The sequence below is a fragment of the Miniopterus natalensis genome, chromosome 4 (assembly GCF_054644295.1).
Source record: "Miniopterus natalensis isolate mMinNat1 chromosome 4, mMinNat1.hap1, whole genome shotgun sequence".
Taxonomy (NCBI): Eukaryota; Metazoa; Chordata; class Mammalia; order Chiroptera; family Miniopteridae; genus Miniopterus; species Miniopterus natalensis.
Window position 1 is genome coordinate 57,504,965 of NC_142084.1, and position 143,954 is coordinate 57,648,918.

Consider the following 143,954-nt stretch of genomic DNA (forward strand, 5'->3'; position numbering starts at 1 on the left):
TGTCATATGTGAAAATTAACACCCTGCTAATTCAAAAATTCTTTTAACCAAGATTTACTTATAATTAACAGCTTATGTTTTGTTCTTAATTCACTGTTATTTTTAACAAATTTTGGTGAATAAACCATATGTTGAGAAAGAGCACTATAGTAATTTCGCCAGCATAAGTAAATATTACATATCTACAAATATAGTCTACATATTTAAATCCAAGTGCCACCACTCATAAACAGTGTTCCTCAGATGATTAGCACTTGATCACACCACATCAAGTACAGTAATTGGTTCTGTTGTCACTTGGTGTGACTTTCTGCAGAAGTTTTAACCTGTGCCAGATCATGTTCCCACCTGAGCTAAGTCACACCCCAGCCCCAGGCATTTGTTAAGTGGAGATGCCTGGTGAATGCACGCAGTTACTAGACCTAGTCGGTATAAATTTATAATTACAATAATACATATACAAAACTTTTCTGTGAAATGGAACTTCCTTGCCTACTTAATTTTAAGTACATAAACCTGCCTAATAAGTGAAAACAAGTAAACTAACTAATGTGCCAAGCTTTTAACATATTCATTTGGAAAACCTACTTTATTACCTAATGGGCTTTCCCTTTAAGGGACACCCCCTCACCTGAATTAGTCTCTTATATCAACAAGGATTTACTTTGCTATCATTCTCCCAAAACCACATCATAAACACAACTAAACAAAGAACAACAATCACTCCAAACCACATGAAATCTAGTTTAACAGGCGTCCTACAACAAAGGATATAAAGAAGACGCCACTGATACTGGTAGGAGGGCCAGGGACACTGAACAGGCCGGTCCCACACCCACAAGTGTTGGATAAAACTGCCCTAACCTGGTGAAGGGAATAGAATAAAGATCCAGGAGGCACTGAGAGTCCCAAACAAGATGAACCCAAAGAGGCCCACACCAACACACATCATAATCCAAATGCAAAAGGTTGAACACTTAAAAAATCTTAAAAGCAGCAAGAGAAAAGAAATGAGCTCCCACAAGACTGTCAGCTGATTGCTCACCAGAAACTTTGCATGCCAAAGGGATTGGCAAGAAATATTTAGAGTGACTAAAAGCCAAGATTACTCTACCCAGCAAAGCTATCCTTTAGCATTGAAGGATATGTAAATAGCTTCCTGGAAAAGAAAAAGTTAAAAGAGATCATCACCACAGAACCAGTATTACATGAAATGTTCAAGTGTCTTCTTGAAGAAGAGGAAGAAGAAAGATTAAGAATATGAACAATCGAAAGGCACTTAATACATACTTATCAACATCTGACTCCAAAATAAGTAAATAAATGAATATAAAGGAACAGGTGAAACAGAAACAAACTCATTATGATGGTCGTCAGATGGGAGGAGGGTTGGAGGCTTTAGTAAAACAGGTGAAGGGATTAAAAAGTTCAAATTGGTAGTAACAGAATAGCCATGAGGATGTAAAGTACAGCATAGGGAATAGAGTCAATAATATTGTAATAAGTCTGTGTGGTGCTAGATGGGTATGAGGTTTCTCAGGAGAATCACTTGGTCAGTTATAAAGGTCTAATCACTGGGGTATAGTCCTGAATCGAACATAATACTGTATGTCAACTGTCATTGAAAAATAAAAATAATTTAAAATAATAATAAAAACAAAATAGAATTGAAAAGAAAAGCTATACATTAATACTTATTCCAAATCAATAGCAAAACAGGCATAAATAGAGACTCCCTCTCAAACATGAGATATTTTCACCTTTCCCTTTGTTTTATATATATATTGTGAAAAGGTTCACACATGTTCATGTATTTACACAACAATTTCATTAATCACTGTGGGTTATTCATCTAGGTTCAATGAGAGTCAGTGTATGACAAATCACCACCGTGTTTTGGTACACCCACAGTCTCACACTGCCTTACAATTTCTTTTGTTTAGATATGTTTATAATGACTTTTAGACAGAGATGGAGAGGGAGAAAGAGATAAGAGAGAAACATGTATTCACCTGCAAAACCCCTACTGGGGATGGGGTCCCCATGTGCCCTGACCAGGAATTGAACAAGTGACCTCTTGGTGCATGGGACGATGCTCGGCCAATTCAGCCACACTGGTCGGGTTGCTTTCCAATTCCTTATGGGAAAATGCATGCAATATTCTGAGTCATGCCTTGAGCCAAACACTAGTCTATTTTTACTCTTATCTTTCTCTTCCCCCTCTACCTTGGCCTGCTCATGACCCCTGCCCAGTCTCTACTCTTCTTTTTGTTTTCTCTTTTAGTGTGCTGCTCTGATGACCCTGCCAGAGAACAGATTCAAAGTCAATGCTGAATACCCAGTGCATAGGGACAAGACAGAACAGTGATGCTAGCCACCCGTCCCATTTTCCTCTCACCAATGGCTGTGTATGGTGGCTCCATAATGGCTGTGAGTGAGGCCTTGGTACATGTGAAGAACACTCTCCTGCCACTTTGGCTGTGGGTGCTTCTATTCCTATATGAATGGCCTTTGGTTGTGAACGCCCATGATCCCGCAGAAGTGGTGATTCCCCTGAGGCATGCCAGCAGCATGCAGCCCCCAGGCTGGCTCACTTACAGCCTGCATTTTGGGGGCCAGAGGCACATTGTCCACATGAAAGTTAACAAGCTTTTCTTGTCCAAGAAACTCCCACTGTTCACCTACACAGACCAGGGGGCTCTCCTTGAGGACCAGCCTTTTGTCCAGAATGACTGCTACTACCATGGTTATGTGGAAGGGGACCCAGAATCCCAAGTTGCCCTTAGTACCTGTTTGGGAGGGTTTCAAGGATTATTACAAACAAATGATATTGTTTATGAAATAGAGCCCAAAAGACATTCTAAGACATTTGAGCATCTATTATATAAGATGAACCGAAAAGAGACACAGTTTCCACCCATGAGATGTGGACTCACAGATGAAGAAATAGCACAACAATTGAAATTTCGAGAGAGTGTTAATTTCACTTTGATGCAGAGTGAATATGAAGGCTGGTGGACCCACAAACGGATTCTTGAACTGGCAGTGGTGGTGGACCACAATCGATATCTTCATGACCAAAGTAACACCTCAGTGGTGCAGTATGTAGTATTCCTTGTTGTCAATGAAATAGATAACTTTTTGGATTCACTGGATGTTGATGTGGTTTTAGTGGGAATTGAGGTCTGGACTGAAAAAAACCCCATTACAATAGATACTATAACTGATCTCCTGGATGCATTTGCCACATGGAAGATACTTGGCTTTAATAATCGCTTACCCCATGATGTTGCACATGCTTTTGTAAAGAAACACTATGGTATTACTGTTGGCTTAGCCTATGTTGGAACAGTATGTCACTTTCGTAGTAATTGTGGGGTTGATAGTTTCATGGATGATAATTTTCATAGTTTTGCATATATTGTGTCACATGAGATTGGTCACAATTTGGGTATGCAGCATGATGACAAGACTTGTACATGTGGACATAACCGCTGCATAATGTATCCTGCAAAAGGAAGTGCAACTAGGTTCAGCAACTGCAGTTATGCAGCCTTCATGAACACCATTGCAAGACGAAACTGTATGTACATTTCATCAAATACAGGAAACATCTTCAAATTTACAAAGTGTGGGAACAGTGTGGTTGAAGAAGGAGAAGAGTGTGACTGTGGCACTTTAAGTTCGTGTATGAAAGATCCATGCTGTGCGTCTAACTGCACTCTCAGACATGGGGCTGCCTGTGCATTTGGACGTTGTTGCAAAGACTGCCAGATTGTGCCAACAGGCGAAGTTTGTAGACCAGAGGAAAATGAATGTGATCTCCCAGAGTGGTGCAATGGGACATCCTACCACTGTCCAGAAGATGTGTATGTGCAGAATGGGAACCCATGCAAGGGCGGTGGCCACTGCTATGAAAAGAGATGCAATAACCGTGAAGAACAGTGTAGGAAAATTTTTGGCAAAGACGCCAAGAGTGCAAATCAGATTTGCTACAGGCAAATGAACACACAAGGTGACCGTTTTGGTAACTGTGGTATCAAGAACGCTGCATATGTAAAATGTGACATCTCAGATATCTTGTGTGGGAGGATTCAGTGTGAAAATGTGACAGAAATTCCCCATCTGAGAGATCATTCTACTGTGCATTGGACTCGCTTCAATGGCATCACCTGCTGGGGTACAGACTACCACTTGGGGATGACCATACCTGACATTGGTGATGTGAAAGATGGTACAGAGTGTGGTACAGAACATATCTGTGTAGAAAGGAAGTGTGTCAATCTGTCATTTCTGTTAACAAATTGTTTACCTAAGACCTGCAATATGAATGGGGTCTGCAACAACAGAGACCACTGCCATTGCCACTATGAGTGGGACCCTCCCTTCTGCCTGGAAGAAGGCAGTGGAGGTAGTATTGATAGTGGCCCACCCCCTGGGAGAAAACCACAAGGAACAGAAACAGGGGAGGATTACCTGCTACTACTTTGCTTGATTCCTTTTGTTCTTTCATTATGCCTGTTCCTTTTGTGTTGCATGGCATGGAATGAAGCAGATGAGAGTGAAGAGCAGAGTGTGCCTCCTTCACATGAGGGAGAGGAGGAAGATGTGGAGAGTCCATCTTTGGAACAACAAGATGTTCCAATTTCATCTTAAGGAAGAGCAGTGAAATGTTCTTCTGCATTTTAGAAAGAAAAGCAACAATTTACAATTTCAAAAAGAAAACCCAATCATATCCAATTTCCCATATACTAAGTTTTAGCCTCCTGGCTGTAGAAATGTTACACAATGTGTCACAGACCACTGACATAATCTGTGACTTTTTGTTCTTTGGGATCATAAAACATTGGCCATTAAACAATTAGCAAAATATCCTAATTCTTAGACTATTTCTACTTTACATTACTTCTTATTTTTGCTTTTCGTTTGTTCCCCCCTTTTTTTGGGTGCCCCTTACCAATTTTCACCATTCTATACTTCAGTTTTCAAACCTGGTAAAATGTTGTTAAATATCTAGTTGAGGAGCTTGTGTGAAGAGTAAAAGAAATAATACAGTAAAATACTTCTCCAGAGTAACTTCCCAATAAATACTAACCCCTATTATTATTAGAAAACTCACTCTGATTTTCCTGTTCCTGCTCCTTTTGTGCATTTTAGTCTTGTTGATGTTGGTGCTCCAAGATCCCAATGCAATCGCCCTACTCTGTCACTCACTTCTTTCATGTTGACTTGCCTCAGCCTTCCTGATGCCCTGGCCAGGCTCCATTAACTCCCTCACCCTATACCAACGGAAATGCAAGTAAAACTGTAGAAAACAACATCCTGGTGACAGTTATTTTGATTTCAACTTAGATGTATTGAAAATACTATGTCCTCAGATCAGATAGGCTTACCTTCAGTTGCTGAGCGCTCCAGAACCAGGGCCAAATGCACCATCCTCACATTCTCTGTACCTCAGGGCCCAGTGGAATTCAGGCCTAATCATATGATCCCACATTCACACATCCTCATTCTCCTCTGCACTACCCTTAACCTTTCATCCTTGCTTCCCCAGCTCTTCCACTGCACCCTCTGTGATTCAGGATGTTTCCTCAAGTTCCCCAACCCCACATACATTCCCAAAATGCATCCTCTAAAAGTCCCTTGCACCTTCTTGCTCTAGCTGAAACTGAATTGATCCAACACCATTTCACCTACAGCATCCCAGGTGTAGAGGTTTCTCCCCCAACAACCCAAACAGCTCGAGACCTAGGATTGGGTTAGGAGACCCCCTTGTATCTCATAGATGCTTCCAGACTGCCTTCCCTACTTTCTCCTTCAACGCCCATTCCTCTATGTGTCTTCAGATTTTACCATCTCTTAACCATTCTTTTCACTTTTCATTGACATACCTCTTAGTCACTCCCTCCTTGATTTATAATTTCAATATTTTTTCTGCTGTCTCCCTATCCACCACACTGCCAGTATTAATTCTCAGTGACATTAAAGTACATGTAGATAATCTCTTGGTTCTTGGCCTCATTAGTGTTACATTTTATCCTACCCTCATCTAAGATGCCTGCCCCTATGGCCATCATCAATGATTACACTCCACTAAAATCTTGGTTTAAAAGTCAATAATGTCCTATCCTTCCAACTCACTCTCGTATTTCCACTGCAATAATTTTAGATTCTCTGTGAAGTCTTCTGTCTATGGACCCTTCCATATTTTTACTTTCCATCACCCTCTTTATTTTTCTCTTCTCCTTCTTTACCCAGTCTACACTCAAAGTAAATACATTAACACTCTAATATTCCCCCAATCCTGTGGTCATAAGCAATGGGTGTCAAAATCAAATATTATTTAGGTGCCCGTGATTCAGCAGTGAAGAAGTGACAGAGCGGGAAAGATAGAGGGGTGAGGAGATCTCATGAACTTATGATTTAAGGAACTTACGTAGGTATCTGTGCTACATGTGTGTGTGGTGAGCAAGGGGAAGCAGTACAAATAAAAGAATGTTGAGAGGTATAAAGTCATCTGCAGATGACAGAATACAATAATAAGAATGAGAGACTTCTTTGAACAGGTGACATTAGCTATCAAATGTGAATAATGAGCAAAAGAAGGAAAAATGCAAAGTCCTTGCAATGGCATATTAGAGGGGCAGGAAGAAGGTTAGTGGGGTTAGCTGACTAGTGAAAGGGTTAGTGGAGGCCGGATTGGAGAACTGGCCAAGGCTAAGTCCCTGCACTGCAATACAAAGTTGTGGGGGTTTTGCTTTGTTTTGTAAGTTTTTGTTTCTTATTTATTTATTTATTTATTTATTTATTTATTTATTTATTTGTATAATTGGAGCCTATTGGAGAGTTAGTAGTGGTGGAGAGATATGATCTGAATTATTCTTATGATTACCCAAATTACTAAGCTATTCTAAAGAGTAGCCTGAGGCTATTATGGCAAATGGACTGCAGGAGGCAAGAGTGGAGACAGAAAGACCTCATGGGATCCTGTAGCCATAGTTCACACTAGAAATGGCAGATGTTTGAAATAGGACCATAACATTGGAGATGGTGAAATGAAGTCAGATTCAGAATGTATCTTGAAGTCAACTCTGTGGAACATGGGACTCGCTGATGAATTAGGTGTAAAGGATAATGGAAAGAAAGAAATCCAGACTTCTGCCCTGAGCAGCTAGATTGTTAATGCCCTGTGGGTAGATGCAGTCAAGGAAGATTTGGGCATTTGGCAGAATCCAATGAAGGAGAATAAATTGATTCAGGATAGAGGGGGGTGATTCCAGAAATAAAGTCCTTGATAAGACATCATGGGGATAGAAACCAGAGCTCAAATGAAGTCGATTGCCTCAAGTACACCTCTTTCATTCAAAAAGTTTCCAGTAGAAATGGTGAAAAGATGACACAACTCTCATCTACTTTAATCTAATTTCTCTTCCAGTTCCATGGGGAAGTTCTCAGCTGAGAGTATCGGATACATGGAGAGGGAGGGCGAGATCTGGGGGGAAGAACGTGTGAAATAATCATCTGAGAGTGGAAAATGAATTAATCAGGAAAATGGGGCAATGTCTAGTGATGTTGAGTGCCTGTTTCAGATCTGTCATCAGAAATTTGAAATTAGTTCAGTCACCACTGTTCTGTGTTTTGTTTTGTTTTCCCCTTTGGCCTAATTCAATGGATATGTACCTGTATGGAATAAAGACATATTTGGGTTTAAATGAGGTATACTTTCCATTATTTTAAATTATGTTAGTGTTTAATTGTTCATGGAATTTGTCTCTGTGTTTCCTGAGCGAAGGTCCAGCTAATGGATAATGTGTATTTGTGTGCTTTTAATTTGCTGTTTCAATTTTAACCATCCTTGCCATTTGTACTCTGCTTTGTCACACAGGAAATGCAAACATACAAATTAAATTTCTCCTTTGCCAGTCCTCTCATTACTAGTTTCTTCAATAACTGGCAACTTGAGGGGGACTGGAAACCTAGGAAGTGTTTAGATTACTATTCAAATCAGTCTTGCCTCATTAACAGCTCTAGCCTTTACAAAGATAGTAACTTTTTTATTATTATTGATTTCAGAGAGAGGAAGGGAGAGGGAGAGAGAGATAGAAACATTCATGATAAGAAAGATGCATTGATCGGCTGCCTCCAGCATGCCCCTGGGTGGGGATCGAGCCCACAAAATGGCCCTGTGCCCTGATCGAGAATCCAACCACAAATTTCTGGATCCTAGGTCTATGCTCAACCACTGAGCCATGCCCGCTGGGCAAAGATAGTAACTTTCAGACTGCACATTATCTCTATATATAATACAGAGGAGGGCAAAAGTGGGTTTAAAGTAGTGAGGATGCGAAACATAGTTTATTCTTTTATTATTTATTTTTGTTTTCTTTCCCATACACTTGATAGTAAGCCTACTTTTGCCCCGCCTCGGTATATAACGTTATAATTAAAATTTTACACATATTACATATTTTTTAGTAACTATCATAACGAAGAGTACTATCAGGCTCAGTGATACTGGCTCAGCTACCAAGCAAGTTTCCCTCAGGTTTAGAGTCTTCAAAGAGATCTTTCAGTCCTCCACCAACTCCCTGAGGTTTCAGTACCAGGTTGGCCAACCTTCTCCTCAGGAATTCTAGTCTTAGATCCATGGGACTTATTCCAATGTCGTACATTCCAATAATCCCATTTCTTCCCTTGATCCCCAGCCCTATGAGCAATAGTTACATCTACTTGTTAATAACTCATGACTATCTCTGAGGTGTTGTTACATTTTATGACAGATCTCAACTGACAGATCATTATCTTAGTATTATAGAGGACACAGAAGGGAGTCTGACATCAGAAGCTTTTAACTTTTTTCACACCACTGCTTGGAACACCTTGTGGACATGATAGACAGAATTTCCTCAAAATCTGGAAAGACAGAAAATAACACTTGCCACTAGATTCATTTGTACATTTAAAAAATTTTTCTTTATTGTTGAAAGTATTGCAGATGTCCCCTTTTTTCACTCACTGACTTCCTCCGCCCAGCTCCGACCCCTCCCCAAGCCTTCACCACACTATTGTCCATGTTCATGGGTTATGCATATATACATATGTTTTTCATTTAACCTTTTCCCCCACCCACCCTCCGCTTCCCCCTGAAATACTTCACAGTGTTGCATGCCTCAGTGTCCCTGGATCTATTTCACTCATGATTTTATTTTGTTCATTAGGTTCCACATATACGTGAGATCATATGATACTTGTCTTTCTCTGCCTGGCTTATTTCACTTAGCATACTACTCTCCACGTTCCTCCATGCTGTCTCAAAGGGTAAGAGATCCTTCTTTTCTACAGCTGCATAGTATTTTATGGTGTCAATGTCCACACCTTTTTTATCTATTCATCTACTGATGGGCAATTGGGCTGTTTCCAGATCTTAGCCATTGTAAACAGCACTTCTGTGCTCATAGGGGTGTGTATATTCTTTCTGATTGGTTTCTCTGGCTTCTTATGATATATTCTTAGAAGTGGGATCACTGGGTCAAATGGCAGTTTCGTTTTTAATTTTTTGAGGAAACTCCACAGTTTTCCATAGTGTTTGTACTAGAGTGCATTCCCACAAGCAGCACAATAGAGTTTTTCTCTCCACATCCTCGCCAGCACTTGTAGTTTGTTGATTTATTGATGATACCATTCTGCCAGGTGATACTTCACTGTCATTCTAATTTGCATCTCTCTAAGGATTAGTGGCCTTGATCTTTTCTTCATATGTCTCTTGGCCATTTGTATGTCCTGTTTATTTTTATTTTATTGTTTTAACCCACACCCAAGGATATTTTTTCCATTGCTTTTCAGACACAGTCAGAGAGAGAGAGAGAAAGAGAGAGACATCGATGTGAGAGACACATGGATTGTTTCTCTCCAGCACTTGCCCTGATCACCAGGGCTGGGTATTGAGCCTGCAACCAAGGTATGTGTCCTTGGCCAGAATCAAAATGGGGACCCTTCAGTCTATGGGCCAATGCTCTAACCACTGAGCCCAACCAGCTAAGGCTGTATGTCCTCTTTAGAGAAGTGTCTATTCAGGTCTCATTCCCAGTTTTTAATTACATTCTTTGTCTTCCTTGTGTTGAGTTCTATGAGTACTTTATGTATTTTGGAATTTAACTCCTTAACAGATGTATCATTGGCAAATATGTTCCCCCTTGCTTATATTTATTCTAAGGTGTCTTAATTTTTTTTGTTGCAATGGTAACTGGGATTGTGCCTTTAGTTTCTCTTCCTCTGAGATCATTATTGGTGCATAAAAATACCATTGATTTCTTGGTGTTAATTTTCATCCTACTACATTCCTGAATGAATTTGTTTATTAAATCCAGTTTTTTCTAGTGGAAATCTTAGGATTTTCTATGTACAATGTCATGTCATCTGCAAATTATGTCAGTTTTGCTTCCTCCTTTCCAGTTTGGATGCCTTTATTTTTCCACTTCTCTGATTGCTGTGGCTAAGGCTTACAGTATTATGTTGAATAAGAGTGCTGAAAGTGGACATCCCTGTCTTGTTTCTGTTCTTAGAAGGCTTCTAGTTATTGCTCATTGAGTATGAAGTTAGCTAGAGGTTTGGAATATGTGGCCTTTATTATGTGGATGTATGATCTCTCACTTGGAATTCCCACTTTGCTGAGAGGTTTTAAGAGATATCGGTGTTGGAATTTGTGGAAATTTTTCTGTGTCCATTGACATGCTTGTGTGATTTTTATCTTTCCAGTAGTTTGTGTGATGCATCACATTTAGTGATTTGCCAATATTGTACCAACCTTGCATCCTTGGAATAAATCCCACTTGGTCATAGTGTATGACCTTTTTGACATATTGCTGGATCGAATTTGCTAATATTTTATTGAGGATTTTAGCACCTTTGTTCATTAGAAATATTGCGCTCTATTTTTGTTTCTTTGTAGTGTCTTTAACTGGTTTTGGATTTAGGATAATGCTGGCGTTGTGAAAGGAGTTTGGAAGTGTTCCTTCCCTTTGGATGTTATGGAATAGTTTGAGGAGGATTGGTTTTAGTTCATCTTTGATGGTTTGATGAAACTACCCGGTGAAGCCATTCGGACCAGGGCTTTTGTTTGCTGGGAGTTTTTGCATTACTGTTTCAATTTCATCAGTACTTATTGGCGTATTCAGGTTTTCTGATTTTTCCTGATTCAGTTTTGGAAGATGATACTTTTCTGGGAATTTGTCCATTTAGTTCAAGTTGTCCAACTTGTTGGCTTATTTTCTTAAAATCCTGTGTATTTCTTTGGTGTCAGTTGTTACTTCACCTCATTCCTTTCTGATTTTACTTATTTTCCTCCTCTCTCTTTGTTTCTTGATGAGTCTGGCTAAAGGTTCATTAATCCTGTTTATCTTTTCACAGAACCAGCTATTGGATTCATTGATCCTTTGTATTGTTTTGTTAGTCTCTATGTCATTTCTTTCCTGTCTGATCTTTATTAATTCCGTCCTTCTACTTACTCTAGGTTTTCTTGTATTCTCTTTCTAAATCTTTAAGTTGTCATGTTAGATAGTTAATTAGCAACTTTTCTTCTTTCTTGAGGTAGGCCTGTAGTGCTATGAACTGCCCTCTAATGACTGCTTTGATGTGTCCCACAGATTTTGAGTTGTTGAGTGCTAATGTTTGTTTCCGGGAAGTTATTTATTTCTTTTTTTATTTCAGTGGTAACCCATTCATTGTTTAATAACATGCTATCTAGCCTCCATGTGTTTTAATATTTTTGAGTGTTTTTATGGTAATTGATTTATAGTTTCATGCCATTATGATCCAAGAATTTCCTTGATATGAATTCAGTCTTCTTGAACTCTAGAACTTATTCCATGCTCTAAAATGTGGTCTCTTGGAGAATGTTCCATGTGCACTTGAGAAGAGTGTACATTCTACAGCTTTGTTGTGGAATGTGCAGTAAATGTCAATTAAATCCATGGGATCTAGTGTGTTGTTATGGTCTCTGTTTCCTTGTTTATTTTTTAGTCTGGAAAAACTATCCAGTGATGTCAGTGGGGTGTTAAAGTCCCATACTATGGCTGTTTTGCTGTTGATTTCTCCCTTAATGTCCTTCAATTTTTTTTTATATATTTAGGTGCTCCTGTATTGGAGCATATAAATTTAGCAGTGCTATATCTTCTTGTTGTATTGATACCTTTAGTATTATGTAGTTGCCTTTTTTGTCTCTTTTTATGTCCTTTGCTTACATATCTACTTTGTGACATATAAATATTCCTATCACTACCTTTTTTTGTTTCTGTTAGCATGGAAAATTCTTTTCCATCCCTCCACTTTCTGACTGCGCGAATCTTTTCTTCTAAGATAGTTCACCTGAAGGCAGCATATATATATGGGTCATGTTTTCTTATCCATTCAGCTACTCTATGTATTTGGATTAGAGCATTGAATCCATTTACTTTAGGTAATTATTGATAGGTAGTTATTTACTGCCATTTTTTTTCTTTATATCTATGTTTTCTCTCTCTCAGTTTTATGTTCTTCTTAAAGCTGTCCCTTCAACATTTCCAGCAGTGCTGGTTTGGTGGTAATGTACTCCTTAATTCTTTTTTTTTTCTTTTTTTCTATCTGGGAAGCTCTTATTTCCTTTTCGAATTTAAATGATAGCCTTGCTGGATAAAGTCGTCTTGGGTTCAGGTCCTTGTTTTTCATTACTTTAAGTATTTCCTGTCAATCCCTTCTCGTCAGAAGTGTTTCTGTTAAGGAATTAGCTGACATTCTAATTGGTACTCCCTTGTAGGTCAATTTCGGTCTCTCCATTGCTGCCTTTAAGACTCTTTCTTCATCTTTAATGTTTGTCATTTTGATTATGATGTGTTTTTGACCGGTTCTCTTTGGATTCATCTTTATTGGAACTCTACGCTTCCTGAATTTGTGTGACGTTTTCTATAACCAGGTTAGGGAAGTTTTCTGTCATCATTTCTTTTATCATTTATCTGTCATCATTTCTTTGTATTCCTTGCTCAATCTCTGCTTCTTCTGTAACCCTGTGATGCAGATGTTGTTATGATTCATGTTGTCCCAAATATCCCTTAAACTATACTCCTGCTTTTTAATTGTTTCTTCTTGCTTCTCTAATCGGGTGCATTTTCCTAACTTGTCATCCATGTCACTTATTCAGTCTTCTTCCTCATTTAATCTACTTTTGATCCCTTCCAATGTATTCTTGACGTCAGAGATGTTATTTTTCATTTCCAACTGATTTTTATTTATGGTTTCTATTCCATGGTTCATGCTATTATAGCCCCTCTAAGTTTCTTGAAATTCTCACGAAGCTCCTAGGGCATAACCATTACTTTGAACTCTATATATGACAAACTGCTTGCCTCCATTTTGTTTGGCTCCCTTTCTGGAGTTTCCTGTTTTCCGTTCATTACGGGGTTCTTTCTCTGACTCCCCATTTTTGCTTCCCCTTTATATTTGTGTCTATGTATTATATCAAATCGCTATGCTTTGCAGTCCTCATGAGGTGGCCTTATGTATTAAGTGATTTGTGGTACCCAGTGGTCTAGTCTCTTAAATCTCCTGAGCTGTATGGTCTAGGAAGTTTCCTTGTGTGAATTATTTGGACTCTCCTGTTTTAATAGGGCCTTGAAGGTTGTTGTCCCACTCATGGGAGGAATCTCCTCTCAGGCTGGCTAACTGTGAGGCTCAGCTCTGACCACGTTGTGTGAGTTGTTGTGCAGGTGCTGTCAGAAAAAAACAAAATGAGAAACAAAACAAAAACATACACATGACCCCTACAATAACAACAAAAGCATATACAAATGAAGAGAGAATTAGGAAGGAGTGAGAACAATAATAGAAGAAAGGAAAAGAAAAGGAAATATGAGGAGAAAATAGGGGAAGAAAAAAGAATATGAATGTTCAGAGATGAAAGAAAATAGACATAAGGATAGTAGAAGGAAAATGGTATAAAGGAAAAGAGGAAGAAAATAATTATGAAAGGGGAAATAGTGGATAAAGCAGAGAGACAAAAAAATAAGAACAGGAAAATCAAAGAGAATCCAGGAAAGAAGGAATAAATAGGGTAAAAAAAAAAAAGGAAGGGGAGAATTAGATCTATAATAGAAAAAAGAGAGACTAAAATAACTACAAATAAATAAACAAGAAAGATAGGGAAGAAAAAAAGGGGGGAAAGGAAAGTAGCATTCAACTCAGGAACATTTAGTGCCTCCTGGGTCTTCCCTTTGGAGCCTGCTCTTCTGATGACTGAGGCTGACTATTCTGTCTGCCAATTCTGGACTCCCCAGGAGGTACTTAGGTGCTAACCACTCTCAGAAACTGTTCTCCTTTGGCTCGCAGCAACCTGTTTGACTTCAAGCAATGCACAGTTTGTGTCTTTCTTTTCAGGACTTGGCTGCACGTGGGAGGGGCCAGGTTGCACTCTAAGGCTGGTTTGTTAGCAGCAGGGGACCCAGGGATGGGTCAGCAAACTTCCCCATGTTCTCTGGGCTCTGCCTGTGCCTGCCTTCACCTGCCAGCCAGCTGGCAATCTTAATCACTCAAAAGTCTGTTTCTGAAAGGGATTCAGGCCTAATCAGGACTCTAAACCTCTGAGTCTCCTGTGACAGCAGGTACCTTTCAGATTTCAAGGAAAGTGATGGATGTGTTTCCTGTCCCAGAGGTGCTACTCTAAAGTGTCCCAGAATATGTCCCTGCCCTCGGCTGGGCATAGTACTTCATATAAAGTCCAGCGGGATCAGCTGTGAACTTGGTGTTTCAATCAGCTCTCCTGTGAAGGCCTAGCAACAGACAGGTTCCCAGTTTAGTGGGGCAGTCAGCCCCATCCCCACACCAGTGACTGAGTCTATTCAAACTCTTAGGCTTGGTCTCGGCATAGGTCAAGATGCAGGGTGTGGTGGGCAGGGCTTCTGAGGCAGTGGTAGGCTGTACCACCAAGGGTAGGATTTTTCCCTTTACCTGAGCTGTGGCTTCTGGAAGGGGTTATAGCCTCTCAGGAAAGAGGGCTATTTCAGTTTGCTGGGGTGTGACCACATGCACATCTTCTGGCCACCTCTGTCTTGCCCCAGCCTCTCCTCAGGCACCTTCAGTCTCCACTGCCCTCCTTCACTGAACTCTCAGGTGAGTAGCTTCAAATGAAAATGCTGTGCTCTTGATTTTCAAAGAAAACTGCCTCTTTATTGCCCACCAGCTCTGGTCTGCCAGCTCTCCCCTCCCACAGGTGTTGGATAAAGCTGCCCTAACCTGGTGAAGGGAATAGAATAAAGATCCAGGAGGCACTGAGAGTCCCAAACAAGATGAACCCAAAGAGGCCCACACCAACACACATCATAATCCAAATGCAAAATGTTGAAGACTTAAAAAATCTTAAAAGCAGCAAGAGACAAGAAATGAGCCCCCATAAGACTGTCAGCTGACAGCTCACCAGAAACTTTGCACGCCAAAAGGATTGGCAAGAAATATTTCTAGTGACTAAAAGTCAAGATTACTCTACCCAGCAAAGCTATCCTTTAGCATTGAAAGATATGTAAATAGCTTCCTGGAAAAGAAAATTTAAAAGAGATCATCACCACAGAACCAGTATTACATGAAATGTTCAAGTGTCTTCTTGAAGAAGAGGAGGAGGAAAGATTAAGAATATGAAGAATGGAAAGGCACTTAATACATACCTATCAACAACTGACTCCAAAATAAGTAAACAAATAAATATAAAGGAACAGGTGAAACAGAAACAAACTCATTATGATGGTAGTCAGATAGGAGGAGGGTTGGAGGCTTTAGTAAAACAGATGAAGGGATTAAGACATTCAACTTGGTAGTAACAGAATAGCCATGAGGATGTAAAGTACAGCATAGGGAATAGAGTCAATAATATTGTAATAGGTCTGTGTGGTGTTAGATGGGTATGATGTTTCTTGGGATAATTACTTAGTAAGTTATAAAGGTCTAATCACAGGGGCATAGTTTTGAATCTAAAATAATATTGTATGTCAACTGTCACTGAAAAATAAAAATAATTTAAAATAATAATAAAAACAAAATAGAATTGAAAAGAAAAGCTATACATTAATACTTATACCAAATCAATTGCAATACAGGCATAAATAGAGACTCCCTCTCAAACATGAGATATGTTCACCTTTTCATTAAGACCCTTTGTTTTATATATGTATTGTGAAAATGTTCACACATGTTCATGTATTTATACAACAGTATCATTAATCACTGTGGGTTATTCATCTAGGTTCAATGAGTGTCAGTCTATGACAAATCACCACTGTTTTTTGTTACATCCACAGTCTCACACTGCCTTACAATTTCTGTTTTTAAAATACGTTCATAATGACTTTTAGACATAGATGAAGGGAGAGGGAGAAAGAGATAGAAACATCAATAAGAGAGAAACCTGTATCAGCTGCCTCCTGCACAACCCCTACTGAGAATGGGGTCTGCATAAGCCCTGACCAGGAATTGAACCAGTGACCTCTTGGTGCATGGGACGATGCTCAGCCAATTCAGCCACACTGGTCGGGCTGCCTTACAATTCCTTATGTGAAATGTGTGCAATATTCTGAGTCATGTCTTGAGCCAAACACTAATCTATTTTTACTCTTACCTTTCTCTTCTCTACCTTGGCCTGCTCATAACCCAGGACCCAGTCTCTACTCTTCTTTTTGTTTTCTCTTTTAGTGTGCTGCTCTGATGGTCTGATCCTGCCAGAGAACAGATTCAAAGTCAGTGCTGCATCCCCAGCACATAGGGACAAGACAGAACGGTGATGCTTGCCACCCGTCCCATTTTCCTCTTACCAATGGCTGTGTATGGTGGCTCCATAATGGCTGTGACTGAGGCCCTGGTGCATGTGAAGAACACTCTCCTGCCACTTTGGCTGTGGGTGCTTCTGTTCTCATATGAATGGTCTCTGGTTGTGAACTCCCAACGCCATGGTCCCGCAGAAGTGGTGATTCCCAAGAGGCATGCCAGCCGCATGCAGCCCCCAGGCTGGCTCACTTACAGCCTGCATTTTGGGGGCCAGAGGCACATTGTCCACATGAAAGTTAACAAGCTTTTCTTGTCCAAGCAGCTCCCAGTGTTCACCTACACAGACCAGGGGGCTCTTGTTGAGGACGAGCTATTTGTCCAGAATGACTGCTACTACCATGGTTATGTGGAGGGGGACCCAGAATCCCTGGTTACCCTCAGTACCTGTTTGGGGGGGTTTCAAGGAATATTACAGACAAATGACATTGTTTATGAAATAGAGCCCAAAAGACATTCTACCACATTTGAACATTTCATATCCAAGATGGACAGTGAGGAGACACAGTTTCCACCCATGAGATGTGGACTGACAGATGAAGAAATAGCAGAACAATTGAAATTTCAAGAGAGTATTAATTTCACTTTGATGCAGAGTGAATATGAAGGCTGGTGGACCCACAAGCGGATTCTTGAACTGGCAGTGGTGGTGGACCACAATCGATATCTTCATTATGAAAGCAACACCTCAACGGTGCAGTATGTAGTATTCATTATTGTGAATGAAATAGATAAGTTTTTGAAACCACTGGATATTGATGTGGTTTTAATGGGAATGGAGATCTGGACAGAAAAAAACCCCATTACTTTAGAGACCATCGGTGCTCTCCTGGATGCATTTTCCAGATGGAAGATGCTTGGCTTTAATAATCGCTTACCCCATGATGTTGCACATGCTTTTGTAAAGAAACACTATGGTATTACTGTTGGCTTAGCCTATGTTGGAACAGTATGTATCTTACGTCATAATACCGGGGTTGAAAGTTTCATGACTGATAATTTGCATACTTTTGCATATATTGTGTCACATGAGATTGGTCATAATTTGGGTATGCATCATGATGATAAAACTTGTGTATGTGAACGTAAACACTGCATAATGTATCCATCACAAGCAGCGGCAAGTACATTCAGCAACTGCAGTTATGCAGCCTTCATGAACACCATTGCAAAACGAAACTGTATGTACATTTCATCAAATATAGAGAACATCTTCACACTTAAACGGTGTGGGAACAGTGTGGTTGAAGAAGGAGAACAGTGTGACTGTGGCACTTTAAGTTTGTGTATGAAAGATCGATGCTGTACGTCAAACTGCACTCTCAAACGTGGGGCTGCTTGTGCTTTTGGGCTTTGTTGCAAAAACTGCCGCATTGTGCCTACAGGCAAACTTTGTAGACGACAGAAAAATGAATGTGATCTCCCAGAGTGGTGCAATGGGAAATCCTACCATTGTCCGAAAGATGTGTATGTGCAGAATGGGAACCCATGCAAGGGCGGTGGCCACTGCTATGAAAAGAGATGCAATAACCGTGAAGAACAGTGTAGGAAAATTTTTGGCAAAGGCGCCAAGAGTGCAAATCAGATTTGCTACAGGCAAATGAACACACAAGGTGACCGTTTTGGTAACTGTGGTATCAAGAACGCTGCATATGTAAAATGTGACATCTCAGATATCTTGTGTGGGAGGATTCAGTGTGAAAATGTGACAGAAATTCCCCATCTGAGAGATCATTCTACTGTGCATTGGACTCGCTTCAATGGCATCACCTGCTGGGGTACAGACTACCACATGGGGATGACCATACCTGACATTGGTGATGTGAAAGATGGTACAGAGTGTGGTAAACAACATATCTGTGTTGAAAGGAAGTGTGTCCATATGTCCCATCTGCTAACTGGTTGTTCACGTAGGATCTGCAATATGAATGGGGTCTGCAACAACAGACATCACTGCCATTGTGACAAGAAGTGGCACCCTCCCTTCTGCCTGAAAAACGGCAGTGGAGGTAGTATTGATAGTGGCCCACCCCCTCAGGAAATATTGCAAGGAAAGAAAAAGAACTTTTCCCTAATGCTACTTTGGTTGATTCCTTTTTTTGTTCTTTTATGCTTGTTAATATTGTGTTTTATGCCTAAAAAGAAAGAAGAGCCTGAAGATAAGAATATTGCAGATTCACCTGATAACGAAGAGCAACATGATTGAATTTCATCTAAAGAGGTGCAAGATGTTCCAATTTCATCTAAGGAAGAACAGTGAAATGTTCTACTGCATTTTAGAAAGAAAAGCAACAATTTACAGTTTCAAAAAAGAAACCCAATCTTATCCAATTTCCCATATGCTAAGTTTTAGTGTCCTGCCTGCAGAAATGTTACAGAATGTGTCACAGACCACTGACATAATCTGAGAATTTTTATTCTTTGGCATCATAAAACATTGGCCATTAAACAATTAGCAAAATATCCGAATTCCTGGAATAGGTCTAGTTTCCATTATTTTAAATAATGTTAGCGTTTAATTGTTCCTGGGATTTGTCTTTCTGTGTTTCCTGAGTGAAAGTACAGCTAATAGATAATGTGTATTTATGTGCTTTTAATTTGCTGTCTCAGTTCCAGCCATCCTTCCCATTTGTACTCTGCTTTGTCGCACAGGGAATGCAAACATACTAATTAAATTTCTCCTTTGCCAGTCCTCTCATTATTACTTTCTTCAATAGCTGGCAACTAGAGGGAGACTGGACACCTGGGAAGTGTTGGATTACTGTTCATACCAGTCCTGCCTCATCAACAGCTCTGGCCTTTACGAAGATGGTAACTTTCAGTCTGCACATTATTACTATATATAACCCAAGGGTGGGCAGAAGTAGGTTTATAGCCGTGAGTATGTGAAGCACAATTTATTCTTTTATTATTGACTAATTACTGTATTATTTTCCATACAAATGACTGTAAACCTACTTTTGCACACCACTGTATATAATGTTCTAATTATAATTTCGTATATTTACATATATTTTAGTAACTATCAGTACCAAAATACTGTCGGGCTCAGAGAAACCAGCACAGCTAGCAAGCATGTTGCCCTCAGGGTTCAGAGTGCCAGATCTTTGAGTCCTGCACCTGAGGTTTCGGTACCAGATTGGCTAACCTTCTCCTCCGAGGTTCTAGTCTTAGGTCCATGGGACTTATTCCAAAGGCATAGGTTCTAATAATCCCATCTCTTCCCTTTGATCCCCAGTCCTAGGAGCAATCGTTACATCTGCTTGTTAGTAACTCATGGTTATCTCTGTGGTGTGGTTCCATTTTATGACACATCTCAACCGACAGAGTATTATCCTAGTATAATGGAGAACACAGAGGGGAGTCTGACATGAAAGCTTTTAACACTTTTTACACCAGATTTTTGTTATCTGTCTCTCAGTAGGGTGACTTAAGCTATCTACCCTCTGAATGGGGAGGAGAAATGCACACCATTTTCCCTTGAGTGTCTGGGGTTTAGGGAAGATAGGATTGACCAGGTGGCCACAAAATTGCTGTTTGACTATCTGTCTTAGTTCCCTCTTCCACTAGTCCTGGAATTTTCCTAGCTTCGTATTATACTGTAACAGCTGGATTTCACATGGGCACCTGGTCCTGGCTCTGGTGTTCCAAGCTATGGAGGCCAGGCTAGGTTCCAGCCCTGGATCTTCTCAGGGAAATAACCCTCCCGTAGCCAAGAGATCCCACTACACTCTTCTGCCACCCCTGGAAGCTGAGTCAGCCCTTCTCCTAACCTCGCCCTTCCTATCAGTCTCCTAGTGTTTTCTGCCCTTCCTTGATATACGTCTGTCTGCTCCTCAGCTGGGCCTCAGCTGGTAATCCCAGGTGAATGTTCCCCAGTTTAGATGTACATCCAGTCTGGCCCGGGGAGGACGTGAAAGCAAGCTCTGCCTATTTGGCTGCCATCTTCTCCCGCTCTGTACTTTTTCTTATAAAATGGATATTTAAAAAAACCCTACCATTCTCTGAAGGACATATGAATCTCCACAACCATGTTTTCTCTGGTAAAAAAATGAATAAATAAAATAAAAACCAGAAAATCCAAATTATATTCTACGAATTTATTTTATGGACATCCAAGAGCTGAGAAAGCAATGTGGAGATGAACTAAAATTTCAGGGAGGGAAAAAATTCTGAAAAGCTCTCAGTCTTGCCCCTCATTTTTCTTCTGAGACATTGGCAATAATGGATGTGAACTGAGCCTTAGCCCAGTTAGAGGACTTCCTCTGAGAGAAAGAGAACTCCCCTGTGTTCTTTGTTACTGCTGAGGTTTAGATTGACTCACAAATTAGACATCAAAGGGCCTCTAATTTGCAGCCATTTCCCCCAAGTCACAATTACTTGATTTAAGAGCTTTGTGGGAGGCTGGAGACCTACTCTGAAATTTCTTAAACACGTGGTTTCCTAAATTCATGGCATATTTTGAATACAAGACATAGTAAAGGAAGGCTTATCTCAAGCATCTATACTGTCTATGTTTTTTAAATTGATTTTTAGAGAGAGAGGAATGTGAGGGAGAGACATAGAAACATCAATGAGATGGAAACATCAGTCCGCTGCCTCCTGCATGGCCCCTACTGGGGATCGAGCCTGCAAGTTGGGCATGGGCCCTGATCAGGAATCCAACCAGCAACCTCATGGTACATGGGACTCAATGAAGTAACTGAGCCGCACCGGCCCAAACACTTATCGGATTTTGATGTGACAAAATCCGATAGCAAACCTTTGGAGAGCAGGATTGTCAACCTCTAGGTGATAGAGATAAATCCCCCATAATCTTTCAGAGCTGAGAAAATAAGAGCCACATAAACTCACAAAAGTCTAGCAGTCTCATGCCTGAGCAACACGAGAAAAGGAGAATTCACCCAAGATTTACCACAAACTCACTCACCTCGTACCTAGCACTACGCATGACTTAAGGTAGCCAGCCAGCTTCTCATACAATCTTTCCAACAGAAGAAAGAGAGAAAACTCTCTAAAGAAGCCACCTGGAGCTGCTTTGGTGGTTTATATGCAATTTCCTGCATACATGTAACTGGAACTATACATGCTAATACCCAAAATGCATGGCTTATTACTGAAAGAAAAAGAAAGGCAAAAGAAAGAGAAACTATGAGTAATATGAAGGTGATCCTGATAGTGGAGGAAGAGTACACTTAAAAAGTAACTATGATGCCCGGCCAGGCATGGCCCAGCAGTTGAGTGTCGACCTAGGATCCAAGCAATCAGGGTTCGATTCCCGGTCGGGGCACATGCCCGGGTTGCGTGCGGGCTGCAGCCGATCAATTACTCTCTCATCATTGATGTTTCTATCTCTCTCTCTCCCTCTCCTTTCCTCTCTCTGAAATCAATAAAGATATATTTTTTTAAAAAAAGTAACTCTGAGATTAAAGCTGGCTGCAGACTGAGCGGAAGCTACACTAACACTGTCCCAAGCCCTCTCATGCCTCCGCACTTCCTACCAGTCTCTATGCGGTCTCCACTTTTCCTCCTTGGTTATGAGGGTGCCTCCAGCTCATCTTCAGTTGCAGCTGATTATTCAGGATGGTTTTTCTAAATTTTTGTTGTAATTCCAGTTTGGCCCCGGGAGAGTGTCAGTATAGGTTCCACTCAGTCCACAGCCATCTTTAATCTCTATTCCTTTTTTCAATGTCCTGTAGTTTTCTGAGTAGAAATATTTTAGCTCCTTGATTAAGTTTATTCCAAGGTATCTTATTTTTTTGTTGCATTGGTAAATGGGATTGTGTTTTTAGTTTCTCTTCCTGAGGCTTCATTTTGGGTGTATAAAAATGCCACTGATTTCTGGGTGTTACTTTTGTATCCTGCTACTTTGCCAAATTCACTTATTAAATCTAGTACTTTTTGGTGGAGTCCTTAGGGTTTCCGATGTGCGATATCATGTCATCTGCTAATAATGACAATTTCACTTCCTCCTTTCCTATTTGGATGCCTTTTATATTTTCTTCTTGTCTGATCACTGTGGCTAAGACTTCCAGTGCTTTGTTGCATAAGAGTGGTGAAAGCAGACAGACATCCCTGTCTTGTTCCTGTTTTTCAGGGAAATGCTTTTCATTTTTGCCTATTGTGTATGATGTTGGCTGTAGGTTTGTCATATACGCCCTTATTGTGTTGAGGTATGATCCCTCTATTCTCACCTTGCTGAGAGTTGTTATCAATAATGGGTGCTGAATATTGTCGAATGCTTTTTCTGTGTCTATTGATATGATCATATGATTTTTATCTTTCATTTTATTTATGTGATATATCACATTTATTGATTTGTGGATACTCTACCAGCCTTGCATCCCTGGAATAAATCCCACTAGGTCATGGTGAATAATCTTTTTAAAACATTCCTGGAACCAATTTGCTAATATTTTGTTGAGGATTTTGGCATCTATGTTCATCAGGGATATTGGAAGTCTTCCTTCCTCCTGGGTTTTATGGAATAGTTTGAGGAGGATGGGTGTTGGTTCTTCCCTGAGTGTTTGGTAAAACACCCCTGTGAAGCCAACTGGTCCAGGACTTTTGTTTGCTGGGAATTTTTGGATTACTGCTTCAATTTCATTAATTGTTATTGGTCTATTCAGAGTTTCTGATTCTTCCTGAGTCACTTTTGGAAAATTGTATGTTTCTACGAATTTGACCATTTGGCCCATGTTGTACAATTTGTTGGCATAATTGTTTGTAATATTCTCTTGTGATCCTTTGAATTTCTGTGGTGTCAGTTGTTACTTCACCTCTTTCCTTTCTGACTTCATTTATTCGGGTGCTCTCTCTTTGTTTCTTGATGAGTCTGGCTAAAGGTTCATTAATCTTCTTTATCTTATCCAAGAACAAACTGTTGGATTCATTGGCCTTTTATATTGCTTTTTTAGTCCCTATGTCATTTATTTCTGCTCTGATCTTTATGATCTCCTTCTTCTATTTACTCTGGGCTTTTCTTGTTGTTCTCTTTCTCAATTAGTTGTCAGGTTAGATAGTATATTAGAGATTTTTCTTGTTTCTTGAGATAGGCCTGGAGTGCTATGAACTTCCTTCTCAGGACTGCTTTTGTCTGTCCCACAGATTTTAGACTGTTGTATATTCATTTTCATTTGTTTCCAGGAATTTTTAAATTTATTCCTTGGTCTCATTAGTAACCGATTCATTGTTTAAAAACATGCTCTTAAACCTCCATGTCTTTGAATGTTTTTGAGTGTTTTTATTCTAGTTGATTTCTAGTTTTATACTATTGTGATCCAAGAAGATGTTTGATATGATTTCAATCTTCTTGAACTTGTAGAAACTTATTTTATGTCCTAATATGTCATCTCTCTTTGAGAATGTCCCATGTGCACTGGAGAAGAATGCATATTCTGCAGTTTTGGGGTGAAATGCTCAGTAAATGTCAATTAAATCCGTGTGATCTAGTGTGTCACTTAGGGTCATTATTTCCTTGTTGATTTTTTGTCTGGAAGATCTACCCACTGATGTCAGTGGGGTGTTTCCCACTTGGGTGTAGCCCCTTACAATGACTGTATGGGTGTCTATCTCTCCCAGTGATCCCACTTCTAGAAATTATCCTAAGAATCCTGAAACACCAATCGGAGAGAATATATGCACCCCTATGTCCATAGCAGCACAATTTACAATTTACAATAGCTAAGATTTGGAAGCAGCCCAAGTGCCCATCAGTAGATGAGTGGATAAAAAAGCTGTGGGTCATTTATACCATGGAATAATATGCAGCTGTAAAGAAGAAAGATCCCATACCCTTTGGGACAGCATGGATGGGCCTGGAGAATATTATGCTAAGAGAAATAAGCGAGGCATGAAAGATAAATATCACATGATCTCATTTATATGTGGAATCTAAACAACATAATAAACTGATGAACAAAATAGATTCAGTGACACTGAAGCATGGAACAGACTGATGAATCTCAGAGGGAAGGCAGGAGTGAGTGGGTGGATGGGGAGAGATAAACCAAAGAATTTATATGCATATATGCGTACCCCATGGACAGAAACAATAGTGTGGTGAAGGCCTGGGGCAGGGTGAGGTGGAATAAAAAGGGTCAATGGGGGAAAGGGGACATCTCTAATACTTACAACAATAAAGATAAATTTTTTAAAACTCCATAATTTAAGAAAAACTGAGTTTTTGTTTTGTTTTGTTTTAAATATATCTTTCTTGAATTCAGATAGAGGAAGGGAGAGGGAGAGAGAAAGAAACATCAACGATGAGAGAGTCATTGATAGGCTGCCTCCTGCAGGCCCCTGACTGGGGATCGAGCTGCAACCCGGCCATGTTCCCCGACTGGGAATGGAAACTCCATCTCCTGGATCCTAGGTCCATGCCTAACTGCTGAGCCACGCCTGGCCAGGCAAAAGTTTTTTTATATATTTAAGTTCTTCTATATTGGTTGCATATATGTTTACCAGGGTTAAATCCTCTTTTGGACAGATCTCTTTAGTATTGCATCTTACAAATTCCTAATCTATATTGTTGCCCCAACCACTCTGTCCATATTTGATCGCCATACCATGTAATTATCTTGACCTGCATGTTGATTTACCTTTCTCAGGTCAATATCCCTGTGTCTGCTCATTACGTGTTTTTACTAATACTGTATTCCAAGAAGAAAACTGCAGCAGATGGGAATGCCAGCCAGGCATTGTGCTAGTATCAGATTTCATTGTAACAAATATGTGACAATACATTTGTATTATTGAGATTCCTTTTTGCTTCTATTTCTCATAGAAGATATGTAGATGTATTTTTATTTTTATTGAAATAAATACATTTTAAGGTTGAACTTGGCAGCTGGTTACCTTGCAATCTTGTAAGTGTGAGGACTTTGAGGCCTTCACCACTAAAAGTCAATATATTACTTTCTCACGGGCTTTCCTGAAAGTACTTTAGTTTGCCTTCCGTACACTCCCATCTCCAAGTGTTACTCTCCCAAGTACTTTGATGCTTTCACTTTATATGGTGAGAGTTTTTTTAGGTACTGTTCTTCTTAAGAGTATAATTAAATATAAACTTTTTAGTTAATCCATCACCAACCCAGTGTACTCCCACTCCAATACTACTGTTGTTTGTTGAATATAGAACTTGGTATAATTAAAGTAGATACAGAAACATTTATAGAAAATTGATGCTTTGTCCCTTCCAATACAACAGGCTATTAGTTATATTATCTCCTTTCTGCATCTCTCTAATCATTTAAACCATAGATAGATGCAGAAAGGAGATAATATAACTAACAACGAAACAATACTGTATGTGGATAGTTTTATACCTTTCCTAAGTAAAGTGACTAAGTAAGACTTCATTTGATAGTGACAGGAATACCCGCATATTGATATTTATGCCAATGTCATATGTATAAATTAATACCCCTTCATCAAAGTATATGTTCACTTGTGTTTTATATTTTTATTGTGGAAAGTTTCGTATATATTCATATATTGAGAGAATGGTATAATGAATCCATATGTGTCCTTCATCTAAGTTCAGTAAGTATCAACCGATAGCCCATCACCATTATTTTCTACACCTACGCTCTCACTCTGACTCACTAATATTGATGAGCAAACGAGCAAACACTTGCACTATACTGAGTCTTGTCTTGAGCACAACACAAGCTCATTTTAACCCTCTCTTCCTCCTCTATCTTGGCCAGCTTATAACCCCCATTTATGTCTGTGCTCCTTGTTTACTTTTTTTTTTTATAGTGCTGCCTCTCTGATGGTGTGACTGCCAGGGGTCAAAATAAAGGTCAGCACTGCATACAGCCAGTGCAGAGAAAGGAGACACGACAGTGATGCTCCTGGCCCTGCCCTCCTTTCCTCTCACCAGTGGCTGTCTATGGTGGCCCCATAACGGCTCTGGGTGAGGCCTTGGTGCATATGAAGGTCACTCTTTTGCTGCTCTCTCAGGGGGTGTTTTTGTTTCTTTTTGGATTGTCCCAGGTTGGGAACCCTCAATACCAGGTCCCCAAGAGGTGGTGGTTCCCATGAGTCATGCCAGCAGCATGCAGCCCCCAGGCTGGCTCACTCACAGCCTGCACTTTGGGGACGAGAGACACATTGTCCACATGAAAGTCAACAAGCTTTTCTTGTCCAAACACCTCCCAGTGTTCACCTACACAGCCGAGGGTGTTTCCTTGGGGACCAGCATTTTGTCCAGAATGACTGCTCCTATCATGGTTATGTGGAGGGGGACCCAGAATCCCTGTTTGCTCTCAGTACCTGTTTGGGGTGTTTTCAAGGAATATTACAGACAAAGGACATTGTTTACGAAATAGAGCCCAAAAGAGTTTCTACCACATTTGAACATCTCTTAAAGAAGATGAACAGCGAAGACACACAGTTCCTACCCATGAGAGGAGGACTGACAGATGAAGAAATAGCACAACAATTGAAATTTCGAGATAGCGTTAATTTCATTTTGATGCAGAGTATGTATGAAGGCTGGTGGACCCACAAGAGGGTTCTTGAACTAGCAGTGGTGGTGACCCAAATTGTTATCTTCATCGTGAAAGTAACATCTCAAGTGTGCAGTATGTTATATGCCTTGCTGTCAATGAAATGGATAACTTTTTAATTCACTGGCTGTTTATGTGGTTTTAATTGGAATTGAGGTCTGGACTGGAAAGAAAATCCATTCATTGGATACCATAGGTGCTCTCCTGAGTGCGTTTTGCAAATAAAAGACCTCTGACTTTAATGAATGCTTATGCCATGATCTTGCCCTTACTTTTGTAAAGCGTGACTATGGTGTTACAGTTGGCTTAGCCTATGTTGGAGGAGTATGTGACTTCTGTCATAATTGTGCAGTTGATAGGTTCATGAATGGTAATTTGACTGATTTTGCATATATTATGTCCCATGAGATTGGTCATAATTTGGGTATGGTGCATGATGAGAAAAATTATGTATGTGGATATAAATCCTGCATAATGTATCTATCCATCAAGTCATTGGGGAGAAAAAGGGACATCTGTAATATTTTAAACAAAAAATAATAATAATAATGCATGATATTAAATATAAAAAATTTTAAAAATCAAGTGAAACTGGACTCAGCAGGTGCAGTTATGAAACCTTCATGAACACCATTGCAAGACGAAACTGTATGTACGTTTTATCAAATACAGGAAACATCATCACATTTACACAGTATGGGAACAGTGTAGTTGAAGAAGGAGAAGAGTGTGACTGTGGCACTTTAAGTTTGTGTATGAATGATCCATGCCGTGCGTCCAACTGCACACTCAGACATGGGGCTGTTTGTGCTTTTGGGCTTTGTTGCAAAGACCGCCGATTGTGCCTACAGGCAAAGTATGTAGACCAGAGGAAAATGAATGTGCTCTGGGGGAGTGGTGCAATGGGAAATCCTACCATTGTCCAGAAGGAGTGTGTGTACAGAATGGGATCCCATGTCAGGGCGGTGGCCACTGCTATGAAAAAATATGCAATAACTGCGAAGAACAGTGTAGGAAAATTTTGGCAAAGATGCCAAGAGTGTAAATCAGAGTTGCTACATGCAAATGAAAACACAAGGTGACTGTTTTGGTAACTGTGATGTCAAGAACGCTACATATGTAAAATGTAACATCTCAGGTATCTTGTGTGGGAGGATTCATGGTGAAACATGACAGAAATTCCCCATCTGAGGTCATTCTACAGTGCATTGGACTCGCTTCAATGGTGTCACCTGCTAGGGTACCAACTATCACTTGGGGATGACCATACCTGACATTGGTGATGTGAAAGATGGTACAGAGTGTGATACAGAACATGTCTGTGTTGAAAGAAGTGTGTCCATATTTCACTTCTGCTAACTAGTTGTTCACCTGAGACCTGCAATATGATTGGGGTCTGCAACAACAGAGAACACTGCCATTGCAACCAGAAGTGCCACCCTCCCTTCTGCCTGGAAGAAGGCAGTGGAGGTGGTATTGATAGTGGCCAACCCCCTGGGAGAAACGTGAAAGGAAAAAGAACAAGAAAGGTTTACTTACTACTACTTTGCTTGATTCTTTTTTTTATTGCATTATGCCTGTTAATTTTGTGTTGTACAGCATGGAAAAGAGCAGATAAGAGTGCAGAGCAGAGTGTGCCTCCCTCACATGGGGGAGAGGAGGAAGATGTGTAGACTCTATCTTTGGAAGAAGAAGATGTTCCAATTTCATCTAAGGAAGAACAATGAAATGTTCTTCTGCATTTTAGAAAGAAAAGCAACAATGTACAATTTCAAAATGGAAACCTAAACTTATCCAATTTCCCATATTCTAAGTTTTAGTCTCCTGGCTATAAAACTGTCACAGAATGTGTCACAGACCATTGACATAATCTGAGACTTTTTGTTCTTTGGGATCATAAAACATAGGCCATTAAACAATTAGCAAAATATCCTAATTCTTAGAATATTTCTACTTTACATTACTTCTTATTTTTGCTTTTCGCTTTTTTCCCCCTTTTTTCTGGGTGCCCTTACCAACTTTCACCATTCTGTACTTCAGTTTTCAAATCTGGTAAAATGTTAAATATCTAGTTGAGGAGCTTGTGTGAAGAGTAAAAGAACTAATACAGTAAAATACTTGTCCAGAGTAACTTCGCAATAAATACTAACCCCTATTATTATTAGGAAACTCACTCTGATTTTCCTGTTCCTGCTCCTTTTGTGCATTCTAGTCTTCTTGCTGTTGGTGCTCCAAGATCCCAATGCAATCGCCCTTCTCTGTCACTCGCTTCTTTCATGTTGACTTGCCTCAGCCTTCCTGATGCCCTGGCCAGGCTCCATTAACTCCCTCACCCCATACCAACGGAAATGCAAGTAAAACTGTAGAAAACAACATCCTGGTGACAGTAATTTTGATTTCAACTTAGATGTATTGAAAATACTATGTCCTCAGATCAGACAGGCTTACCTTCAGTTGCTGAGCGCTCCAGAACCAGGGCCAAATGCACCATCCTCACATTCTCTGTACCTCAGGGCCCAGTGGAATTCAGGCCTAATCATATGATCCCACATTCACACATCCTCATTCTCCTCTGCACTACCCTTAACCTTTCATCCTTGCTTCCCCAGCTCTTCCACTGCACCCTCTGTGATTCAGGATGTTTCCTCAAGTTCCCCAACCCCACATACATTCCCAAAATACATCCTCTAAAAGTCCCTTGCACCTTCTTGCTCTAGCTGAAACTGAATTGATCCAACACCATTTCACCTACAGCATCCCAGGTGTAGAGGTTTCTCCCCCAACAACCCAAACAGCTCGAGACCTAGGATTGGGTTAGGAGACCCCCTTGTATCTCGTAGATGCTTCCAGACTGCCTTCCCTACTTTCTCCTTCAACGCCCATTCCTCTATGTGTCTTCAGATTTTACCATCTCTTAACCATTCTTTTCACTTTTCGTTGACATACCTCTTAGTCACTCCCTCCTTGATTTATAATTTCAATATTTTTTCTGCTGTCTCCCTATCCACCACACTGCCAGTATTAATTCTCAGTGACATTAAAGTACATGTAGATAATCTCTTGGTTCTTGGCCTCATTAGTGTTACATTTTATCCTACCCTCATCTAAGATGCCTACCCCTATGGCCATCATCAATGATTACACTCCACTAAAATCTTGGTTTAAAAGTCAATAATGTCCTATCCTTCCAACTCACTCTAGTATTTCCACTGCAATAATATTAGCTTCTCTGTGAAGTCTTCTGTCTATGGACCCTTCCATATTTTTACTTTCCATCACCCTCTTTATTTTTCTCTTCTCCTTCTTTACCCAGTCTACACTCAAAGTAAATACATTAACACTCTAATATTCCCCCAATCCTGTGGTCATAAGCAATGGGTGTCAAATTCAAATATTATTTAGGTGCCCGTGATTCAGCAGTGAAGAAGTGACAGAGCGGGAAAGATAGAGGGGTGAAGAGATATCATGAACTTATGATTCAAGGAACTTACATAGGTATCTGTGCTACGTATGTGTGTGATGAGCAAGGGGAAGCAATACAAATAAAAGAATGTGGAGAGGCATAAAGTCATCTGCAGATGCCAGAATACAATAATAAGAATGAGAGACTTCTTTGAACAGGTGAAATTAGCTATCAAATGTGAATAATGAGCAAAAGAAGGAAAAATGCAAAGTCCTTGGAATGGTATATTAGAGGGACAGGAAGAAGGTTAGTGGGGTTAACTAACTAGTGGAAGGGTTAGTGGAGACAGGATTGGAGAACTGGCCAAGGCTAAGTCCCTGCACTGCAATACAAAGTTGTGGGGTTTTGCTTTGTTTTGTAGGTTTTTGTTTCTTATTTATTTATTTATTTATTTATTTGTATAATTAGAGCCTATTGGAGAGTTAGTAGTGGTGGAGAGATATGATCTGAATTATTCTTATGATTACCCAAATTACTAAGCTATTCTAAAGAGTAGCCTGAGGCTATTATGGCAAATGGACTGCAGGAGGCAAGAGTGGAAACAGAAAGACCTCATGGGATCCTGTAGCCATAGTTCACACTAGAAATGGCAGATGTTTGAAATAGGACCATAACATTGGAGATGGTGAAATGAAGTCAGATTCAGAATGTATCTTGAAGTCAACTCTGTGGAACATGGGACTTGCTGATAAATTAGGTGTAAAGGATAATGGAAAGAAAGAAATCCAGCCTGGCCGGGCGTGGCTCAGGAGTTGAGTGAGGACCTGGGATCCAGGTGTTCAGGGTTCGATTCCCGGTCAGGGCACATGCCCGGGTTGCGGGCTCAATCAATGACTCTCTCATCATTGATATTTCTGTCTCTCTCTCCATCTCCTTTCCTCTCTCTGAAATCAATAAAGATATATTTTTAAAAAACCAAAAAAAGAGAAAGAAATCCAGACTTTTGTCCTGAGCAGCTAGATTGTTAATGCCCTGTGGATAGATGCAGTCAAGGAAGATTTGGGCATTTGGCAGAATCCAATGAAGGAGAATAAATTGATTCAGGATAGAAGGGGGTGATTCCAGAAATAAAGTCCTTGATAAGACATCATGGGGATAGAAACCAGAGCTCAAATGAAGTCAATTGCCTCATGTACACCTCTATCATTCAAAAAGTTTCCAGTAGAAATGGTGAAAAGATGACACAACTCTCATCTACTTTAATCTAATTTCTCTTCCAGTTCCATGGGGAAGTTCTCAGCTGAGAGTATCGGATACATGGAGAGGGAGGGCGAGATCTGGGGAGAAGGATGTGTGAAATAATCATCTGAGAGTGGAAAATGAATTAATCAGGAAAGTGGGGCAATGTCTAGTGATGCTGAGTGCCTGTTTCAGATCTGTCATCAGAAATTTGAAATTAGTCCACTCACCACTGTTCTGTGTTTTGTTTTGTTTTTCCTTTGGCATAATTCAATTGACTAAGTATCTGTATGAAACACATATTTGGGTTTAAATGAGGTATACGTTCCATTATTTTAAACTATGTTAGTGTTTAATTGTTCATGGAATATATCTCTTTGTGTTTCCTGAGCGAAGGTCCAGCTAATGGATAATGTGTATTTGTGTGCTTTTAATTTGCTGTCTCATTTCTAACCATCCTTCCCATTTGTACTCTGCTTTGTCACACAGGGAATGCAAACATACAAATTAAATTACTCCTTTCCCAGTCCTCTCATTACTAGTTTCTTCAATAGCTGGCAACTAGAGGGGGACTGGAAACCTGGGAAGTGTTTGGATTACTATTCAAATCAGTCATGCCTCATTAACAGCTCTAGCCTTTACAAAGATAGTAACTTTTTTTATTATTATTGATTTCAGAGAGAGGAAGAGAGAGGGAGAGAGATAGAAACATCAATGATAAGAGAGATGAATTGATCGGCTGCCTCCGGCACGCCCCTTGGGTGGGGATCGAGCCCACAAAATGGCCCTGTGCCCTGATCGAGAATCGAACCACAAATTTCTGGATCCTAGGTCTATGCTCAACCACTGAGCCACGCCCGCTGTGCAAAGATAGTAACTTTCAGGCTGCACATTATGACTATATATAATAAAGGGGAGGGCAAAAGTGGGTTTAAAGTTGTGAGGATACAAAACACAGTTTATTCTTTTATTATTTATTAATTATTGTGTTCTTTCCCATACACATGATGGTAAACCTACTTTTGCCCTACCTCTGTATATAATGTTATAATTAAAATTTTATACATATTACATATTTTTTAGTAACTATCAGAACGAAGAGTACTATCAGGCTCAGTGATACTGGCTCAGCTACCAAGCATGTTTCCCTCAGGTTTAGAGTCTTCAAGGGGATCTTTCAATTCTCCACCAACTCCCTGAGGTTTCAGTACCAGGTTGGCCGACTTTCTCCTCAGGAATTCTAGTCTTAGATCCATGGGACTTATTCCAATGTCGTACATTCCAATAATCCCATTTCTTCCCTTGACCCCAGCCCTATGAGCAATAGTTACATCTACTTGTTAATAACTCATGACTATCTCTGAGGTGTTGTTACATTTTATGACAGATCTCAACTGACAGATCATTATCTTAGTATTATAGAGGACACAGAAGGGAGTCTGACATCAGAAGCTTTTAACTTTTTTCACACCACTGCTTGGAACACCTTGTGGACATGATAGACAGAATTTCCTCAAAATCTGGAAAGACAGAAAATAACGCCACTAGATTCATTTGTACATTTAAAAAATTTTTCTTTATTGTTGAAAGTATTGCAGATGTCCCCTTTTTTCACTCACTGACTTCCTCCGCCCAGCTCCGACCCCTCCCCAAGCCTTCACCACACTATTGTCCATGTTCATGGGTTATGCATATATACATATGTTTTTCACTTAACCTTTTCCCCCACCCACCCTCCGCTTCCCCCTGAAATACTTCACAGTGTTGCATGCCTCAGTGTCCCTGGATCTATTTCGCTCATGATTTTATTTTGTTCATTAGGTTCCACATATACGTGAGATCATGTGATACTTGTCTTTCTCTGCCTGGCTTATTTCACTTAGCATACTACTCTCCACGTTCCTCAATGCTGTCTCAAAGGGTAAGAGATCCTTCTTTTCTACAGCTGCATAGTATTTTATGGTGTCAATGTCCACACCTTTTTTATCTATTCATCTACTGATGGGCAATTGGGCTGTTTCCAGATCTTAGCCATTGTAAACAGCGCTTCTGTGATCATAGGGGTGTGTATATTCTTTCTGATTGGTTTCTCTGGCTTCTTATGATATATTCTTAGAAGTGGGATCACTGGGTCAAATGGCAGTTTCGTTTTTAATTTTTTGAGGAAACTCCACACTGTTTTCCATAGTGTTTGTACTAGAGTGCATTCCCACAAGCAGCACAATAGAGTTTTTCTCTCCACATCCTCGCCAGCACTTGTAGTTTGTTGATTTATTGATGATACCATTCTGCCAGGAGATACCTCACTGTCATTCTAATTTGCATCTCTCTAAGGATTAGTGGCCTTGATCTTTTCTTCATATGTCTCTTGGCCATTTGTATGTCCTGTTTATTTTTATTTTATTGTTTTAACCCACACCCAAGGATATTTTTTCCATTGATTTTCAGACACAGTCAGAGAGAGAGAGAGAGAGAGAGAGAGACATCGATGTGAGAGACACATGGATTGGTTGCCTCCAGCACTTGCCCTGATCACCAGGGCTGGGTATTGAGCCTGCATCCAAGGTGTGTGTCCTTGGCCAGAATCAAAACGGGGACCCTTCAGTCCATGGGCCAATGCTCTAACCACTGAGCCCAACCAGCTAAGGCTGTATGTCCTCTTTAGAGAAGTGTCTATTCAGGTCTCATTCCCAGTTTTTAATTACATTCTTTGTTTTCCTTTTGTTGAGTTCTATGAGTACTTTATGTATTTTGGAAATTAACCCCGTATCAGATATATCATTGGCAAATATGTTCTCCCATATTAAGTTCCCTTTTCATTTTGACGCTGGTTTCCTTTGCTATGCAGAAGCTTTTTAGTTTGAGGGGTCCCATTTGTTAATTTTTTCCTTCGTGTCTCTTGCCCTAAGCGATATAGCTGTAAAATTATGGTACTTGAGATGTCTGATATTTTGCTGGCTACAATTTTTTTCAGGATTTTTATGGTTTCACGCTAAATTTATGTACTTTGTCCATTTTGAGTTTATTCTTGTGTCTGGTGTAAGTTGGTGGTCTGGTTTCTTGTTTTTGCATATGCCTGCCCAATATCCCCAACACCATTTATTAAAGAGACTCACTTTACTCCATTGTCTGTTCTTGTTTCCATTGTCAATCAAATATTAGTTGAATATAATGGCTTGGGTCAATTTCCTGGTTCTCTGTTCTTCTCCACTGACCTATATGCCTGTTCTTGTGCCAAAACCAAGCTGTTTTAATTACAGTGGCTTAGAAATGTAACTTCATATCTGCTATTGTGATCCCTCCAACTTTGTTCTTTCTCAAGATTGCTGCTGCTATTCAGGGTCTTTTTTCTTCCATACACATTTTTGAAGTGTTTATTCTAGATCTGTGAAATAGGCCATTGCTATTTTACTGGGGATTTCATCAAATCTATAGATATAGCTTCAGGTAGTGTGGACATTTTAATGATGTTAATTCTACCAATCAATGAACACAGCATATTTCTTCCACCAGTTTATACCTTTATCTATCTATTTTTCATGATCTGTAATTTTCTGAGTACAGGTCTTTTACTTCCTTGCTTATGTTTATTCCAAGGTGTCTTAATTTTTTTTGTTGCAATGGTAACTGGGATTGTGTCTTTAGTTTCTCTTCCTCTGAGATCATTATTGGTGCATAAAAATGCCATTGACTTCTGGGTGTTAATTTAAATCCTACTACATTCCTGAATGAATTCGTTTATTAAATCTAGTTGTTTCTAGTGGAGTTCTTAGGGTTTTCTATGTACAATGTCATGTCATCTGCAAATTATGTCAGTTTTGCTTCCTCCTTTCCAGTTTGGATGCCTTTATTTTTTTCCACTTCTCTGATTGCTGTGGCTAAGGCTTCCAGTACTATGTTGAGTAAGAGTGGTGAAAGTGGACATCCCTGCCTTGTTTCTCTTCTTAGAGGGAATGCTTTTAGTTTTTGCCCATTGAGTATGAAGTTGGCTAGAGGTTTGAAATATCTGTCCTTTATTATGTGCAGGTATGATCTCTCACTTGAAATTCCCACTTTGCTGAGAGTTTTTATGGAAAACTGGTGTTGGAATTTGTGGAAATTTTTCTGTGTCTATTGATATGATCATGTGATTTTTATCTTTCAATTAGTTTGTGTGATGCATCACATTTAGTGATTTGCCAATATTGTACCAACCTTGCATCCTGGAATAAATCCCACTTGGTCATAGTGTATGACCTTTTGATATATTGCTGGATCCAATTTGTTAGTATTTTATTGAGGATTTTAGCATGTGTACTCATTAGAAATATTGGCCTGTAATTTTCTTCCTTTGTAGTGTCTTTAACTGGTTTTGGATTTACGATAATGCTGGCCTTTTAAAAGGAGTTTGGTAGTGTTCCTTCCACTTGGATGTTATGGAATAGTTTCAGGAGGATTGGTGTTAGTTCATCTTTGAAGATTTGATGTAACTACCCTATGAAGCTGTTCGGACCAGGGCTTTTGTTTGCTGGGAGTTTTTGAATTACTGCTTCAATTTCATCCATAGTTATTGGTATATTCAAGTTTTCTGATTCTTCCTGATTCAATTTTGGAAGATGGTAATTATCTAGGAATTTGTTCATTTTGTCCAAGTTGTCCAAATTGTTGGCGTATAGTAGTTCATAGTATTTTCTTACAATCCTTTGTATTTCTTTGGTGTCAGTTGTTACTTCACCTCATTCCTTTCTGATTTTACTTATTTTCCTCCTCTCTCTTTGTTTCTTGATGAGTCTGGCTAAAGGTTCATTAATCTTGTTTATCTTTTCACAGAACCAGCTATTGGATTCATTGATCCTTTGTATTGTTTTGTTAGTCTCTATGTCATTTCTTTCCTGCCTGATCTTTATTAATTCCTTCCTTCTACTTACTCTAGGTTTTCTTGTATTCTCTTTCTAAATCTTTAAGTTGTCATGTTAGATAGCTAATTAGCAACTTTTCCTCTGTCTTGAGGTAAGCCTGTAGTGCTATGAACTGCTCTCTAACGACTGCTTCTTCTGTGTCCCATAGATTTGGGGTTGTAGAGTGCTAATGTTTGTTTGTTTCCAGGAAGTTTTTTATTTTTTAATTTCAGTGGTAACCCATTCATTGTTTAATAACATGCTATTTAGCCTCCATGTGTTTTAATATTTTTGAGTATTTTTATGGTAATTGATTTATAGTTTCATGCCATTGTGATCCAAGAAGTTCCTTGATATAAATTCAGTCCTCTTGAACTGTAGAGACTTATTCCATGCCCTAAAATGTGGTCTCTTGGAGAACGTTCCATGTGCACTTTAGATGAGTGAACATTCTACAGCTTTGTTGTGGAATGCTCAGTAAATGTCAATTAAATCCATGGAATCTAGTGTGTTGTTTAGGGTCTCTGTTTCCTTGTTGATTTTTTAGTCTGGAAGAACGATCCAGTGATGTCAGTGGGGTGTTAAAGTCCCCTACTATGACTGTATTGCTGTTGGTTTCTTCCTTAATGTCCTCCAAGAATGGTATTTTATATTTATGTGCTCCTATACTGGAGCATATAAATTTACCAGAGCTATATTTTCTTGTTGTAGTGATACCTATAGTATTATGTAGTGGCCTTTTTTGTCTTTTTATGGCCTTTGCTTACATATCTACTTTGTCACATGTAAGTATTCCTACCCTACTTTTATCTTGTTTCCGTTAGCATGGAAAATTCTTTTCCATCCCTCCACTTTCTGTCTGGGTGAATCTTTTGTTCCAAGGTAGGTCTCCTGAAGGCAGCATATATATATAGGTCATGTTTTCTTATCCATTCACCTACTCTATGTCTTGGATTGGAGCACTGAATCCATTTAGTGAGGGTTATTATTGATAAGTTCTTATTTACTGCCATTTTTTTTTTCTTTATATCTATGTTCTCTCTATCTTGATAGAGTTCTTCTTAAAGCTGTCCCTTCAACATTTCCAGCAGTGCTGGTTTGGTGGTAATGTACTCCTTTAATCGTTTTTTTGTTGTTGTTGGTTTCTTTTTATCTGGGATGCTCTATTTTTCCTCTTCAAATTTAAATGATAGCCTGGCTGGATAGAGTCATCTCGGATTCAGGTTCTTGTTTTCATTGCTTTAAGTGTTTCATGCCGATCCCTTCTGGCCGGAAATGTTTCTGTTGAGGAATCAGCTGACATTCTTATGGGTACTCCCTTGTAGGACACTTTCTATCTCTCCGTTGCTGCCTTTAAGATTCCTTTTTCATCTTTGATGTTTGTCATTTTGATTATGATGTGTTTTCGAGTGGGTCTTTTTGGATTCATCTTTATTGGAACTCTGCATTTCCTGAAATTGTGTGACTTTTTCCATCACCAGGTTTGGGAAGTTTTCTGTCATCATTTTTTTTTTTATCAGGTTTTGTATTCCTTGCTCAGTCTCTTCTCCTTCTGACACCTCTATGATGCAGATGTTCTTATGATTCATGTTGTCCCAAAGTTTCCTTAAACTATCCTCCTGCTTTTTAATTGTTTCTTTTTGCTTCTCTAATCGGGTGCATTTTCCTAACTTGTCATCCATGTCACTTATTCAGTCTTCTTCCTCATTTAATCTACTTTTGATCCCTTCCAATGTATTCTCGATGTCAGAGATGTTATTTTTCATTTCCAACTGATTTTTATTTATGGTTTCTATTTCATGTTTCATGCTATTATAGCCCCTCTAAGTTTCTTGAAATTCTCACAAAGATCCTATAGCATAACCATTACTTTGAACTCTATATATGACAAACTGCTTGCCTCCATTTCGTCTGGCTCCCTTTCTGGAGTTTCCTTTTTTCGTTCATTACTCGGTTGTTTCTCTCACTGTCCATTTTTGCTGTCCCTTTGTATTTGTGTCTCTATATTATATCAAATTGCTATGCTTTGCAGTCCTCATAGGGTGGCCTTATGTAGTAAGTGATTTGTGGTACCCAGTGGTCTAGTCTCTTAAATCTCCTCAGCTGGGTTGTATAGGAAGTTTCATTATGTGAGTTATTTGGGCTCTCCTGTTTTAATAGGGCCTTGAAGGTTGTTGTCCCACTCATGGGAGGAATCTCCTCTCAGACTGGCAAACTGTGAGGCTCAACCCTGATCACATTGTGTGAGTTGTTGTGCAGGTGCTGTCAGAAAAAAACAAAATGAGAAACAAAACAAAAACATACACAAGACCCCTGCAATAACAACAAAAGCATATACAAATGAAGAGAAAATTAGGAAGGAGAATTGAGAACAATAATAGAAGAATGGAAAAGAAAATAAAATGTGAGGAGAAAGTAGGGGAAGAAAAAGGAATATGAATGTGCAGAGATGAAAGAAAGAAAATAAGAATAAAGATAGGAGGAGGGAAATGGTACAAAAGAATAGAGGAAGAAAATAATTAGGAAAGGGGAAATAGTGGAGAAAGCTGAGAGACAAAAAATAAGAAAAAGGAAAACAAAGAGAAAGCAGGAAAGGAGGAATAAATAGGGTAAGAAAAGGGAGGAGAGAATTAGATCTATAAAAGAAAAAACAGAGACTAAAATAATAACAAAAAATTAAACAAGAAAGATAAGAAGGGTAAAAAAGAAAAGTAGCATTCAACTCAGGAGCAATTAGTGCCTCCTGGGTCTTCCCTTTGGAGCCTGCTCTTCTGATGACTGAGGCTGACTGTTCTGTCTGCCAATTCTGGACTCCCCAGGAGGTACTTAGGTGCTAACCACTCTCAGAAACTGTCCTCCTTTGGCTCTCAGCAACCTGCTTGACTTCAAACAATGCACAGTTTGTGTCTTTCTTTTTAGGACTTGGCAGCACGTGGGAGGGGCCAGGTTGCACTCTAAGGCTGGTTTGTTAGCAGCAGGGGACCCAGGGATGGGTCAGCAAACTTCCCCATGTTCTCTGGGCTCTGCCTGTGCCTGCCTTCACCTGCCAGCCAGCTGGCAATCTTAATCACTCAAAAGTCTGTTTCTGAAAGGGCTTTAGACCTGATCAGGAATCTAAACCTCTGGGTCTCCTGTGACAGCAGATACCTTTCAGATTTCAAGGAAAGTGATGGGTGTGTTACCCAGTCCCAGGACTGCTACTCTGAGAGTGTCCCAGAATATGTCCCTGCCCTCGGCTGGGCAGATTTTCTTGTATACAGTCCAGTGGGATCAGCTGGGAACTTGGTGTTTCTATCAGCTCTCCTGTGAAGTCTTAGCACTACTTACATTCCCAGGTAAGTGGGGCAGTCAGCCCCATCCCCACACCAGTGACTGGGTCTGTTCAAACTCTTAGGCTTGGCCTCGGCAAAGGTCAAGATGCAGTGTGTGGCAGGCAGGGTTTCTGAGGCTGTCACAAGCTGTACCACCAAGGGTAGGGTTTTGTCCTTTGCCTGAGCTGTGGCTTCTGGAAGGGGTTATAGCCTTTTAAGAAAGAGTGCTGTTACAGTGTGCTGGGGTGTGACCACATGCACATCTTCTGGCCACCTCTTTCCTAGCCCAGCCTCTCCTCAGGCACATTCAGTCCCCACTGGCCCCCTTCACTGAACGCTCAGGTGAGTAGCTGCAAATGAAAATAGTGTGCTCTTGATTTTCAAAGAAAACTGCCTCTTTATTGCCCACCAGCTCTGGTCTGCCAGCTCTCTCCTCCCACAGGTGTTGGATAAAACTGCCCTAACCTGGTGAAAGGAATAGAATAAAGGTCCAAGGGGCGCTGAGAGTCCCAAACAAGATGAACCCAAGGAGACCCACACCAACACACATCATAATCGAAATGCAAAACGTTAAAGACTTAAAAAATCTTAAAAAACAGCAAGGGAAAAGGAATGAGCTCCCACAAGACTGTCAGCTGATTGCTCACCAGAATCTATGCTTGCCAAAAGGATTGGCAAAAAATATTTAGAGTGACTAAAAGCCAAGATTACTCTTACCCAGCAAAGCTATCCTTTAGCATTGAAGGATTTGTAAATAGCTTCTTGGAAAAGAAAAAGTTAAAAGAGATCATCACCACAGAACCAGTATTACATGAAATGTTCAAGTGTCTTCTTGAAGAAGAGGAAGAAGAAAGATTAAGAATATGAACAATCAAAAGGCACTTAATACATATCTATCAGCAACAGACTCCAAAATAAGTAAACAAATAAATTTAAAAGAACAGGTGAAACAGAAACAAACTCATTTTGATGGTCGTCAGACTGGAGGAGGGTTGGGGGCTTTGGTAAAACAGGTGAAGGGATTAAGAAGTTCAAATTGGTAGTAACAGAATAGTCATGAGGATGTAAAGTACAGCAAAGGGAATAGAGTCAATAATATTGTAATAAGTCTGTGTGGTGTTAGATGGGTATGAGGTTTCTCAGGATAATCACTTGGTAAGTTATAAAGGTCTAGTAACTGGGGCACAGTTTTGAATCTAACATAATATTGTATGTCAACTGTCATTGAAAATTAAAAATAACTTAAAATAATAATAAAAAACAAAGTAGAATTGAAAAGAAAAGCTATACATTAATACGTATACCAAATCAATAGGTATATAGGCATAAATAGAGACTCCCTCTCAAACATGAGATCTGTTTACCTTTCCATTAAGACCCTTTGTTTTATATATATATTGTGAAAATGTTCACACATGTTCATGTATTTAAACAACAGTATCATTAATCACTGTGTGTTATTCATCTAGGTTCAATAAGTGTCACTCTATCACAAATCACGACCCTTTTTTGGTACATCCGCAATCTCACACTGCCTTACAATTTCTTTTTTTTAAATATGTTCATAATAACTTTTAGTCAGAGATGAAGGGAGAGGGAGAAAGAGATAGAAACATCAATTAGAGAGAAACATGTATCAGCTGCCTCCTGCACAACCCCTACTGGAGATGGGGTCCGCAAGAGCCCTGACCAGGAATTAAACCAGTGACCTCTTGGTGCTTGGGACGACACTCGGGCAATTCAGCCACACTGCTCAGGCTGCTTTACTCTTCCTTATGGGAAAATGCATCAGTATTCTGACCCATGTCTTGGGCCAAACATGAATCTATTTTTACTCTTATTTTTCTCTTCCCCCTCCACCTTGGCCTGCTCATAACCCCTGACCCAGTCTCTACTCTTCTTTTTGTTTTCTCTTTTAGTGTGCTGTTCTGATGATCTGATCCTGCCAGAGAACAGATTCAAAGTCAATGCTGAATACCCAGCTCAGAGGGACAAGACAGAACGGTGATGCTTGCCACCCGTCCCATTTTCCTCTCACCAATGGCTGTGTATGGTGGCTCCATAATGGCTGTGACTGAGGCCCTGGTGCATGTGAGGAACACTCTCCTGCCACTCTGGCTGTGGGTGATTCTGTTCTCATATGAATGGTCTCTGGTTGTGAACTCCCAACACCGCGGTCCCGCAGAAGTGGTGATTCCCAAGAGGCATGCCAGCCGCATGCAGCCCCCAGGCTGGCTCACTTACAGCCTGCATTTTGGGGGCCAGAGGCACATTGTCCACATGAAAGTTAAGAAGCTTTCCTTGTCCAAGCACCTCCCAGTGTTCACCTACACAGACCAGTGTACTCTCCTTAGGGACCAGCCTTTTGTCCAGAAGGAATGCTCCTATCATGGTTATGTGGAGGGGGACCCAGAATCCCCGTTTGCTCTCAACACCTGTTTGGGATGTTTTCAAGGAATATTACAAATAAATGACATTGTTTATTAAATAGAGCCCAAAAGACATTCTACCACATTTGAACATTTCATATCCAAGATGGACAGTGAAGAGACACAGTTTCCACCCATGAGATGTGGACTCACAGATGAAGAAATAGCAGAACAATTGAAATTTCAAGAGAGTGTTAATTTCACTTTGATGCAGAGTGAGTATGAAGGCTGGTGGACCCACAAGCGGATTCTTGAACTGGCAGTGGTGCTGGACCACAATCGATATCTTCATCACCAAAGTAACACCTCAAGGGTGCAATATGCAATATTCCTTGTTGTCAAGGAAATAGATAAGTTTTTGGACCCACTGGATGTTGATGCGGTTTTAATGGGAATGGAGATCTGGACAGAAAAAAACCTGTTACTATAGAGACCATAGGTGCTCTCCTGGATGCATTTTCCAGATGGAAGACACTTTGCTTTAATAATCGCTTACCCCATGATGTTGCACATGCTTTTGTAAAGAAACACTATGGTATTACTGTTGGCTTAGGCTATGTTGGACAAGTATGAAACTTACATCATAATACTGGGGTTGAAAGTTTCATGACTGATAATTTGCATAGTTTTGCATATATTGTGTCATATGAGATTGGTCATAATTGTGGTATGCATCATGATGATAAAACTTGTGTAAGTGAACATAAACACTACATAATGTATCCAGTACAAGTAAGGGCAAGTAGGTTCAGCAATTGCTGTTATGCAGCCTTCATGAACACCATTGCAAGACGAAACTGTATGTACATTTAATCAAATACAGGGAACATCTTCTTATTTAAACAGTGTGGGAACAGTGTGGTTGAAGAAGGAGAAGAGTGTGACTGTGGCATTTTAAGTTTGTGTATGAAAGATCCATGCTGTGCGTCTAACTGCACTCTCAAACGTGGGGCTGCTTGTGCTTTTGGGCTTTGTTGCAAAAACTGCGGGATTGTGCGATCAGGTGAAGTTTGTAGAATAGAGGAAAATGAATGTGATCTCCCAGAGTGGTGCGATGGGACAACCTACCATTGTCCAGAAGATGTGTATGTGCAGAATGGGATCCCATGTAAGGGCGGTGGCCACTGCTATGCAAAGAGATGCAATAACCGTCAAGTACAGTGTAGGAACATTTTTAGCAAACACTCCCACAGTGCAAATGTGAATTGCTACATGCAAATGAACACACAAGGTGACTGTTTTGGTAACTGTGGTATTAAGAACGCTGCATATGTAGAATGTAACATCTCAGATATCTTGTGTGGGAGGATTCAGTGTGAAAATGTGACAGAAATTCACTATCTGAGAGATCATTCTACTGTGCATTGGACTCGCTTCAATGGCGTCACGTGCTGGAGCACCGACTACCACTTGGGGATGACCATATCTGGCAATGGTGATGTGAAAGATGGTACAGAGTGTGTTAGAGAAGTGTGTCCATAAGCCACTTTTGCTAACTGGTTGTTCACCTAAGACCTGCAATATGAATGGAGTCTGCGACAACAGATATCACTGCCATTGCAACCAGAAGTGGCACCCTCCCTTTTGCCGGAAAGAAGGCAATGGAGGTAGTATTGATAGTGGCCCACCCCCTCCAGAAATATTACAAGAAAAAAGAAAAGGGAAGTTTAGCCTGCTACTACTTTCACTGATTTTTTGTTGTTGTTGTATTATGCTTTTTAATTTTTTGGTTTATGAATGAAAAGAAAGACCAGCCTGAAGATAAGAATATTGCAGATCCACATGATGAAGAAGAGTAACATGTTTCAGTTTCATCTAAAGAGGTGCAAGATGTTCCAATTTCACCTAAGGAAGTACAGTGAAACGTTCTACTGCATTTTAGAAAGAAAAGCAACAATTTACAGTTTCAGAAAAGAAACCCAATCTTATCCAATTTCCCATATGCTAAGTTTTAGTGTCCTGCCTGTAGAAATGTTACAGAATGTGTCACAGACCACTGACACAATCTGAGAATTTTTATTCTTTGGGATCATAAAACATTGGCCATTAAACAATTAGCAAAATATCCGAATTCCTGGAATAGGTCTAGTTTCCATTATTTTAAATAATGTTAGTGTTTAATTTTTCATTAAATTTGTCTTTCTGTGTTTCCTGAGTGAAAGTACAGCTAATGGATAATGTGTATTTGTGTGCTTTTAATTTGCTCTCTCATTTCTAACCATCCTTCCCATTTGTACTCTGCTTTGTCACACAGGGAATGCAAACATACAAATTAAATTTCTCCTTTGCCAGTCCTCTCATTACTAGTTTCTTCAATTGCTGGCAACTAGAGGGGGACTGGAAACCTGGGAAGTGTTTGGATTACTATTCAAATCAGTCATGCCTCATTAACAGCTCTAGCCTTTACAAAGATAGTAACTTTTTTTATTATTATTGATTTCAGAGAGAGGAGGAGAGAGGGAGAGAGATAGAAACATCAATGGTAAGAGAGATGCATTGATCGGCTGCCTCCGGCACGCCCCTTGGGTGGGGATCGAGCCCACAAAATGGCCCTGTGCCCTGATCGAGAATCGAACCACAAATTTCTGGATCCTAGGTCTATGCTCAACCACTGAGCCATGCCCGCTGTGCAAAGATAGTAACTTTCAGGCTGCACATTATGACTATATATAATAAAGGGGAGGGCAAAAGTGGGTTTAAAGTTGTGAGGATACAAAACACAGTTTATTCTTTTATTATTTATTAATTATTGTGTTCTTTCCCATACACATGATGGTAAACCTACTTTTGCCCTACCTCTGTATATAATGTTATAATTAAAATTTTATACATATTACATATTTTTTAGTAACTATCAGAACGAAGAGTACTATCAGGCTCAGTGATACTGGCTCAGCTACCAAGCATGTTTCCCTCAGGTTTAGAGTCTTCAAGGGGATCTTTCAATTCTCCACCAACTCCCTGAGGTTTCAGTACCAGGTTGGCCAACCTTCTCCTCAGGAATTCTAGTCTTAGATCCATGGGACTTATTCCAATGTCGTACATTCCAATAATCCCATTTCTTCCTTTGATCCTCAGTCCTATGAGCAATAGTTACATCTACTTGTTAGTGACTCATGGCTATCTCTGAGATGTTGTTGCATTTTATGACAGATCTCAGCTGACAGGTCATTATCTTAGTATTATAGAGGACACAGAAGGGAGTCTGACATCAGAAGCTTTTAACTTTTTTCACACCACTGCTTGGAACACTTTGTGGACATGGCTTGCTCTTAGACAGAATTTCCTCAAAATCTGGAAAGAGAAAATAACACTTGCCACTGGATCAATTTGTACTTTTTAAAAATTTACCTTTATTGTTGAAAGTATAACAGATGTCCCCATTTTTCACCCCACAACTTCCTCCGCCCAGCTCCAACCCCTCCCCAAGCCTTCACCACACTATTGTCCATGTTCATGGGTTATGCATATATACATATGTTTTTCACTTAACCTTTTCCCCCACCCACCCTCCGCTTCCCCCTGAAATACTTCACAGTGTTGCATGCCTCAATATCTCTGGGTCTATTTCGCTCATGATTTTATTTTGTTCATTAGGTTCCACATATACGTGAGATCATATGATACTTGTCTTTCTCTGCCTGGCTTATTTCACTTAGCATACTACTCTCCACGTTCCTCCATGCTGTCTCAAAGGGTAAGAGATCCTTCTTTTCTACAGCTGCATAGTATTTTATGGTGTCAATGTCCACACCTTTTTTATCTGTTCATCTACTGATGGGCAATTGGGCTGTTTCCAGATCTTAGCCATTGTAAACAGCGCTTCTGTGATCATAGGGGTGTGTATATTCTTTCTGATTGGTTTCTCTGTCTTCTTATGATATATTCCTAGAAGTGGGATCACTAGGTCAAATGGCAGTTTCATTTTTAATTTTTGAGGAAACTCCACACTGTTTTCCATAGTGGTTGTACTACTCTGCCTTCCCACCAGCAGTGCACTAGAGTTCTTTTTCTCTCCACATCCTCGCCAGCACTTGTAGTTTGTTGATTTATTGATGATACCATTCTGCCAGGAGATACCTCACTGTCATTCTAATTTGCATCTCTCTAAGGATTAGTGGCCTTGATCTTTTCTTCATATGTCTCTTGGCCATTTGTATGTCCTGTTTATTTTTATTTTATTGTTTTAACCCACACCCAAGGATATTTTTTCCATTGATTTTCAGACACGGTCAGAGAGAGAGAGAGAAACATCGATGTGAGAGACACATGGATTGGTTGCCTCCAGCACTTGCCCTGATCACCAGGGCTGGGTATTGAGCCTGCAACCAAGGTGTGTGTCCTTGGCCAGAATCAAAACAGGGACCCTTCAGCCCATGGGCCGATGCTCTAAACGCCGAGCCCAACCAGCTAAGGCTGTATGTCCTCTTTAGAGAAGTGTCCATTCAGGTCTCCTTCCCAGCTTTTAATTACATTCTTTGTCTTCCTTTTGTTGAGTTCTATGAATACTTTATGTATTTTGGAATTTAACTCCTTATCAGATGTATCATTGGCAAATATATTCTCCCATACAGTGAGTTCCCTTTTCATTTTGATGCTGGTTTCCTTTGCTATGCAAAACCTTTTTAATTGAGGGGGTCCCATTTTTTAAATTTTTCCTTCGTGTCTCTTGCCCTAAGCGCTATAACTGTAAAATTATGGTACCTGAGAAGTCTGATATTTTGCTGCCTATGATTTCTTTCAGGATTTTTATGGTTTCACACTTAATTTACATCCTTTATCCGTTTTGAGTTTATTCATGTGTCTGGTGTAAGTTGCTGGTCTACTCTGATGTTTTGTTGTTGTTTTTTTAAATCTATCTTTATTGATTTCAGAGAAAGGAAAGGAGAGGGAGTCAGGGAGATAGAAACATCAATGATGAGAGAGTCATTGATTGGCTGCAGCCCACAACATGAGCATGTGCCCTGACCGGGAATCGAACCCTGATCGCCTGGATCCTAGGTCGATGCTCAACCTTTGAGCCACGCCCTGCCGGGCTACTTTGATGTTTTTTCATGTACCTGCCCAATATCCCCAACACCATTTATTAAAGAGACTCACTTTACTCCATTGTCTGCTCTTGTTTCCATTGTCAATCAAATATTAGTTGAGCATAATGGCTTGGGTCAATTTCCTGGTTCTCTGTTCTTCTCCACTGACCTATATGCCTGTTCTTGTGCCAAAACCAAGCTGTTTTGATTACAGTGTCTTTGAAATGTAACTTCATATCCCGTATTGTGATCCCTCCAACTTTGTTCTTCTTTCTCAAGATTGCTGCTGCTCTTCAGGGTCTTTTTTGGTTCCATAAAAATTTTTGAAGTGTTTGTTCTAAATCTATAAAATATGACGTTGCTATTTTAAAGGGGATTTCATTGAATCTATAGATATAGCTTCAGGTAGTGTGGATATTTTATTGATGTTAATTCTACCAATCCACGAACACAGCATAGTTTTTCACCAGTTTCTATCTTTACCTATTTATTTTTCATGACCTGTAATTTTCTGAGTACAGGTCTTTTACTTCCTTGCTTATGTTTATTCTAAGGTGTCTTAATTTTTTTTGTTGCAATGGTAACTGGGATTGTGTCTTTAGTTTCTCTTCCTCTGAGATCATTATTGGTGCATAAAAATGCCATTGACTTCTGGGTGTTAATTTAAATCCTACTACATTCCTGAATGAATTCGTTTATTAAATCTAGTTGTTTCTAGTGAAGTCCTTAGGATTTTCTATGTATAATGTCATGTCATCTGCAAATTATGTCAGTTTTGCTTCCTCCTTTCCAGTTTGGATGCCTTTATTTTTTCCACTTCTCTGATTGCTGTGGCTAAGGCTTCCAGTACTATGTTGAGTAAGAGTGGTGAAAGTGGACATCCCTGCCTTGTTTCCGTTCTTTGAGGGAGTGCTTCTAGTGTTTGCACATTGAGTATGAAGTTGGCTAGAGGTTTGGAATATGTGGCCTTTATTATGTGGATGTATGATCTCTCACTTGGAATTCCCACTTTGCTGAGAGTTTTTATGAAAAATTGGTGTGGGAATTAGTGGAAAATTTTCTGTGTCCAATGATATGATCATGTGATTTTTATCTTTCAATTAGTTTCTGTGATGCATCACATATAGTGATTTGCCAATATTGTACCAACCTTGCATCCTGGAATAAATCCCACTTGGTCATATTGTATGATCTTTTTGATATATTGCTGGATCCAATTTGTTAATATTTTATTGAGGATTTTAGCATCTATGCTCATTAGAAATATTGGCCTGTAATTTTCTTTCTTTGTAGTGTCTTTAACTGGTTTTGGATTTAGGATAATGCTGGCCTTGTGAAAGGAGTTTGGAAGTGTTCCTACCTCTTGGATGTTATGGAATAGTTTGAGGAGGATTGGTGTTAGTTCATCTTTGAAGGTTTGATGAAACTACCTTGTGAAGCCGTTCGGACCAGCGCTTTTGTTTGCTGGGAGTTTTTGTATTACTGCTTCAATTTCATCAGTACTTATTGGTGTATTCAGGTTTTCTTTTTCTTTTCTTTTTTTTTAATATATCTCTATTGATTTCAGAGAGAGGAAAGGAGAGGGAGAGAGAGATAGAAACATCAATGATGAGAGAGTCATTGATCCAGTCCACAACCGGGCATGTGCCCTGACTGGGAATCAAACCCCAATCGCCTGGATCCTAGGTCGAAGCTCAACTGCTGAGCCACGCCCGGCCGGGCAGGTTTTCTGACTTTTCCTGATTCAGTTTTGGAAGATGGTGCTTTTCTAGGAATTTGTTCATTTTGTCCAAGTTGTCCAACTTGTTGGCGTATTGTAGTTCATAGTATTTTCTTACAATCCTTTGTATTTCTTTGGTGTCAGTTGTTACTTCACCTCATTCCTTTCTGATTTTACTTATTTTCTTCCTCTCTCTTTGTTTCTTGATGAGTCTGGCTAAAGGTTCATTAATCTTGTTTATCTTTTCACAGAACCAGCTATTGGATTCATTGATCCTTTGTATTGTTTTGTTAGTCTCTATGTCATTTCTTTCCTGTCTGATCTTTATTAATTCCTTCCTTCTCCTCACTCTGGATTTTCCTTATATTCTCTTTCTAAATCTTTAAGTTGTCATGTTAGATAGTTGATTAGGAATTTTTCTTCTTTCTTGACGTAAGCCTGTAGTGCTATGAACTTCTCTCTAAGGGCTGGTTTTGCTGTGTCCCATAGATTTTGGGTTGTTGAGTGCTAATGTTTGTTTGTTTCCAGAGAGTTTTTTATTTCTATTTTTATTTCAGTGGTAACCCATTCATTGTTTAATACCATGCTATTTAGCCTCCATGTGTTTTAATATTTTTGAGTATTTTTATGGTAATTGATTTATAGTTTCATGCCATTGTGATCCTAGAAGTTCCTTGATATGAATTCAGTCTTCTTGAACTGTAGAGATTTATTCCATGCCCTAAAATGTGGTCTCTTGGAGAATGTTTCATGGGCACTTGAGAAGAGTGTACATTCTACAGCTTTGTTGTGGAAGGCTCAGTAAATGTCAATGAAATCCATTTGATCTAGTGGGTTGTTTATGGTCTCGGTTTCCTTGTTGATTTTTTAGCCTGGAAGATCTATTCAGTGATGTCACTGGGGTGTTAAAGTCCCCTACTATGACTGTATTGCTGTTGATTTCTCCCTTAATGTCCTCCAAAAATGTTTTTTTATATTATGGTGCTCCTATATTAGAGCATATAAATATACCAGGTCTATATCTTATTGTTGTATTGATACCTTTAGAATTATGTAGAGGCCTTTTTTGTCTCTTTTTATGGCCTTTGCTTACATATCTACTTTGTCACATATAACTATTCCTACCCCTAATTTTTTTGTTTCCATTAGCATGGAAAATTCTTTTCCATCCAACCACTTTCTATCTGGGCATATCTTTTGTTCTAAGGTAGGTTGTCTGAAGGCAGCATATATATATGGGTCATGTTTTCTTATCTATTCAGCTACTCTATGTCTTTGGATTGGAGCACTGAATCCATTTAGTTAAGATCATTATTGATAAGCACTTATTTACTGCCATTTTTTTTGCCTTTATATCTATGTTCTCTCACTCTCAATTTCTTGTTCTTCTTAAAGCTCTCCCCTCTTCAACATTTCCAGCAGTGCTGGTTTGGTGGTAAGGTAATACTTTATTCTTTGTTTTTTTTGTCTGGAAAGCTCTTATTTCCTCTTCAAATTTAAAAGATAGACTGGCTGGATAGATTCGTCTTGGGTTCAGGTCCTTGTTTTTCATTGCTTTAAGTGTCTCATGCCAATCCCTTCTGGCCAGAACTGGGTTTTTTTTTGAGGAATCAGCTGACATTATAATTGGTACTCCCTTGTAGGTCACTTTCTGTCTCTCCTTTGCAGCCTTTAAGATTCTGTCTTCATCTTTAATGTTTGTCATTTTTATTATGATGTGATTTTGAGTGGGTCTCTTTGGATTCATCTTAATTGGCATTCTGCGTTTCCTGAACTTGTGTGACTTTTTCCGTCACCAGGTTAGGTAAGATTTCTGTCATCACTTCTTTTATCAGGTTTTGTATTCCTTGCTCAGTCTCTTCTCCTTCTGACAGCTCTATGATGCAGATGTTTTTCTGCTTCATGTTGTCCCAAAGTTCCCTTAAATTATCCTCCTGCTTTTTAATTCTTGTTTCTTTTTGCTTCTCGAATGGGGTGCATTTTCCTAGCTTGCAATCCATGTCACTTATTCAGTCTTCTTCCTCATTTAATCTGCTTTTGATCCCATCCAATATATTCTTGATGTCAGAGATGTTATTTTTCATTTCCAACTGATTTTATTTATGGTTTCAATTTCATGTTTCATGCTATTATAGCCCCTCCAAGTTTTCTGAAATTCTCACAAAGATCCTAGGGCATTATCATTAGTTTGACTCTATATCTGACAGATTGCTTGCGTCCATTTTGTTTGGCTCACTTTCTGGAGTTTCCTTTTTTTATGTGCATTACAGGGTTGTTTCTCTGTCACCCCATTTTTGCTGTTCCTTTGTATTTGTTTTTATGTATTATATCAAATTGCTATGCTTCGCAGCCCTCTTGGTGTGGCCTTATGTAGTAAGTGATTTGTGGTACCCAGTGGTGCAGTCTCTTAAATCTCTTGAGCTGTATGGTCTAGGAAGTTTCCTTGTGTGAATTATTTGGACTCTCCTGTTTTAATAGGGTCTTGAAGGTTGTTGTCCCACTCATGGGAGGAATCTCCTCTCAGACTGGCAAACTGTGAGGCTCAGCTCTGAACACATTGTGTGAGTTGTTGTGCAGGTGCTGACAGAAAAAAACAAAATGAGAAACAAAACAAAAACATACACAAGACTCCAACAACAACAAAAGCCCACACAAATGAAGACAGAATTAGGAAGGAGAAATGAGAACTATAATAGAAGAAAAGAAAATATGAGGAGAAAGTAATGGAAGAAAAAGGAATATGAATATGCAGAATGAAAGAAAGAAAATGGGAATAAAGACAGGAGAAGGGAAATGGTATAAAAGAAAAGAGGAAGAAAATAATTATGAAAAGGGAAATAGTGGAGAAAGCAGAGAGACAAAAAATAAAAAAAGAAAAATAAAGAGAAAGCAGAAAAGGAGGAATAAATAGGGTAAGAAAAGGGAGGAGAGAATTAGATCTATAAAACAAAAAAGAGACTAAAATAATAACAAATAAATAAACAAGAAAGATAAGAAGGGCAAAAAAGAAAAGTATCATTCAACTCAGGAGCAGTTAGTGCCTCCTGGGTCTTCCCTTTGGAGCCTGCTCTTCTGATGACTGAGGCTGACTGTTCTGTCTGCCAATTCTGGACTCCCCAGGAGGTACTTAGGTGCTAACCATTCTCAGAAACTGTCCTCCTTTGGCCCTCAGCAACCTGCTTGACTTCAAGCAATGCACAGTTTGTGTCTTTCTTTTCAGGACTTGGCTGCACGTGGGAGGGGCCAGGTTGCACTCTAAGGCTGGTTTGTTAGCAGCAGGGGACCCAGGGATGGGTCAGCAAACTTCCCCATGTTCTCTGGGCTCTGCCTGTGCCTGCCTTCACCTGCCAGCCAGCTGGCAATCTTAATCACTCAAAAGTCTGTTTCTGAAAGGGCTTTAGACCTGATCAGGAGTCTAAACCTCTGGGTCTCCTGTGACAGTAGGTACCCTTCAGATTTCAAGGAAAGTGATGGGTGTATTTCCCTCTCCCAGAGCTGCTACTCTGAGAGTGTCCCAGAATATGTCCCTGCCCTCGGCTGGGCAGATTTTCTTGTATACAGTCCAGTGGGATCAGCTGGGAACTTGGTGTTTCAATCAGCTCTCCTGTGAAGGCCTAGCAACAGACAGGTTCCCAGGTTAGTGGGACAGTCAGCTCTATGCCCACACCAGTGACTGAGTCTGTTCAAACTCTTAGGCTTGACCTCAGCATAGGTCTAGATGCAGTATGTGGCAGGCAGGGCTTCTGAGGCTGTGGCAGGCTGTACCACCAAAGGTAGGGTTTTTTCCTTTGCCTGAGCTGTGGCTTCTGGAAGAAGTTATAGCCTCTCAGGAAAGAGTGCTGTTACAGTGTGCTGGGGTGTGACCACATGCACATCTTCTGGCCACCTCTGTCCTGCCCCAGCCTCTCCTCAGGCACCTTCAGTCTCCACTGCCCTCCTTCACTGAACTCTCAGGTGAGTAGCTTCAAATGAAAATGCTGTGCTCTTGATTTTCAAAGAAAACTGCCTCTTTATTGCCCACCAGCTCTGGTCTGCCAGCTCTCCCCTCCCACCGGTGTTGGATAAAGCTGCCCTAACCTGGTGAAAGGAATAGAATAAAGGTCCAAGGGGCACTGAGAGTCCCAAACAAGATGAACCCAAAGAGGCCCACACCAACACACAACATAATCCAAATGGAAAAGGTTAAAGACAAAAAATCTTGAAAGTAGCAAGAGAAAAGAAATGAGCTCCCACAAGACTGTCAGCTGATTGCTCACCTGAAATTTTGCTCGCCAAAAGGATTGGCAAGAAATATTTCTAGTGGCTAAAAGCCAAGATTACTCTACCCAGCAAAGCTATCCTTTAGCATTGAAGGATATGTAAATAGCTTCCTGGAAAAGAAAAGTTAAGATTTCATCAATACTGAACCGGTATTATATGAAATATTAAAGTGTCTTCTTGAAGAAGAGGAAGAAGAAAGATTAAGAATATCAGTAATCGAATTGCAATAAATACATGCCTATCAGCAATTGAATCCAAAATAAAAAAACAAATACATATAAAGGAACAGGCTGAACAGAAACAAACTCATTATGATGGTCGCCAGATGGGAGGAGGGTTGGGGGCTTTGGTAAAACAGGTGAAGGGATTAAGAAGTTCAGATTGGTAGTAACAGAATAGACATGAGGATGTAAAGTACAGCAAAGGGAATAGAGTCAATAATATTGTCATAAGTCTGTGTGGTGTTAGATGGGTATGAGATTTATCGGGATAATCACTTAATAAGTTATAAAGGTCTAATCCTGGGGCTTACTCTTAAATCTAACATAATATTGTATGTCAACCGTGATGGAAAATTAAAATTAATTTAAAATAATAATAAAAACAAGATAAAATTGAAAAGAAAACCTATACATTAATACTTATTCCAAATCAATAACAATACAGGCATAAATTGAGATTCTCTCTCAAACATGGGATATGTTCATCTTTCCATTAAGACCCTTTGTTTTATATATATATATTGTGAAAATGTTCACACATGTTCATGTATTTAAACAACTATCATTAATCACTGTGTGTTATTCATCTAGGTTCAATAAGCATCAGTCTATTATAAATCACCACTGTTTTTGGTACACCCACAGTCTCACACTGCCTTATAATTTCTTTTTTTTTTAAATATATTTATAATGACTTTTAGAGAGAGACGAAGGGAGAGGGAGAAAGAGATAGAAACATCAATTAGAGAGAAACATGTATGAGCTGCCTCCTGCACAGCCCCTGCTGGGGATAGGGCCCACATGAGTCCTGACCAGGAATTAAACCAGTGACCTCTTGGTGCATGGGATGATGCTCGGCCAATGCAGCCACACTGGTCGGGCTGCCTTAAAATTCCTTATGGGAAAGTGCATGCAATATTCTGAGTGATTCCTTGAGCCAAACACTAGTCTATTTTTACTCTTATCTTTCTCTTCCCCCTCCACCTTCGCCTGCTCATAATCCCAGACCCAGTCTCTGCTCTTCTTTTTGTTTTCTCTTTTAGTGTGCTGCTCTGATGACCCTGCCAGAGAACAGATTCAAAGTCAATGCTGAATACCCAGCTCAGAGGGACAAGACAGAACAGTGATGCTTGCCACCCGTCCCATTTTCCTCTCACCAATGGCTGTGTATGGTGGCTCCATAATGGCTGTGACTGAGGCCCTGGTGCATGTGAAGAACACTCTCCTGCCACTCTGGCTGTGGGTGCTTCTGTTCTCATATGAATGGTCTCTGGTTGTGAACTCCCAACACCGCGGTCCCGCAGAAGTGGTGATTCCCAAGAGGCATGCCAGCCGCATGCAGCCCCCAGGCTGGCTCACTTACAGCCTGCATTTTGGGGGCCAGAGGCACATTGTCCACATGAAAGTTAACAAGCTTTTCTTGTCCAAGCAGCTCCCAGTGTTCACCTACACAGACCAGGAGGCTCTCATTGAGGACCAGCCTTTTGTCCAGAATGACTGCTACTACCATGGTTATGTGGAGGGGGACCCAGAATCCCAGGTTATCCTCAGTACCTGTTTGGGGGGGTTTCAAGGAATATTACAGACAAATGACATTATTTATTTAATAGAGCCCAAAAGACATTCTACTACATTTGAACATTTCATATCTAAGATGGACAGTGAGGAAATACAGTCTCCACCCATGAGATGTGGACTGACAGATGAAGAAATAGCACAACAATTGAAATTTCAAGAGAGTGTTAATTTCACTTTGATGCAGAGTGGGGTGGAAGGCTGGTGGACTCACAGTCGGGTTCTTGAACTAGCAGTGGTGGTGGGCCACGATCGATATCTTCATCTCCAAAGTAACACCTCAAAGGTGCAGTATGAAATATTCTTAATTATCAATGAATTATCTATGTATTACGATCAATTACAAGTATTTGTGGCTTTAGCAGGAATTGAGATCTGGACTGAAAAAGACATCATTCTTAGAAATGATACTATACGAAATTTCCTGCAGGATTTTGGCATATGGAAGGCATATAGCTTTAATGATCGCATACCCCATGATGCTGCACAGGTTATTTTCAAGGCTCCTTTTGGTCTTTCTATTGGCCACAGCCTTACTGGAAGAATATGTGAATCACAAAAAAATTGTGGGGTTGGAGTTTTCACTAGAGATAATTGGCACACTTTTGCAAATCTACTGGCACATTTGATTGGTCATAATTTGGGTATGAGTCATGATGAAGAATATTGTGTATGTGCAGCAAAACACTGCATAATGGTTCCGAAACTACTCATGGCAACTAAATTCAGCAACTGCAGTTTTGCTGGCTTCGCGAATACCATGTCAATAACAAACTGTACATACATTAGAAATAATGTAAACTACTTCACATTTAAACAGTGTGGAAACAGTGTAGTTGAAGAAGGAGAAGAGTGTGATTGTGGCACTTTAAGTTTGTGTATGAAAGATCCATGCTGTATGACAAACTGCACTCTCAAACGTGGGGCTGCTTGTGCTTTTGGGCTTTGTTGCAGAGACTGCCAGATTCTGCGATCAGGTGAAATTTGTAGAATAGAGGAAAATGAATGTGATCTCCCAGAGTGGTGCGATGGGAGATCCTACCATTGTCCAGAAGATGTGTATGTGCAGAATGGGATCCCATGTAAGGGCGGTGGCCACTGCTATGAAAAGAGATGCAATAACCGTCAAGTACAGTGTAGGAACATTTTTGGCAAAGACGCTAAGAGTGCAAATCAGATTTGCTACATGCAAATGAACACACAAGGTGACCGTTTTGGTAACTGTGGTATCAAGAACGCTGCATATATAGAATGTAACATCTCAGATATCTTGTGTGGGAGGATTCAGTGTGAAAATGTGACAGAAATTCCCCGACTGATAGATCATTCTACAGTGCATTGGACTCGCTTCAATGGCGTCACATGCTGGGGTACAGACTACCACTTGGGGATGACCATATCTGACATAGGTGATGTGAAAGATGGTACAGAGTGTGGTAAAGAACATATCTGTGTTGAAAGGAAGTGTGTCCATACGTCACTTCTGTTAAGAAATTGTTCACCTAAGACCTGCAATATGAATGGGGTCTGCAACAACAGAGAAAACTGCCATTGCCACTATGAGTGGAACCCTCCCTTCTGCCTGAAAGCAGGCAATGGAGGTAGTATTGATAGTGGCCCACCCCCTGGGAGAAAATTGCAAAGAAAAGGAAAAGAGAAGTTTAACCTGCTACTACTTTTGTTGATTCCTTTTTTTACTGCATTATGCTTGCTAGTTTGGTGCTGTATGCAAGGCAAAAAAGACCAGAAGGAAGTTAACAAAAACCCACAAGGAAAAACATAAGAAGAGTAAATGTCACGCCTTTACCTAAGGAAGAAGAGCAACATATTTCAGTTTCATCTAAAGAGGTGCAAGATGTTACAGTTTCATCTAAGGAAGAACAGTGAAATGTTATACTGCATTTTAGAAAGAAAAGCAACAATTTACAGTTTCAGAAAAGAAACCCAATCTTATCCAATTTCCCATATGCTAAGTTTTAGTGTCCTGCCTGCAGAAATGTTACAGAATGTGTCACAGACCACTGACATAATCTGAGAATTTTTATTCTTTGGCATCATAAAACATTGGCCATTAAACAATTAGCAAAATATCCGAATTCCTGGAATAGGTCTAGTTTCCATTATTTTAAATAATGTTAGCGTTTAATTGTTCCTGGGATTTGTCTTTCTGTGTTTCCTGAGTGAAAGTACAGCTAATAGATAATGTGTATTTATGTGCTTTTAATTTGCTGTCTCAGTTCCAGCCATCCTTCCCATTTGTACTCTGCTTTGTCGCACAGGGAATGCAAACATACTAATTAAATTTCTCCTTTGCCAGTCCTCTCATTATTACTTTCTTCAATAGCTGGCAACTAGAGGGAGACTGGACACCTGGGAAGTGTTGGATTACTGTTCATACCAGTCCTGCCTCATCAACAGCTCTAGCCTTTACGAAGATGGTAACTTTCAGTCTGCACATTATTACTATATATAACCCAAGGGTGGGCAGAAGTAGGTTTATAGCCGTGAGTATGTGAAGCACAATTTATTCTTTTATTATTGACTAATTACTGTATTATTTTCCATACAAATGACTGTAAACCTACTTTTGCACACCACTGTATATAATGTTCTAATTATAATTTCGTATATTTACATATATTTTAGTAACTATCAGTACCAAAATACTGTCGGGCTCAGAGAAACCAGCACAGCTAGCAAGCATGTTGCCCTCAGGGTTCAGAGTGCCAGATCTTTGAGTCCTGCACCTGAGGTTTCGGTACCAGATTGGCTAACCTTCTCCTCCGAGGTTCTAGTCTTAGGTCCATGGGACTTATTCCAAAGGCATAGGTTCTAATAATCCCATCTCTTCCCTTTGATCCCCAGTCCTAGGAGCAATCGTTACATCTGCTTGTTAGTAACTCATGGTTATCTCTGTGGTGTGGTTCCATTTTATGACACATCTCAACCGACAGAGTATTATCCTAGTATAATGGAGAACACAGAGGGGAGTCTGACATGAAAGCTTTTAACACTTTTTACACCAGATTTTTGTTATCTGTCTCTCAGTAGGGTGACTTAAGCTATCTACCCTCTGAATGGGGAGGAGAAATGCACACCATTTTCCCTTGAGTGTCTGGGGTTTAGGGAAGATAGGATTGACCAGGTGGCCACAAAATTGCTGTTTGACTATCTGTCTTAGTTCCCTCTTCCACTAGTCCTGGAATTTTCCTAGCTTCGTATTATACTGTAACAGCTGGATTTCACATGGGCACCTGGTCCTGGCTCTGGTGTTCCAAGCTATGGAGGCCAGGCTAGGTTCCAGCCCTGGATCTTCTCAGGGAAATAACCCTCCCGTAGCCAAGAGATCCCACTACACTCTTCTGCCACCCCTGGAAGCTGAGTCAGCCCTTCTCCTAACCTCGCCCTTCCTATCAGTCTCCTAGTGTTTTCTGCCCTTCCTTGATATACGTCTGTCTGCTCCTCAGCTGGGCCTCAGCTGGTAATCCCAGGTGAATGTTCCCCAGTTTAGATGTACATCCAGTCTGGCCCGGGGAGGACGTGAAAGCAAGCTCTGCCTATTTGGCTGCCATCTTCTCCCGCTCTGTACTTTTTCTTATAAAATGGATATTTAAAAAAACCCTACCATTCTCTGAAGGACATATGAATCTCCACAACCATGTTTTCTCTGGTAAAAAAATGAATAAATAAAATAAAAACCAGAAAATCCAAATTATATTCTACGAATTTATTTTATGGACATCCAAGAGCTGAGAAAGCAATGTGGAGATGAACTAAAATTTCAGGGAGGGAAAAAATTCTGAAAAGCTCTCAGTCTTGCCCCTCATTTTTCTTCTGAGACATTGGCAATAATGGATGTGAACTGAGCCTTAGCCCAGTTAGAGGACTTCCTCTGAGAGAAAGAGAACTCCCCTGTGTTCTTTGTTACTGCTGAGGTTTAGATTGACTCACAAATTAGACATCAAAGGGCCTCTAATTTGCAGCCATTTCCCCCAAGTCACAATTACTTGATTTAAGAGCTTTGTGGGAGGCTGGAGACCTACTCTGAAATTTCTTAAACACGTGGTTTCCTAAATTCATGGCATATTTTGAATACAAGACATAGTAAAGGAAGGCTTATCTCAAGCATCTATACTGTCTATGTTTTTTAAATTGATTTTTAGAGAGAGAGGAATGTGAGGGAGAGACATAGAAACATCAATGAGATGGAAACATCAGTCCGCTGCCTCCTGCATGGCCCCTACTGGGGATCGAGCCTGCAAGTTGGGCATGGGCCCTGATCAGGAATCCAACCAGCAACTTCATGGTACATGGGACTCAATGAAGTAACTGAGCCACACCGGCCCAAACACTTATCGGATTTTGATGTGACAAAATCCGATAGCAAACCTTTGGAGAGCAGGATTGTCAACCTCTAGGTGATAGAGATAAATCCCCCATAATCTTTCAGAGCTGAGAAAATAAGAGCCACATAAACTCACAAAAGTCTAGCAGTCTCATGCCTGAGCAACACGAGAAAAGGAGAATTCACCCAAGATTTACCACAAACTCACTCACCTCGTACCTAGCACTACGCATGACTTAAGGTAGCCAGCCAGCTTCTCATACAATCTTTCCAACAGAAGAAAGAGAGAAAACTCTCTAAAGAAGCCACCTGGAGCTGCTTTGGTGGTTTATATGCAATTTCCTGCATACATGTAACTGGAACTATACATGCTAATACCCAAAATGCATGGCTTATTACTGAAAGAAAAAGAAAGGCAAAAGAAAGAGAAACTATGAGTAATATGAAGGTGATCCTGATAGTGGAGGAAGAGTACACTTAAAAAGTAACTATGATGCCCGGCCAGGCATGGCCCAGCAGTTGAGTGTCGACCTAGGATCCAAGCAATCAGGGTTCGATTCCCGGTCGGGGCACATGCCCGGGTTGCGTGCGGGCTGCAGCCGATCAATTACTCTCTCATCATTGATGTTTCTATCTCTCTCTCTCCCTCTCCTTTCCTCTCTCTGAAATCAATAAAGATATATTTTTTTAAAAAAAGTAACTCTGAGATTAAAGCTGGCTGCAGACTGAGCGGAAGCTACACTAACACTGTCCCAAGCCCTCTCATGCCTCCGCACTTCCTACCAGTCTCTATGCGGTCTCCACTTTTCCTCCTTGGTTATGAGGGTGCCTCCAGCTCATCTTCAGTTGCAGCTGATTATTCAGGATGGTTTTTCTAAATTTTTGTTGTAATTCCAGTTTGGCCCCGGGAGAGTGTCAGTATAGGTTCCACTCAGTCCACAGCCATCTTTAATCTCTATTCCTTTTTTCAATGTCCTGTAGTTTTCTGAGTAGAAATATTTTAGCTCCTTGATTAAGTTTATTCCAAGGTATCTTATTTTTTTGTTGCATTGGTAAATGGGATTGTGTTTTTAGTTTCTCTTCCTGAGGCTTCATTTTGGGTGTATAAAAATGCCACTGATTTCTGGGTGTTACTTTTGTATCCTGCTACTTTGCCAAATTCACTTATTAAATCTAGTACTTTTTGGTGGAGTCCTTAGGGTTTCCGATGTGCGATATCATGTCATCTGCTAATAATGACAATTTCACTTCCTCCTTTCCTATTTGGATGCCTTTTATATTTTCTTCTTGTCTGATCACTGTGGCTAAGACTTCCAGTGCTTTGTTGCATAAGAGTGGTGAAAGCAGACAGACATCCCTGTCTTGTTCCTGTTTTTCAGGGAAATGCTTTTCGTTTTTGCCTATTGTGTATGATGTTGGCTGTAGGTTTGTCATATACGCCCTTATTGTGTTGAGGTATGATCCCTCTATTCTCACCTTGCTGAGAGTTGTTATCAATAATGGGTGCTGAATATTGTCGAATGCTTTTTCTGTGTCTATTGATATGATCATATGATTTTTATCTTTCATTTTATTTATGTGATGTATCACATTTATTGATTTGTGGATACTCTACCAGCCTTGCATCCCTGGAATAAATCCCACTAGGTCATGGTGAATAATCTTTTTAAAACATTCCTGGAACCAATTTGCTAATATTTTGTTGAGGATTTTGGCATCTATGTTCATCAGGGATATTGGAAGTCTTCCTTCCTCCTGGATTTTATGGAATAGTTTGAGGAGGATGGGTGTTGGTTCTTCTCTGAATGTTTGGTAAAACTCCCCTGTGAAGCCATCTGGTCCAGGACTTTTGTTTGCTGGGAATTTTTGGATTACTGCTTCAATTTCATTAATTGTTATTGGTCTATTCAGAGTTTCTGATTCTTCCTGAGTCACTTTTGGAAAATTGTATGTTTCTACGAATTTGGCCATTTGGCCCATGTTGTACAATTTGTTGGCATAATTGTTTGTAATATTCCCTTGTGATCCTTTGAATTTCTGTGGTGTCAGTTGTTACTTCACCTCTTTCCTTTCTGACTTCATTTATTCGGGTGCTCTCTCTTTGTTTCTTGATGAGTCTGGCTAAAGGTTCATTAATCTTCTTTATCTTATCCAAGAACAAACTGTTGGATTCATTGGTCTTTTATATTGCTTTTTTAGTCCCTATGTCATTTATTTCTGCTCTGATCCTTATGATCTCCTTCTTCTATTTACTCTGGGCTTTTCTTGTTGTTCTCTTTCTCAATTAGTTGTCAGGTTAGATAGTATATTAGAGATTTTTCTTGTTTCTTGAGATAGGCCTGGAGTGCTATGAACTTCCTTCTCAGGATTGCTTTTGTCTGTCCCATAAATTTTGGACTCTTGTATGTTCATTTTCATTTGTTTTCAGGAATTTTTAAATTTATTCCTTGGTCTCATTAGTAACCGATTCATTGTTTAAAAACATGCTCTTAAACCTCATGTCTTTGAATGTTTTTGAGTGTTTTTATTCTAGTTGATTTCTAGTTTTATACTATTGTGATCCAAGAAGATGTTTGATATGATTTCAATCTTCTTGAACTTGTAGAAACTTATTTTATGTCCTAATATGTCATCTCTCTTTGAGAATGTCCCATGTGCACTGGAGAAGAATGCATATTCTGCAGTTTTGGGGTGAAATGCTCAGTAAATGTCAATTAAATCCGTGTGATCTAGTGTGTCACTTAGGGTCATTATTTCCTTGTTGATTTTTTGTCTGGAAGATCTACCCACTGATGTCAGTGGGGTGTTTCCCACTTGGGTGTAGCCCCTTACAATGACTGTATGGGTGTCTATCTCTCCCAGTGATCCCACTTCTAGAAATTATCCTAAGAATCCTGAAACACCAATCGGAGAGAATATATGCACCCCTATGTCCATAGCAGCACAATTTACAATTTACAATAGCTAAGATTTGGAAGCAGCCCAAGTGCCCATCAGTAGATGAGTGGATAAAAAAGCTGTGGGTCATTTATACCATGGAATAATATGCAGCTGTAAAGAAGAAAGATCCCATACCCTTTGGGACAGCATGGATGGGCCTGGAGAATATTATGCTAAGAGAAATAAGCGAGGCATGAAAGATAAATATCACATGATCTCATTTATATGTGGAATCTAAACAACATAATAAACTGATGAACAAAATAGATTCAGTGACACTGAAGCATGGAACAGACTGATGAATCTCAGAGGGAAGGCAGGAGTGAGTGGGTGGATGGGGAGAGATAAACCAAAGAATTTATATGCATATATGCGTACCCCATGGACAGAAACAATAGTGTGGTGAAGGCCTGGGGCAGGGTGAGGTGGAATAAAAAGGGTCAATGGGGGAAAGGGGACATCTCTAATACTTACAACAATAAAGATAAATTTTTTAAAACTCCATAATTTAAGAAAAACTGAGTTTTTGTTTTGTTTTGTTTTAAATATATCTTTCTTGAATTCAGATAGAGGAAGGGAGAGGGAGAGAGAAAGAAACATCAACGATGAGAGAGTCATTGATAGGCTGCCTCCTGCAGGCCCCTGACTGGGGATCGAGCTGCAACCCGGCCATGTTCCCCGACTGGGAATGGAAACTCCATCTCCTGGATCCTAGGTCCATGCCTAACTGCTGAGCCACGCCTGGCCAGGCAAATGTTTTTTTATATATTTAAGTTCTTCTATATTGGTTGCATATATGTTTACCAGGGTTAAATCCTCTTTTGGACAGATCTCTTTAGTATTGCATCTTACAAATTCCTAATCTATATTGTTGCCCCAACCACTCTGTCCATATTTGATCGCCATACCATGTAATTATCTTGACCTGCATGTTGATTTACCTTTCTCAGGTCGATATCCCTGTGTCTGCTCATTACGTGTTTTTACTAATACTGTATTCCAAGAAGAAAACTGCAGCAGATGGGAATGCCAGCCAGGCATTGTGCTAGTATCAGATTTCATTGTAACAAATATGTGACAATACATTTGTATTATTGAGATTCCTTTTTGCTTCTATTTCTCATAGAAGATATGTAGATGTATTTTTATTTTTATTGAAATAAATACATTTTAAGGTTGAACTTGGCAGCTGGTTACCTTGCAATCTTGTAAGTGTGAGGACTTTGAGGCCTTCACCACTAAAAGTCAATATATTACCTTCTCACGGGCTTTCCTGAAAGTACTTTAGTTTGCCTTCCGTACACTCCCATCTCCAAGTGTTACTCTCCCAAGTACTTTGATGCTTTCACTTTATATGGTGAGAGTTTTTTTAGGTACTGTTCTTCTTAAGAGTATAATTAAATATAAACTTTTTAGTTAATCCATCACCAACCCAGTGTACTCCCACTCCAATACTACTGTTGTTTGTTGAATATAGAACTTGGTATAATTAAAGTAGATACAGAAACATTTATAGAAAATTGATGCTTTGTCCCTTCCAATACAACAGGCTATTAGTTATATTATCTCCTTTCTGCATCTCTCTAATCATTTAAACCATAGATAGATGCAGAAAGGAGATAATATAACTAACAACGAAACAATACTGTATGTGGATAGTTTTATACCTTTCCTAAGTAAAGTGACTAAGTAAGACTTCATTTGATAGTGACAGGAATACCCGCATATTGATATTTATGCCAATGTCATATGTATAAATTAATACCCCTTCATCAAAGTATATGTTCACTTGTGTTTTATATTTTTATTGTGGAAAGTTTCGTATATATTCATATATTGAGAGAATGGTATAATGAATCCATATGTGTCCTTCATCTAAGTTCAGTAAGTATCAACCGATAGCCCATCACCATTATTTTCTACACCTACGCTCTCACTCTGACTCGCTAATATTGATGAGCAAACGAGCAAACACTTGCACTACACTGAGTCTTGTCTTGAGCACAGCACAAGCTCATTTTAACCCTCTCTTCCTCCTCTATCTTGGCCAGCTTATAACCCCCATTTATGTCTGTGCTCCTTGTTTACTTTTTTTTTTTATAGTGCTGCCTCTCTGATGGTGTGACTGCCAGGGGTCAAAATAAAGGTCAGCACTGCATACAGCCAGTGCAGAGAAAGGAGACACGACAGTGATGCTCCTGGCCCTGCCCTCCTTTCCTCTCACCAGTGGCTGTCTATGGTGGCCCCATAACGGCTCTGGGTGAGGCCTTGGTGCATATGAAGGTCACTCTTTTGCTGCTCTCTCAGGGGGTGTTTTTGTTTCTTTTTGGATTGTCCCAGGTTGGGAACCCTCAATACCAGGTCCCCAAGAGGTGGTGGTTCCCATGAGTCATGCCAGCAGCATGCAGCCCCCAGGCTGGCTCACTCACAGCCTGCACTTTGGGGACGAGAGACACATTGTCCACATGAAAGTCAACAAGCTTTTCTTGTCCAAACACCTCCCAGTGTTCACCTACACAGCCGAGGGTGTTTCCTTGGGGACCAGCATTTTGTCCAGAATGACTGCTCCTATCATGGTTATGTGGAGGGGGACCCAGAATCCCTGTTTGCTCTCAGTACCTGTTTGGGGTGTTTTCAAGGAATATTACAGACAAAGGACATTGTTTACGAAATAGAGCCCAAAAGAGTTTCTACCACATTTGAACATCTCTTAAAGAAGATGAACAGCGAAGACACACAGTTCCTACCCATGAGAGGAGGACTGACAGATGAAGAAATAGCACAACAATTGAAATTTCGAGATAGCGTTAATTTCATTTTGATGCAGAGTATGTATGAAGGCTGGTGGACCCACAAGAGGGTTCTTGAACTAGCAGTGGTGGTGACCCAAATTGTTATCTTCATCATGAAAGTAACATCTCAAGTGTGCAGTATGTTATATGCCTTGCTGTCAATGAAATGGATAACTTTTTAATTCACTGGCTGTTTATGTGGTTTTAATTGGAATTGAGGTCTGGACTGGAAAGAAAATCCATTCATTGGATACCATAGGTGCTCTCCTGAGTGCGTTTTGCAAATAAAAGACCTCTGACTTTAATGAATGCTTATGCCATGATCTTGCCCTTACTTTTGTAAAGCGTGACTATGGTGTTACAGTTGGCTTAGCCTATGTTGGAGGAGTATGTGACTTCTGTCATAATTGTGCAGTTGATAGGTTCATGAATGGTAATTTGACTGACTTTGCATATATTATGTCCCATGAGATTGGTCATAATTTGGGTATGGTGCATGATGAGAAAAATTATGTATGTGGGTATGAATCCTGCATAATGTATCTATCCATCAAGTCATTGGGGAGAAAAAGGGACATCTGTAATATTTTAAACAAAAAACAATAATAATAATGCATGATATTAAATATAAAAAATTTTAAAAATCAAGTGAAACTGGACTCAGCAGGTGCAGTTATGAAACCTTCATGAACACCATTGCAAGACGAAACTGTATGTACGTTTTATCAAATACAGGAAACATCATCACATTTACACAGTATGGGAACAGTGTAGTTGAAGAAGGAGAAGAGTGTGACTGTGGCACTTTAAGTTTGTGTATGAATGATCCATGCCGTGCGTCCAACTGCACACTCAGACATGGGGCTGTTTGTGCTTTTGGGCTTTGTTGCAAAGACCGCCGATTGTGCCTACAGGCAAAGTAGGTAGACCAGAGGAAAATGAATGTGCTCTGGGGGAGTGGTGCAATGGGAAATCCTACCATTGTCCAGAAGGAGTGTGTGTGCAGAATGGGATCCCATGTCAGGGCGGTGGCCACTGCTATGAAAAAATATGCAATAACTGTGAAGAACAGTGTAGGAAAATTTTGGCAAAAATGCCAAGAGTGTAAATCAGAGTTGCTACATGCAAATGAACACACAATGTGGTATCAAGAATGCTACATATATAAAATGTAACATCTCAGGTATCTTGTGTGGGAGGATTCATGGTGAAACGTGACAGAAATTCCCCATCTGAGAGGTCATTCTACGGTGCATTGGACTCGCTTCAATGGTGTCACCTGCTAGGGTACCAACTATCACTTGGGGATGACCATACCTGACATTGGTGATGTGAAAGATGGTACAGAGTGTGATACAGAACATGTCTGTGTTGAAAGAAGTGTGTCTGTATTTCACTTCTGCTAACTAGTTGTTCACCTGAGACCTGCAATATGAATGGGGTCTGCAACAACAGAGAACACTGCCATTGCAACCAGAAGTGCCACCCTCCCTTCTGCCTGGAAGAAGGCAGTGGAGGTGGTATTGATAGTGGCCAACCCCCTGGGAGAAACGTGAAAGGAAAAAACAAGGAAGGTTTCCCTACTACTACTTCGCTTGATTCTTTTTTTTATTGCATTATGCCTGTTAATTTTGTGTTGTACAGCATGGAAAAGAGCAGATAAGAGTGCAGAGCAGAGTGTGCCTCCCTCACATGGGGGAGAGGAGGAAGATGTGTAGACTCTATCTTTGGAAGAACAAGATGTTCCAATTTCATATAAGGAAGAGCAGTGAAATGTTCTTCTGCATTTAAAAAGAAAAACAACAATGTACAATTTCAAAAAGGAAACCTAAACTTATCCAATTTCCCATATTCTAAGTTTTAGTCTCCTGGCTATAAAACTGTTACAGAATGTGTCACAGACCATTGACATAATCTGAGACTTTTTGTTCTTTGGGATCATAAAACATTGGCCATTAAACAATTAGCAAAATATCCTAATTCTTAGACTATTTCTACTTTACATTACTTTTTATTTCTGCTTTTCATTTTTTCCCCCCTTTTTTCTGGGTGTCCCTTACCAATTTTCACCATTCTGTACTTCAGTTTTCATACCTGGTAAAATGTTGTTAAATATCTAGTTGAGGAGCTTGTGTGAAGAGTAAAAGAACTAATACAGTAAAATACTTGTCCAGAGTAACTTCGCAATAAATACTAACCCCAATTATTATTAGGAAACTCACTCTGATTTTCCTGTTCCTGCTCCTTTTGTGCATTTTAGTCTTGTTGATGTTGGTGCTCCAAGATCCCAATGCAATCGCCCTACTCTGTCACCCGCTTCTTTCATATTGACTTGCCTCAGCCTTCCTGATGCCCTGGCCAGGCTCCATTAACTCCCTCACCCTATACCAATGGAAATGCAAGTAAAATTGTAGAAAAAGAACATCCTGGTGACAGTTATTTTGATTTCAACTTAGATGTATTGAAAGTACTATGTCCTCCGATCAGACAGGCTTACCTTCAGTTGCTGAGCGCTCCAGAACCGGGGCCAAATGCACCATCCTCACATTCTCTATACCTCAGGCCCCAGTGGAATTCAGGCCTAATCATATGATCCCACATTCACACATCCTCATTCTCCTCTGCACTACCCTTAACCTTTCATCCTTGCTTCCCCAGCTCTTCCACTGCACCCTCTGTGATTCAGGATGTTTCCTCAAGTTCCCCAACCCCACATACATTCCCAAAATGCATCCTCTAAAAGTCCCTTGCACCTTCTTGCTCTAGCTGAAACTGAATTGATCCAACACCATTTCACCTACAGCATCCCAGGTGTAGAGGTTTCTCCCCCAACAACCCAAACAGCTCGAGACCTAGGATTGGGTTAGGAGACCCCCTTGTATCTCGTAGATGCTTCCAGACTGCCTTCCCTACTTTCTCCTTCAACACCCATTCCTCTATGTGTCTTCAGATTTTACCATCTCTTAACCATTCTTTTCACTTTTCATTGACATGCCTCTTAGTCACTCCCTCCTTGATTTATAATTTCAATATTTTTTCTGCTGTCTCCCTATCCACCACACTGCCAGTATTAATTCTCAGTGACATTAAAGTACATGTAGATAATCTCTTGGTTCTTGGCCTCATTAGTGTTACATTTTATCCTACCCTCATCTAAGATGCCTACCCCTATGGCCATCATCAGTGATTACACTCCACTAAAATCTTGGTTTAAAAGTCAATAATGTCCTATCCTTCCAACTCACTCTAGTATTTCCACTGCAATAATTTTAGGTTCTCTGTGAAGTCTTCTGTCTATGGACCCTTCCATATTTTTACTTTCCATCACCCTCTTTATTTTTCTCTTCTCCTTCTTTACCCAGTCTACACTCAAAGTAAATACATTAACACTCTAATATTCCCCCAATCCTGTGGTCATAAGCAATGGGTGTCAAATTCAAATATTATTTAGGTGCCCGTGATTCAGCAGTGAAGAAGTGACAGAGCAGGAAAGATAGAGGGGTGAGGAGATATCATGAACTTATGATTCAAGGAACTTACATAGGTATCTGTGCTACGTATGTGTGTGATGAGCAAGGGGAAGCAATACAAATAAAAGAATGTGGAGAGGCATAAAGTCATCTGCAGATGCCAGAATACAATAATAAGAATGAGAGACTTCTTTGAACAGGTGACATTAGCTATCAAATGTGAATAATGAGCAAAAGAAGGAAAAATGCAAAGTCCTTGGAATGGCATATTAGAGGGACAGGAAGAAGGTTAGTGGGGTTAACTAACTAGTGGAAGGGTTAGTGGAGACAGGATTGGAGAACTGGCCAAGGCTAAGTCCCTGCACTGCAATACAAAGTTGTGGGGTTTTGCTTTGTTTTGTAGGTTTTTGTTTCTTATTTATTTATTTATTTATTTATTTATTTATTTATTTATTTGTATAATTGGAGCCTATTGGAGAGTTAGTAGTGGTGGAGAGATATGATCTGAATTATTCTTATGATTACCCAAATTACTAAGCTATTCTAAAGAGTAGCCTGAGGCTATTATGGTAAATGGACTGCAGGAGACAGGAAGACCTCATGGGTTCCTGTAGCCATAGTTCACACTAGAGATGGCAGATGTTTGAAATAGGACCATAACATTGGAGATGGTGAAATGAAGTCAGATTCAGAATGTATCTTGAAGTCAACTCTGTGGAACATGGGACTCGCTGATGAATTAGGTGTAAAGGATAATGGAAAGAAAGAAATCCAGACTTCTGCCCTGAGCAGCTAGATTGTTAATGCCCTGTGGGTAGATGCAGTCAAGGAAGATTTGGGCATTTGGCAGAATCCAATGAAGGAGAATAAATTGATTCAGGATAGAAGGGGGTGATTCCAAAAAGAAAGTCCTTGATAAGACATCATGGGGATAGAAACCAGAGCTCAAATGAAGTTGATTGCCTCAAGTACACCTCTTTCATTCAAAAAGTTTCCAGTAGAAATGGTGAAAAGATGACACAACTCTCATCTACTTTAATCTAATTTCTCTTCCAGTTCCATGGGGAAGTTCTCAGCTGAGAGTATCGGATACATGGAGAGGGAGGGCGAGATCTGGAGAGAAGAATGTGTGAAATAATCATCTGAGAGTGGAAAATGAATTAATCAGGAAAGTGGAGCAATGTCTAGTGATGCTGAGTGCCTGTTTCAGATCTGTCATCAGAAATTTGAAATTAGTTCAGTCACCGCTGTTCTGTGTTTTGTTTTGTTTTTCCTTTGGCATAATTCAATTGACTACGTACCTGTATGAAACACATATTTGGGTTTAAATGAGGTAAACGTTCCATTATTTTAAACTATATTAGTGTTTAATTGTTCATGGAATATGTCTCTTTGTGTTTCCTGAGCGAAGGTCCAGCTAATGGATAATGTGTATCTGTCTGCTTTTAATTTGCTGTTTCAATTTTAACCATCCTTGCCATTTGTACTCTGCTTTGTTACACAGGGAATGCAAACATACAAATTAAATTACTCCTTTGCCAGTCCTCTCATTACTAGTTTCTTCAATAACTGGCAACTTGAGGGGGACTGGAAACCTAGGAAGTGTTTAGATTACTATTCAAATCAGTCTTGCCTCATTAACAGCTCTAGCCTTTACAAAGATAGTAACTTTTTTTATTATTATTTATTTCAGAGAGAGGAAGGGAGAGGGAGAGAGAGATAGAAACATCAATGATATGAGAAATGCATTGATCGGCTGCCTCCGGTTCGCCCCTGGGTGGGGATCGAGCCCACAAAAGGGCCCTGTGCCCTGATCGAGAATCGAACCACAAATTTCTGGATCCTAGGTCTATGCTCAACCACTGAGCCATGCCCGCTGGGCAAATATAATCACTTTCAGACTGCACAGTATGACTATATATAATACAGGGGAGGGCAAAAGTGGGTTTAAAGTTATGAGGATGCAAAACACGGTTTATTCTTTTATTATTTATTATTGTTTTCTTTCCCATACACATGATGGTAAACCTATTTTTGCCCCACCTCGGTATATAATTATCATTAAAATTTTATACATATTACATATTTTTTAGTAACTATCAGAACGAAGAGTACTATCAGGCTCAGTGATACTGGCTCAGCTACCAAGCATATTACCCTCAGGTTTAGACTCTTCAAAGAGATCTTTCAGTCCTCCACCAACTCCCTGAGGTTTCAGTACCAGGTTGGCCAACCTTCTCCTCAGAATTCTAGTCTTAGATCCATGGGACTTATTCCAAAGGCATACCTTCCAATAATCCCATCTCTTCCCTTTGATCCCCAGTCCTAGGAGCAATAGTTACATCTACTTGTTAGTGACTCATGGCTATCTCTGAGGTGTTGTTGCATTTTATGACAGATCTCAACTGATAGATCATTATCTTACTACAATGGAGAACACAGAAGGGAGTCTGACATTAGAAGCTTTCAACTTTTTTCACACCATTGCTTGTAACACCTTGTGGACATGACATACTCTTAGACAGAATTTCCTTAAAATCTGGAAAGACAGAAAATAGCACTTGCTACTCAATTCATTTTTACTTTTTAATTTAATTTAATTTAATTTAATTTAATTTAATTTAATTTTTGTTTAAAATATTACAGGCCCTTTTTCTCCCCAATGACCCGTTCCACGCCATCTCATCCCTCTTGCCAGGCCCTCTCTCCAAAATTGTCCGAGTTCTTGGGTTGTGTATATATGCATATAAATTCTTTGGTTACTCTCTCCCTCTCCAACCACCCGCCCTCCTCCATCCCTCTGACATTCATCAGTCTCACCTATGCTTCCATGTGATTAAATCTATTCTGTTCATCAGTTTATTAAGTTCTTTAGATTCCACGTATAAGTGAGATCATGTGATGTTTGTCTTTCTCTGCCTGGCTTGTTTCACTTAGCATAATATTCTCCAGGTCCATCCATACTGTCCCAAAGGGTACGAGATTCTTCTTTACAGCTGCGTAGTATTCCATGGTGTAAATGTCCTACAGCTCTTTTATCCACTCATCTACTGATGGGCACTTGGGTTTTTTCCAGATCTTAGCTATTGTAAACTGTGCTGCTATGAACATCGGGGTACATATATCCTTCCTGATTCATGTTTCAGGATTCTTAGAATACATTCCTAGGAGTGGGTCAAATGGCAGCTCCATTTCTAATTTTTTGAGGAGCCTCCAAACTGTTTTCCATAGTGGTTGCACCAGTCTGCATTCCCACCAGCAGTGTACTAGGGCTCCCCTTTCTCCACACCCTCGCCAGCACATGTCGTTTGTTGATTTGTTGATGGCAGCCATTCTGACAGGTGTGAAGTGATACCTCATTGTGGTTTTAATTTGCATCTCTCTGATGATTAGCGACGTTGAGCATTTTCTCATGTGTCTCTTGGCCATCCGTAGGTCCTCTTTGGAGAAGTATCTATTTAAGTCCTTTGCCCATTTCTTAATTGGGTTGTTCGCCTTCCTCTTGCTGAGTACTATGAGCTCTTTGTACACTTTGGAAATTAGCCCCTTATCAGATACATCTTTGGCAAATATGTTTTCCCAGACCGTGGGATTCCTTTGAATTTTGAGGCTGTTTTCTTTTGCTGTGCAGAAGTTTTTGGTTTGATGTAGTCCCATATGTTTATTTTTTTCTTTTGTTTCTCTTGCTCTAGGAGATGGATCAGTGAAAAGCCCACTACGTGGGATGTCTGTGACTTTACTGCCTATGTTTCCTTCCAGGATTTTTATGGTTTCACGACTTACATTTAAGTCTTTTATCCATTTTGAGTTTATTTTAGTGTACGGTGAAAGTTGGTGGTCTAGTTTCATTCTTTTGCCTGTATCTGTCCAATTTTCCCAGCACCACTTATTGAAGAGACTGTCTTTACTCCATTGGATACTCTTGCCTCCTTTGTCAAATAGTAACTGACCATAATGGTGTGGGTCTATTTCTGGGGCCTCTGTTCTGTTCCATTGATCTATATGCCTGTTGTTGTACCAATACCAGGCTGTTTTGATTACAGTGGCTTTGTAATACAGTTTGAAGTCTGGTAAAGTGATCCCTCCCACTCTGTTCTTTTTTCTCAAGATGGCTGCAGCTATTCGAGGTCTTTTTTGGTTCCATATAAATTTTCAAAATGTTTGTTCTAGGTCTGTGAAATATGCTGTTGGTATTTTCATAGGAACTGCATTGAATTTATAAGTTGCTTTGGGTAGTACGGACATTTTAATGATATTAATTCTTCCAATCCATGGGCATGGTATATTCTTCCACTTGTTTAAATCTTCCTCTGTTTCTTTTTTCAGTGTCAAGTAGTTTTCCAAGTACAGGTCTTTTACATCCTTGGTTAATGTTATTCCTAGGTATCTTATTTTTGTAGTTGCAATGGTAAATGGTACTGTTTTTTTAGTTTCTCTCTCTGAAAGTTCATTGTTGGTGGTTGAGAATGCCATTGATTTCCAGACGTTGATTTTGTATCCAGCTACCTTTCCAAATCCGTTTATCAAATCTAGTAGTACTTTGATGGAGTCTTTAGGGTTTTCTATGTACAATATCAGGTCATCTTCAAATAATGACAGTTTTACTTCCTCCTTTCCAATTTGGATACCTTTTATGTTTTCTTCCTGTCTGATGGCTATGGCGAGGACTTCCAGTACTCTGTTGAATAAGAGTGGTGAAAGTGGACATCCGTGTCTTGTTTGTGTTTTTAATGGAAATGGTTTTAGTTTTTGCCCATTGAGTATGCTGTTGGCTGTAGGTCTGTCATATATGGCCTTTATTATGTTGAGGTATCATTCCTCTATTCCCACTTTGCTGAGAGTTTTTATCAGAAATGGGTGCTGGATTTTGTCGAATGCTTTTTCTGCGTCTATTGATATGATCATATGATTTTTGTCCTTCATTTTCTTTATGTGATGTATCACATTTATTGATTTGTGGATGTTGTACCAGCCTTGCATCCCCGGAATAAATTTCACTTGGTCATGATGTATGATCTTTTTAATGTATTGCTGGATCCTGTTTGCTAGCATTTTAGTGAGGATTTTAGCATCTATGTTCATCAGGGACTTTGGTCTGTAATTTTCTTTCTTTGTAGTATCTTTATCTGTTTACTATCAAGGCTTTCTTGATATTCCTGTGTAATGACTGGGACTTTATCATTATAACAAAGTTTACTGCTTTCCTATATAGTTTCTCCCAAATCTCTTACCAGACTCCCTCCCTGCCCAGGCTTTATCTCTCTCTCTTCTCGATCCATTGGCATAACTTTTTTGTTTTTGTTTTTTTAACTTTTTTTTCCCTTTCCTCTTTTTATTCTTTTCTTTCATCCTTTTGTTACCCTCCATTTTGCCTTCCTTTCTTTTTGTTTGATTGTTAGTTTCTCTTATTCTCTTTATTGTATTTTTATTTTCTTCTTTTCAACTATTATCCTATTGCTATTCTCTCCCTTAATTTTTTGCTGGCCCTTCTTTCAGAATCTTTTCTCTGCCTCTGTTATCTCCCTGTAGTTTCTCTATTTTTTACATTTTAGTTTATTATTATTTTCTAAATTTTCATCACTTTTAACAATAATTTAGATATCTCTCTCTAAGCATTACTTTTCTTTCTCTCTTTTTTTTAAAGCTTTTTTTTGGGTGTGTTCTCCCTTCACTCTCCCAGTTCTATTTTCACTTGGGTTGTTTTCATCGTGACTGTCAAGATATTTTGTAAGATACCACTTGTTTCCTGGAAGTTTAGTTGTGTATTGCCCTGCCTTGCCAGCACCTGTACAACAGCTTACACAAGGTTGGGACTGAGACACAGTTAGCCAACCTGAGAGGATAGCCCTCCCAAGGACTGGTCAATGACAATCTAGACCCAACCACAACAGGAGAACATAAAGAAACTACAAAAGGGACACCCACAAAAGGGACATGCCTAGAGCAAAGAGCTCAGAAGTATAAGGAAAACACACCTCTGGGCTCCACTGGAACCACAAGACAAAATCCCTTCCCACAAGACTGGGAGACAGCAAATATATCTAATATATAGATACAAACACTGAGACCTACTAAAATAGGGAGACAAAGAAACAACCCCCAAATTAAAGGAAAGGAAACATCGCCAGGAAAAGTCCTTGAAGAGATGGAGTTAAGCAAGCTATCAGAAACAGAATCAGAGTATTGATGGTGAAGATGTTTAAGAAACTTAAAGAGAAAAACAAGGCAATAGAGGATAAGATGGAGGACTTTAGGGAAAACATGAAAAAAGAGATCCATAACATAAACAAAAATCAGACAGAAATAAAGAATGCTGTATCTGATATCAAGAATACACCGGAAGGAATTAAAATCAGGCTCAATGAAGCAGAGGATAGAATAAGTGACTTAGAAGACAAGGTAGAAAAAATCAATCAGAGCAGCAAAAAGAAAAAACACTTAAAAAAGCATGAGGACAGTCTAAGGGAGCTTTGGGACAACATATAGGGAAACAACATTCACATTATAGGAGTGCCACAGGGGAAGGAAAGAAAGCAAGGGATAGAGAACTTGGTGGAGGAAATAATGAGGAAAACTTCCCTAGGCTGGAGAGGGAGAAAGCCACACAAGTTCAGAAAGCACAGCGGGTTTCAAACAAGAGGGACCCAAAGAGACCCACTACAAGACACATCATAATTAAAAGGGCAAATGTCAAGGACAAAGAGAAAATATTAAGGGCTGAAAGAGAGAAACAAGCAGTGACCTACAAGGGAACCCCAATAAGGCTAACAGCTGATTTCTCAACAGAAACTCTTCAGGGCAGAAGGAGTGGCATGAAGTTCTCAAAGTAATGAAAAGCAAGAACATGCACCAAGATTGCCTTATCCAGCAAGGCTATCATTTAAAATTAAAAATGAAATAAAGAGCTTCCCAGACAAAAAAAGGCTAAAGGAGTTCGGTACCACCAAACCAGCATTGCAAGAAATGGCTAAAAGGACTGCTCTAAGAAAAAGAAAGAATAGTGAGAGAAAGGTACATCAGCATAAAGGGGAAAAATGGCATTAAATAAGTTTATATCAATAGTCACCTTAAATGTAAATGGAATAAATGGTCCAATCAAAAGACAGAGGGTAGCTTAATGGATAAGAAAACAGGACCCAAATTATGCTGTCTACAAGAGACCCACATGAGAGAAAAAGATTCACACAAGCTAAAAGTGAAGGGATGGAATAAAATATTCCATGCAAATGGAAAGTAAAAGAAAGCGGGAGTTGCAATTCCTATTTCTGACAAAATAGATTTCAAAATAAAGACCATAGCAAGACACAAAGATGGTCACTACATAATACTAAAGGGATCAATCCAACAGGAGGAAATAACCCTTATAAACATTTATGCACCCAATATAGGAGCACCTAAATATATAAAAAAATTTCTTGGGTGACTTTAAGGGGAAGATTGACAGCAACACAATCATGGTGGGGGACTTTAACACCCCACTGTCAGCATTGGACAGATCATCAAGACATAAAATCAACAGGGAAACAGAGACTTTAAATGACTCACTAGATCTAATGGATTTAATTGACATTTACCAAACATTTCATCTCAAAGCAGCAGAATACATATTCTTCTTTAGTGCACATGGAACATTCTCAAAAATAGCGCGCAAGGCAAGTCTCTACAAATATAAGAAGACTGAAATCATATCAAGCATCTTCTCGGATCACAATGCCATGAAACTAGAAATCAACCACTATAAAAAAACTCAAAAATATTCAAACACATGGAGGCTAAATAGCATGTTATTAAACAATGAATGGGTTGCCAAGGAGATCAAGGAAGAAATCAAACACTTCATGGAAAGTAATGAAAATGAATAGACAACAACCCAAAACCTATGGGACACGGCGAAAGCAGTCCTGAGAGGAAAATTCATAGCATTACAAGCCTATCTCAAGAAACAAAAAAAAGATCTAATGAACCATCTAACACAACAACTAAAAGAACTAGAACAAGAACAGCAAGAAAAGCCCCGAGGAAGTAGAAGGAAGGAAATAATAAAAATCAGAGCAGAAATTGACATAGAAACTAAAAAAAAAAAAAAAATACAAAAAATCAATGAAACCAAGAGCTGGTTTTTTGAAAAGGTAAATAAGATTGATGCATCTTTAGCCAGACTCACTAAGAAACAAAGAGAGAGGACCCAAATAAATAAAATCAGAAATGAAAGAGGCGATATAACAACTGACCCAACAGAAATACAAAGGATTGTAAAAAAATATTATGAGCAACTATATGCCAACAAACTGGACAACATGGGGGAAATGGACAAATTCCTAGAAGCATACAACCTTCCAAAGCTGAGTCAAGAAGAGGCAGAAAACCTGAATAGGCCGATAACAACTAATGAAATTGAAGCAGTAATCAAAAAACTCCCAGCAAACAAAAGTCCTGGACCAAATGGAATACAGGTGAGTTTTACCAAACATGCAAAGAAGAATTAACACCCATTCTATTCAAACTATTCCAGAAAATTCAAGAGGAGAGAAAACTCCCAAACTCTTTTTATGAGGCCAGCATCATCCTAATCCCAAAACCAGATAAAGATACTACAAAGAAAGAAAATTACAGACCAAAGTCCCTGATGAACATAGATACTAAAATACTCACTAAAATACTAGCAAACCGGATCCAGCAATACATTAAAAAGATCATACATCATGACCAAGTGGAATTTATTCCGGGAATGCAAGGCTGGTACAACATCCACAAATCAATAAATGTGATACATCACATAAAGAAAATGAAGGACAAAAATCATATGATCATATCAATAGATGCAGAAAAAGCATTTGACAAAATCCAGCACCCATTTCTGATAAAAACTCTCAGCAAAGTGGGAATAGAGGAATGATACCTCAACATAATAAAGGCCATATATGACAGACCTACAGCCAACAGCATACTCAATGGGCAAAAACTAAAACCATTTCCATTAAAAACACGGACAAGACATGGATATCCACTTTCACCACTCTTTTATTTATTTTTTTAAAATATATCTTTATTGATTTCAGAGAGAGGAAAGGAGAGGGAGAGAGAGATAGAAACATCAATGATGAGAGAGTCATTGATCAAGCCCGCAACTGGGCATGTGCCCTGACCGGGAATCAAACCCCGATCTCCTGGATCTTAGGTTGACGCTCAACCGCTGAGCCATGCCCGGCCAGGCCACTTTCATCACTCTTATTCAACAGAGTACTGGAAGTCCTCGCCATAGCCATCAGACAGGAAGAAAACATAAAAGGTATCCAAATTGGAAAGGAGGAAGTAAAACTGTCATTATTTGAAGATGACCTGATATTGTACATAGAAAACCCTAAAGACTCCATCAAAGTACTACTAGATTTGATAAACGGATTTGGAAAGGTAGCTGGATACAAAATCAACGTCTGGAAATCAATGGCATTCTCAACCACCAACAATGAACTTTCAGAGAGAGAAACTAAAAAAACAGTACCATTTACCATTGCAACTACAAAAATAAGATACCTAGGAATAACATTAACCAAGGATGTAAAAGACCTGTACTTGGAAAACTACTTGACACTGAAAAAAGAAACAGAGGAAGATTTAAACAAGTGGAAGAATATACCATGCCCATGGATTGGAAGAATTAATATCATTAAAATGTCCGTACTACCCAAAGCAACTTATAAATTCAATGCAGTTCCTATGAAAATACCAACAGCATATTTCACAGACCTAGAACAAACATTTTGAAAATTTATATGGAACCAAAAAAGACCTCGAATAGCTGCAGCCATCTTGAGAAAAAAGAACAGAGTGGGAGGGATCACTTTACCAGACTTCAAACTGTATTACAAAGCCACTGTAATCAAAACAGCCTGGTATTGGTACAACAACAGGCATATAGATCAATGGAACAGAACAGAGGCCCCAGAAATAGACCCACACCATTATGGTCAGTTACTATTTGACAAAGGAGGCAAGAGTATCCAATGGAGTAAAGACAGTCTCTTCAATAAGTGGTGCTGGGAAAATTGGACAGATACAGGCAAAAGAATGAAACTAGACCACCAACTTTCACCGTACACTAAAATAAACTCAAAATGGATAAAAGACTTAAATGTAAGTCGTGAAACCATAAAAATCCTGGAAGGAAACATAGGCAGTAAAGTCACAGACATCCCACGTAGTGGGCTTTTCACTGATCCATCTCCTAGAGCAAGAGAAACAAAAGAAAAAAATAAACATATGGGACTACATCAAACCAAAAACTTCTGCACAGCAAAAGAAAACAGCCTCAAAATTCAAAGGAATCCCACGGTCTGGGAAAACATATTTGCCAAAGATGTATCTGATAAGGGGCTAATTTCCAAAGTGTACAAAGAGCTCATAGTACTCAGCAAGAGGAAGGCGAACAACCCAATTAAGAAATGGGCAAAGGACTTAAATAGATACTTCTCCAAAGAGGACCTACGGATGGCCAAGAGACACATGAGAAAATGCTCAACGTCGCTAATCATCAGAGAGATGCAAATTAAAACCACAATGAGGTATCACTTCACACCTGTCAGAATGGCTGCCATCAACAAATCAACAAACGACATGTGCTGGCGAGGGTGTGGAGAAAGGGGAGCCCTAGTACACTGCTGGTGGGAATGCAGACTGGTGCAACCACTATGGAAAACAGTTTGGAGGCTCCTCAAAAAATTAGAAATGGAGCTGCCATTTGACCCACTCCTAGGAATGTATTCTAAGAATCCTGAAACATGAATCAGGAAGGATATATGTACCCCGATGTTCATAGCAGCACAGTTTACAATAGCTAAGATCTGGAAAAAACCCAAGTGCCCATCAGTAGATGAGTGGATAAAAGAGCTGTAGGACATTTACACCATGGAATACTACGCAGCTGTAAAGAAGAATCTCGTACCCTTTGGGACAGTATGGATGGACCTGGAGAATATTATGCTAAGTGAAACAAGCCAGGCAGAGAAAGACAAACATCACATGATCTCACTTATACGTGGAATCTAAAGAACTTAATAAACTGATGAACAGAATAGATTTAATCACATGGAAGCATAGGTGAGACTGATGAATGTCAGAGGGATGGAGGAGGGCGGGTGGGTGGAGGGGGAGAGAGTAACCAAAGAATTTATATGCAGATATACACAACCCAAGGACATGGACAATGGTGATGAGAGGGCCTGGGGAGGGGGAAGGAATGGGGTGGAACGGGTCATTGGGGAGAAAAAGGGACATCTGTAATATTTTAAACAAAAATAAAATTTCAAACAAACAAACAAACAAAAACAACAAACTAATATGCACCCCCAACCCATGCAATATTCTGACATATAAAATCAGAGCGACTGGGAGTATCTCTAATGTTATTTAAAGGAAGGACAAAAGAATGATTTTTGGAGAATAAATTTGACACAGATAAGTGATACAGAGATAAGTAACAGTGTTGTCAATACTTTCTTTAGCTTTACAAGGAAAACAATATTTAGTTGGCAAGGTTGACAATTTGACTCACCGTAGGAAGGAGAAAGCCAATGAACTGAAAAAAATGGAGGGTTTCCTGTGCTGCATTTACCTGTGCTGCCATCCTGACGGGAATCCTTGGCTTCTGTGCTCATCTGTGGGGTTGGCTCTTCTTCCCATTTTAAGTAATAAATTATTTGGTCACATTTCTCAAGAAAAATATTTGAAAATGCTTCATATATTATTATTTTTTGTGGGAAAAGTAGGTTTACAGATGTGAGTGTGAAACACAGAGTTCATTCTTGTACAGTAAACGGTCGATTTCGTGGACCTTGATTTAATGGACTTCAGATTTAACAGGAAAAATTCATTTCCACATGTCATATGTGAAAATTAACACCCTGCTAATTTAAAAATGCTCTTAACCAAGATTTACTTATAATTAAATTAATAGCTTATGTTTTGTTCTTAATTTACTGTTATTTTTAACAAATTTTATGAATAAGGCATATGTTGAGAAAGAGCACTATAGTAATATCGCTACATAAATAAATTTTACGTATCTACAAATATAGTCTACATATTTAAATCCAAGTGCCACCACTCATAAACAGTGTTCCTCAGATGATTAGCACTTGATCACACCACATCAAGTACAGTAATTGGTTCTGTTGTCACTTGGTGTGACTTTCTGTAGCACTTTTAACCTGTGCCAGCTCATGTTCCCACCTGAGCTAAGTCACACCCCAGCCCCAGGCATTTGTTAAGTGGAGATGCCTGGTGAATGCACGCAGTTACTAGACCTAGTCAGTATAAATTTATAATTACAATAATACATATACAAAACTTTTCTGTGAAATGAAGCTTTCTTGCTTACTTAATTTTAAGTAAATAAACCTGCCTAATAAGTGAAAACAAGTAAACTAACTAATGTGCCATGCTTTTAACATATTCATTTGGAAAACCTACTTTATTACCTAATGGACTTTCCCTTTAAGGGACACCCCCTCACCTGAATAAGTCCCCTCACCTGAATAAGTCTCTTATATCAAGGTTTTACTTTACTCTCATTCTCCCACAACCACATCATAAATACAACTAAACAAAGAACAACAATCACTCCAAACCACATGAAATCTAGCTTAACAGACATCCTACAACAAGAATATAAAGAAGACGCCACTGATACTGGTAGGAGGGCCAGAGACACTGAACAGGCTGGTCCCACACCCACAAGTGTTGGATAAAACTGCTCTAACCTAGTGAAGGGAATAGAATAAAGATCCAGGAGGCACTGAGAGTCCCAAACAAGATGAACCCAAAGAGGCCCACACCAACACACATCATAATCCAATGCAAAAGGTTGAAGACTTAAAAAATCTTAAAAGCAGCAAGAGAAAAGGAATGAGCTCCCACAAGACTGTCAGCTGATTGCTCACCAGAAACTTTGCACGCCAAAGGGATTGGCAAGAAATATTTAGAGTGACTAAAAGCCAAGATCACTCTACCCAGCAAAGCTACCCTTTAGCATTGAAGGATATGTAAATAGCTCCTGGAAAAGAAAAAGTTAGAAGGGTTCATCACGGAACCAATATTACATGAAATGTTCAAGTGTCTTCTTGAAGAAAAGGAAGAGGAAAGATTAAGAATATGAACAGTCAAATGCCAATAAATACATACCTATCAACAACTGAATCCAAAATAAATTAATAAATAAATATTAAGGAACAGCCGGAACAGAAAGAAACTCATTATGATGGTAATCAGGTGGGAGGAGGGTTGGGGGCTTTGGTAAAATAGGTGAAGGGATTAAGAAGTTCAAATTGGTAGTAACAGAATAGCCATGAAGATGTAAAGTACAGCATAGGGAATAGAGTCAATAATATTGTCATAAGTCTGTGTGATGTTAGATGGGTATGAGGTTTCTCGGGATAATCACTTGGTAAGTTATAAAGGTCTAATCAATGGGGCATAGTTTTGAATTTAACATAATATTGTATATCAACTGTCATTGAAAAATAAAAATAATTTAAAATAATAATAAAAACAAAATAAAACTGAAAAGAAAAGCTATACATTAATATTTATACCAAATCAATAGGTATATAGGCATAAATAGTGACTCCCTCTCAAATATGAGATATTATCACCTTTCCATTAAGAATCTTTGTTTTATATATATATTGTGAAAATGTTCACACATGTTCATGTATTTAAATAACAGTTTCATTAATCACTGTGGGTTATTCATCTAGGTTCAATGAGTGTCAGTCTATGACAAATCATCACCGTTTTCTGGTACATCTGCAATCTCACACCGCCTTACAATTTCTTTTGATTAAATATGTTTATAATGACTTTTAGACAGAGATGAAGGGAGAGGGAGAAAGAGATAGAAACATCAATTAGAGAGAAACATGTATCAGCTGCCTCCTGCACAACCCTCACTGGGGATGGGGTCCGCAAGAGCCCTGACCAGGAATTGAACCAGTGACCTCTTGGTGCATGGGACGATGCTCGGCCAATGCAGCCACACTGGTCGGGCTGCCTTAAAATTCCTTATGGGAAAGTGCATGCAATATTCTGAGTGATTCCTTGAGCCAAACACTAGTCTATTTTTACTCTTATCTTTCTCTTCCCCCTCCACCTTCGCCTGCTCATAATCCCAGACCCAGTCTCTACTCTTCTTTTTGTTTTCTCTTTTAGTGTGCTGCTCTGATGGTCTGACCCTGCCAGAGAACAGATTCAAAGTCAATGCTGAATACCCAGCTCAGAGGGACAAGACAGAACGGTGATGCTTGCCACCTGTCCCATTTTCCTCTCACCAATGGCTGTGTATGGTGGCTCCATAATGGCTGTGACTGAGGCCCTGGTGCATGTGAAGAACACTCTCCTGCCACTTTGGCTGTGGGTGCTTCTGTTCTCATATGAATGGTCTCTGGTTGTGAACTCCCAACACCGCGGTCCCGCAGAAGTGGTGATTCCCAAGAGGCATGCCAGCCGCATGCAGCCCCCAGGCTGGCTCACTTACAGCCTGCATTTTGGGGGCCAGAGGCACATTGTCCACATGAAAGTGAACAAACTTTTCTTGTCCAAGCAGCTCCCAGTGTTCACCTACACAGACCAGGGGGCTCTTCTTAAGGACCAGCCTTTTGTCCAGAAGGAATGCTACTACCATGGTTATGTGGAGGGGGACCCAGAATCCCAAGTTGCCCTTAGTACCTGTATGGGAGGGTTTCAAGGATTATTACAAACAAATGACATTGTTTATGAAATAGAGCCCAAAAGAGTTTCTACCACATTTGAACATTTCATATACCAGATGGACAGTGAGGAGACACAGTTTCCACCCATGAGATGTGGACTCACAGATGAAGAAATAGCACAACAATTGAAATTTCAAGAGAGTGTTAATTTCACTTTGATGCAGAGTGGGTATGAAGGCTGGTGGACCCACAAACGGATTCTTGAACTGGCAGTGGTGGTGGACCACAATCGATATCTTCATGACCAAAGTAACACCTCAGTGGTGCAGTATGTAGTATTCCTTGTTGTCAATGAAATAGATAACTTTTTGGATTCACTGGATGTTGATGTGGTTTTAATGGGAATTGAGGTCTGGACTCAAAAAAACCCCATTATAATAGATACTATAACTGATCTCCTGGATGCATTTTCCACATGGAAGACACTTGGCTTTAATAATCGCTTACCCCATGATGTTGCACAGACTTTTGTAAAGCGTGACTATGGTATTACTGTTGGCTTAGCCTATGTTGGAGGAGTATGTCACTTTCATTATAATTGTGGGGTTGATAGTTTCATGGATGATAATTTTCATAGTTTTGCATATATTGTGTCACATGAGATTGGTCACAATTTGGGTATGGAGCATGATGACAACAGTTGTACATGTGGACATAACTACTGCATAATGTATCCTGCAAAAGAAAGTGCAACTAGGTTCAGCAACTGCAGTTATGCAGCCTTCATGAACACCATTGCAAGACCAAACTGTATGTACATTTCATCGAATACAGGGAACATCTTCAAATTTACACAGTGTGGGAACAGTGTGGTTGAAGAAGGAGAACAGTGTGACTGTGGCACTTTAAGTTCGTGTATGAAAGATCCATGCTGTGCGTCTAACTGCACTCTCAGACATGGGGCTGCCTGTGCATTTGGACGTTGTTGCAAAGACTGCCAGATTGTGCCAACAGGCGAAGTTTGTAGACCAGAGGAAAATGAATGTGATCTCCCAGAGTGGTGCAATGGGACATCCTACCACTGTCCAGAAGATGTGTATGTGCAGAATGGGAACCCATGCAAGGGCGGTGGCCACTGCTATGAAAAGAGATGCAATAACCGTGAAGAACAGTGTAGGAAAATTTTTGGCAAAGACGCCAAGAGTGCAAATCAGATTTGCTACAGGCAGATGAACACACAAGGTGACCGTTTTGGTAACTGTGGTATCAAGAACGCTGCATATGTAAAATGTGACATCTCAGATATCTTGTGTGGGAGGATTCAGTGTGAAAATGTGACAGAAATTCCCCGACTGAGAGATCATTCTACTGTGCATTGGACTCGCTTCAATGGCGTCACCTGCTGGGGTACAGACTACCACTTGGGGATGACCATACCTGACATAGGTGATGTGAAAGGTGGTACAGAGTGTGGTACAGAACACATCTGTGTCGAAAGGAAGTGTGTGCATATGTCACTTCTGTTAAGAAATTGTTCACCTAAGGCCTGTAATATGAATGGGGTCTGCAACAACAGAGAAAACTGCCATTGCAACCAGAAGTGGGACCCTCCCTTCTGCTTGGAAGAAGGTAGTGGAGGTAGTATTGATAGTGGCCCACCCCCTGGGAGAAAATTGCAAGGAACAGGAAAAGGGAAGGTTTACCTGCTACTACTTTTGTTGATTCCCTTTTCTCTTGCATTATGCTTCTTAATTTTGTGCTGTATGCATGATGAAGAATAGATGAGAGTGAATAGCAGAATGTGGCACATTCACATGAGTAAGAACAACAAATGTCAAGACTTTACCTAAGGAAGAAGAGCAACATGTTTCAATTTCATGTAAAGAGGTGCAAGATGTTACAGTTTCATCTAAGGAAGAACAGTGAAATGTTATACTGCATTTTAGAAAGAAAAGCAACAATTTACAGTTTCAGAAAAGAAACCCAATCTTATCCAATTTCCCATGTGCTAAGTTTTAGTGTCCTGCTTATAGAAATGTTACAGAATGTGTCACAGACCACTGACATAATCTGAGAATTTTTATTCTTTGGCATCATAAAACATTGGCCATTAAACAATTAGCAAAATATCCGAATTCCTGGAATAGGTCTAGTTTCCATTATTTTAAATAATGTTAGCGTTTAATTGTTCCTGGGATTTGTCTTTCTGTGTTTCCTGAGTGAAAGTACAGCTAATAGATAATGTGTATTTATGTGCTTTTAATTTGCTGTCTCAGTTCCAGCCATCCTTCCCATTTGTACTCTGCTTTGTCGCACAGGGAATGCAAACATACTAATTAAATTTCTCCTTTGCCAGTCCTCTCATTATTACTTTCTTCAATAGCTGGCAACTAGAGGGAGACTGGACACCTGGGAAGTGTTGGATTACTGTTCATACCAGTCCTGCCTCATCAACAGCTCTGGCCTTTACGAAGATGGTAACTTTCAGTCTGCACATTATTACTATATATAACCCAAGGGTGGGCAGAAGTAGGTTTATAGCCGTGAGTATGTGAAGCACAATTTATTCTTTTATTATTGACTAATTACTGTATTATTTTCCATACAAATGACTGTAAACCTACTTTTGCACACCACTGTATATAATGTTCTAATTATAATTTCGTATATTTACATATATTTTAGTAACTATCAGTACCAAAATACTGTCGGGCTCAGAGAAACCAGCACAGCTAGCAAGCATGTTGCCCTCAGGGTTCAGAGTGCCAGATCTTTGAGTCCTGCACCTGAGGTTTCGGTACCAGATTGGCTAACCTTCTCCTCCGAGGTTCTAGTCTTAGGTCCATGGGACTTATTCCAAAGGCATAGGTTCTAATAATCCCATCTCTTCCCTTTGATCCCCAGTCCTAGGAGCAATCGTTACATCTGCTTGTTAGTAACTCATGGTTATCTCTGTGGTGTGGTTCCATTTTATGACACATCTCAACCGACAGAGTATTATCCTAGTATAATGGAGAACACAGAGGGGAGTCTGACATGAAAGCTTTTAACACTTTTTACACCAGATTTTTGTTATCTGTCTCTCAGTAGGGTGACTTAAGCTATCTACCCTCTGAATGGGGAGGAGAAATGCACACCATTTTCCCTTGAGTGTCTGGGGTTTAGGGAAGATAGGATTGACCAGGTGGCCACAAAATTGCTGTTTGACTATCTGTCTTAGTTCCCTCTTCCACTAGTCCTGGAATTTTCCTAGCTTCGTATTATACTGTAACAGCTGGATTTCACATGGGCACCTGGTCCTGGCTCTGGTGTTCCAAGCTATGGAGGCCAGGCTAGGTTCCAGCCCTGGATCTTCTCAGGGAAATAACCCTCCCGTAGCCAAGAGATCCCACTACACTCTTCTGCCACCCCTGGAAGCTGAGTCAGCCCTTCTCCTAACCTCGCCCTTCCTATCAGTCTCCTAGTGTCTTCTGCCCTTCCTTGATATACGTCTGTCTGCTCCTCAGCTGGGCCTCAGCTGGTAATCCCAGGTGAATGTTCCCCAGTTTAGATGTACATCCAGTCTGGCCCGGGGAGGACGTGAAAGCAAGCTCTGCCTATTTGGCTGCCATCTTCTCCCGCTCTGTACTTTTTCTTATAAAATGGATATTTAAAAAAACCCTACCATTCTCTGAAGGACATATGAATCTCCACAACCATGTTTTCTCTGGTAAAAAAATGAATAAATAAAATAAAAACCAGAAAATCCAAATTATATTCTACGAATTTATTTTATGGACATCCAAGAGCTGAGAAAGCAATGTGGAGATGAACTAAAATTTCAGGGAGGGAAAAAATTCTGAAAAGCTCTCAGTCTTGCCCCTCATTTTTCTTCTGAGACATTGGCAATAATGGATGTGAACTGAGCCTTAGCCCAGTTAGAGGACTTCCTCTGAGAGAAAGAGAACTCCCCTGTGTTCTTTGTTACTGCTGAGGTTTAGATTGACTCACAAATTAGACATCAAAGGGCCTCTAATTTGCAGCCATTTCCCCCAAGTCACAATTACTTGATTTAAGAGCTTTGTGGGAGGCTGGAGACCTACTCTGAAATTTCTTAAACACGTGGTTTCCTAAATTCATGGCATATTTTGAATACAAGACATAGTAAAGGAAGGCTTATCTCAAGCATCTATACTGTCTATGTTTTTTAAATTGATTTTTAGAGAGAGAGGAATGTGAGGGAGAGACATAGAAACATCAATGAGATGGAAACATCAGTCCGCTGCCTCCTGCATGGCCCCTACTGGGGATCGAGCCTGCAAGTTGGGCATGGGCCCTGATCAGGAATCCAACCAGCAACCTCATGGTACATGGGACTCAATGAAGTAACTGAGCCGCACCGGCCCAAACACTTATCGGATTTTGATGTGACAAAATCCGATAGCAAACCTTTGGAGAGCAGGATTGTCAACCTCTAGGTGATAGAGATAAATCCCCCATAATCTTTCAGAGCTGAGAAAATAAGAGCCACATAAACTCACAAAAGTCTAGCAGTCTCATGCCTGAGCAACACGAGAAAAGGAGAATTCACCCAAGATTTACCACAAACTCACTCACCTCGTACCTAGCACTACGCATGACTTAAGGTAGCCAGCCAGCTTCTCATACAATCTTTCCAACAGAAGAAAGAGAGAAAACTCTCTAAAGAAGCCACCTGGAGCTGCTTTGGTGGTTTATATGCAATTTCCTGCATACATGTAACTGGAACTATACATGCTAATACCCAAAATGCATGGCTTATTACTGAAAGAAAAAGAAAGGCAAAAGAAAGAGAAACTATGAGTAATATGAAGGTGATCCTGATAGTGGAGGAAGAGTACACTTAAAAAGTAACTATGATGCCCGGCCAGGCATGGCCCAGCAGTTGAGTGTCGACCTAGGATCCAAGCAATCAGGGTTCGATTCCCGGTCGGGGCACATGCCCGGGTTGCGTGCGGGCTGCAGCCGATCAATTACTCTCTCATCATTGATGTTTCTATCTCTCTCTCTCCCTCTCCTTTCCTCTCTCTGAAATCAATAAAGATATATTTTTTTAAAAAAAGTAACTCTGAGATTAAAGCTGGCTGCAGACTGAGCGGAAGCTACACTAACACTGTCCCAAGCCCTCTCATGCCTCCGCACTTCCTACCAGTCTCTATGCGGTCTCCACTTTTCCTCCTTGGTTATGAGGGTGCCTCCAGCTCATCTTCAGTTGCAGCTGATTATTCAGGATGGTTTTTCTAAATTTTTGTTGTAATTCCAGTTTGGCCCCGGGAGAGTGTCAGTATAGGTTCCACTCAGTCCACAGCCATCTTTAATCTCTATTCCTTTTTTCAATGTCCTGTAGTTTTCTGAGTAGAAATATTTTAGCTCCTTGATTAAGTTTATTCCAAGGTATCTTATTTTTTTGTTGCATTGGTAAATGGGATTGTGTTTTTAGTTTCTCTTCCTGAGACTTCATTTTGGGTGTATAAAAATGCCACTGATTTCTGGGTGTTACTTTTGTATCCTGCTACTTTGCCAAATTCACTTATTAAATCTAGTACTTTTTGGTGGAGTCCTTAGGGTTTCCGATGTGCGATATCATGTCATCTGCTAATAATGACAATTTCACTTCCTCCTTTCCTATTTGGATGCCTTTTATATTTTCTTCTTGTCTGATCACTGTGGCTAAGACTTCCAGTGCTTTGTTGCATAAGAGTGGTGAAAGCAGACAGACATCCCTGTCTTGTTCCTGTTTTTCAGGGAAATGCTTTTCGTTTTTGCCTATTGTGTATGATGTTGGCTGTAGGTTTGTCATATACGCCCTTATTGTGTTGAGGTATGATCCCTCTATTCTCACCTTGCTGAGAGTTGTTATCAATAATGGGTGCTGAATATTGTCGAATGCTTTTTCTGTGTCTATTGATATGATCATATGATTTTTATCTTTCATTTTATTTATGTGATGTATCACATTTATTGATTTGTGGATACTCTACCAGCCTTGCATCCCTGGAATAAATCCCACTAGGTCATGGTGAATAATCTTTTTAAAACATTCCTGGAACCAATTTGCTAATATTTTGTTGAGGATTTTGGCATCTATGTTCATCAGGGATATTGGAAGTCTTCCTTCCTCCTGGATTTTATGGAATAGTTTGAGGAGGATGGGTGTTGGTTCTTCTCTGAATGTTTGGTAAAACTCCCCTGTGAAGCCATCTGGTCCAGGACTTTTGTTTGCTGGGAATTTTTGGATTACTGCTTCAATTTCATTAATTGTTATTGGTCTATTCAGAGTTTCTGATTCTTCCTGAGTCACTTTTGGAAAATTGTATGTTTCTACGAATTTGGCCATTTGGCCCATGTTGTACAATTTGTTGGCATAATTGTTTGTAATATTCTCTTGTGATCCTTTGAATTTCTGTGGTGTCAGTTGTTACTTCACCTCTTTCCTTTCTGACTTCATTTATTCAGGTGCTCTCTCTTTGTTTCTTGATGAGTCTGGCTAAAGGTTCATTAATCTTCTTTATCTTATCCAAGAACAAACTGTTGGATTCATTGGTCTTTTATATTGCTTTTTTAGTCCCTATGTCATTTATTTCTTTTCTGATCTTTATGATCTCCTTCTTCTATTTACTCTGGGCTTTTCTTGTTGTTCTCTTTCTCAATTAGTTGTCAGGTTAGATAGTATATTAGAGATTTTTCTTGTTTCTTGAGATAGGCCTGGAGTGCTATGAACTTCCTTCTCAGGATTGCTTTTGTCTGTCCCATAGATTTTGGACTGTTGTATGTTCATTTTCATTTGTTTTCAGGAATTTTTAAATTTATTCCTTGGTCTCATTAGTAACCGATTCATTGTTTAAAAACATGCTCTTAAACCTCATGTCTTTAAATGTTTTTGAGTGTGTTTATTCAGTTGATGTCTAGTTTTATACCATTGTGATCCAAGAAGATGCTTGATATGATTTCAATCTTCTTGAACTTGTAGAGACTTATTTTGTGTCCTAATATGTTGTCTCTCTTTGAGAATGTCCCATGTGCACTGGAGAAGAATGCATATTCTGCAGTTTTGGGGTGAAATGCTCAGTAAATGTCAATTAAATCCGTGTGATCTAGTGTGTCACTTAGGGTCATTATTTCCTTGTTGATTTTTTGTCTGGAAGATCTAACCAGTGATGTCAGTTGGGTGTTTCCCACTTGGGTGTAGCCCCTTACAATGACTGTATGGGTGTCTATCTCTCCCAGTGATCCCACTTCTAGAAATTATCCTAAGAATCCTGAAACACCAATCGGAGAGAATATATGCACCCCTATGTCCATAGCAGCACAATTTACAATTTACAATAGCTAAGATTTGGAAGCAGCCCAAGTGCCCATCAGTAGATGAGTGGATAAAAAAGCTGTGGGACATTTACACCATGGAATAATATGCAGCTGTAAAGAAGAAAGATCCCATATCCTTTGGGACAGCATGGATGGGCCTGGAGAATATTATGCTAAGAGAAATAAGCGAGGCATGAAAGACAAATATCACATGATCTCATTAATATGTGGAATCTAAACATAATAAACTGATGAACAAAATAGATTCAGTGACATTGAAGCATGGAACAGACTGATGAATCTCAGAGGGAAGGCAGGAGTGAGTGGGTGGATGGGGAGAGATAAACCAAAGAATTTATATGCATATATGCGTACCCCATGGACAGAAACAATAGTGTGGTGAAGGCCTGGGGCAGGGTGAGGTGGAATAAAAAGGGTCAATGGGGGAAAGGGGACATCTCTAATACTTACAACAATAAAGATAAATTTTTTAAAACTCCATAATTTAAGAAAAACTGAGGGTTTTTTTGTTTTGTTTTAAATATATCTTTCTTGATTTCAGATAGAGGAAGGGAGAGGGAGAGAGAAAGAAACATCAATGATAAGAGAGTCATTGCTTGGCTGCCTCCTGCAGGCCCCTGACTGGGGATCGAGCTGCAACCCGGGCATGTTCCCCGACTGGGAATGGAAACTCCATCTCCTGGATCCTAGGTCCATGCCTAACTGCTGAGCCACGCCTGGCCAGGCAAAAGTTTTTTTATATATTTAAGTGCTTCTATATTGGTTGCATATATGTTTACCAGGGTTAAATCCTCTTTTGGACAGATCTCTTAATATTGCATCGTGCACCTGGCATTTTTATTTTACCTACTGGAGAAAGTGGATTTGATTAGTTTCCTTTAGATCTCTCATAGAAGGCTTCACTTTTCTGCATTTATTCAGCTGGGCCAAAGATTCTAACTTTAAGTTATCTTGTTACTTTAATGATGGAAGACTGTGGGTATTTTGCTAGATAAATAAAAATGAGCATTTTGGATGTAAGATATTGAATGCAATCTTACAAATTCCTAATCTATATTGTTGCCCCAACCACTCTGTCCATATTTGATCACCATACCATGTAATTATCTTGACCTGCATGTTGATTTACGTTTCTCAGGTCGATATCCCTGTGTCTGCTCATTACGTGTTTTTACTAATACTTTATTCCAAGAAGAAAACAGCAGCAGATGGGAATGCCAGCCAGGCATTGTGCTAATATCAGATTTCATTGTAACAAATATGTGACAATACATTTGTATTATTGAGATTCCTTTTTGCTTCTATTTCTCATAGAAGATATGTAGATGTATTTTTATTTTTATTGAAATAAATACATTTTAAGGTTGAACTTGGCAGCTGGTTACCTTGCAGTCTTGTAAGTGTGAGGACTTTGAGGCCTTCACCACTAAAAGTCAATATATTACCTTCCCATGTGCTTTCCTGAAAGTACTTTAATTTGCCTTCAGTACACTCCCATCTCCAAGTGTTACTCTCCCAAGTACTTTGATGCTTTCACTTTATATGGTGAGAGTTTTTTAAGGTACTGTTCTTCTTAAGAGTATAATTAAATATAAACTTTTTAGTTAATCCATCACCAACCCAGTGTACTCCCACTCCAATACTACTGTTGTTTGTTGAATATAGAACTTGGTATAATTAAAGTAGATACAGAAACATTTATAGAAAATTGATGCTTTGTCCCTTCCAATACAACAGGCTATTAGTTATATTATCTCCTTTCTGCATCTCTCTAATCATTTAAACCATAGATAGATGCAGAAAGGAGATAATATAACTAACAGCCTGTTATATTGGAAATATATACTACAAACAATGCGAAACAATACTGTATGTGGATAGTTTTATACCTTTCCTAAGTAAAGTGACTAAGTAAGACTTCATTTGATAGTGACAGGAATACCCACATACTGATATTTATGCCAATGTCATATGTATAAATTAATACCCCTTCATCAAAGTATATGTTCACTTGTGTTTTATATTTTTATTGTGGAAAGTTTCGTATATATTCATATATTGAGAGAATGGTATAATGAATCCATATGTGTCCTTCATCTAAGTTCAGTAAGTATCAACCGATAGCCCATCACCATTATTTTCTACACCTACGCTCTCACTCTGACTCGCTAATATTGATGAGCAAACAAGCAAACACTTGCACTACACTGAGTCTTGTCTTGAGCACAACACAAGCTCATTTTAACCCTCTCTTCCTCCTCTATCTTGGCCAGCTTATAACCCCCATTTATGTCTGTGCTCCTTGTTTACTTTTTTTTTTATAGTGCTGCCTCTCTGATGGTGTGACTGCCAGGGGTCAAAATAAAGGTCAGCACTGCATACAGCCAGTGCAGAGAAAGGAGACACGACAGTGATGCTCCTGGCCCTGCCCTCCTTTCCTCTCACCAGTGGCTGTCTATGGTGGCCCCATAACAGCTCTGGGTGAGGCCTTGGTGCATATGAAGGTCACTCTTTTGCTGCTCTCTCAGGGGGTGTTTTTGTTTCTTTTTGGATTGTCCCAGGTTGGGAACCCTCAATACCAGGTCCCCAAGAGGTGGTGGTTCCCATGAGTCATGCCAGCAGCATGCAGCCCCCAGGCTGGCTCACTCACAGCCTGCACTTTGGGGACGAGAGACACATTGTCCACATGAAAGTCAACAAGCTTTTCTTGTCCAAACACCTCCCAGTGTTCACCTACACAGCCGAGGGTGTTTCCTTGGGGACCAGCATTTTGTCCAGAATGACTGCTCCTATCATGGTTATGTGGAGGGGGACCCAGAATCCCTGTTTGCTCTCAGTACCTGTTTGGGGTGTTTCAAGGAACATTGCAGACAAAGGACATTGTTTACGAAATAGAGCCCAAAATAGTTTCTACCACATTTGAACATCTCTTAAAGAAGATGAACAGCGAAGACACACAGTTCCTACCCATGAGAGGAGGACTGACAGATGAAGAAATAGCACAACAATTGAAATTTCGAGATAGCGTTAATTTCATTTTGATGCAGAGTATGTATGAAGGCTGGTGGACCCACAAGAGGGTTCTTGAACTAGCAGTGGTGGTGACCCAAATCGTTATCTTCATCGTGAAAGTAACATCTCAAGTGTGCAGTATGTTATATGCCTTGCTGTCAATGAAATGGATAACTTTTTAATTCACTGGCTGTTTATGTGGTTTTAGTTGGAATTGAGGTCTGGACTGGGAAAAAAATCCATTCATTGGATACCATAGGTGCTCTCCTGAGTGCGTTTTGCAAATAAAAGACCTCTGACTTTAATGAATGCTTATGCCATGATCTTGCACATACTTTTGTAAAGCATGACTGTGGGCTTAACCTATGTTGGAGGAGTATGTGACTTCTGTTATAATTGTGCAGTTGATATGTTCATGAATGGTAATTTGTATAACTTTGCATATATTATGTCCTATGAAATTGGTCATAATTTGGGAATGGTGCATGATGAAAAAACAAGGGAAATAGTGGGATATCTGTAAAACTTTCAACAATAAAAATAAATTAAAAAGTAATAAAATTAGAAAACCCATAAAATTAGTATAATAATAAACAGAATGCATTATTCTAGCACTCAAAATAATATTGCCATGTTGGCTTATTTCTTTTCCATTAAAATAACTGGTAGAGAAAAGTTTAAAAATTTTAGAATACTTAATACTTCCTATGCAGAATATTTGAACAAAATGGACACTTTAGGGAAATATAAATCAATAAATTTGGCCAATATAATAAAATTTCAGGTAGTCAAAGTTCTGTCCTTTCACACTCTAAAGATGCTAAGGTGGAAGAAACAAGACAGCAGCGTAGGTAACAGCTGCACCCGCCGCCTCTCGCAACCACATCAAAATTACAACTAAATACAGAACAACCGTAACTCAGAGCCTCCTGAGATCTGGCTGAACAGAAGCCCCACAACCAGGGAACTGAAGAAGCACTGAGATGGGTAGTAGGGGCAGAGACGCGGGCGGATCGGGGCTGAATCAGGGAGACATGGCTGTGGGCCCACACCCAGTGCCACGGGTTAAACCTGGGAGGGAATCTCAGTGGTGGGGGTTTCCCGAAGGAGCAAGGGGTCCCAGCCCCCCAGCAGCCCCCCAGCCTAGGGCTCCAGGGCCGGGAAGAGGCATCCCCACAACTCCAGGCTATGAAACCTGTTCTGGGGTGACCTGCAACAGACTACCACCAGAGTTTGTGTTTGAATTTTGGAGCCTTTATTAGCTGGCCAGTTGTGGCATCTCACCCATGTAAGAGCCGAACTACAGCCCTGACCCTCAGTTCTTCTCTCACTTTATGCTCAGTAACCACAAAGGCACTGCAGTAAAGGAGTTTCCAATAATTTGTCAGGCTGTCAGCTTTTGTTACAGGAAACAAGGGGGGACCTTTAGCAACACAAAAGGAATTATTTGAACACAATGTCTTACAATGAGTAATGGGGTTATGCTTGGCTGGAGTGTGACTGGCTTGTTCTTTCTAAGGGAACTCAGGGGGGGCGGCGATTATTGGGCTAGCTTGTCAGGCCTTGTCCTGTACAGTAGGGATCTTGCTCTACCTTTACTGTTAGTTCCTTAGGTATATTCTTCTGGCCATTGTGGCCAGAACAAAGCCAGAGGGGACTGTGGCTGAGGGTCGCTGAGGCTGTGGGAGCCCCAGGCTTTCCTCTTAAAGGGCCTGTGTTTGGACTCACTGAGATGCGCTCCCTCTGAGCCCCAGCACCGGGTGGCAGCTGGAAAGGAACCTGGGACACTTGGGGAGGAACTAACCTTCCTGAAGTTAGGGTGAGAGCTGGAGGGGAGGCTTTCTCCCAGGCAGAAGAGCTGGCGGAGGCCATTGCTCCTTTGGCGAGTGCTCCCTGCACACAGCTGGCAGGCAGGCAACATATTTGAATAGCCAGCAGGTGACTCACACCTCTGGCCCCACCCTGGTGAATCCCAGAGGCCACGCCCCTCCCCACCTACAGGCTCATCCAGGCCATTTCCAGTGGCTTTTCTATGCAAGTGGCCTCTCGAGCCCCATGCTTAGGACTTTCCTAAAATCTCTCAAACAAGCAGCAACAGGCCCCATACGGCTTGATAAGTGGCCCCAGGCCTGGCACTAGCAGCAGCCTGCATTGGCTCATAGCTTGGCCTCTCCTGGACAACACCAAGCCCAGCACAAGTAGCAGCCATCTACAGATTGCTGTGTAGATCAGGCTGCGTAGCCCTAGGCAAGGCACTGGCAGAGACTGACTTTGCACCTCCTGGGAGGCCCCAGAGACAGTGGTGGTCAGAGACCTAGTGGTTAGGCTCGACCACGCTGGATTACAACCCCACCACATCCAAAAGTGACACACTCAAGGGGTGCACTTGGTGAACACCAAAGCTCCACTGTAGTAAATCCTGCTTCATAGGAGTGTCTCCAGCACAGCAGCTCTTCAACTGTAGTGCAGCTGGTCCTCACAGCTGATTGGCCTGGGGGTAAATTCCTCCCAGGTACACCAACAGCAACCAAGGCTCAACTACAACAATACAGTGCATACAGCCACACAGGGGAGCACCTAGAAGGCCCAGCTCAGGTGACTGGGGAGCCTGAGCCACTGGACCCTACAGGACACCTACTACACAAAGCCACTCTACAAATTCCAAGAGATATAGCACCTCTACCTAATACATAGAAACAAACACCAGGAAGCATCCAAAATGCAGAGGCAAAGAAACATATCACAAAGAACAGAAGAAATCTCTAGACAAGAAACTAAATGAAATAGATCCAAGCAAGCTAACAGAAACAGAGTTCAGAATAATGGTTATAAGGATGCTCAAGGATATTTGTAAGAATATGATGAAAATAATTGAGAAAATAGGTGACATAATAAAGTATCAATTTGAAATGAAGGCTACATGAACTGAAATGAAGAGTAATTTACAGGGAATCAACGGCAGAGTGGAGGACACTGAGAATCAAATCAGCAATTTAGAACATGAGGAAACAAAAAACACCCAACCAGAAGAGCAAAAAGAAAAAAGAATCCAGAAATATGAAGATAGCATAAGGAGCCTCTGGGACAACTTCAAGAGGCCCAACATTCGTATTATTGGGGTACCAGAAGGAGAAGAATGAGAGTAAGAAATTGAAAACCTATTTAAAAAATAAATAAAAAATAAATAATTACAGAAAGCTTCCTCTACCTGGGGAAAGAAATAGACTTACAAATCCAGGAAGCACAGAGGGCCCCAAACAAGAGGAGCCCAAAGATGTCCACACCAAGACACATCATAATTAAAATGCCAAAGGTTAAAGACAAAGAGAGAATCTTTTTTTCTTTTTTCGTTTTTTTAATATATCTTTATTGATTTCAGAGAGAGGAAATGAGAGGGAGAGAGAGAGACAGAAACATCAATGATGAGAGAATCATTGATCGAGCCAGCAACCTGAGCATGTGCCCTGACCGGGAATGGAACCCCGATTGCCTGGATCCCAGGTCAACTCTCAACTGCTGAGCCACGCCCAGCCGGGCCAAAGAGTGAATCTTAAAAGCAGCAAGAGAAAAGCAATTAGTTACCTACAAGGGAGCACCCATACGAATGTCAGCTGATTTCTCAACAGAAACTTTGCAGGCCAGAAGGGAGTGGCAAGAAATATTTAAAGTGATGAAAAACATGGAACTACAACCAAGATTACTCTACCCAGCAAAGCTATCATTTAGAACTGAAGGTCAGATAAAGAGCTTCTCAGACAAGGAAAAGCTAAAGGAGTTCATCACTACCAGACCAGCACTATAGGAAATGTTGAAGGGTCTTCTTTAACAAGAAGCTAATGAACAAGAGAATCTGATGAACTAAATGGATCCAGAGACATTGACGCATGTAACAGACAATCATATTTCAGAGGGAAGAGGGAAGGGGGGTGGAGGGTGGGAAGGGATTAACCAAAGAAGTTATATGCATGTATGCATAGCCAATGGACACAGTGCTAACTAGGTGGGGGCCTGGGGAGGGAGTGGGAGTGAGGTGGAGGGGGTCAATTGGGGGGGGGGGAATGGGACACCTGTAATGCTTTCAACAATAAAGATAAATAAATAAAAAAGAATTTATATGCATGTGTGCATAACCCATGGACAGACAATAGTGTGATGAAGGCCTGGGGAGGGGGCAGAAGTGGAGTGGATGGGATCAGTGAGGGAAAAAATGAGAACATCTGTAATACTTTCAACAATAAAGATAAATTTTTTAAAATTTAAAAAAAAAATTAAAAACTTTTTTAAAAAGATGTTAAAGTCAGCTAGATTTTATGCACAACATTCAAGACGTGGATAATTTCTATTTTATGAGAATAATTCAGAGAATAGAATAAGCTAGATAGCTACTCAACACATTTTACAAAATAGAATAACCACTATATAGAAATGTCACAAGGGCAATATATTAGCTACATATTACAGCATAACAAAAACTCCTAAAATATAGTGGCTTAAACCAACAGACATTTATTACCTCACAGTTTCTGTGGGTCAGGAATCTTGAGTGTGGCTTAACTGGGTGCTTTGGCTCAAAGTCTCCCACTTGATTGTAAACAAAGCTGTCAGCTGGGCTGCATGCTAAAGTCTTCTGAACTCATTCACATGGTTGTTGGCAGACCTCAGTCCCTTGCCATGTGGGACTCTCTAGAACTATATCATGACATGGCTGCTGGCTTACCCAAGAGCAACTGATCTGAGAAAGAATGAGAGAATATACCCAAAATGAAAGCTATTGCCTTTTTTTTTTTAATTTTAAGGGCATTTTTATTTTTATTTTTTATTAATTTATTTTTTTAAATATACCTTTATTGATTTCAGAGAAAGGAAGGGAGAAGGAGAGAGAGAGATAGAAATATCAATGATGAGAGAGTCATTGATTGGCTGCCCCCCACACACACACACACACCTGCTAGGGATCACGCTTGCAACCCGGGCATGTGCCCTGACCAGGAACTGAACAGTGATCTCCTGGATCCTAGGTCGATGCTCAACTGCTGAGCCATGCCTGGCCAGGCGAAAGCTATTGCCTTTTTATAAGTAATTTTGTAAATGGCATCTTCTCTCATGTGATATACTCTATTGGTTCACTATATGTCAGTCAATAAGTCCAGTCCATACCCAGGGGACATGTTTGCAAATCATTATGAACCTAGGGGCAGGGATAATTGAGAATTACCTTAGAAGCTACTTATCACAGACAGCAAAAGATAAAAAGAGCCAATCTATCCTACAAATGTAGATATAAATGCTACATAAACTATTATTAAATTGAACTTAATTTCAAAGTAAAGGATGAGTACATGATGAGCAAACAGTATTTACCTGGGAATGAAAGATTGAGCCAACATTTAATACATTAAATTATTCCATTTTTTGAGCACTTAACATGTGCTCAGTACTGTCTTAAGTCTTGGGGATAGGGTAGTGGACAAGATAGACAAAATTCCTGCCTTTACGGAATATATATTGTAATGATGGAGAATACTTTATATACACAATGATTTTGGAAAAGATACTTGTGTGATAGTAGTAAAATAGGATAGTTTTCACAAATTAGGGATAAAAAATGGTTAGTTGTATTGTCTTAGTTTCATCTTTGATGCAAAGTATTTTTGACAAGTATTTTAATGCCAGTAGTTTTGGGGAGAGATAGTCCCAAATATATACACCAGAAGAGTGGGAAATGAGACAAGAAAGAGAGGAAACTGAAAAAATGATGAATTTGAAGACAGTTACCATTTTGAACTACTGTATATCATTTCCCTGGTGAACTCTAAGATGAGTGTAGAAGACACGTCAGAGTTATGCTGGTTGAAGGATGAGGAAGCTGGGATACTTCTCTACACTTCTCCTCATACATTATCAATTGAGTGCTGCTTCCAGGGTTACTAATTACTCCTGGCATGCTGAAGTTCCCCAACAGCCTTGAGGAAGAGTGTCCCAGGTCTTCCAATTAAGCATCCCTTTCTATGTAGAGAAGAATGCCAAAGGTAAGAGCAGTGCAGCAACAGTTTGTGCTAATGTCTACCTCTTGCACTACTCAGATTGTCTCATGCTCCATGTTCAACTTATTTCATCTTGTCCTTGATATTTTAAGATTGTGACTAGTTAAGATTCAAAACATAGTTGAAACACTAGGGTTAGGAATGTTACAGGCCTTGCTACTTGCAGTTGGTCTTGAGGCCATAACTGATATGCATCTTTTTTAAAAAAAATATATCTTTATTGATTTCAGAGAGAGGAAAAGAGAGGGAGAGATAGAAACATCAATGATGAGAAAGTCATTGATTGAGCCCACAACCCAGGCATGTGCCCTGACCAGGAATTGAACCCCGACCCCCTGGATCCTAGGTCGACACTCAACAGCTGAGCCACGCCCGGCCAGGAGGTTTTTCTTCTTTATTAGTCTAGATGTCCCTCACCCCTGGACAGCATTTCTGTTGATCTATTGCTTGCCCTGTGGTGTAAGCCAGGCCTCTGTTCCTGTGATGTCTGAGTTCCTGGTCAATGGCTCCTAATCAGGCTATGATTACTGAAATTGTTAATTCATGGTTATCACTGGGCATGATGAAATAACAAGAAGGCATTCCAGTGAAACCTCTAAGGTTTTATTTGCCCTCTACCTTCGTATGATAATTAGGACCAATTAACCCTACTGATATAGTAATTTCTTTCTTTGTTGCCTAGTCTTCTGGTATCAGGAGTGCAAAATAACCAGATGGCACTCATAGCATTAAATGTGACAGAACCCTAATTTGTCCCCTGTAGCAGCAGTAAAAACCTAAAACCTAAAAATCACAGAAAAAAATCTAAAACTGGTCCAGTGGAGCCTAAAGATGTAGGAATAGGAAACACAAATTCCCAAAGTACATCCCTAGGAGTGACCAGAGGGGCCAATCCTATGTCCATACCTTGTTTTTCAGACCCTTGTATCCTAGCTATTGGGAACACAAAATCATGTATGGCCATTGGTTTAAAATATGTATTACATCTTAAAAGACAGTGCTGTAACCCTGTGATGTGACACCTTCAAGATAGTTTCTTCATGTTTAAGAACCTCATATCATATTTTATTGTCTCTTAGGACTGATCATGCTTAAGTTCATCTACTATTTTTGGATTCTTCATAACTTCACTCTCTGAAAATAGCTTGAGTCTCAAAGGACTCTTGCCTCATTGTACTGGCTGTCATACTTCCATTTGACAATGAAGCTGCAGTTAAAATGAATGAAGTGAACTGGCCAGTTATTGAGTAACAGGGCTGGATTTGAGCAATTTTCAGTGCTTTTCCCATGGACATACCAATAGATGTTGGTTAGCAGTTTAGTACGCGACAAACTATGTGTTAACTTCAAGGTCACCATTTACTGATATTTATATGTATAGAGCATCATTAAAAATCTTTTAAAAACAAATTTTATCTATTTTTTATTTTTTCCCCATAAAACTGTCTAGGTAGGCAAAAGGTCAATGACTTTCATTTTGTAGATGAAGGGAACACAACGTGGCAAGTGACTGACTGAAATGGTGGTCTTGAGTTCTAGCGGTAACAGTTTTTCTATTAAACTGCTGTCTAGTTAATCAAATAACAGTATTCAATTAAACTATTGACATGCAAAGGACCTATGATGAAATTAGAACAGTTAAGAGTAGAGTAATTATGTTATTTAATGAGTTGGGGTTTGTCGAGGGGGCTGTCATAGAGATAACACATTTATGGGGACTGTCTAAAAAGGACAAGGTCAAGAAGGAATGTAGCAGAATTGCAAAATTATGAAAGCCATGACTAAAGAAAAATCTGGATCAAGGATGCACTCTTTAAAAATTTGAGCATGGACAAAAGGAAGACAAAAAATCCAATTGAAAAATGGGCAAAGGACCTAAATAGACACTTCTCCAAAGAGGACATATAGATGGCCAAGAGACACATGAGAAAATGCTCAGTCACTAATCATCAGAGAGATGCAAATTAAAATGACAGAGAGGTATCACCTCACATCTGCCAGAATGGCTATTATCAATAAATCAACAAATGACAGGTGCTGGCAAGGGTGTGGAGAAAAGGGCACCCTAGTGCACTGTTGGTGGGAATGGAGACTGGTACAGCCACTATGGAAAATAGTATGGAGATTCCTCAAAAAATTAAAAATGGAACTGCCATTTGACCCAGTGATCACACTTCTAGGAATATATCCTAAGATTCCTGAAACACCACCCAGAAAGAACTTATGCAACCCTATGTTCATAGCTAAGATCTGGAAACAGCCCAAGTGTCCATCAGTAGATGAGTAGATAAAAAAGCTGTGGTACATTTACACCATGGGATACTATGCAGCTATAAAAAAGAAGGATCTCTTACCCTTTGAGACAGTATGGAGGGACCTAGAGAGTATTATGCTAAGCGAGATAAGCCAGTCAGAGAAAGACAAGTATAACATGATCTCACTCATATGTGGAATCTAACGAACAAAATAAACTGATGAAAAAATAGATCCAGAGACATAGAAGCATGAAACAGACTGACAAATATCAGAGGAAAGGTGAGGGTGGGTGGGTGGGTGGGAAGAGATTAATCAAAGAATGTATATGCATGTATGCATAACCCAGGAACATAGACAATAGTGTGGTGAAGACCTGGGGGGATGGGGTTAATGGGGAAAAAAGGGGGACATCTGTAATACTTTCAGCAATAAAGATAAATTTTTAAAAATTTCTATAGCACATAACAAATTTATAAAACTTAACATTCAAGGATGGTAGTAGAAACATAGCTGTTTTTAAAAATTGCCATAGAGTGTTTGAATGTCAGAAACACACATAGCTATTAATAAAGTTAGAATATATCTAATCTTCAAAATAAATGTTAGGGAGGCCACTGTGACATTCCATTAGGATGAAATCCTCGAACAGATAGAGTATAGGTGTGACGATCAATTCCATACACCAAAGACTGGGAAAACCTTTATCCAGTAATTCAGTGCAAACCAATCCCTATTATTTTTATATCTTTAAAGAATAATTTTTAAAACCTTAATAAATGATTCCTCCTGGGCAATTACACCTGCCTTAATAGCCTGCTTCATTCACTTTTCTTGGAGTTGATTTTGCTTTACAGGAAACAACCATCAAATTTTCTTTTTCTTTTCCCAAGATTTAACAAATAGTCAAGAATTATATAAAAATACAGAAAGGCCTACACCAAGTAACAAGTGAAAAATATAACTCAAAATGATGTCTGCATACTGACAGCACATTGGTATACTTTATAAAAATGATGCTAGACAGTTTACAGAGTTGGTGATGGCAGTGGTTTCCAAGAAACGTACTAAATCAGACCTCTAGAGAGCACTAGAAACCTTTGTTTTAAACAAGGGCCTCAGATGATTCTAGGCTTTGATTAAAAGTGTGGTTTGGGGAAGTACTTTTAACCCTCATTGTGTGTCAGATGACATACACAATAAAATGAAATTATAAGTCATGTAGTTGAACAAAAATAATTTCCTTCTATAAACTATTAATAAATACCTAAGCATAATATAGTTTTTAAAAGGAGATCACATGAATATACTTGTATGCATAAAGATAAGTACACTAATCAAAAGCTATTCAACAAGAAACGTTAACAGCAAATCCAAATACAAAGATAGTCTTCTGAATTCCAAGTTTCATTGACCGTCAAAATCTACCAATCTTTTACTCCTTCTCTTGTATATTATTCTGTATCCATGTTCTCTGTATCTGACTGGATTCCTGGATTTTATTTCATTTTCTGAGAGAGATTTTCCACAGATATATGTCATGGGCTGCTGCTTTGCAGGTTGAAAGTCCTTTGGGTGTCCATTGTTAGTCCCCATGTAACACAGAAAAATTTCTCACCCTGTGCTTCCAAACAAATTCTGGCTTATTGCTGTGTTGCGTGTGTGTGTGTGTGTGTGTGTGTGTGTGTGTGTGTGTGTGTGTGTGTTCCAGGTATTTTCATCATGACCTTTCTCAAATTCATGCAATTCCACACAACAAAGACTACAAAGATAAATCAGGTATTTTAATATAATGTTGAAAATCCAGTGAAATTCTCTGGCCTTGTATGTGTTTCTTAGTCTTGTTATAAATAATGGATGCCAAAATATTTGTATTTAAATTACTTTTACATGCTGATAAAATCTCATGACTTGGACATTGAGGTAATGAAAGAAACCCTCCATAATAAGCAAATTATATAACAACCTATAGCTCACAGCACACAGAAAAATCCTTTTCTTTTTTATGTCAATTTTTTAGATGCTAAGGAAACTGGTTTATTATTTATTTATTTTTCCCTTTTCTCACCGATTTTGATGTGCTGCAGTAAGTTATCACTGTCAATTCTTTCTGTTTTCTGAAGCTTTCCTAGCCTTGTATACACACAAAACATAAGCCAATTCAGATCAGTGATTTGTGTATTTGTTATAGTAGAGTAATTTAATTTGGAATAAGCATTTGCACTGTGGCAATTTCTGGTTTTCCCTGTTCCTATTGAACATGCTTTTAATTTTTTATTTTTAAAAAATTTATCTTTATTGTTGAAAGTATTACAGATACCTCTCTTTTCCCCCTTTTTTATCCCCATTGATCCCCTCCACCCTACATCCCCGCCCCCCTCTCAGGCCTTCACCACACTATTGTCTGTGTCCATGGGTTATGCATATATGCTATAAATTCTTTGATTAATCTCTCCTCACCCACTCCCCCACCCTTGCCTTCCCACTGAGATTCATCAGTCTATTCTACGCTTTTGTGTCTCTGGATCTATTTTGTTCCTCATTCTATTTTGTTTATTAGAGGCTACATATGAGTGAGATCATGAAAAACTGAATCAGGAAAAATCAGAAAACCTGAATAGCTAATAACTACTTTGAAATCAAAGCAGCAATAAATAAATAAATAAAATAATAAAAATTTTTAAAAACTCCCAGCAAACAAAAGCCCTGGTCTGGATGGCTTCACAGGGGAGCTTTCTAATTCTTTAAGTTGAAAGGTTAGATAGTTTACTGAACATATTTCTTGCTTTTTGAGGTAGGTCTGCGGTGCTATGAACTTCCCTCTTAGGACTGCTTTTGCTGTGTACCCATAGATTTGGGGTTGTTATATGTTCATTTCCATTTTTTTCCAGGAAGTTTTTTTATTTCCTTCTTGAGTTTATTGGTAACCCATTCATTGTTTACTAACATGCTATTTAGCCTCCATGTGTTTGAATGCTTTTGAGTGTTTTTACTGTAGTTAATTTCCAATTTCATGCCCTTGTGATCTGAGATGCTTGATCTGATTTCAGTCTTCTAGAACTTGTAGAGACTTGTTTTGTGTCCTAACATGTGGTCTGTCATTGAGCATGACCCATGTGCACTTGAGAGGAATGTATATTCTTCAGCTTTGGGGTGAAATGTTCTGTAAATATCAATTAAATCCATTTGATCTAGTGTGCCATTTAAAGTCACTGTTTCTGTGTTGACTTTTTGTCTGAAAGATCTATCCAGTGAAGTCACTGAGGTGTCAAAGTCCAAGACTATGACTGTAATGCTGTTGATCTCTCCCTTAAGGTCCTATCGTTATTATTGATAGGTCCTCATTTATTGCCATTTTAATTCTTTATGCCTATGTTTCTCTCTCTATTTCTTATTATTACAGTAGTCCCTTTAACATTTCTCGCAATGCTTCTATTTCTACTAATTACAGCAGTTCCTTTAACATTTCCTGCAATACTGGTTTGGTGGTGATAAACTCCTTTAGTTTTTTATTGTCTGTGAATCTCTTTATTTCACCATCTATTTTGAATGATAGCCTTGCTGGATAGAGTAGTCTTGGTTTCAGATCCTTGTTTTGCATTACCTTGAATACTTCATGTCATTCCCTTCTGACCTGTAGAGTTCCTGATGAGAAGTCAGATGACAGCCTTATGGGAGCTCCTTTGTAGGTAACAGATTGCTTTTCTCTTGTTGCCTTTAAGACTCTCTCTTTGTCTTGAGTTTTTGGCATTTTAATTATGATGTGTCTGGGCATGGGCCTCTTTGGATTCTTCTTACTTGGCACTCTCTGTGCCTCCTGAACTTGTGTGACTTTTTCCTTCACCAGGTTAGGGAAGTTTTCTGCCATTATTTTTTCAAACAGATTCTCTAACCCTTGCTTACTTTTGACCTCCTCTGGCACTTCTATGATATGAATATTGTTACATTTCATGTTGTCCCACAGCTCCCTTAGACTTTTCTCCTGGTTTTTAATTACTTTTTCTTTTTGGATCTCTGATTGAGTGATTTTTTTCTACCCTGTCTTCTAATTCACTGATCCAAACCTTAGCTTCCTCTAATCTGCTGTTTATTCCTTCCAATGTATTCTTTATATCTGCTATGTCATTCTTCATTTCTGCCTGGTCATTTTTCATAGTTTCCATATCTTTTTTCATGCTGTTGAGCATCTTTACAATCAGTTTTCTGAACTCTATATCTGATAGATTGCTTATCTCCATTTCATTAAGCTCTTTTTCTGGAGACTTCTCTTGTTCTTTCATTTGGGTCTTGTTTTTTGTCTCCCCATTTTGACTGCCTATTTGTGTTTTTTTCTATGTATTAGGTAGTCCTGGCAGGACTCTCAGTCCTTTTGGAAGGTCTCTGGTGCAGGCCAATGTCAGATGCTATTTGTGACTGGGCTTGAGTGCCCTGTTTGCAGCTATCAATGGCCCATGGCTTGAGGTCCCCTCTGCTGTGGCTGGGTGCATTTGTACAGGACCAAGATGCACACCAAAGTCTGCTTTTCCAAGGCCCGGGTCCAGAAGCAGATCAGGCAAAGACTCAAAGCACTCTGAGGTCTGTGTCTGTCTGCAGGCTGGTTTATCTGATTCTCTTAATGAGCCTCAGGCTGCAGAAACTCCTCTAGGTAAGCTGAGAGGTTTTCCAGCAGGGTGGGGCAATTGCTTCCCCCTAGGCAAAAGCTGCTTGGAAGGTAAATGTCTGCCTCTGCAGTATGGGGGAATAACTCAGCACAGGAATCCAGAGGGGTGTCCTCTGAGCTCTATCTCCAGAGCCCACAACCTTAGATTCTCCTCACACAGCTCCAGTCCACTCTGCCCTCCCTCTGCTGGAGCCTAAGGTGAGTGGCTACACATGAAACTTTTTGCATTGGATCTTTAAGAGGGTGCTTGCATTTCCAGCTGTCTCTCCCTGGAAGACAGAAAACTGGCTGCTTTTCACAGCCAGATGTTATGTGGGCAACTTTCTCAGTTCTGGTGCTCTTGGCTGGGAAGCCCAGCCTGGTGTTTAAGCCCCAGAGTCCTCAGTGGGAACCCCCCACAGCTGAGATATCCCTCTGGGCCTTCAGCTGCTGCCTGTGGGAGCCCAGCCAGCCCTCTCATGCCTCCACACTTCCTACCAGCTCTATTTGGTCTCCACTTTTCCTCCTTGATTATGAGTGTGCTCTGCAGCTCATCTTCAGTTGCAGTTGATTATTCAGGATGGTTTTTCTATATTTTAGTTGTAATTCCAGTTTGGTACCAGGAGAGTATTAGTGTAGCTTTCACTCAGTCTGCTGCTATCTTTCTGAACATGCTTTTAAAGGGTACACAGCTCTAGCTGCCTTTATTTCTATGTTAAAATCATCCCTGTTAGGGTTAGATAGGTCATCAGTTAATTTTATATGTCAGAATCGTTAGTTTAGAAGATTTGGTACTATATGAAACACACACTTTGAGTTCCAATTGTGTTAAAAACAACGTGCTGTGAATCTCCAAACCCAAAAAACACAAAATGTGATTTGGAGTCTGGTCATGCAGTGAAGACATAGCATTCACATATTTACATCTGATATCAAACACTGTAAAGATAGACTTTGATATAAAACTTTAAATGATTGAAATTGAAAATAAGATGTGTAATGTATGTATATATATAGTTAATCCTCACCCAAGGATATTTTCTCCACTGATTTTTGGAGAGAATGGAAGGGAGGGAGAGAGTGGGGACAAAGGTAGAAAGAGAGAAACATCCATGTGAGAGAGACACATCAGTTGGTTACCTCCACATGCTCCCTAACCCGTGGTGGTTATCAAACCCCGGTATGTGCCCTTGACAGGGAATCAAACCCAAGACCCTTCAGTTCACAAGGAGATGCTCTAGTCACTGAACACACTGGCCAGGGTTGATGTTTAGTATTATTAAATGATTTTAAAATTTCTTTTAAAAACTCAGGGTGGTGGCTTCCAGTTAAGATGATTCTTTTAATGTTTGAAATTGCCATTTGACACATGTCACATTTATATAATCTAATCTTTTTTCACAGGAAATAGGATATTAAGCAAGAGTTTTAGCTATCAGAGAAAGTTTCACTATGATAACTTATAACTCTAGAAGTAAAGAGAGATGTGGAAATAAGAAGCCAAGAATATTTTAACTTTGGATTATAAAAATGTGACAAAGAAAATGAGTTTTAAAATAATCTTTATATTTTTGAAACGTATTGATATGTTATTATCTGAAAAAGTTCATGTGATGATGTCCACTAAACCCATTAGAGGCAAAATTTTTCTTTCTTGCATTTACATGTAGAATTGATTGGCCCAATAGCATTATGCTAAAAGAGTAAAAGTTGGCCTTTATTTCCCTGATAGGCATAAAAGCTCCATATGATAAGTCCCTTGTGAGATTTTATAACTTGTTGAAATAAAATGATTCTAGAAACAGTTATTCTAAAAAAAAAAATCAAAAAATTTATGAAGGGTAAAGAGCCATTTAATGATAGTTAGAAGGAAGTCCTACTATCAAAGTATATGTGAACTAGAAAGTCAGGATTGTTGGGAAAACAAGAGTAGATACAAATCAGTTCTAATTAGTAAAAGAGGAACTTCAATGCAAGTGGACTTTATGAAAATGAGGACGTAACTTTGTCATTCAGTCTATAAGATTTAATTTGTACTTACTATGTGTATTAGGGTTCTCCAGAGAAACAGAACCATTAGGATGTATATAAGGAAATGAAGAGATTTATTATAAGGAATATATATATATATTGTATTCACACCACCATGGAAGAGGGCAAGTCCCAAAAATACAACATGAGTTGGCAAACTAGAGACCCAGGAGGGTCAATGTGTAATTCCAGTCCAAGTCCAAAGCCCTAAGAACTGGGAGAACCAAGAGAACCAGGAGAGAACCAGGTATAGTTCCTGTTCAAAGGCCAGCGGACTCAGGAACCAGGAAGAGCCGTTGTTTCAGTTTGAATTTTAATGGGGGAAAAAAGCTGATGTCCTAGTTTGAAAGCAGTCAAACAAGAAGAATTCTCATACTTGGGAGTCATCCTTTTTGTTCTATTTAGGTTTTCAACTGATTGGATGAGGTCCACCCATATTAGGAAAGGCAATCTGCTTTACTCAGTCTACTCATTTAAATGTTAATTTCATCCAGAAGCACTCTCACAGAAACACTCAGAGTAATGTTTGACCAAATACCTCAACACTCTGTGGCTCAGCCAGGTTACCACATAAAATTAAGTATCACACAGTATAATGAACTTTTATTATTTACATACTGAAAAGGAATAATATGTGCAAGACAAACATATTTTTCAAATAGACTTTCAATGTCTCATCTACAAAAATAGTGCCTGATGTTTGCTAGACATTTAGTTATAAGAAGTATTCATGGCTCACTGCAGTGCAACTAAATGCCAAGTCTTATACTTTGAAGCTTGACAGGTAAAGCCCTTGGAATTGCCTGCTTTCAGGCCTGAAAAATCACACGCAGTTATTTTGGCCAGGAGCTGGATAGACTCCTCACTAGAGAGTTATATAAAAAGGATAAAAGTAGTCTATGTGCTAGAATTTCTGACAAAAGGTAAAAAAGTCCTATACTGTGAATAGTTATTTCAGAGTGTGTAAAGAAAGGATAGGCAATTAGGTCAGATTAGGTCAAAACTGACAAAGGATAGGTCAGAGTCAGATGTTTCCAAACTGCTGAGAAGGTCTCTTATGGGAACACTTACTGTTTTCAACTCCTGTGTGGACAGAAGTGAGGGCTCAAGATAAACTGGGTGCAGTTATTTGGAGTTTGTGCTTCTTAGTGACCATGAGTGAGAGTGCAGAGTGGGGGAGCTAGAGGTGGTAAAAGGGGCCTGGGAGACGGTCTGTGTGCCGGTCTGTGTGCCTGATGTCTACATTGCATTCCTGACTGGTCCAGACCAACACCACTGTGTGCAGGAGTCCATTGAAGATCAGGGAGGGAACAGGCTGCAAGGCAGCGCTTCTGTACCAGTGCTCTCGTACACCCCCTTTCTTGCCTCATTGCCAGTTAGGACAGGGCCTTCAAGAACGCAGTATTTGTAGAGGTTGCAGGAAGACTGACAGGTAGCTGAATGTCAGCTGGAAGATCTAGTCACCAGTTGGGACTCAGTGACCGTGTTTCTCCTCCATTAGGCCCTGCCTTTCTAGGATGTTGCCTTAGAGCAAGCACAGGCCCAACAATCTGCCATGGGAATGTGAGAGGGATGTTTACTGAACTCTGCAGCCACCTCCAAAGTCCAAAGGGCAAGGAAACATGCTCAGACCTCTTCCCCCTCACCCCAGTCCTGTCTCTCACCCAGCACCTGGGGAGATCCATGCTAGCTGGGAAGAAAGCACATGGATAAAACACATATGAGAGGGAGGCGGGGACTTCCTGTGTTCTTTATTGTTTTCCACTGCTAAAATTGCACTGTTTATTGCAATGTAAAGTGTATCCTGAGGGTAGGGAGGAGTGTTTAATACACAATGCCAGTACGTCTCCTTGTTTTGTTTTTTTCCTGTTTGTGGCAAGAGCCTGATAATTGTGTTTCTGATCTGCCCATCCAGTATTTTGTTCTTCCATCAAGTGTTATTATAGTTTCTATTCTTACTATCTCTCCATCAATGAGATTCTGGTGAAGCTCTCTGCAGTTTCACCAATAACAGTGACATAAAATGACTCTCTAAATAGCATTGAAAGCTCAGCTACCTTCTGAATTTAGGATAGAGATCCTGTCCCCTTCTTGTTATGGATTAGGAGGTTGAGAACTGGGGTAAACCTTGGCTATATTTGGAGAAATGCCCTGCCTCTTCTCTCATATTTATGCAGGGTTCCCTAAAGTGGTTCAGTTGTTTCATTTGTATGATGGTATTAAGAGAGAATGAAAAATATAAAGCCCAGAGTCCTGAGGGAGATTCTTCAAGTCTGGCTTTTAATCAGAATCAAATTAGAGTTTTAAAAAATCTATATGCCTGAGTGCTGTGCTGGGTGAGTGGTGTAGAGGGTATGTGGTGGAGCCTGGCATGGCATCCAGATGAGGGGAGGGGGAAGGGAGAGCTGAGAAAGTGTTGCAAAATCACAGGTTATTCTTCATTGTGATAAAGGATTTGGTTTTCCTGATGCATTATAAAACCTACAGTTTTCCCAAGCTGGTGTCTCCAACCAAATTCCATATAAAACATCGGAAGGAGAGTTCAAAAAAGAAAAGATTTTAAAGATCAAGTCCCAAATAATCAAAACCAAGTGTAATTGTGATTTGAGTTTATCTCTTCCCTTAAAGAGCATCTGTCTAAGAGTATTTCTGTCTCTTAATTATCCTTCACAAAATAAAAAACCATAACTTTGGCATTTCACAAGAAGGAACCACTTAGAAGTCCTTAGAACTAGAAGCAGTGGGAATTCTCAGACCCAGCCCTGGTGGTTTTACTGACAGATTGGGCAAGCCTCATCATAAACATGGAAGACAGTCAAGTACTTTGAGCTTCTTGGGTGGAATTTGGGCAACACTTTACTCTTTGGGGAAAGATGTAGTGTACTGTCTTTCCCGCTATTCAGCCTTTCTACTCAGTAACTCCCACCTTTCCTGAAGTAATAGTGTTTTCGGTGGAAGTGGGGTATCCACTGGTGGAATGGTGGAAGTGGAAGATTCCTTTTCTTACTGGGTGCTGGGGGTCGGGTTCTTATGATATCTTGAGAAAAGGAATTTTCTAAGATTCGCACTGGAGGATAAGTGATTTTTATTTATTTTTATTATTTATTTATTTTAAATTTACCTTTATTGTTGAAAATATTACAGATATTTCCCTTTTTCCCCATTGACCCCTTTCACCCCAAACCCACTCCCCACCCCAGGCCTTCACCACACTATTGTCTGTGTCCATGTGTTGTGCATATATGCATATAAATTCTTTGGTTAATCTCTCCCCACCCACCCACCCACCCACCCCTATCTTTCTTCTAAGATTCATCAGTTTGTTCCATGCTACAATGTCACTGAATCTATTTTGTTCATCAGTTTATCATGTTCTTTAGATTCCACATATAAGTGAGATCATGTGATGTTTGTCTTTCTCTAACTGGCTTACTTCGCTTAGCATAATATTCTCCAGGTCCACCCATACTGTCTCAAAGGGCCCAAGGTCCTTCTTCTTTATAGCTACATGGTATTCCATGGTGTAAATGTCCCACAGCTTTTTTATCCACTCATCTACTGATGGGCACTTGGGCTGTTTCCAAATCTTAGCTATTGTAAATTGTGCTGCTATAAACATAGGGGTGCATAAGTTCTTTCTGATTGGTATTGGGTTTCTTAGGATATATTCCTAGAAGTGGGATCACTGGGTCAAAAGGCAGCTCAATTTTTAATTTTTTGAGGAACCTCCATACTGTTTTCCATAGTGGCTACACCAGTCTGGATTCCTGTCAGCAGTGTAGCAGGGTTCCCTTTTTCCCACATCCTCGCCAGTACATGTCATTTGATAATTTGTTGATGGTAGCCATTCTGACAGGTGTGAAATGATACCTCATTGTGGTTTTAATTTGCATCTCTCTGATGATTGGTGATGTTGAGCACTTTTTCATATGTCTCTTGGCCATCTGTATGTCCTCTTTGGAGAGGAGTCTATTCAGGTCCTTCGCCCATTTTTTAATTGTATTGTTTGTCTTCCTCTTGTTGAATTGTATGGTTCTTTGTACACTTTGGAAATTAGCCCCAGTGATTTTTATTTATGTGGTATTACATCCCTGCATTTCTAAAGTTCTATTTCCCTTAATCCAGTCCTGGAAGAGGTGAAGCTGGGGATCCAGCAGAGCTAGAATCAAAGCCAGTGTGCAGAGTTTCCAGTTCTGTGGTGGAGTTGGGTCCAGCATAGCACCCAGACTAGTTCCAGTCCATTAGTCCATTGTACGGGGTCCATGTGGCTGTGAGCCATGTGGGCAAATGCAGGGGGGGCGTGCCCCCTGCAACAACAGAGCCTGGAGCCCAGCACACGACCAAAAGGGAACTCCTTTGTTTAGGAGTTTAAATATCTTGTCTTCCCATACTTGCAGTGGCCACACCTACTCTGGCCAATGACCTGTTTCCAGATATGATTGACAGACAAGTATCTTTCCTACATCACCCAGACTTGACTGGGCATGCATCTATTTGGTCTTCCCTTTGCTCTTTCCAGTTAATTAATAACTGGGTTATTTACAATGGTATCAATAGCATCTGGTCCTACCTCTCCATCTGGAAATATTTTTGCACCATCTAGGTTAGCAAACCATGTAGTTAGCTTAATGCTTAAAAAAGTATACTCATCGTCTTTAAAATATAATCAATTTCAAAGTGTATTTCAGTTTTCCCTGTTGCCCTTTCCTAAAAAGTAAGTTCAGGACAACAGCATTTTTCCTTACATACTTGGCTGTGATCTTTTGTTTTTTAAATAAAGAAATAATTGGATAAAAACTCTTTTTAAAATTCTGTTAGGTTGATAGTTTGTATTAACACTGATAGTACCAGAGATGCATCAAATCTATGATTATAGATGATACACAATCATGAAAGAAGTATAACATTAAATGTTAGCTTATCAATAACTTACATTTCAGACTAATTAGCGAATCAGTATTTGATAATCAACTTTAATATGGCTTTTCTCTCCTTAACCTGCTGTAATCCTTTATTCTTGAATATTTCATAGCTGAATGCCCCTTTCCTGCCTTCTGCATAACCTATTTCCTTCATTTTTCCTCTTCTAACTTCCTCCATAACTGCTCAATTATATTTGTTCTCGGAGAGCTAGTGCTCTTCATATTTCTCACCTATTGATGCTATGAAGAAAGACATGGGTATAGATATTGGTACTGCTGCAAGGTTCTGGAAATTGGGTGTGGCCTCTGTATTTATACTTCTCCAGTAGGTAAGAGGAGAGTATTTGCTTGACTATAAGTTATTTTCTTTTCCTGTGTGTTTATTAATATGAAATAATATGAAGATTGAATTTTAAAAGTACATTTGATAAAATGTACTTCCAGTGAGATAATAAGGCATAGCTTGGTTTGACAGGATGATACTGATCATATTGGACCATAGGAAGGTCAAGCATGTGCATAGATGACAGGATGCATTTGTAATTTGATGCATCCTGTTATGAAGAGAAATAATAATGTTTTGAAAGCTCAAATAATGATTTTACGTATGACCACATTTCCGTGTAAACAGCAGAGAGTTTAGACAAATCAATCTTCTGTCTGATTGAATATTGTACTAATATAAATATTCTACTTATACCAATGGTTTGGGTTTGGGTTTAAGTAACCCAACATACATTTTATTCCCTACATAATCTTCCATAAAATATTATTCCCTGGTTCAATATTTCTCTCCTAGTTTTCTTTAAAGTTATTTTCAATGCAAGAGTGCGGCATGTGGGTAGAGTTAATTGGCTCACTGACTTAGCTGCTTTCTGCTAATTTCATGTTATTTTGCAAACAATATTTGAAAGAACATAGCTAAATCTAGGCATGATTAACTATCTGGAAATTCCACAAACACAACAAATTTGACTTATGCTCCTTCTTTTTTCAAAAAGATAATTCGGCCAGTTGTCAGCATACTGAAAATTTGACAGTGGAAATTTCTGTCAGTTTGAATGAACTGAAATCTTCATGTTCCAGATTCTACCTGAACATAATCTCCAGTGAAGGGGATCATTTTTTTATGCCCCAGTTCCTTTTCTTTTTCTTTCTCTTGTTCTTTCTCTTTTTCTTATCTCCTGTCCCAACAGAGTACCTATTAGAGACACTCTTCCAGGACACACTGATTCTACAGGTGAGACCTTATAGTGTTCAAACCTAACATATAACCTTAACAGTCAGGAGGGAGAACATGATTGCTGAATGGCAGAGGCAGGGACAGAAAGAAATCAAAGTTTTAGAGGAGCTTCTTGGGAGCCTGTCAGTCTGCCTTTAAATGGATACCTTGACCAAGGAAGCAGTGGTCTCAGTTCCCTGAAAAGCCCACGGTAGGCTTCTTCTGAAGTCACATACATTAACATTGCTCTGACTATCTTTATACAATACTTTGTCTATTATTGAGGCTCTGAAACTTTGGGATATGTTCAATACAATCTGTTTAAATAAAAAATAAGAGATGATGAGTGAAATGTTTAAATGAAACAATGTTAGTAACAATTGTTTGTTTTCCTATGTTTAGCCAAATATAATCCCTGAGAACATCATTCTTCAATATTTAAATATGAAAACTAATTAGTATTAACTCAGGCAGGAATCTTGCATGTCAAATCTCTGGCTGTATCTGTTATGATATTGCATAAAAATGATGAACTGCCAATTAGTTAGAAAAAAAGATAGATGTGTTCAAGTACCTCAGTCTAATGAGACTGCCTGTCTTATAAAACTTTTTCACTAAGAAACAAAACTTCGTGGACAAACATTTATTTAGATATAAAAGGGCAGCAAGTAATTGAGAGCTAAATATTCTTGTACTTTAAAGAATTCTTACACTGACAAAAGAAAATGATTATAATTACTGTGAAATATTTGGGCTGAATTGAGGTTAACATCGACAATTATCTGACTAAATGGGCATGCCTTAGAGCATCATAGTATCTGGAAAATATTAGTGGCAGGTAAAAGATAAGGGAGAACTTGTGAAACAGAGAGAAAGGGGGTTAGACAATGTTGTGTCTAAGCATTTAAGACAAATCAATTGGAAGATATATGTAGGGGAAGATGAGGGGAGGAGGGAGGAAAACTTCATTCAGAAAGTGGATTTTCTAAGCTATCCTTGTATGAAGGACAAGGTGCCATGGGATCCCTGTTGATATTTAAAGAGTCATTTGCATCTTAAAGATTTTCCCTTATCTCTTGATCACATCTCATTTTTCTGTTGGTTGCAAAATTTATTAAGAAATAAAGAAAGTAAATTCACTAAAGAAGCAAGGCAAGCAATTTTGTCAAAATATGTCCGGCTTATGAAACACAGATGGACTTCCCAGCTAGTCTGAGAAGCCCTATCTTGTAGAGGTTTGGCTTTTTATACTTTTCTGTCTACAGGTTTTAAATTTCCTCTGCCAGATATCTTGGTACAGGCTAGCTCTCAAGGGCTTCCTTTTATTTTGTTTATGGCTTTCCCAGAATTTATGAGTAGCATTTGGCGATTTTATCTCTAACAAGCCCCGAAACTGCTGGCTTCTCTGTTTAAACAGTGAGGTGAAAACTCCCTCTTTACTCCCTCTTCCCCAAGATGGTTGACTTCTTTGTTTAGTGGGTGAGATAAACTCTCTATTCTTCCCTTCTCCCTGCCTCCTGCCTTAGCAGTTCCAGGGTGATTTAAACTATGTATTCCTTCCACTCCTAGGAACGTATCCTAAGAATCCTGAAACATTAGTCAGAAAGAATATATGCACCCCGATGTTCATAGCAGCACAGTTTACAATAGCTAAGATCTAGAAACAGCCCAAGTGCCCATCAGTAGATGAGTGGATAAAAAAAGCTGTGGGACATTTACACCATGGAATACTATGCAGCTATAAAGAAGAAGGATCTCGTACCCTTTGGCACAGTATGGATGGGCCTGGAGAGTATTATGCTAAGTGAAATAAGCCAGGCAGAGAAAGACAAACATCACATGATCTCACTTATATGTGGAATCTAAAGAACTTAATAAACTGATGAACAGAATAGATTCAATGACATGGAGGCATGGATCAGACTGACGAATGTCAGAGGGATGGAGGAGGGCAGATGAGTAGAGGGGGAGAGAGTAACCAAGGAATTTATATGCATATATGCACAACCCAAGGACACGGACAGTGGTGGAGAGAGGGACTGGGGAGGGGGGTAGGATGGGGTGGAATGGGTCATTGGGGAGAAAAAGGGACATCTGTAATATTTTAAACAAAAATAAAATTTAAAGAATTAAAAGGAAAAATAAATAAATAAATAAATAAATAAATAAATAAATAAATAAATAAATAAATAAATAAACTATGTATTCTTTGGTTAGGGAGGAGAGACATTGACAATTTTTTCTTAAGCATCCTTGGTTGGGAAAGATAAGATCTTGCTGCAAATTGTCTGCAAGCTGCCCAAACCGTTGGGCCTTGTTTAATTTTCTTGTCTGTTTCCCTATTCCTCTTGCCCTGGAATTTCCCTAGCTTCTTACTATCCTGTTTCAAGATGAGTGGGAGTTCCAGAGTAATTGTGTGAGAAGCTTGGTGGATCTTCTCTCTTTTTAAAAATACATCTTTATTGATTTTGGAGAGAGGGAGAGGGAGAGAGAGACAGAAACATCAATGATGAGAGAGTAGTCAGTGATAGACTGCCTCCTGCATGCCCCCCACTGAGGATCGAGCCAACAACCCTGGCATGTGCCTTGACTGGGAATTGAACTGGTATCTCCTGGATCATAGGTCAATGTTCAACTGCTGAGCTACACCCGACCAGGAGGATCTTCTCTTTAGTGAGCAATTATTTAACTGATGAAAATTTTAAAAAATTAATGTCTCTGGAAACTTATCTAAGGGCATACAACAAATGGAGAAACATTTATCCAAACAAGTGTTCTAAATCTTGCTAAAAGCTAAAAGAAATTGTGACATTTGAACTACAACATATCCTTTCCCCCAGGTAGGTCTGTGTTACTTTCTGTATTCAGGACAGATATGGTCAATACGAGTGGGTTCATTCAACACTAAGATCCCAGACTATGCTATGGTGTCATTTAAGTAAGGACAGACCTCATACTTACCTACTTTTCACCTAACTGTCTGCTATGAAAATTATGTATTATGTAGACAGAGACAAATTTATTCATCCCACTCTCACTCAAAGGGTGAGAGTTATGCCTCAGGCACAATAGGCCTAGAATACTGAGTTGCCAATTTTGTTTGACCCAGTTTGATGTAGAGCCACTGTTCTATGACAGGAGGGGCAGGTTAAGAAGACCATATTCTACCATCTTCCTCTTGCATCAGTTGGTGGAGTGGTGATAACACTCGGATAGAGAGATATGCTTTCTACACCTATGGCTCCTATGTAGTAGTAAAGATGTTCTGCCAGGAAACAGGTCATAGGAAGAGCTCTTCCTGAGTAGACTGACTTTATTTGGTACACAAAATGGAGAAGTACATGAATAAGGGTATTGTTGAAAATATGTAGATTTTGGTGTCAAGCATTTAAGAGAAGGCTGTCAACTCCATGAACCTAATAACAACAAGCAAAATGAAAGACCACCAGAAGTTTAACTAAGAGACCAGATGAAGAGACAGCCAACAAGATCCCTCCTGGATCCCACTCACCACTGTGTGTCTAGAAGGCTGGGTATGAGTTCTAAGGTGCACGTACTCAGTAGCAACCAAAGTATCATAGTCAGGGGCCTGCAGGAGGCAGCCAATCAATGACTCTCTCATCATTGATGTTTTTTTTCTCTCTCTCTCTCCCTTCCTCTCCCTGAAATCAATAAAGATATATTTAAAACAAAACAAAAACTCATTTTTTTCTTAAATTATGGATTTTTTAAAAATTTATCTTTATTGTTGTAAGTATTAAAGATGTCTCCTTTTTCCCCCATTGACCCCTTCTATCTCACCCCAACCTGCCCCAGGCCTCCACCACACTATTTTCTGTGTCCATGGGTTATGCATATATGCATATAAGTTCTTTGATTTATCTCTCCCCATCCACCCACTCACTCCTGCCTTCCCTCTGAGATTCATCAGTCTGTTCCATGCTTCAATGTCTCTGAAAAGCAATGGAAGAAATATTCTTGGGTAAGGATTTTTTTTTTAAGTAAACTAAAGACAAAGAAGGTAATTTTATGTTCTGTTTTTAAATTCCAGGAACTTGCCTGGGCCAGTGGTTGAGCATCCACCTATATGATCCAGGAGATCTTGGTTCGATTCCTAGTCAGGGCACATGCTCAATCCCCAGCAGGGGGCATGCAGAAGGCAGTCAGTCATTGACTCTCATCACTGATGTTTCTGTCTCTCCCCCTCTCCCTTCCTCTCTCTCTGAAATTAATAAAAATATATTTAAATAAATAAATAAAGTCCAGAAATTTGAAGATGCTTATAGACTGAAGGTAAAGAATAATGAATTTGGCAAGATTGAAGCAATAAGAAGAAAAAGAAATAATTGAAGCTGCAAGGACTTCAAAGCTCTCAATAATAATGATTATAAGGAAAGGAGGTAGATAATGAACACTTGAATATAAATTATTTTCTGAGTATTTAATGCCTTTCTGGAGAGCTATGTTCAATAAAACCCAATAATTTCTAGGTCTAATTTACTATCTCATGGTAAATTAACTCCTTTCTCCTTCTGCTGTGACAATTTGTACTTTGATAGCTTGATAACTATTTGATTTTTCTCTGTGTTCTTTTAAGGAAAGGCATTTGTCAAAGTGCCATATCTTTCTTAATTAGCTGAGGCCCTAAGCTATCTGGAAATAAGCTACCTATCAACATTCACCTGGTGCCCACCAGCCCACTCCCAGCATGCAATGAACCTTCTTCTGACCCTTCCTTTGATGTCCTAGATTGCCAGCCCCTGGATCACACAATGTTCTTGGACTTTCCTGGCAGGCTTCCAAGCTCACCTCCCAGCTCCAGCTATGTCTGGATGGAAAACAAATTTTTATAGAAAATGTCAAAGCACCACTGAACATTCTGCCCTTAGTGTTCCCTAAGGGATTTGTGTTCATAAATTTCACTGCTTAGCAATGTAAACCATACTTCCAAAGCTTTTCTCATGATCAAGAAGGCAAGACTTCCAAGACAAGAAAAATCAGTAAATTTTGGATTCATGACCAGAGATGCTAAAGATTCCAAACCAGTGAGGTTTAAGTAAATGGAGCAATCATCAATAACCAGCACACACCCAATGACTCTAAGATTTCCCTGTCAGTTTTCAGGGTGCTGGGAGAGTTTTATTCCCAGATGCCACTTGTCCCAGCAACTTCAAAGGAGAAAAAACCTGAACCTAAGTAAACCTAAGTAAAGTGACTACTTTTCCTCTATAAATGTCACCTTAGCCAGGAACCGTAAGACAATGATTTTTCAATGGAATATCTCTCCTGCCTTCACCCAAACTTCTCCCTTTCTGTAAGTGCTATGCACCCTACTGTGGTTGCCCACATCCTGTCAATATTTAACAAATGTACTTTGAATAACAGATAGTCATGTTCGTTGCATGCTGTCTCCTGATATGAAGGCTCACAGGAACACAGAAATGTTCTTGCTACTGAAAGGTTCAATAATCAGACAGTGACCTACCTCCTGAGTAATAAATATATAAAGAAGTTCTCTTCATTTTAGCTACTGATTCTAAGTAATGTATTCAACCATGAGGGTCTTGCTTTGCATCCTTGAGGTCCTTGCCTTGTTGTCCACAGTTCCTCCAGGTAAGACAGAAACCTTTCTTTCCAGAGTTATGAAAATACTAGGTTTTCCGAGAGTTTGAAAATAAGTTAGACAAGGGCAGACTGTACCATACAATGAAAAATGTTAGAGGCGTGAGTTGACTGCTCACAGGAAAGGATTGTTGATGCTACTACATCTATAAGGTGGTGCCTTTCAGTGATTTAACTTATTATGAAATCTAACTTGCAGTTGTGCTTGATCCAAAGATGGTGGAAAGATGTTTGCAGAACATACATACACACACAAATAGGAGGAATTGAAAAAATGGAAAGTGAGTGATGATTAAAAAAAGGACCAGGGGTAAAGAGGAGGCCACTCCATCATAACCTGTAATTCACAGAACATTCTGATCATTAATCTAGGTAAGGGGTAAAAACCTAAGTGGAAATTACTATGTGTATAGTGGGAGCTAAGATTCTACCTCAACAATTAACAAAATTAATTTTCCCAAATTAATTTTAAAATCCACCAATACTATATAATAAATACATATTAACCTAATCTTTGGACTTATAACTGGGGTTTATATTATCATCTATTGTCTTATTTATCTCATATTATTATCTATTGTCTTATGTATATACTACCTTAGAACACATTTTAATACCTAGCAATTCAAAATTTTCCTCATTTTTCTTGGTTTTTTATATTTATTGAGATAAAATTCACTCTTTTAAAGTGTACCATCTCAGTGGTTTTCTGTATATTCATAAAGTAATGCAACTATCACCACTATCTAATTCCAGAACATTTCATCACCCCTAAAAGAAACTTCATATTCATTAATTCCCCATCTTTCCCTCCCCTCAGAACCTGGCAACCACTATCTGCTTTCTGTCACAATCAGTTTATCTTTTCTGGACATTTAATATAATCATACAATATATGGCCCTTTGTGTCTGTTTTCTTTCACTTAGCTTAATGTTTTTCAGAGTTCACCCATGTTGTACTATGCTTAATATTTAACTCCTTTCAACTGATAAATAATATTCTAGTAAACAGATACTACTATGTTTTATTCATCTATTCATCATTGATGGACATTTCCATTGTCTCTACTTTGGAACTATTATGAACGATGTGGCTATGAACATTTATGTCCAAGTTTAGCATGGACACATCTCCAATTTTGGGGGGTAAATATCTGGGAACAGAATTGCTGTGTTATATGAGTAACTCTGTGTTTAACTTATTGAGAAATTGCCAATGTTCCACAGCTGCAGGTTTCATTTTACAAACTCACCAGCAATGCATGAGAGTTCCAATTTCTCCACATACTCACCAACACTTGCTATTATCTGCCTTTTTTATTATAAATCATCCTAGTTGGTGTAAATTGATATCTCATTGTAGTTTTAATTTGCATTTTACTTCGCAGTTAATTTGCAATGTTGAGCATTTTTTCATGTGTTTATTGGCCATTTGTATATCTTCTTTATAGAAGTGCCTATTCAAAGTTCTTTAACTCATTTTTAATTAGGTTGTCTTTTATTATTGAGTTTCAGTGAATCTAGAGATCAATTTGGGGAGAGTTGCTATCTTTACAAAATTGAGTCTGCAGCTCTGTAATACTTTGAAATCAGGAATTGTAATGCCTTTATTTTTATTCTTCTGTCTCAAGATGGCTTTGGCTATTCAGTCTTTTGTGGTTCCATATGAATTTTAGAATTGTATTTTTTTTTTTATTTCTGTGAAAAAAAATTGTTGGGTTTTTCATAGAAATTGTGTTAAATCACTAGATCACTTTTGTTAGTATGAATATTTTAAAAATATGAAATCTTCTAATCCTTGAATATGCAACTGATTTTTATGAGGATTTTATATCCTACAACTTTACTAAATTTATTCATTAGTTCTCACAGAATTTTTGGTGAAAACTTTAGAGTTTCTACATGTAAGATCGTACAAATGAAAAACAGAGATCATTTTATCTCTTTCTGGTTTGAATACCTTTTATTTCTTTTTCTTAAAGTAGTGTGGTACTGGCATAAAAACAGACATATAAACCAAGGAAACAGATTAGAAAGTTCACAAATAAACTGACACATACATGTCAACTAATTTTTGACAAGAGTGCCAAGAATATACAATGGGGGAAAAATATTCTCTTCAACAAATGATGCTGGGAACACTGGACATCCACCTGCAGAAGAATGAAATTGAATCTTTATTTTACACTATACACAAAAATAAACTCAATATAAATTAAACATTTAAACTTAAGATGAAAACTGTAAAAATCTTAAAAGAAAACATAGTGGGGAAATTTCTTGACCTTGGTCTTGGCAGTGCTTTCTTGGTTATGACACCAGAAGCACAAGCAACAAAAGAAAATTAGACAACTGGGACTGCATTAAACTTAAAACCTCTGAGCAGCAAATGAAATCATCAAAAGAATGAAAAGGCAATCTATAAAATGAGAGAAAATATTTTCAAACCAGGTACCTGGTAAGTTAAAATCCAAAATATATAAGGATCTCATACAACTGAATAGCAAAATAATAATAATCATCAGATATTTATAATGGGCAAAGTACCCAAATAGATATTTTTCCAAAGAAGATATATACATGGCCAACAGGAATACAAAAAGGTGTTCAACACCACTTATCATCAAGAAAGTGCAAAACAACAATGAGATATCACCTCACATCTGTTACAATGGCTATTACTTAAAAAAATAATAATAACAAATGTTGGCAAATATATGGAATAAAGGGAACCCTTATACACTTTTGACGGTAATGTAAATAAGTATAGCCATTATGAAAAGCAGTATGAAGGTTTCTCAAAAACTTAAAATTAGAACTACCATATAATCCAGCAATCCCACTTCTGATTTATATCCAAAGGAATACAATCAGAATGTTGACAAGATATCTGCACTCCCATATTCATTGCAGCATTATTCACACTAGTCAAGATACGGAAACAAGTGTCCATCAGTTCATGAATGGTTAAAGTAATTGTGATATATATATATATATATATAAAACATATATCATATAAATAATATATATATAATTGAATATTATTTAGCCTTAAAAAGAACCATTTGCAACAACATGAACAAACCTGAAGGACATTATGCTAAGTCAAGTAAGCAAGAAACACAGACAGACCAATACTGTATGATCTCATTTATATGTGAAATATAAAAATGTCAAGCTCAAAGAAGTAGATAGTATAATGGTGGTTGCCAGAGGATAAGGGAGGGGGAATGGAGAGGTGTTGGTCAAAGGGTACAAACTTTCAGTTATAAAATGAATAAGTTCTGGAGACTTAACGTACAGCATGGTGACTACAGTTAATAATGTATTGCATACTTGACATTTGCCAAGAGAGTAGATCTCAAGTGATCTCACCACACAAAGAAAGAGAAACTATGTGAGTTGGTGGTTATGTTATCTCACGGTGATAATAAAATCACAATGTATATTATATCAAACATCATATTGTACCTTAAATATATGCAAAAGTCATACTCTTAATAACAGAAAGAATGATGGTTGCCTGGGGATGAGAAGTAGAGGAAATGGAGAACTGTTGGTCAAAGGTTCAGTTATGCAAAATAAATAAGTTCTGAAGTTCTGCTCTACACACAGTACCTATGGATGACAATACTATATTGTAAATTTAAAATTTGCTAAGGGTATAGACCTTATTCTAACTAAGTATTCTTACCACAAATAATAACATTAATAATATTAAAGAAGGTGGGAGAAAGTTTTGGTAGGTGATGGATATGTCTATGACCTTGATGGTCATGACAGTTTCATAGCTGTACACTTGTCCCCAAACTTTATCAAGTTCTATACATTAAATATGTACAGTTCTTTACATCTATCATATCGTGATAAAATGGTTTAAAATTAAATTAAATAAAATGTCTCTTTATTAAAGTATTGCAACTAAACAATGAAAAGGACATGATATAATTACTATATTACCAATGTGCAACTCCATTGCATTAATGAATCTAGCCATTGAGCATTAATAACTGCTATCATCTCCAAAATAAAGATAACCAGGCATTAAGGGTCTCCTTATAAAACACACACACACCAATACATTGCAGCTAGCTAAAAGAATCAAACATGAGTCTGATCCAGTCTTTGAATCATGCTGCCAATTTCTGAAAATACAGAGGACACAGAAACATGTTGAATTCTCCAAGAGTATGCAATCAAAAAATATCAACTGTGGGGAACACTACAGATTAAACATCTCAAGTTCTTCAATATAAAAAATACAAGAAAAGAATTTGGGAAGGACCTGTAGATTTAAAGGGAATAGCAAACATTGTGATGAGAAAAAACCTAAAATGTAATGTCTAAGGGTGAAAATTCAGGTAATAAAACAAATTTTTTAAAGTAAGGAAATGATTACTATAGAACTTAAGATAGTTTTCTTTGTGGGAAAAGGACAGAAGAAAATGCTGAGAGAGAGAGAGAGAGACAGAGACAGAGACAGAGAGAGGGAGGGAGGGAGGGAGAGAGATATCTGGGAACCAAAGTAAGAGATTATGGTTTATAGGATCTTGTGCAGATCTCAGAAACTTCCTCAGTAAACGAGACATGGTTTGAGGCCTAAATACACCAGAAAGTTGGAACCAAGACCCAACTCCCTCTGTCCCCTTCTCATTCTCTATTGGTGATATTTTTTTTTAATAATCTAAGAAAGTAAAGGGAATAAGAAATAACTTCTCCATTTTCCAACCACGATATAGCTTTTAATTTTAGCTTACTCTACCTTCTCTTGGTTTTCTGATTTAAGGCTAACCTTTCCTCTTGTGCACTGAATTTTATCCCCACTAGCTGTTTAAAAACTTCACTCTTGAAATTAAACATTCTTTCTTCCATCATAAATCCTCACCCCTAAATGGATGTTTCATTTGAGGCAGGAATAAGCTGTAACAGTTCTCATCAAAAACCTTTCCCCTTTTCAGCTACTTCCTCATATACCTACTCTCTTATAGAAAAAAATACTCATTTATCTTTATTCACTATCTCCACTTTTTTCTCTACTACAATTTTTTTGTTATTTTTTCTGGGCAAGTTCTTTATTGTTGTTGTTTCAAGTTATTATGAAATACTTTCAACATTAAAATATAAAAATAACTAACATAACACAATATGATGTTTTCTCTTTTCAAAGCCAGCTTAGTTTTTAACAGCAGGTGTTCTTCAGCATCCCATACATGCAGAATGAAGTGCAATCCCAAAGAATTTGCTGTTAGATACTGTGATGACTGGCGCATCTGCTGCAAAATAAAGGCACTTGATTTGAAGAGAAGAAAGAAGTGGTGAAAAGTCCAACTCCACCTTCTTCAAACTAAAAATGAATAAGATCCCTTTGTCTATATAAGAATAATTAATATGATAGATAATGGAAATTCATAATAATTCTGTTGAAATGATCAGGTTAAAGTAAATATAAATTTAATAAAGGCTTACACTCTATTTTCGTGTGTGCACTTTTACATTAATGTTCTCAGTTTACATCCACAGCCACATTGCTGTTTCAATAGTACTATAACCCAGCCCCACCACTTATTAACTTTTTAACTTTGGGCAAATTCTTTAGTCTCTCTCTACCTCAGTTTCCTTACTTATGAAGTGGGGTGTGAGGATTATATGCATTAATATACATAATTTTTTTAATTTGTCTTTGTTGTTGAAAGTATTACAGATGTGCCCTTTTTTCCCCATTGACCCCTCTATCCAGCACCCACCCCCGCACCAGGCCTTCACCACACTATTGTCTGTGTCCATGGGTTGTGCATATATGCATATAAATTCTTTGGTTAATCTCTCTCCACCCTCCCACCCACCCCCACCTTCCCTCTGAGAGTCATCAGTACATAAATTCCTAAGCAACACCTAACCCCAGTGTAAGCTCTATATGTGTTAATTATAATTTCATGGACCAGAGAATGTGATCTGGTCCATGATTTACTAAATCATTCATTGTGGTCTAAGGTAAATTGATATTTATTAAAATTTCCTGTGGTTTTGAAAATAAGGTATATTTTCTGTTTCTGAGATAATACAATCTTACATAAGCACAACATACTTACGCATTATTATATTTTGGTAATCTAGGACCCGTATACTGGCAGTGAGCACTAAGAAGAAAAAGGAGAGTCAGATGGATTTCAGAAAGAGGACTGACAGAATTTAGCAGCCATATAATATAATGAGGAAAAGGTACAAAAGGTGATCCTGAGATTTCAAAGTTGGCAAAGAGATGATTGGCAATATAGCTCACTAAACTAGAGTCCAGAGATAAAGCAGGTTGGGAGCATGGGGAAAGTCAATAAAGAGATGTTTTGGCATAATATAATTTTGGCATGAAGGGATATGATTATCAGTCCACTAAGCTCATTTGTAAAAGTATAACTTAATTTTTTTAATAAATGAACTTAATTTCTATTATGAACCTCATTCTGCCTGGTCACAGAAACTGAAACATAGTTAACTCAGAGTTGTTCCTTTTTTCTCCAAGTTCCAGAGAAGTTAAACAGTGGTGAGGCATCTGAGAGAGCCTTGATTAAGACATCCCCTTGGCTTGGTCTTCCATCACTAGTCAAGGTATAACTGCTGAGTTGCCTCTCATTCTTAATAAAATTCTTAAAACTCTTTGGGTGAGGCTCATTCCTTAGTGCATAAGATAATTCTGCTACTCATGCATCATTCTGGGTTACCAGAAATTCAGATGGGACTATCTATGGCTTCACCACTTCCATGTCGATCTCAGGCATGTAGGGATTATACTACTGCTCCCTTCCCTTGCTGGGGGAACCTGTGTGAGGAAAGGGGAATCAATGCTGTGAGACTATCTACTAAAGAGGACCATGTAGTCAATGCTTAGCTATGTTCTTGCCGCCTCTCTGAGCTCCATTTTCATAAGGAAACCCTAGTGTGTCATGCTCTCAGACTTTATGCAGTATTTCTGTCCTCCATTACCCTATGCTATTTTCCTCCTCTCCCACTATATAAATCCCAGAACTGAAGATAGAAACAGTGACCCATCACAATCTAAGCTGTCTTTCTTCCTTTACTCCTATACTCTCCTTCTGCCTCTACCTTATTCAAAACTTGGTTTAGGAAAGGAACCATTCCCTTAAATCATCTGCATTCTCCAAATCTGTCATAAAATCTGAATCCAAGAGCTCCTGCCAGTGCCCAAGAGCACATAGTTTTGAGATGAGGAATCCTGCTGTTTGTTTCTCTCTTTTTGAGGGGAAGGTACACCACCAACCACCAAAAGCTAGAAGAAAAACACAGAACAGATTCTTCCTTAAACTTTCAGAAGGAAACAACACTGCCAAAACCTTGATCTCAGACTTCTAGTACCCAGAACTATGAGACAAAACATTTCTGTTGTTTAAGCCATCCTGTTTGTGGTAATTTATTATGGCAGCTCCAGAGAACTAATACACCATACTCCTTTTTTTTTTTTTTTTACTTCTTTATTTTTATTTATTTATTTTTCTTATTTTTTTATTGACTTTATCTTTATTGTTGAGACCATTACAGATGTCCCCCTTTTAACCCCGCTGATCCCCTCCACCCCATATCAATCCCACCCCCAGGCCCTCCCCACACCAATGTCCATGGACCATGCCCATAAACATACAAGTTCCCTGATTAATCTCTCCCCACCACACACACACCCTACCCCTCTTCCCCCTGAGATCCCTCAGTTTGTTCCAAGCTTCTATGTCTCTGGATCCACTTTGTTCATCAGTTTATTTTGTTTATTATATTCCACATATAAGTGAGGTCATTTGGTACTTGTCCTTCTCTGACTGGCTCATTTCACTTAGCATAATACTCTCTAGTTCCCTCCATGCTGTGCCAAAGGCGAAAAGGTCCTTCCTCTTCACAGCCACATAGTACCCCATGGTGTAAATGTGCCACAGCTTTTTTATCCACTCATCTACTGATGGACAATTGGGCTGTTTCCAGATCTTAGCTATTATAAATTGCGCTGCTGTGACCATAGGGGTGCATAAGTTCTTTGTGATTGGAGTTTCGAGTTCCTTAAGATATATTCCTAGAAATGGGATCACTGGGTCAAATGGCAGCTCCATTTTTAATCTTTTGAGGAACCTCCATACTGTTTTCCATAGTGGCTGCACCAGTCTGCATTCCCACCAGCAGTGGACTAGGGGGCCCTTTTCTCCACACCCTCACCAGCACTTGTAGTTCTTTGACTTGTTGATGGTAGCCATTCTGACAGGTGTGAAGTGATACCTCACTGTGGTTTTAATTTGCATCTCCCTGATGATTAACGACGTTGAGTATTTTTCCATATGTCTTTTAGCCATTTGTATGTCCTCTTTGGAGAAGTGTCTATTTAGGTCCAGTGCCCATTTTTTAATTGGATTGTTTGTCTTCCTTTTGTTAAGTTGTATAAGTTCCTTATATATTTTGGATATTTACCGTTTATCCGATGTGTCATTGTCAAATATGTTCTCCCATACAGTGGGCTCCCTTTTCGTTTTGTTGATGGTTTCTTTTGCTGTGCAGAAGCTTTTTATTTTGATGAGTTCCCATTTGTTTATTTTCTCCTTAGTTTCTCTTGCCCTAAGAGATGTATCAGCAAACATATTGCTATGAGAGAAGTCTGAGATTTTACTGCCTATTTTTTCCTCTAGGATTTTTATGGTTTCATGTCTTATATTTGTCTTTTATCCATTTTGAATTTACTTTTGTATATGGTGTAAGTTGGTGGTCCAGTTTCACTTTTTTGCATGTATCTGTCCAATTTTTCCAACACCATTTATTTAAAAGATTGTCTTTACTCCATTGTATGTTGTTGCCTCCTTTGTCAAATATTAATTGACCATAATAGTATGGGTCAATTTCTGGGCTCTCTGTTCTGTTCCACTGATCAGTATGTCTGTTCTTGTGCCAGTACCAGGCTGTTTTGATTACAGTGGCTTTGTAGTATAACTTCATATCTGGTATTGTGATCCCTCCAACTTTGTTCTTCTTTCTCAGGATTGCCATGGATATCCTGAGAAAACACCCTGGGGTGTTTTTTGGTTCCATATAAATTTTTGAAGTGTTTTTTCTAGATTTGTGAAATATGTTGTTGGTGTTTTAATAGGAATTGCATTGAATTTATAGATTGCTTTGGGTAATATGAACATTTTAATGATGTTAATTCTTCCAATCCATGAACATAGTATATTTTTCCATTTGCTTATATCTTCCTTTATTTCTTTTTTCAGTGTCCTGTAGTTTTCTGAGTAAAGGTCTTTTATGTCTTTGGTTAAGTTTATTCCTAGGTATCTTATTTTTTTAGTTGCAATGGTAAATGGTATTTTTTTTAGTTTCTCTTTCTGAAAGTTCATTGTTGGTATATAAAAATGCCATCAATTTCTGGGTGTTAATTTTGTATCCTGCTACCTTGCTGAATTAAATAAATTAGATTTAATTTATTAAATCTAGTAGTTTTTTGGTGGAGTCTTTAGGATTCTCTATGTACAATATCAGGTCATCTGCAGTTAATGATAGTTTTGTTCCTCCTTTCCAACTTGGATGCTTTTTATGTTTTCTTTTTGTCTGATGGCTGTGGCTAGGACTTCCAATACTATGTTGAATAGGAGTGATGAAATTGGACACCCCTGTCTTGTTCCTGTTCTTAGGGGAAAAGGTTTTAGTTTTTGCCCATTGAGTATGATGTTGGCTCTAGGTTTGTTATATATGGCCTTTATTATGTTGAAGTATGACCCCTCTATTCCCACTTTGCTAAGAGTTTTTATCAAAAATAGGTGTTAGATTTTATCAAATGCTTTTTCTGCATCTATTTATATGATCGTGTGATTTTTATCTTTCAATTTGTTTATGTGATGTATCACGTTTATTGATTTGCAAATATTGTACCAGCTTTGCATCCCTAGAATAAATCCCACTTGGTCATGGTGTATGATCTTTTTAATAAATTGCTGGATCCAATTTGCTAATATTTTGTTGAGGATTTTAGCATCTATGTTCAGCAGGGATATTGGCCTATAATTCTCTTTCTTTGTAGTGTCTTTATCTGGTTTTGGAATCAGACTAATGCTGGCCTCATGAAAAGAGTTTGGAAGTGTTCCTTCCACTTGGATTTTTTGGAATAGTTTGAGGAGGATAGGTGTTAATTCTTCTTTGAATGTTTGGTAAAACTCCCCTGTGAAGCCATCCAGGCTGGGGCTTTTTATTTATGTTTTAATTAAATTTACTGGGATGATGTCAATGTAAGAAACATCCAAACCTGTAAGAATTTTTATGAGTTTATTTAAGCCAAACTGATAACAATTGCTGGGAAACAAAATCTTAAGGAATTGAGAAAAACCTCCAGAGGATGGTAATTATGTATCTTATTTGATACATTAAAATTAAAGGAGGAGGTATAAGGGGATTACATGAAATTCACTGGTGATAGATTAGAGAGACAAGGGAAAGAAAGCAGGGAAATCTCTGATATTGGATAAAAAGTAAAATGAGTAGACATGTACTTTTTTAACATTTGTGGGTATAGAATAGTTAACAGTCAATAATATGATAATAATAACGAGGGGATTTGTGATCTTTGCTCTGGCACTGTGTTTGTGCTTTGAGGGGTCTAGAAAAAAGGAAATAACTGGTATTTCAAAGGTGTGTTATCAGGTATGTTATCATAGATGCAAAAATGACAACAGACAGGCTCAGTTAAGGTGACGATTGACCTTTGTTAGGGAAAAATACCACCCTAGAATATGACTACCTGCCATAAACTGCTTTTAGTTAGAAAGTTTTAATTTCAGACCATCCTATGTGGTTACTTTAGGTCTCTAAGTTTGTAAGGCCTCCATGTAGGCCTCCCATGATCTTGTCAGGTTTAGTATGTGACCCTTTTTTGACACTGGTTAATAAGATTATATAGGTTTCAAGTGTATATTTCTATGATACATAATCTGTATATTGAGTTGTGTGCCCACCACTTAAAGTCAAATCATCTTTCATCACCATATATTTGACCCCCATTTACTCTTTACTACCCCCACTCTCCTTCCCTCTGGTAACCACCATACTGTTGTTTATGTCTATGAGTTTTTATCTGTTTGTTTGTCCTGTTTGTTCATTTGTTGCTTTCAGTTTTATATTCCACATATGAGTAAAATCATATGGTTCTTAGCTATTTCTGACTGACCTATTTAGCTTAGCAGGATATTTTCAAGGTGTGTCCATATTGTAACAAATGGCAGTATTTCATCCTTTCTTATGGCTGCGTAGTATTCCATTGTGTATATATACATATATATATATATATATGTATATATACCACATCTTCTTTATCCAATCATCTATCAAAGGACACTTTGGGACTGGTGGGCATAGCTCAGTGGTTGAGCATCGACCTATGATCTAGGAGATCAAGGTTTGATTCCCGCTCAAGGTACATGCCTGGGTTGCAGGCTTGATCCCCAGCAGGGGGTGTGCAGGAGGCATCCAATCAATGACTCTCTCTCCTCATTGATGTTTCTATCTCTCTCTCCTCCCTTCCTCTCCCTGAAATCAATAAAAACATTTTTAAAAAAGAAACTTTGGTTATTTCCATGTCTCGGCCACCATAAATAATGCTGCAATGAGCACAGGGTGCATATATCTTTGCAAATAAATGTCTTCAAATTTTTTGAGTAGATACCCAAAAGAGGGATTGCTGGGTCATATGATAACTCTATTCTCAATTTTTTAGGACCTTCCATACTGTTTTCTATAGTGGTTGTAACAGTTTACATTCCCACCAACAGTGAACAAGAATTCCTTTTTATCCAAAACCTCTCCAACACTCGTTATTTCTTGTCTTATTGATAATAACCATTCTAACAGGTGTGAGGTGGTATCTCATTGTAGTTTTGACTTGCATTTCCCTAATAGCTAGTTAAGTTGAGCATCTTTTCATGTATCTGTTGGCCATTTGTATGTCTTCTTGGGAGAAGTGTTCATTCAGGTCCTCTGTCCATTTTTTAATTGGATTGTTTGGTGGTGAGTTGTATGAGTTCTTTATATATTTTGGATATTAACCCTTTGTTGGAGCTATTGTCTGCAAATATCTTCTCAAATTTGATTGGTTGCCTTTTGTTTTATTGGCTGTTTCTTGTGCTGTGCAGAAACTTTTTAGTTTGATATAGCCCATTCATTTATTTTTGCCTTTACTTCCCTTGCCTTTGGGGTCAAATTCATAAAATCTTCTCTAAGGCCAAGGTCCACAAGTTTAGTACCTATGTTTTCTTTTATGTAATTTGTTGTTTCAGGTCTTACTTCTTAAAATTAAGAAATATATATCTAAATAATTGTTGAGTTAAAAAACAAATACCTGAATATTGGACATATTTTGTACTGGATAAAAACAAAAAATGTATTTCGAAACCATGGGATACAACTAAAATACTACTCAGATAATAATTATACCCTTAAATTAGAAGACTGAAATAAAAAAATAGATTCTCTCCCTTCACCTCCTAAAGAAATAGAAATCTGAAAGAAGAAAATAATGAAAAACATACTACTATAATGGAAATTTTAAAATTTTAGATAAAATGACAAATCTGTAGAAAATACAACTTACTCAAACTGGCACAAGAAGAAATGGAAAATCTAAATAGTCCTAAAATTCTTTTAAATTTTTAATTTTTTACTAAAACATTCACACAAATAAATTCCAAGCCTAGATTAACTTCTTGGTAAGTAAGATATATAAAGAAGAAAAAACCAATTGTACACAATTCTCCAAGGGAAAAGGCAAAGAGGGAAGATGTGCCTTCTCATTTCAACATGAAGGACAATATTAGAAAGGAAATTTCAGGCCATTATACTCATACTCAATCAAAACTTTCAAACAAAACAGCAAATTACTACAGCAATATATAAAAAGCATCTAGATGAGCTTATTTCTGGATTATAAAATTTGTTTTTTGGCAAACAAAAAGAGAGGAGACCCCAGCCTCTCTTACCCCATAATGATGAATAGTTAGATAGCTATCCATGAACAAAAATAGCTCTGGGAGAGCTCTATAACTCCTGTAAGAAATTTGAGCAACACGATGAAACAAAAACACCTGAGAATAATAACACAAAAAAATATATGTTGAAACCTAACCCCCAAGATGATGATATTTGGAAGTGGAACCTTCAGGAGGTGATTAGGTCATGTAGGTGTAATCCTAATGAGTGGGATCTGTTCCTTTATAAAAGAGATCCCAGAGAGCTCCCTTATTTTCGTTTCTTTGTGTGAGGACACAGAGAGAAGATACTTATCTAACAGCCAAGAAGCAGGGTTTCACCAGACAACAAATCCATTCATGCATTGGTCTTGGACTGCTCAGACTCCAGAACTGTGAGAAATAAATAAATCTCTGTTGTGTATAAGCCACCCATTCTGTGGTGGTATTCTTATAGCAGCCCACTAAAAGGAACATACAACAAGACACAATAAGAACTCCTTGGGACACAAGGATGGTTCAACATATGGAAATCAATAAACATGATACACCACATTGATAGACTGAATGATAAAATTATATAATCATCTTAATAAATGCAGAAATTGAATTTACAAAATATAACATTCTTTCATGAAAAACTCTCAACGTAATGGTTATAGAAGAAATGTACCGCAAGAGAATAAAAGCCACCTATGACAATCCCACAACTAGCATAATGGTCAATGATGAAAGTATGAAAGGTTTTCTTCTAAGATCAGGAAAAGGAAAAGGATGCACCTTTTGACCACATAGTACTGGAAATTCTACCACAGCAATTAGGCAAGAAAAAGAAATAAAAGTTATCAAAATTGGAAGGAAGAAATAAAAGTGTCATCACTTAAAGAAAACACTAAAGACTCCACCAAAAAACTGTTAGAACTAGTAAATGAATTCAGTAAATTCACAGGATACAAAATCAATGTACAGGAATTTGTGACATTTCTACACACTACTAACAAACTATCAGAAAGAGAAATTAAGAATATAATTCCATTTACAATTGCATCAAAAAGGATAAAATACCTAGGATTAAATTTAAACAAGGAAGTGAAAGACCTATACATGGAAAACTATACAATAGAGATAAAAGAAATTGGAAATGACACAAATAAATGGAAAAATATACCATGATCATGGACTGGAAGAATTAAAATTGTCAAATTGTCCATACTACCCAAACCAATCTACAGATTCAATTCAATTCCTATCAAAACTCCAATGGCAAGGGAAACAAAAACAAAAATAAACAAATGGGGCTACATCAAACCAAAAAGCCTCTGCAGAGCAAAGCAAACCATCATCAAAACAAAAGGCAACTTACTGAATGGGAGAAGATATTTGCAAATCATACATCTAACAAGGGTTTAGTATCCAAAATATAGAAAGAACTCATATAACTCAAGAACAAAAACACAAGCAATCTTATTTTTTTAAATGAGCAGAGGTTCTGAATAGATATTATCCAAAGAAGGCATACAGGTGGCCAAAGATATATGAAAAGATGTTCAACCTCACTAATTATTAGGGAAATACAGAACAAAACCACAGTGAAATATCACCCCACAGCTGTTAGAGTGACTATTATCAAAAAGACAAGAAACAAGCATTGGAAAAGATATGGAGAAAAGAGAGCCCAGGTACACTCTTGGTGGGAATGCAGATTGGTGCAACCACTGTGGAAACCAGTATGGAGATTCCTCAAAAAATTAATAGAACTACCATATGATCCAGCTATTCCACTACTGGGCATTTACCCAAAGAACACAAAAACATAAATTCAAAAAGTATATTCACCCTTATGTTCATTGCAGCACTATTTACAAAAGTCAAGATATAGAAACAACCTAAGGGTCCATCAATAGATGAACGAATAAAGAAAGTGTGATATATATGATAGAATATTATTCAGCCATAAAAAGGAATGAAACCTTGCCATTTGCATCAGTGTGGATGGACCTTAAGAGTATTATGCAAAGTGAGTAAGTCAGAGAAAGACAGATACCATATAATTTTAATCATATGTGGAATCGAAAACAGAAAAAAACAAATATACAAACAAAATAAAACTCATAGATACAGAGAACAGATCAGTGGTTAGACCTTGGGGATTATCTCTTCATAGTGTACACAAATGTCAAGTTATAATGTTGTACACCTGAAACTCATATATTTTAAAAAAACAAGAGATAGCAAACATTAGTGAGGATATGGAAAACAGGGAATACTGTTGATAGAAATGTAAACTGGTGCAGCCATTATGAAAAACAGTATAGAATTTTCTTAAAAAAATAAAATTAGAAATACCACATGATCCAGCAATCCCATTTCAAGGTATATATTCAAAGGAAACAAAATTGTATCTCAAAGAGTTATCTGCACACTCATGCTTATTCCAGCATCATTTACAGCAGCCAACATATGGGAACCTCAGTGACCATCAACACTAAGTGGATAGAGAAAATGTGGTATATATATGCAATAGAACACCAGTCAGCCATAAAAAAGAGAGAAATCCTGCCATTTGTGACAACATGGATGAAACAGGAGGACATTATGCTAATTGGGAGAAAACCAGACACAGAGAATTACTGTGTTATCTCCCTTACATGTGAAATCTCAAAAAATCAAATTCATAGAACCAGAAAGTAAAGTGGTGGTTGCCAGGGGTTGGGAGGTGGGGGAAATGGGGAGATGTTGATCAAAGGGAACAAACTTTCAATTATAAAATCAGATAGTTCTAAAGATCTAATGTATAGCATGATGACTCTAGTTAATAATAGTGTATGATATACTTGAAGTTTGCTAAGACAGTAAATCTTACTGTCACCAAGCAAACAAAAAAAGACTATTTGAGGTGAAGGATGTGTTAATAAGCTTGATTGTGATCATCACTTCACCATGTGTGTATATTTCAAATCATCACATTTTATTCCTTACATGTATACAATTTTTATTTGTCAATTATACCTCAGTAAAATGGGGGAGGAAGAAGTCATGAAGAATGTTTGTGGAGGGGTGATATTTTTATTATCTTGAATGTGATGATGGTTTCAAAAAACTGGATATGTGTCCAAACTTATCAATTTGTATACTTTAATATTTGCAGTTCTTATGTCATTTACATCTCAGTAAAGATGGTTTTAAATAGTGACAGTTATAAAAAATGTCCTTGAGAGAATATTATGCAACTTTAAAAAAAATACTACTTAAAGACTTTATAATGGCACAGCAAATACTTATGGTATATAGCATATTACAAAAGCAGGATACCCAATTACAAGTATATTAAGTTTATAACTATGCAAAACAAAATATTAAAGAATAAACTAGGCATAAATAAAACTTTCTTAAGAAACACAAATGTTGTCTCTGAGAGATAGGGCTCAAGTATAACTTTTCTTTCCATGTACTTTTTAATATTTAACAAATTTTCTAAAATTAGCACTTAATTTTTGTTGTAACGTAAAGACTGAACAAAATAAACTTCATTTATTTTAAAAAAAGAAAAGGCATACAGTTCTCAGGTCTCCATTAGCACTTTTGGAAAACCCAAGTGGGGGAGCAGTGCCTTTTTCAAAAGGAAAAGCTGTCAAACGGGAGTAGCTGTCAGTTCTCCCCTCATATAAGCATTACTAACTCAGCTGCCTCAGGAGAGATCAGTGTAGCATATCTACCTGGAGCAGGGCATACCCTAGACATGAGAGCTTTGTACAGGGGTGTGTGCCCAATCTTCCCTTTCTGCTCTCTGACAGCCAGTGTCCGACCCTGCCACCAGCCTCCTCAACAGAAGATCCTAGCCATGAAGCCTCTCCTCATCGTGTTTGTCTTTCTAGTCTTCTGGGACCCAGCACTGGCAGGTAAAATGGAAGTCTTCCTGGGAGGGTCCTTTGTCTAGAAGTGCAGTTCCACTCAGCAAACCTATGAATGTCCTCCCACCATTTTCAAAGTGAAAAAAAAGCATCAAGCAGCTTTGATTTCAGCAAGGCCTGAGCTTGAATCTTGGCTCTCCAACTTGTTAACTGTACTGCTGTAGGCAAAAGTCTGAGCTTTTTTAAACTTTAGTCTCTTCACTTACAAAACAGAAATAATGATACTAACCTCAGAGTCTGGCAAGAATTAAATGGGATAATGTATAGAATATGCCTATAAATAATATGTACAGTGCCTGACTTATGAAAAGTATCATTATATTTTCATTAGTAACCCCCCATCCTGTTTTGCCACTATTTTGTCTCTAATTCAGGAACATATCTATCTAGTCGTACTAGCCAAAACCAGCAAATAGTGATAACATTTTAAGCTTTCTAATATGCTGAAATTGCATATAGTAAATTTACTATTTGTAAAGTCCTTAGGTACATAGTGAAACAGATTTGGAACTGCTTGTTCCAAGAGAATTAATGAGCTTCATATGATGAAAGAAATGTCTGATTAGATGAGGTAATGGCTAGAGAGACATGAAGGAGAACACTAACTGGCCTCATGTTCTGACTTTAGAAATCTCATCTTGAATACTCTCTTCACTTGGTGTTATTGAATCAATTCAAGTCCATATGTTATAGGGTCCCATTTAATTTCTCACCATCCCTGAAGTATTCTCTAGGCAAATGAGCCAGATTTTCAGATCATGTGACTCAGTAGGCTGATTTTAAGAATCCATAGGATCAAGGCCTTTTAAAGCTGTTGATGGGATCAATTCCACTATGGTTTATGGCAATGGATCCATGGTCTCTATACAGTCAACAATCAGATGTAATCTCCAATATTCCATTTAGTGTCTTATACATTTCCATAGCTGGTCTTTTTCATAGGACTTTCTTGCCTCATATACAAACCATTACACTTCATCTTCTTGGGCTTCCATCTTGCCAGCTAAGTAACACTGATCCCTTCTTTTTTCCTATAGAACAGTTACCCTCCAGAGCATGATGACTTGGATAGGGTATATGTTGGCTCAAAATATCAACACATGGACAAATAGTGTCACTCTTGTCCTTTTAACACCCTCTTATATATGAACATAAACAAATATTCATAGTTTGAAGACCCTGTAGAGTCACATGTCTACAAAATTGTAAGCTTAGCTTAAATGCCTTGGGCTCTAATAAGACACCCCAAATCTTCAGCAGTGATTTCACCCTCCTCTGAACTAATACCATTCCATGTTGCAAATGTTTCAATGGGCTTGTCATGCTTCTTTCCCCTCTCACAGGTATTTTGTGTTTCTTTTCTCATTGTCTAGACTGAAAATTCCTTGAGATTAAGGTCTATGTCATACTCAAATCTGTACCCCAACATACCTGGGTTTATAAAAACTGGTTTGGGAATGAATAAATAATTTTAAAATGAGTTAATGATTACATGTATAGGTAACTTGATTGTTTAGAGTGTATTAACTGACCAATTTGGGGAAACTTCCAAGTTACTAATTGTCTTAGTCAGCTCAGACTGCCGTAAAAAAATACCACAAACTGCATGGCTTAAACAAACTTTATTTTCTCTTAGTTTTAGAGGCTGAAAAGTCTAAGATCAACTGCAGGTAGATTCAATTTCTGACAAGAGTTATATTCCTGGCTTATATACAGCCATCTTCTTTCTGTATCTTCTACCAATAAAGCCACCAATCCTATTAATTTAGGCCACCAATCCTAATGCATTGACCTTATTTCACTTTATCTCCTGAAGTCCCTATCACCAAATACAGTCAAACTGAGGATTAGGGTTTCAACATATGAATGGGCAGGGCGGGGCGGGGCGGGGGGGGGGGGGGGGCAATTCAATCTAAAGCACAAGTTAATTTTTTTCAGTCAGAATCATTGATTCAAATAGAATTAATCATATGACCTAGTCTTCTTGGAATCCAGTGTGATGGAAAATGGAGGGACTTGTCATTTTACAGTCCAAAGGGACCTATAGTGAATTATTCTTCCATTTATTTTCTCTCCAGGATTGATTCCAATATTACCAGAAATGCACAAGAAATGCTATGGAAATGGCATCTGCAGACTTGAGTGCTATGGAAGTGAAATGTTAGTTGCCTACTGTATGTTCCAGCTGGAGTGCTGTGTCAAAGGAAACCCTGATCCCTGATGTGAGAAGCCAGTGAATGTCAATTAACTTGGAAGTCCATGTTCACCCCCATCTTTCACACAGTCAAGGAATTTTAATTAAACTGTGACACTGTGATGTGCCCACAACTGTTGGTTTTTAGCATTTTTATAAGCCTTTGAGTTGTTATGATTTTGGATTTTAAAAACTGGTCCACAGCCTCCCTAAAAACAGCTAAGCTCCTCATGAAAACAACCTAGAATACATTTCCTCACTTCAAAGTGATATCCGTGCTCTCCTCGGTGCCTGCTTATCCCTTCACTTATAGAAAGGATGTCTTAATTATTCACAGAGGCTTCAAATTATAAAAACATCTTTTTATACCTAGGCTTTCAGCTCCCCACATACCTTTGCTTAGGTCCTCCCACCTATAGAGGAACAGATCTTCCCTGATGACTTGGTATCCCTCACACAGACTACATAGGCAAGGCTTAGCTGCAGGCTGCCTCAAGTCTTGACTGAGCCTGACCCTGCGATTCTTCATACAGACTCCATGAGGCAGGTTCTCATTCACCACCCTGGTTTCAAGGAGTGAAACCATGGAACTTTACACCTCAGCCTGCTTAGGGTCCAGCTACAGGCTATGAGACCATTTGGCTATGGTTTAGAGTTGGCTCCTGAGCAGTAGAGTGGCCCACACTTCTACTGCCCATCATCAGGCCCCTCTGGTGGGGTGTCATCCTGTGGAACTCGGTGCTAACACCATGCTTTGCTGCTAGTGTCAGTAATAAACTGTCTAAATCCACCTAGATGCATTGTTCTCTTTGCCGGCCAAACTTCTGAAAGTATAACAGGCCAACCTAGAAATGCTGGTTGTCCTGCTGACTACTGCGATGCTAGTGAATGTCTACCCACCCGCTCAACACCACCAACCCATATACAGATGCTCGAGTGTGCGAGGGCTGCATGTGCTGCTCAGGAAGAGGGGTGCAGTGGCAGAGGGGGGGCAGAGATTCTGATTGTGGAACACTTCTCTTCAGCTTCAGCGCTCAATACAGCTTCGACTCTCTAGTAATTCTGAAAGGACAAAACTCTAGGTGCAGAGTCAATTGTTGACTGGGAGGGCTGAGGAAACAACGGCTAAGTCCTGGCCTGAAATGACAGTACTGCCTTTTTAGCCTCCTCACTGCAACTGGGAAGAGATGAAGGAATAGTGGGTGAGAAAGAATAAGGGGTTGTGAAGTTCTACCCTCCCAGACATTGTTCAGTCTGTGATAAAATCTAGTGCTGGTGTCTTTAGTTTGGGGAGATACTAAGAGTATAGTAGAGTGTGTCTTCCTCTCAGAGACCCATACTGTGGTCATTAGGGGAGATAAGTTAAGTAGAATGGAAACAGAGATGCCCTGGAATGGTAACCTTGGTTGTTAAGTATCCAGAGTATGGAATGTATCAAGACAGGGCCCAGGAAAACTATCATATTCTGAAGGAGGCAGGGAATTCTTATTTGAAGAGCACTGAATCTTCTGCAACTTTACCCTCATAACATACAGGTAGCCTTGTTTTACTCTTTCACTTCAAATATGTGTTCTTTAAACACACAAATAAACTATAACTTGAAGAACCCAGCTGTTATTGGGGAAGTTGAGGTATTCCTTTCCCCACTGAGTGCTTGGAGTGGAGTCCTTATGATATCCAGAGAAAAAAAATTTCTGAGACTCACATGGAAGAATGAGCGATTTGTATTTGTATGGAATTACATCTCTGGGTTTCCAAAGTCCCATTTCCCTTAATCCAGTGTAGCTGGGGTTTCAGCAAAGCTAAAAGCAAAGCAAGTGTCTGTAGTTTCCATTCCATGTTGCAGCCAGATCCAGTTAAGCATCAGGCTCATTGCAGTCCATTGTGTGTGTGAGTGCAGGGGAGCCAAGAGAGCACGTCCCCTGCAACAAGAGTCCCAAGAGCACAAGAGAAACCAAGAGGAACAAGAGAGCAAACTCCTTGGCTTAAGGGATTAAATATCCCAAATTTTCCACCTTGCAGTGCCCATGCCTATTCTGGCCAATGACCTGTTCCCAAATGTGACTGAAGACAAGTACCCTCCCGACATCACCCCACTTTACTAGGAATGTGTCTCTCTCCCCTCCGCTGAACCCCTGGGAGTTGTAGCTTCCTGACAAAGCTACCCAAATGACATGCCTATAATATTTGGCCTTCCTTTTGCTCCTTTCCTGTTATTAATAACTAGGTTAATTACAATGGTATCATATCCTCAGGTGATGATTTAAAAAAAAGAAACTATTAAACTGTAAGTAATAATAGCATTCTAAAGTACTTAGGGACGATTGTACTGATGCTTGTAACTTACTTTGAAATGCATCCAAACAGTTAGATGGATTGTTGCATATATTTTTTTATCCATAGAACTTAGTTCTTTGTGTGGAGCTGGAGGGCTGATACTGGCCTTAATCTATTGGCATAAATTCAGTTGTATGTGGAGAAGTGAATGAATATAAGGGGAACAATTTTTGCAAAGATTCCTGGAAAGAGAGAGGAATATGGATTCCATAGGATGGTATCTCTTTCCCGTCAGGCCACATAAGCATCTTCCTGAGTTCTGTGCAGAAAAAAAAAGATTGCAGGAAGCAGCAGTAAATACTATTTTCGAAAGAGACTCTGTGAGACTTGAGACCATGGGCTGCATTGATTTAATGCCTAGGTGATGGGGGGAAAATGCAGAACAGGGCTATTTACCCTGTCTCAGTATGGACCGGCATAAGGCTGACTCAGTGAAGCTTACACCCAATGTGGCAACCTTTTCTTTTGCCCCAAATCATATGGAGAGATATCAGTGTGACTATGACAGCACCAACCACAATGGCAGCTACAGTCAAATTTCAGTGGTAGACACCAACACAGGGACCCAATGAATAAAAGCACGAAAGAGTTTTTAGGTAGGTCACATAAGACACATCCAAGGTCTCTCAGCAGTAAATGAGTGATTTGAGGTAGACAAGATGAGAAAGCACAACCCAGTACAATTATAACTCCATTGCTATTCAAAGGCATGACGAAGTTCATATGTCACAGAAGGCTGTTAAGTTAGAAAAAACCTAACTTAATCTACTCTATTCCACAAGCACTTATGGACCAAATGAGCTTGCAACAGTAAACACTAAAAACAGAAAAAAAGAAAGTACCCTGATTATTGGTTGTAGTAGAGAAGAGCCACCTGTTCTACCTGAACAGGACACACTCAGAATGGATGTAGCAGATGGCAGGAGTGACGTTAAGGACATTGAAACATGACGTGGCTGTGTATATCACCACCTTTGTCTTTTCCTTAGAAGAGCCAAAAGAGTCTAGTTCAGTGTTAGAATGTAATCTGCACAGAATGGGTACTTCAGCCATCACAGCAGCCAGCTCCAGACTGTGATAGTGTCCCTTCCCAAGAGTTTGCCCATCAGAAGCTAACTATTCTTTCTCTCCTTGTCGTATTGGAAACACCTCTTCTCTCTCATTGGCTTAATTCCTCCTAAAACCTATTCAAAAAAGAAGAGGCTGAGTCCTTATTAACTTGAATGATTTATCTTGCTTATGATGGTGAAAATTAATAATAGTTAAGAATTGAAACACTTTTATGGCCTGGTAAACAGTACCAAATTTCTCTGTGCACTATAAACTACAACATACATTGTATTTAAACTTAAATATTTTCCTTTTTGTTTTTTGTTTTTTAAATATATCTGTATTGATTTCAGAGAGAGAAAGGGAGAGGGGGAGAGAGAGATAGAAACATCAATGATGAGAGTCATTGATCGAGCCCACAACCCGGGCATGCACCCTGACCGGGTATAGAACTGCGATCTCCTGGATCTTAAGTCGATACTCAACCACTGAGCCACAACTGGCAGGGCAAACTTAAATATTTTCAATATGAATTTTACGTTATTATTTCCAATGTCAAGTAATGAGTGTTCCTTCAGAGGTTCCCAAGTAGAAAAGTTAGACAATCCAATAGAAAAATGGATGAAAGTCAATAAACCTGTGAAAAGGTGCTCAGTTTTATTAGTTATCAGTGAAATGCAAATTAAACCACCATACATTATCATTATATGCCCCCCTCCC

The 143,954-nt window shown here is 39.0% G+C and overlaps 4 protein-coding genes and 5 pseudogenes across 4 annotated transcripts; all 9 read left to right on the forward strand.

Annotated features, from left to right (window-relative positions):
- The first annotated feature begins 2,400 nt into the window (after positions 1 to 2,400).
- On the forward strand, positions 2,401 to 4,656 carry LOC107527464 (disintegrin and metalloproteinase domain-containing protein 20-like). Its single transcript, XM_016200249.2, has one exon. The coding sequence runs from the start codon at positions 2,401 to 2,403 to the stop codon at positions 4,654 to 4,656; it is 2,256 nt and encodes a 751-aa protein (XP_016055735.2).
- A 12,169-nt stretch (positions 4,657 to 16,825) lies between these two features.
- LOC107527463 (disintegrin and metalloproteinase domain-containing protein 20-like) lies at positions 16,826 to 19,039 on the forward strand. Its single transcript, XM_016200248.2, has one exon. It carries the CDS (start codon positions 16,826 to 16,828, stop codon positions 19,037 to 19,039), a length of 2,214 nt encoding a protein of 737 aa, XP_016055734.2.
- A 5,834-nt stretch (positions 19,040 to 24,873) lies between these two features.
- Positions 24,874 to 42,185, forward strand: LOC107527462 (disintegrin and metalloproteinase domain-containing protein 20-like; annotated as a pseudogene).
- A 32-nt stretch (positions 42,186 to 42,217) lies between these two features.
- Positions 42,218 to 44,405, forward strand: LOC148093298 (disintegrin and metalloproteinase domain-containing protein 25-like; annotated as a pseudogene).
- A 10,591-nt stretch (positions 44,406 to 54,996) lies between these two features.
- On the forward strand, positions 54,997 to 57,299 carry LOC148093299 (disintegrin and metalloproteinase domain-containing protein 20-like; annotated as a pseudogene).
- A 5,779-nt stretch (positions 57,300 to 63,078) lies between these two features.
- On the forward strand, positions 63,079 to 83,253 carry LOC148093300 (disintegrin and metalloproteinase domain-containing protein 20-like; annotated as a pseudogene).
- Positions 83,254 to 83,285: 32 nt separating this feature from the next.
- LOC107527461 (disintegrin and metalloproteinase domain-containing protein 20-like) lies at positions 83,286 to 85,486 on the forward strand (annotated as a pseudogene).
- Positions 85,487 to 120,686: 35,200 nt separating this feature from the next.
- LOC107527460 (beta-defensin 43-like) lies at positions 120,687 to 126,072 on the forward strand. Its single transcript, XM_016200246.1, has 2 exons — positions 120,687 to 120,744; positions 125,921 to 126,072. Exons 1-2 carry the CDS (start codon positions 120,687 to 120,689, stop codon positions 126,070 to 126,072), a joined length of 210 nt encoding a protein of 69 aa, XP_016055732.1.
- An 11,511-nt stretch (positions 126,073 to 137,583) lies between these two features.
- On the forward strand, positions 137,584 to 139,874 carry DEFB134 (defensin beta 134). Its single transcript, XM_016200244.1, has 2 exons — positions 137,584 to 137,641; positions 139,732 to 139,874. The coding sequence occupies exons 1-2, from the start codon at positions 137,584 to 137,586 to the stop codon at positions 139,872 to 139,874; spliced, it is 201 nt and encodes a 66-aa protein (XP_016055730.1).
- Positions 139,875 to 143,954: the final 4,080 nt, after the last annotated feature.

What these genes read in the sequence shown, in the direction of transcription:
- DEFB134 (XM_016200244.1), top strand. Translation starts at nt 137,584, where the DNA reads ATGAAGCCTCTCCTCATCGTGTTTGTCTTTCTAGTCTTCTGGGACCCA. An exon ending in CTGGGACCCAGCACTGGCAG is followed by an intron (nt 137,642 to 139,731) that starts GTAAAATGGAAG and finishes TTTTCTCTCCAG; the next exon opens with GATTGATTCCAATATTACCA.
- LOC107527464 (XM_016200249.2), top strand. Translation starts at nt 2,401, where the DNA reads ATGGCTGTGTATGGTGGCTCCATAATGGCTGTGAGTGAGGCCTTGGTA.
- LOC107527463 (XM_016200248.2), top strand. Translation starts at nt 16,826, where the DNA reads ATGGCTGTGTATGGTGGCTCCATAATGGCTGTGACTGAGGCCCTGGTG.
- LOC107527460 (XM_016200246.1), top strand. Translation starts at nt 120,687, where the DNA reads ATGAGGGTCTTGCTTTGCATCCTTGAGGTCCTTGCCTTGTTGTCCACA. An exon ending in GTTGTCCACAGTTCCTCCAG is followed by an intron (nt 120,745 to 125,920) that starts GTAAGACAGAAA and finishes CTCTTTTCAAAG; the next exon opens with CCAGCTTAGTTTTTAACAGC.